The sequence below is a fragment of the Solanum stenotomum genome, chromosome 8, assembly GCF_019186545.1.
Source record: "Solanum stenotomum isolate F172 chromosome 8, ASM1918654v1, whole genome shotgun sequence".
Classification (NCBI taxonomy): domain Eukaryota; kingdom Viridiplantae; phylum Streptophyta; class Magnoliopsida; order Solanales; family Solanaceae; genus Solanum; species Solanum stenotomum.
The window spans coordinates 5,506,705-5,644,748 of NC_064289.1; the positions used below are offsets into that span (position 1 = coordinate 5,506,705).

Below are 138,044 nucleotides of genomic sequence, written 5' to 3' on the forward strand. Positions count from 1 at the left end.
AACTACATACTCATACTTTATGGGGGTCCTATTACCCCTGAATTTTATAAAACTAAAATTATTACCTCCCTAAATACTTACCTGACAAAGTGAGTGTATTTCACTCTCTTTGAGAGAGTGAGCAGTCAAAACAATATTAAAATTTTGTTTTAAATATCTCTTTTTAATAAATATATTTATTTTAAATTATTTTTTATTCTTGTTTGTTTTCTTTCTTATCCAGGGGCGTATCTAGAGGGGGTACCGTGGGTTCACGTGAACCCATGCTCCCCTCTCTAGATAATATATAGTAGTGTTATATTTTTTATAAAATATTTAAACATAAATGTGTGAGCCCGCGTTCAAAGTATCATATAATTATACGATGATGATTGGGTGCACCCCTCTAAGTGAGGATAGAAATTTAAATCTCATAACTGTCTTGTCTTTTACTAACACCTCTCTAAGTGGTTATTGGTTATACTTTTGGCGTTTCAACTAATTATTCTTTTGTTTTTTTCCTTTAATCTTTCAAAATTTTCAAGTGTGTTACATTGAAAATTCCTAAAAAAAACTAACACTGTAAATTTTTTATATAATTAAATCAAATATGTATATTAAAATTTAAAACTAGTAGCATTATATGTTTTGGACCTATAATTTTTAAAATTTAATGGTTCATATTAAAAACCTAAAAGTCAAACCAATCAAATTTATATTTAAGATACATTTTTTTGTAATTGTGCACCCATTTTACGAAAATCCTGAATACGCCTCTGTTCTTATCCATAGCAATATAAATCAAATCTCTCCATCTTTCACCATCTCAAAGCCATTATTGTTGTTAGTGGGCATTTTAATAATTTAAGAATTCACATTTTTTGCATGGCCACATAGATGTTGGTTTATGGCCGTTGGTGCACTTCTCATATATGTTACATAATGATGGATGACTGATTGTTGCCGTTGAAAATAATTATTGATGCATTACTATTCAGCATTACTCCAAATGGAGTTGGTATATGTTATACTATTTTCTTGGTGCATGCAACAACTCCCAAGCCGTTGGTGGCTTAAGTGTCCCTTTATTTTCATTCTTTATTTCTCCATTATCCCTTGTAACATATGTAACTCATAAGACCATTATCTTCACTATTTTTTACCCCATTATCTTCCTATTCATTGCTAGGAAGACTTCTTCTAGTATAAATAGTGATGGTCTTCATTTGGTTTGACACACACAACACACAAGAAAATATAGAATGCATAAAAGTTAGTCAAAAAATGAGAGTTCTTATTAGTTGAAGGGAGGTGTTCTTTTTGTGGAGCTTTAGACTCAACTCTTGTCCAGAGTTGTTGAGTTATATTAATTTTGTGATTAGGTTGTTGTATCCTGGAGGGGACAAGTCAAAGAGGACTACTGCTAGACTGGTGAAAAACATTTGCTGCAGTGGGCTTGAATCTCCTTAAAGAGAGCGAGATATCTGCGCCTCAGCCTGAAGAGATCTATTTCTTTGTTTTTATTTTCAATTGTAATCTTGTAATTTTGATATCTTGTAAATTTTTCGCTAATAATTGTCACCACCATCTCCACCGAGTTTATCATTATTGATTTCAAACAAATTTTCAAACTCATGTAAAACTCTTGCAAAACCAATCAACCTAAATCAATTGTAGATAAATTAATATATATTTATATCACCCCCAAAATACTTTAGATCTGATTTGAGAAAAATCAACCTGGGTTTACTTTTCATTAAAAATAAAAATAAAAAATTAATATAATATATTAATTTACTTGATGAATTCTTTGGGTACAAAGTGCACATTCTCTTACATATAATTTTCAATGTATCAAAAGTGCACATTTTACATATGAACACATTGTGACTCCAACCATTAATAACACTGTGCTTAATATCTCTCCATGGAGGTCATCAATCGTCGGTGAATCAGGCTTTTCCTCTTCGAAATTGTCGTCGCCATCGATGATGATGTGGAAGACATTGTAGGATCCTTCTCCTCATCTTTCTCGAGAGCATCAGTGACCTCCATTAATGGCAATATTCTGCCCAGTTCGCCCTCTCTCCCCTATTCCTTCACTTTTTTTAGTTTGTTTTTTAGGTTTTTAGAGCAATGTCCAAATATCTCGGAACGAGCTCTGCAATCATCATTCACCTATCTTCCTCAAAGACTTAGTTCATTATTCACCTATCTTCTTCAAAGACCTAATTTTGATGGACTTATGGTGTTCTAGTAATGGTGAAAGTGCTTTGGTGATGGAAGGGGGATGGGTGAAAGTATAAAAGAAAAGGGTAAAGAAATATAAAAAATGAAAAAAATATATATTTGATGACTTTTCCATGTGTCAAATGCGTGAAATTCACATGCCACCATAGATCTGGTTATGTCTTTTTAAGGGTATAATTATTTCATTTTTAAACAGTTCAAGGGAGTGATAGGACTCCCATGAAGTTTAAGTGTGTGGTTAAAAATTCGAATATACGTTGAGGAGGCATTTGACCATTTTCTCTTGTCCAAATACAACATATTTCCTACGTAAAGGATCAAAAGCACCAAGAATGGTATTCTCCCGTTAAAAGAGACTTTCTTTTCAAATAAGTAATTAATTAAGGTTCACCAAAAGAGTTAAGGTAAGATGTATCCGACCCCTTCACTCTTAATGAAAGATATTGGTTTTGAGCTCATATGAAAATAATAATAATTATTACATTAGGAATGTTTCCCTCTTAAATAAGCTTACATCATGCAAATTCAAATTAATCAGACCCAATACGAGTACATAACAACATCTTTTCTTTTCTCTTATTATTCACAAACTCACCCCTCTAAAAATATCTTTCCTCAAATTCCGAAAACATAGGAAAACCATCAATTTCCATAATCACAAACCCTTATAATCCCTTACACAAAATTAACCTAAACAATTGCCATGAATTTTTTTTTTTTTAAAAAATCCATAATCATGGCAATAAACATGACCAACTCTTGTCCTCTTTTCTTCATCATTATTTTGATAATATTTCTTTCTTCACCCCAATATTCAGATGCTGAACAACAAACAAGTTTCGTAAATAAAATGTTTCCCACAATTGAGGTAACGTTAGCCAACGATAACAATTTCTCAATCTATTATATGTGCAGAGATTTCGACACAGTTAACACCTTAACAAAGCTTTCTCCAGGTGATAATTACAAATTTAACATATCACAAATTGCTTTCCCTATGAGATGGTGTTATTTGTACATTAATCCTCGTACCCATGGATTCTTTTGGGCTTATAATGTCAGATCCAAATGTACAAAATGCTTTTGGAGTGTTACAAATTTTCCTTATTTATATAAAGCGGATCGTGTTAGGTGGGAACGTGAGAAGCTTTTTGTCCCCGTTGGGTTCAATATTGATGACTATTTGATAAGAAATATTTGAGTCGAGAGTCTATCAGAAAGATAAGGATAAGATCTGCGTCCCTATTATGTTATGTTTTTGTACATGAAAAGCAAAAATATAGGGGGGAGAGGGATATGAAAATGTTTGGAATTTGAGATTCCAAGGTTTATGAAGAATTCTTTGATGTGAATTGAGAATTTGAGATTTGTAGACTATATTATGGTCATTTGTAAAGTGTCATTAAAATGAAATGATATTCATTAACTCCTTTAAATATAGAAGCTTCTTAAAGCTTATACATGTTCTTGTTGTTAATTTGGTAACTAAATGTTTGGGATGTGTGAATTGTCTCTTACTGATAAGAAGAGAAATACTATTGAGTTTATTGGTTAAATAGACTTTCCAACCTAATAGACTAATCTTTTGAATGGGTTTCGATCTCCCGTTTGGTCTATAATATTATCGATCCACACTTGAGGCCGTGATTCACTGACTGAATCCATTCATAAATCTAGACTGCAGTAAACTTCGTAACGAAAGTGTCACGACAACATGATGACTCCGATCCCAAAGAGGTGCTAGCCGTGACCAACTGTGCCCAACCATGACCAGTTGGGCGATCTATTTCGTGAAAGCATGGCTTTTTTTTTTATTATCATTTGCTATCTGGTACATATTATGAGGTTTGATTAATTCAAATTCATATTAAAAAGTTTACTTTGAAAGATAAAAGGTTCCTATCAAAAACGACTTTGTATATAAGGATATCTTTAATGATCTTTGAAGTCTGACCTTAAACAGGAATAAGCTTATTAAAGCATCAGAAATAAGTTGGTGAAAAAATCATTTTCTCTTCCAATTTTATCTAAAAACTAGAACTTCCTCTCCCACACTTAGTAGATCTCTCTCAGTTTACATACATATTTCGTTTTAATATTTGTCTATTTGATAGGACAGAACCTAATTTCAATTTAAAATATATTTTTCTACTAAAATATTCAGAACTTGCAAAGTATTTAAAACACAGCCATTCACATGATTTGAGTGGTCGAATCCCGGTTTTTCTGAATTCAAATTTCGGGACATAATGTCTTATAGTAATTTGATTTGAGGTATCAATAAACTAAATAAATTATACATCCACCAATCATTTTTAATTTAAATAATTATACTACAACCATTTAATTTTATTATTCAAAATACTTTGTGTCATATCAGTTTTTCACTAAATCGTGATTTATAAAGGGATTAAATGTGCTATATTTTGCAACAGGAAGTGTGGAAGAGAGGATTTTGGTCCAAGTCCAAATTTTACTTCTAACAAGTTGGATTAATAGAAAATAAATAGGTACAAATTTGAACATAATCCAATCCCTAATTCTTTTCAATCATATAGCAAAGGTAGATATAGATGCAACTATTATTTGAAATACTTTCTCAAATTAATTAAGATAAGTATCGAAAACACCCCTAAAATTGACGTGAATTATTGTATTAGTCCTCCAACTATTGACCCCCCTTAGAAATATCACTCTACTTGATTAAGTGAATTTTAAAACACCCCTCTTATGCCACATGTGTACATATGTGAATTTTTTTGCTGATGTGGCGTGCACATAGATATATGTAATAGATTTTTTTTAAAAAAACATTTAAATAATTAAATGTTAACAATTTAGCAATTTAAGTGGATAAAAGAACTTTTTTTTCTTTTTAAAGATTTATTTATTTTTATCACCCCACCCCCATCCTCTATCCAGTCCCCCTAACCTCACACCTCACTACCCACGCACCGAAAAATAATCTTTTAAACTTTTTTTTAGGGGAAAGGAGTGAGATAAGAAAAAAACATATATTTTATTTTAAAATAAATAAAAAAAAAAGCAAATGGGGCAATAAGAATTTTCACTAATATTCTTGTAAAACTTATTATAGATGACCAGATTTGTTTCTTGAAATACAAAAATTAAATTACAATATAGACAAAAAAATAGTTTTAAATTATAATATAGCCACAAAAAAATAGTTTTAAATTTTTTTCTTTACTCTAAGGAATGAAAGAAAAAAATAAAATAAGAATAAAAAACTCAAATAATTATAATCAAAGAAGTCAAAAAATAATTTAGGTATGAAAAAAATTAAAATATACATTGAACTTTGCTAGAAGAATCATATATACCCTTAAATAATTTTTAATAAAATTATAAATCAAAAATATAAATTTAAAACTAATTTTTTCACTTCTGTTAAATAAAGAGTATATGTGAGCTTATTATGTAACGGTAGATACATATGTGAGTGTTGTATAATGATAAATATATATATGAGTAATTTTCATAATAAGAGAAATATCAGTTTTAAATGACAAAGTTAGGTATATAGGGCCTTTTTCCCTCTTTAATATTCTCTAGGGTATTTTGTTTCTTTCAACGGTGCTGTCTCTTTTTATTTATGTTATGTATCTCCTCTCTTTGTCTGCTGCGAACTGATTTTTTTTTTGGGAAAGGATTTGTAATTTTGAGCCCCTATTTATTGGCGGTAGGGTTTTGCCGCCGTTGATCTAGACGCCAAATTTTTGAAGATTTGTAATTTTGAGGGTGTTTTTTTTTTGTTGAAGTGAATTATAGAACTATTTTTTTGTATTGTAAAGGAATAGGATAATATGGAGGCGTACATGGAGGATTGTAAAGATTTGGCTTCTCAATTGAAGCAGCAAGATAAAGAACTTAGGCTCAAGAGAAGGTAAGCCTTTTATTTTCTCTGACATCAGTTTATTTCAAACTACAATCGAATTTTCATCATTTAATTTTAGCACTACATTGATGATCCTTTCCAATTTGATAGTTGCTTTCTTTGTTTAATACTATCTCGGTTGAGTGGTTTCATAATATTTTTTGTATTGATAGTGTTTGAGTAGGTATATAGTTTGACATAAAATATAAAATATGTATAATTTCCGTAAAAACTTGGCAAATTTTTTTGAATAATTTGATGAATTTTATTTTTGTATATTTGTTTCGATTCGTGAAAATTGTGTAGAGAGAGAATATTCTCAAACATTTTAGGATGTTCTAAAGTGGGTAGAGTGTCATATAAAATATGATAGTGGGAGCAATTTTCTTTGTATCAGTAATGCAATACAAAGTGTTAATGGGGATAATATTCAGTAATACTAAGGCATATGAAACTAATATTGCAGGTGGTTAATGGACTTGGATTTGTCCGAAAGAGAGCAAAAAAAGATGGACAGACTCAAACCTCCCGGTGATATGTGAGAACTTTCTTTCTCCTTCAATTTATATATATATTTGTAAAGAAACTCTTCTTATTGTTTCTGTTGTGTGAGTATTGTCCTGGTTAGTGAATTTATCTCTCCGTAGAAAAGGCATTTTAGCAGTTGCTGCTTTTGTCTCGTTGAAATATTTACAACATTGACTGTTCCATATGACTGCAATGGTACTTTAATGCGTTGTCTGTCAATTCCCTTTGATATTTCGTCTTTTGTAAGCTTTTACTAAGTTAGGGAACAAACAAACTGAAAAGTATTAGACTTGATGCACACATCTATTCAGATGGTGCAGTTGGCCCTTCTTATTTTAAGTTGGATATACAGAATTATGAGCAGCACCGACTACATCAGTGCTCTCTATTATAATTGAAGATGAAGCAGCAAATTTATCTCCCTGACTTGGCTCTTTTAAAGCATTGTGCTTTCTTGATGAAAGTTGTTTTCCTATATTACATCTACATACTTATTAGAAGTTTACAGAACCTTGGTACATGGGTTGCTCTTATAAATGATGACTTGTTTATGCATATTGTTATCTAGATTCATAATGAATTGGCATAGATTGCATTTTGTTTTTCAAGTAATGTTTTGCACTTCAAACTAAACCTTGACTCTGTTGTCTGTATCTGCAGGAGTTTACCTGAATCATTGCTCAGAGAAGATGATGTAAGTGTTCCCTTTAATGCTTGCTGATGTAATGACATGCTACAACTCAAAATTGTTAAAATATTCCTGACTGTATCTCTTTTTTTCTTTTCTTTTTCTAAATCCAAATGATACTGCTCACATGTAATTTTTGAAGCAAAGGATATTATTCACTCCCTATTTCAGAGAAACCTGTTCTTTGTTTGTATTGAACATTATCTGTTGTTGTCAAACTAAATTCCAAAGTGTTTTTCCCCACTAAGTTGATATATTTCTTTGCACCTTTATTCCAGTTACATTATGAGAACATTCGAACTTCTGTTGCAAAGGCATTTGGAGTGCATAAGGGTGAAAGGACATATCATGGTGCACCAGGGACATTGCTCTCCAATTCAGCTGAGAATTTGAGAGGCATATATTCCATGCTTGATAAGATGAACAACAAGGGGTTATGCTGTATTGCAGAGACTGTAACTGGCGGCTCAATTACTTTTGAGAAAACCAATTGGCAAATGAGAAGGACAATCAGGCAGTTTCTTCCCAAAATTCTCCATAGGCATGATGATTCCAGTCAAAGTCGAATTAAACAAATTTCTCAACTCCTCAAAGATCCTCAAAACTTTCGTGTTAATCATGGGGCTTCTTGTTCTACCTCAGAATCCTCCTTTCGCAGTTCTGCTATTTATGTTCTGGATAGACTTGAGGAGTTGTCTCTTCTAACTTTGAGTAAAATGCATAGGAATCTGAGGAATGTCACAGGTTACATCCCTTTACTGCAGCCTCCTAGAATATGTTGGAGTATTGGAAGTTTAGTTGAACAAATCCGGAGGACTTCATTAAAAATGTTATCAGACTATGAAGAAGGGAATGAACCACCAGAACCCCTGGCTAAGGCTTTGTCCGTAGCAGCCTTAATGCTAAAACCAGAACTTGATTATTGTCTCTCTCCGAGTTTTTTCCAAAAACTTTCACCAGATGTAGAAGCATTGCAGAATGATATAGCAAAAGCAATCAGGATTCTAGATGATAAAACCAAAGTGAGTTTTGCAGAGCTGGGAAATTTGCCTCTTGTGCTGGATTCTAATAATAAAGCTGCCAGAGAAAGTGTTCGTTTGCGTGTGAGCGTGAAGAAAATGTTGACTGAATATCTTCTTGAATGCAGCGACTTGGAGTCTATCCCTGAAAGTTTAATAGAAAGTCTAGCAATAATTAACAAAACATATAGGCATGAATATAGCAAAACCTACTCAAACAAGGAGGTAGAGGAAGAAATAGAACGTGTGCTGACTATTAGTGCTCAGATAAAACAAATTGTTTGGGATTCACTCATTGAATGTGATGTCAGTGAAGATTTTGCAAATGCTTACATGGAGAATGCAGAGGATAGTTATTATGAAGGTGGTGATGAAGATGAACATCTTTATGATCTTCCTCAGAATTGCAAGTCTGATCCTAATGTCTCATACAGCCAAGCAGAAAGTGTTGGCGAGATAAACCAAAGTGATTTTCAGTCACCAATCACTGCTAGTCGAGATGATGGTTTATCTTCTCTGCTTTCACCCAAACACAAGTTGAGCGTCAAGATTGAGTCAATGTATACCGATGGAGTAGATTCAATTCATTCCAATTGGTTTGACAATTCCTCATCATTCTTAGAATCAAAAGCTTCTGAAGTCACAAGGAGTATGAGTGGTAAAGATAGCCATTTAAGAAGCATAGGCCATCAAGAAGGAAGGGATTCATGCTCATCTTTTTCAACTAGAGATCAAAATAGTTTTTCTACACATTTCTCACCTAATGAAGTATCAGGCAGGAATGATATGGAGGAAAAAGTAACTGTCGGGGACTTGGGATGCACACCACCAAAATTTACATCGACAAAGAGTTCAGAAGAAAAAAGCGTATCACTTCACAGGCAAAACTTGAGTAGAAATCAGTATCTTCTTATCCAGGAAGGTTCTGATGAAACAAGTATGGTTGCTTATAGTCTTGTCGGCTGTATTTTGAATAAGTTTGCTCAGATGGATGGGTTACAGTTATCTGAGGACGATGTATCATATCTCCAAGGCAACACTTCAGATCCCAAAATTTTTGAAGGTACTTGAACACTAAACTTTACTTGTGCTGCTTCTAGCGTCTCTATGGTAAAAGAAAGGAAATGAGATGTTAGGTTAGCGCTTTAGATTTATTTTTTTTCTTTTTTCTTTTTTGCATACTCACAACTAGCTTAGAATTGAGGCCTAGTTGTCGTTACCTCTTTTCAATGGATTAAGCAACAAACCTCTTGTAAAGGAGAAATGGAAGAGAAAATGAAGGCAGCAATGTAAATCAAACAACTTAGGCCCATGATCCATTTATGATGGGTGGTTCAGTTGTGAACATTCAGGGTGTAGAATGGTTGTTTATTATCTGAAAAAATTCTGTTTAAGTGAGTGAGAAAATGATACATTGATATGGTACATTCTGGATCCTAACATGTGTAATCTCTAAGAGGGAAGTGCTTGTAAATTTCTCCAAGTTATTTTGTTATCGCTGAGACCCTAGAAAGGTCGAAGTTATGAATGATTCGAGATAGGTTGGGTGCTTGTCAGGGAAGTGTCAGATTTAATGTGATTTCGCCATCACTTCGACATAATTCAAAATTCTCTGTTAGAGTTTTTGAAATATGAACCTTTACAAATATATTTACCCCTACATCAGTTCTATTGTTTTCCAATCCTTAGTAAGTTATGAAATTTTGTATTTTAAGGGTGGTGATTACTGGCTGTTTTTATTCATTTACAGTTCTCAAGAACAGGCGAAGTTCTTGTGATGAGACCACTAATTCCATTATGCTCCATGCTCTTGAAGAGATAATTCCTTCTTTTGCAAACAGGTACTTCTGAGTCTGCTGCAGGTCTCTTATTACCTCTACACATTATCTAGTGTTATTTATTTTGACATGGAAGGTAAAATATCATGAGTAGGGAAGCTGCTTGACTCAGAGAAGCTTATTTTTAAACTAATCTTCTACTTATGACCAAAAAAATATAGTTTGTCTACTTTACATGTCCAATGACCAAACAGTTATTGTAGTCTAATCCTGTGGCCAAACCTCAAATTGCTTTGTTCTAATCGTTTTTTTTCGTTATATATATCCGTCAATAAAGGATTATAGAATATTCCAGAACTCTAAAATTGTCTCTCTCGCCCTAAAAGAAATAAAGAAAGTTTTCCAAATTGCAGAACTATGACCAATTAGGAAAATATGACCTTTTCAGCTTGGTTCATAAAATTGATGTTATGGCAGGATAAATTCAAGTTATTATTGGTAAATGAACTTAAGCGGTAGGCAAACTTCAGTGTGAATTGGTGGTGGGACAGAGTATAGATGGTATTAGAATTAGTGTATAATAGAGGTTTATCCATTTAACCTTCTGAATTGATCTTAAGTAAACATGATTAAGAATCATCTTTAGTTTCGGCACAAGGAGAAAGAACTTTACCTCTATGCTTGCTGTACCTAGTTCTTTCAGTCTCCATTAGCAGCTTTGAATATAGACAGCTTTATTTTTGAGCCTTAGCAAGTTATACCATATTATGTGCACTCCCTGTCTAGTGAAAGTTAAAGCCAATGTGACATATTATAGTGCAGACCAAGTATTTCTGTCCAAGAAGGTGATCTCGCTCAATTTGTCTTAGTTAAGTAATCCTGTCTGCCTGTGGTTTAGTAAAAGGAGGGAATGGTTTTTTTTTTTTTTTTTTTTTGCATTCTGGAATTTTGCATTATGAACGAAAAAGAGTAACTCAAATTACCTTATAGATTTCTGTGTTATGGCATGTAGTTGTTATTGTTACTAATGCATAGTTGTCTGCTGGGTTCCACATGCAGTAGTAAAGAACAACTGAAGGAATTGTTGGGTGTGAAGTAGCGTTTGAAGCCTCAAGGCATTGATTGGAGCATAGCTCAAGATCTCAATTACGTAGAGGCTTTGCTAGATTTAGTCGGGGACGATATCTAGCAAGGACAACGGGTCATTGAAAGAGACTCATTTCATGTGGATGATATGCTTACATGTAAGTATACTTTCAAACTTCTGAATCGAATGAGGTCATGTTTATGTTTGTTATTTTACGACCTTTTGTTCTATTACGGTCTCACAGAAAATTGTCAAGGTCTTCACCAATGCTGCACTTGAAAAGACTGCCATGATTCGTGTTGGAGATACAATCTGATGAACAACAACAACAACATACCCAGTATATTCCCACAAGTGGAATCTGAAGAAGGTGGTGGGCGTATGCAGACCTTATCCCTACCTTTGTAGGGTAGAGAGGTTGTTTCCGATAAACCTTATCCATACATTCTGATGAACATGGTGTTAATATTGGGTTTACGGAAGAATGTGAAATTTTGGCCAGAAGAGTAGAGAGCCTAGTTTTCTTTTTAAAGCCCAGATATGTATTTATAGCTGTTGCTTCTTCATTTATTTTATTTGTTTTAATAGATTTCTGGTAATACACATCAAAGTTCACATGGAAAATAGATTTCCTGTAATACACATCTGAGCATTCTTTTGCCTATGACAGGTTTTGTGAGTTTAACTGAACTTATTGCTTCCGACTCAAAACCATGCAAAAACATAAGAAAGAATTACGATTAAAATGTATGCATATATAAGATTACTTTCATTCCGATTTCACTGACTCTAGATATCTTAGATTCGTCTCAGGTTATCGTCTAATTCTTTAATACACCAGGCTGGTTATCCTTATCTTTATCTTCATTTGGAGGTGCTACATTTACATAAAGCCTCTGGCCATTGATGCAATTTGTATTGTTGCTGGATTTGAAGTAATAATCTCCAGGTATCAACAAGAATGCTGTTGCTGGACTATCTTTATACTGCCTGGAAGGAGTGTTGGAACTGCATGCATAGTAGTCGTATTTTGCTATCTGCAGCAAATCGTCTGGCTTTTGGAACCTAAACTCTACAAATAAATTGGCACGGAAAATTTGATGAATAAAAACACTGAACTAAACCGATCTATGTACATCCTTGATAGTTCGTACGTTTCAGAGATAAAATATTTTCCTTGAGAAAAGAGTAGTATGTGAAATTAAAGTTTACCTAATTCATCTCCAGGTTTTAACTTGATAGTTTTACCCCAATCTTCATAGTAAGTAGGGTACGGAGCAGAACGCCAGCCATAGCCTTCTCCAACAATGTATCTTTCTGAATTTACTGATTTCACTAAAATTCCAACAACAAAAAGTAGCAAAATTAGTATAACCTGCATCTTGTGTAATCTTATAAATATAATTATCTCTTATTTTTCTAGTTAATTATAACAGTGAGTGCAACAGAACTAAAACCTTTTATAAATGTTCTACTGCTATTTTGACACATTAATTATGTTATTAAAAGTGTTATAAGTGTTGAATGTTACGACAAATGTATTAATGACAAATTAATCTTGCATTAATTCAATTTAATTCTTCCATGCATTTCAAAACAGGTGAAACAGGTCGAGGCAATGCCAAACTTAAGAATTGAAAAAAAGAGACTCTATCTCAAAGAAATTTGAAGAACATCAATAATTGCGAGTTTATTTGTGAATTTTTTTTATTATAAAAAATTAATGAATAAGTCAAAGTATTATGAAATATACGCGGAACATGAATATTATCAAACTTTTTTTTTTCTTTTGGAATGACGCAATAAGTAGATTCTTCAGCTACAAATTACAAAAAATGAACTTTGAAGAAGTGAATTATAATGTTTCTTTTCCACCTTCAAATATATTGAGAGATATTTAATGACTGAAAGATTGATATTTAAAACATTTACAACTTATAGGATACCTGAAATATCAAAGATATATTTAATTATTAATTTAATGATAATTGAACATCTATCTAGTGATTTTACGAATAAGTATATATTATATTATTAATTTAATAATCAAATGATATTTTAAATTTAATATTTTTTTTAAAATTTCCAACCTAGTGTTCGAATTCGGCAAGGCCTATTTGGGATAACGCTCCGAACCAGATTTTATTAGGATAGAAATACATACAAACTAATATTTGTACATAATTTCCAGGTTACAAAGAGGTTAAATGTGTGATTTAATTTGAAAATATAAGGAATATTATTTAAAGTTAAATCCTATTATGAGGTCTAATTTAATCTTTTCTTAATTCTTTAAATACATTTATTCTAATTAACCCTGGTCGATTTTTCACTTATAAATTCAGATTGTAGCGAAAAGCTCTGCAATTGCCCTTCTCTCCGAAGTTACAATGGACGCTCTAAATTCTTACGCATCGTCGGCGGCGATGGCGCAGCAAACCTGGGAGTTAGAGAACAACATCGTGACAATAGATGCGCCGTCGGGGTCGACACCGGAAAACTCTGCGTCAGATGCCATATTCCACTACGACGATGCGGCACAGACGAAGTTTCAGCGGGAGAAGCCGTGGGCGAGTGACCCTCACTATTTCAAGCGTGTGAAGATCTCTGCTCTTGCTCTTCTCAAGATGGTTGTTCACGCGCGTTCCGGAGGTACAATTGAGGTCATGGGACTCATGCAGGGTAAGACTGATGGCGATGCAATTATTGTTATGGACGCTTTTGCCCTCCCCGTTGAAGGCACTGAAACTAGGGTTAATGCTCAAGCTGATGCGTATGAATATATGGTCGAATATTCACAGACCAACAAGCAGGTTAGTGCGTTTATAAAAAAAAGATTAATTTTTTTTATGAGTATCTAGTATACTGTGAGCTTTAGAATAAACCTAGTCAATTTAAGATGAATTTTTTCGATTTACTGAAAATTGGAATCGAACTGGTTCAGATGGAGCACAACTGTAGGTTGATAAAGTAAATGCCTTGAGTTTTAGAATTACTCCCTAAATATTAGAATGTAACCTGTTCAAATGGAAGCTAACTGAATTGTGAAGGTTCGTATAGCAGATTCTGACTAGCTTGAGATTGAGGTTTTGTACCGACTAGCTTGAGATTGAGGTTTTGTTCTCATTCGTGGAACGGGCCAGTTTGCGTTGACTAGTTTACCTAGCTGTCTGCTATAGCTTACTTGACAACAGGGACTTGCAACTAGTGTTGTAACTTTTTTGATTGACATTTATGAAGAGGACAATAATATAAAACCTATTATCCCTGATTCTACACCAACCCCATTATGATATTTCATTCTGCTGGCTTGAATTTGTGATATTTTCTCAGTGAAGAAGAGAATATTATCTACTTTGATCCCAAAAACTAATGACCATGTCATGATATTTTTGTGCTCGGTTCCTGAATTGGAGTGTGCTTGTTACTGCAGTTTGTTCTGACCATTCTCTTACTCAGACTTTTTGGTATAGGCTGGTCGTTTAGAAAATGTGGTCGGGTGGTACCATTCACATCCTGGTTACGGATGCTGGCTCTCTGGTATTGATGTATCTACACAAATGCTTAATCAGCAATATCAGGAGCCCTTTCTTGCAGTTGTTATTGATCCAACAAGAACTGTTTCTGCTGGAAAAGTTGAGATTGGTGCCTTTCGAACATATCCTGAAGGATATAAGCCTCCAGATGACCCCATCTCGGAGTACCAGACCATTCCTTTGAACAAAATCGAAGACTTTGGAGTACATTGCAAGCAGGTCACCTCTTTGGCATGAGAGCATGCACTCACACACATATATTAAAATCTAGGTCTTCAACTCTGCTTTACTCTGACTGTTAGCTCACCAACTTTTCTCTTGATTTGCAGTATTATTCATTGGATATTACATATTTTAAGTCCTCTCTCGATTGCCATCTCTTGGACCTACTATGGAACAAGTATTGGGTGAACACACTTTCTTCATCTCCTTTGCTTGGAAATGGAGACTATGTTGCTGGACAGATATCTGATCTTGGTAATATCATTATTGCCTACATTTTCCACTTTCTTTTATCATCATAATGATTTGATGCCTGCATATGAGTTTACATGATATTGTAACACCTAAAATTAGTTGATCCCATTAAATCATGCAGCTGAAAAGTTGGAGCATGCTGAAAATCAGCTGTCCAATTCACGTTATGCGTCCTTAATGGCACCCCCTCAAAGAAAGAAGGAGGTATTTTCTTTTATATTTTTCTTTTGGTCTTGATAATTCATACTCTAACTTACAAGTCTATCTCTTACTTTGTTTTTGAGAATATTAGTCTGGCATAAAAAAAGAATATTAGTTTGCCAGTTCTTTAGTCTTTTGGATTTGTTGAAGCCATTTATCTTTGTATCTTTTTGGCATGTGGTTCCTATTTCGACATTTTCAAACCCAGGTAATATTTTGTGCTTACGGAGTGATTATTGTTGGAACTTTGTAGCTTACAGCATACTCGGCCTCTTGATCATATTTTGCTGGGCTATGAAACTGCTTACAATTAAAATGTGCATGGATGTGCAAAGGGTACTAAATATAAATTTGCCTCCAATTTACCAATTACATTTTCATTTTTTTTTTTTAAAAAATGATGACAGTTACTAAAATTTATATACTGGAACACCTAATGCGTGCTTATATAAATCAACTAGGAGAAAGTAATGGCAATACAAGAAAAAAAAGGATACACTATGTATTCAAATGTGTATGGTCTGTCGATCTGTTATGGATTAGGTTCATGCAACTCTTAGCAACTGCGTGTACGTGAAAGTGAAACTCTTAAGAAAGGGAGAAATGGCCAAGACTGTATGAGTGAAGAGCTCTCTTACTACATTTAACAAAAGATGTCAAAATAAGGTATAGTGGACATCGGAGAAGTTCCCTTCTCATCATCTCATGTGAATGTGTTAGAATATCACCCCAAATAGAAAACTAGTCCATCATAATAATGTGCCAAATGATCCTATCTTTACCTGTGAATGTTTTGGTCCTCCATTATAGTGGACCTGTGGAATAAAGACATTTGTTACTGCTGTGGTTAAGAGTGGGTAATAATCACTTGCCAAATATCGGATCTATGAAGCAGAACTAGGTGTAAAAGGGGAGCTGCATCATTATTGAATTTCTTTGTTTACTACGAACAGGTGTCTGTATTTCCATTCTCACATTAGGGGTTTGAGGTTTGTTTGGCGGGTGGGGAAGCAGACACATAGAAGTGATGATAAACCAGTCAAAGGCAAAGGAGTGGAAAACAAAAGCTATAGCATTATATTAGCAAGCAACTTACCTAGCGAAATTTGAGAATAAGCTTTGTGATTACTATTTGGTATATCAGGCATAATACTAACCTAGCGAAATTTGAGGATAAGTTTTGTGATTACAATTTGGTATATCAGGCTTTTGCCTTGGGCAGTGATTTTCAATCTGTCTTTATGTGTTCTCCCTATTTTCCTTCGCACATGCAATATTTGTACCGAGGAAATTGGATCCTGAAAGCATTGAACCAACCATTGTCCTCCACTTCCAAAGTCTATTTTAGTTTGCATGTAACCATTTTGTCCAAAATTAGCGGGGAAGTTACAGAATAGAGGATAAAATATGACTAGGCAACAACATATTGTCTGGCAGTTTATCATCACTATTACTGTTATCTCTATGACTGTGTTAGGTGCACTTGTAGAAAGGGATGAGCTTGATAGAGGTACCGGGGCTGATATAATTCTAAGGACAAAACTAAGAATAACAACAAGAAAGTAAAAGAAACAAAATAAGATAGAAGGGTAGACACAGGAAATGAATCAAAGACAACCAATTCAATATAGAAATTACCTCCTTTGAATATCCTATCAAACACCTAACCTATTAGAAAGACCTCTAGGGAATTAAAATTCCCAAGCAACCCTTCTTTCTAATCTTCAACACAACCAAAAGCTTAAAGCAAACACTCAAATCTCTCAAGGAGTAATACTCTTTATGTTTGATAATAATCTACCTTCCACTACTACTTATACTAGATAGAAAAGGAAGATACTTGCTATTACAATTTTACCCTTAATGAAGTAAGGGCCTTGTTTGGTTGTCTTCCTTTGGGATGAATTCATGAAAAATCATAAAGTAGCATGGCCAACTTGCCCTTTCTCCTTTCTTTCATCATCCCAAGCTATCATAAATACATGGAATCCTGGGGATGGCTCCATGATGCACTCAGGTGCATCTCTCTTCATGAATAAGCCTTGTAACACTCGGAGCTCACGTGCTTGGCTCCTTGTGAAAGGCATCAAGGCACCTTGGGTTGCATCAGGGGTGGAGCCTTTCACTTTCTTGTATTGCAATACCATTTTCATGTATGTATTGTGAAGCAATCAGTAATCTGCTGCAGTAGGTGGTGATGTGCCATTTTGTTTCACTTCATGCATCTTACTATTTGTTTTTGTGCTATTGAGCTTGGTTATGTGGTAGTTACACAGCCTCGATCTAAAACTTCAGGCTGGGCATTGAATGCTATCAGATTCTGACTTCATTTTTCAGTAGTCTTTTGACTTCCTTTTTACCTTGCTACTTATGCATGCTTCACTGAATTGCAAAATACAACATGGATCATGCAACTTTGGTTGCATAGTGATGCTAAATGTGTTGGTCCTCTGAGTCGCAGGAAGAATCTCAGCTTGCTAAGATTACACGTGATAGTGCTAAGATAACTGTCGAGCAAGTTCATGGCTTAATGTCGCAGGTATACGTTGTTCTATTCTTAATTTAGTCACATATCATTCGTCTAGCTTGAATTCTTTGAACATTTCCACTGCTGGATAGGAACGTCTTGACACTCCATGTATTTATCCTTGGTTTTCAGGTTATTAAAGACATTCTTTTCAATAGTGTTGGTAAGTCAAGCAAGTCACAGACAGAACCCTCAGGTCCCGAGCCCATGATCGAAAGCTGAGAAGTTCATATACTATCAATCTGGATGTAGACCAATTTGGTGCAATTTCTAGGTTTCTTTTTGCAGTTGACTATATACATCTTTGACTCCTATTTATGTAGCTACAAAGAAGTGAAAGTTTACGGTGATTGGCTTCTCTTAGATATCATGACTTTTGCTGTTCAGTGTTATGGAAGATTTTGTCAAGTTTTTCACAAGTTCTTTTCCTTTTGTTAATTATAAGTTCAGTAAATCGACATGTTTGGTTTGGTACTTTTAAGGAAAAACCGGCTCTAAGTGAAATGCTGGGCTAACTTTATGAACTGTTGCGGTTGTTTGGTTGGGAGCAAGTTATTCTATGATAACTCATCCTCGGATAAGTTATCTTTGGATAAGTTATTCCAGGATAACTTATCTCATTGGGCATCACTATTATACGTTATATCTCACGCAGAATGAGCATTGTTATTCGCTTATTCTATTCATCATACTATTGTTTGGATAACTTTTCAGAAATAAGATGACTTTGGATTGGACGAAACTAGTTAAAGTGTTCTTTTCATACGTGTACTCTCTTTGGTCCATTTTACTTGTGGCATTCTTGAAGAAATTATATTTTAACTACTAGAGTATATATTTATTTACTATTTACTAGAGTATATTTTTATTTCTTACTTATTATCTTTAAGTTACGTATTTTGACTATTATATCTTTTATTTATTATCTTTAATTATTTAGAATATTAATCTCTCTTTCAATAAATATTCTCTCATTTCTATACATGCACTTTAGATTTTCACTTAGATTTTCTATACTAATTAATCAAACTCTATCATTTCTATGAAAAAAATATTATTAAGGGAAAATTGAAAAAAATGCATTTAATTATATCTTGACTTCTTATTATAATAACTATTTTGAACCACCTATTTTTAATAAAATAAAACAAGTAAAATAGAGAGAGTAGTAAAGTAAGCACATCCTTTTTCTTCACTTCATATATATAAAACTTTGTGCACGGCAAAGCCAAAGAAACTTGAGGAAAACATTTATCCAAGTTTAATACGCCAAGTTAATTTTATTATGTTATCATTTCTTATTTCCTATATAAAATCCCGTATAAGTAATTTTTTTGTATGATAATTAAGTAGATATTTCGTAAACCTTTTCATAATTTTCCATAAAGGTGACTTAAACTAAGTTGAAAATTCCAAAATTTTATATATTGCTTGTATACATAGTACACAAAAGGGGGTTGAAGAATTAGAGAGGCTGCTGTATGCATTGTACAATATTAATATTGAAAAAAAAACCATTTGGTTTACTGACCTTTCCTCTTCATGATGAGAAATTGAACTTTTCTTTTTCTTATAAAGCTCTTTATAAAAAGCTTGAATTTTTTGGTACCTTAGTAAATTTAATATGATTATGAGTTTGTATATAAGAAGACTTGAACAAACTGCACAACTATCTGGTAAGAATTCTTTAATTTGTGTTTGTTTCCATTTATTTTCTTGGACGCTTTCTGTCTCAAATTATCTGTCGTGTTTCTCTTTTACAGGTTCTTTAAAAAAAATTAATTGGTAGATTATTATTATTTTGTTGACTATTTTATCTTCGCTCTTTTTGGAATACTATTTTATTCTCAATTATGTTTTAAGATATATAATCTTTCTCCGTTAAATATTTACTTTATTTATGTGCTTGTAGTTCTAGAACAATTATTACTAAGAATAAAATGGAAAAATAATTAATTTTGTTATAAATTTTTAAAATAATAAATAATTTGAATATGAGGAAGTACTTAAACAAACAAAAGAATAGAATTGTTCCATGCACTCCCAAGAGAAAAGAAGTTTCGGGTTTGAGTCCCCTTGCCTTTGTTAGAGAGTGTTTTAATCTCTAATGTGAACTTTTCAGTGCGAATTCAAATTTAATCGGGCTTCAATATGAATATCAGATACAAAAAAACATATCAAAAAGAGTATAATTAGACCGATCATTGAAATTAGTTATCAAGAGAAATTTTCTATTTGATGAGATCACTCCGAGAAAGATACTTTATTCTAAAATCTAGTTATAGTATTACGAATCATCAAATGTGTCACATTTTAATTAGAACCCAATTGTTAGTATTTTGTGGGAGTCATTGTACAATTAGAATACATAATTAAAGTTCAAATTTTAGATTTACCTTTTCGTACGTAATTTCTTGATTTTTCATTCTGTATTATAAAAAAATGAAATTTCTTTTTATATATAAAAATAGTGAAGAATCTTCTTCCGTGATGTTTTGTAGTACTAATTACGTAAAAAGCAATTTGATTAGGAAACAAACTTTTAATTCGAGGATATTCTTTCATGAAAAAGAAAAAAAAAACTTTGTCTTGGTCGGTTAAGCTTTTAAAAAGTAGTTGAATTTAAAAACATAACACTACAAAAAAGAGTTAATATAGGAGAAGGATATTTAATAGAATAAATTAATTTATTAATTTCAGTGTTTATAATGTATAAGGATTAGGATTATATTATCTTTAATAAATGATATTCTTGAATTGGATGTTATATTATATATTCTCAAATTGAAAGTGTTCACATAGTAATCTACCTTTTTGTCTTCGTTTACAAAAGCTTTAGTTTTTCGTGCACATTCACCTCTATACGATCGACAAGGTAGATTAATGTACTTTTTTTTCGGCATTTGAAAAAACTTAATAACTTTGATAATTCAGTAACAATACAAAAAGAATCTTGGTTAGGAATTCATAAATTAAAAATTCTGGCTTCGCCTTTGTTGTTACGTTATTGTTGTTGTCGTCGTCATTAGTAATTCTAGCTAACAGATTTTTTATACAAATAGATAAAACTAGCTTATCTTGACTGTCCAAAAGTGTAATCTCATTTATTTTTACTCCCTTGTTTTAGTTTGTCTTTATACAAGTTTAAGAAAGTACAGTACTTATTAAGATGTTCTTTAATCTTATAGTTACTTTACAGGTTAGAAGATGGAGTTTACGCATAGGAGGAAAGTGGCTATATCCTTGCTATTATCTGCCCTCCTCTTTGCCTTTAACTTCACTAATCTTGAAGGATTATCAGTCAGGCCACCAGGTAACAATTTTTATTTTTATTTTTCGTTTTGGGCATTGGCCTGTATGGCTAGAAATAACGTTTACTAGTCACTTTTGAGTTTTTGTTTTTGGAAAATTGTCTTGTACAGTTTTGTCAATTTAAGGTTGTATAAACTCCAGCATTGTAGTAATAATGCAGTACATTTATAACATATTTATAGAAGTCCTTACCTAATTAAAGCTAACTATCTCATTAAGCTTATTGCTAAGAAATATTGTTTTAATATTAATGAATGCTCTTAATTGATAAATTGACTTGTTGATTATGCAGAAAGAAGATTAGTTGAATTAGATTGTGCTTCAGAAGCCAAGCAATCAGATGATACAGTGAGAATAAATCCTTTGGACAATTTCAAGAAATACAAAGGAGGATTTGACATTACAAATAAACACTATTGGAGTGTGAGTTTTCATCTATTATCCTAATGTATTCAAGTTATATACATCGTCAGTATATTACAAATCGATCAATGTTAAGATGACTTGCCTGTAAATATGCTTTGTGTGACCTCTTACAAGTTAATAGGACTAAAAATAATATCTAACACGAAATTTCAACTTTTTTTTTTTGTGCAGTCCACAATTTTTACAGGTATATATGGCTATGTCATTGCAGTGATATGGCTGTTGTGTGGCTTAGGATATGGAGTATTTCTTCTAGCCTCTACCTGCTGCTCTAAAAGGAAAAACAGAGAGTTTAAGAAGAAATCAACTTGTTATAAACAATGTTATCTCTGGCTGACCTTCTCAGCTATTTTCTTGACAATTTTAGCTATGTAAGTTACTTCATTCCTCTAATATTACCAAAGATATCAGGTTTGAGCTCTGAGAGTGGAGTCACCTTTGGTAAGGAGGGCTTTTTTGAGTCGTAGCAGAAACTGTTTTTGAGAAGTCGGTAAGTACTTTTAGAACCTTGATCAAGCACGAATTGCTACTCTAATATTGACAAAAATATTTTTCAAATAAATTAGTCAAACACAAAGTGCTACTCTCCAAGAATACTTCTTTTCGAAAAGCAAAATAAGCAGATTTTGCAAGTTTGACCAAACAGACTACTTGTTGGGCCCAAAACAGGTACCAAACATCGGATGGGAAACAAAAAAAATATATGTACTGCATCCTTGAATAAAGTGGTTTTTCTTTTATTGTGGAAGGTTTATAAAATTGAGATACTTTCACTATCATTGCAGAACAGCTACAGGCCTGGCACTAGGAGGGAATGCAAAACTTCGTTCAAGAACAAATACAGTTGTGGACATTGTCGTTGATACAGCAGAGGAGGCATCGGAGACTATATACACTACTACTGGATCCCTGAGAGCGATGTACACTGACTTAGCACATACTGATATACGTCATGAGGCTGCTCGTTTCCTCATTCCCACCTCTAGAAGTCTTGACAGACAGGCTGCTGATATACATAGGGAAGCCACCGAAAACAGGCGTTTAATCATGAAAGGCCTTGACATATTGTAAGTCTTCATCTTCTAGTAGAGGCAAATCCAGGATCTAGAGTTAGTGTGTGCTTTCGAGTCCATACAATTTCATGGCAATTAAATAAGTGAGCCAGCAAGTTTATGCTCATTTTATGTTGCTAGAAAAAAAACTGAAATGCATACTACTTTTTGTTGGCAGGTATATAGTAACTACATTGATCATTTCACTCAACTTGGTTGCTGTAATTGCCCTAACAGGTGACTACTAAATCCAACTCGACTTTTCCTGTTGTTCGATATTATTTCAAAAGAATCTTGAAACCAGAACTAAAATGGAAGTGTAAAATACTCCTTGTCTGGGAGCTAGAATTCACTAGTATAATATTCAAAATTTTGCCATTTCTCTTGTTTAGTTTGCAAAGAGGGAATTAGAAAAGGAGACTAGTTATTTTTGGGTAAAAACTTATCCGCACCTGGTATTTTTGAGTAGAGCTGTCGTTAAATATCTAATTCTAACTAAAGCTGCAATCTTTTTCATTGCAGTATTTGGAATCCTCAAATTCAGAAGAACTTTTCGCCTGTAAGTATATCACGTCAATGGTGCAAAATTTTGCCTCCTGTTTTAGATATAGTATATCTGATATACACTTTCCAAGTTCTTGGCAATACTCCGATAGTTTCTAATTTTTGAAACATTTTTCTGATCCATGCAGGCTGATTGCAGTGTGTTGGATCTTTACAATCCTGTGCTGGTTATTTTTCGGGATTTATTTCTTTCTAGACAAGTACGAAAACAATTTCCAATAACTTCTCAAGATTTGTGTTTCATCTCAAAAATTGTACGGCATTGGCGTACTGATGATCATATTCCATCTGTTATTACAGCTTTGCTGGAGACGCATGCACAGCTCTAGAAAGTTTCGAGATAAATCCCTACAACAATAGCTTGAGTTCAATCCTCCCCTGTAATGAATTACTCACTGCAGAATCAATCCTATATGAAGTCAGTGAAGGGATTCATCGAGTAGTGAACAGGGTAAAATTTAGTTTATTTTAGTATCACTGAAAAATAAGTAATACTTCTGGTATTTTGAGCAATAAAGTTTTGTTTACTAGTCTTGATAACATGGAAATTTGCAGGTAAATCGCGAACTATCTACAAATTATGGAAATGTTGCACAAATCTGCAACCCATTCTCCGGTCCACCTGACTATAACTATGAGCCTGATGAGAACTGTCCATCTAGCGCAATCAGGATAGGAGACCTCCCTCGGGTATATAGCTCAAAGGCTATATAATTCACAATTTTCTTCACTCATAGTTACTGTTCTTAGTCTTTCCTTTACATTTGAATTGACGGAATTTTCTCTTCTTGTATGAAAAGATAATCAAGATGCTGACTTGCACGAATGAAAACTGCATAGGAGGAGTCTTGATTCCGCTTAGGGATTTCAATAACATCGAGGCATATACAACTGCTCTCAAAAGGATACTGGATGTGTACCCTGGAATGGAAAGCCTAGCAGAATGCGACACAGTGTATGATTCGTTCTCTGATATCCTTGACTACCACTGCAAACCATTAAAGAAAAACGCGCATATGACATGGGGAGGACTCGTTTTCCTGTCAACAGTAATGGTTGCGTTAGTCCTCGTGTGGACATTTGAAGCACACCATGAACAAAATCATCATCACAACCTCGATTGTTCTATCAAGCCTCATTCTTCTGCAACAGTAGATATGATAGAATTAGGCAAAGTTAAAGAAGCCGAGGTTGATACTAATCCTAGTTCAATAACCTAAATGACATCTGATTAGGTGTTAGCTTAGAGAATTATACAGATTTAACAGATTGTAGGGATTAGAAGAGTATATATAGGATGAGATCAAAGGGATCTCTAACATAGCAATATATTCTTTATTGTTAAGAAAGTTAAAACAAAGCTAGTTTATTGGGACAAACCCCTAATGGCATGTATGATTATTCAAACAAGAAAGAAATGCATCTATTTATCAATATTTTTTTTCAGAAACTACATGTTCAAGTGTTGTCAATTGTATTTAAATATTTTCATAGTATATGCTGGTATTCGACCTCTACGAAGCAAGACTAAAGTCTGGGTACAATACCAAAAAGCAAGACTAATCACCTCATCATTGACCAGTTCGGATTCAATACTTGCTAATATGACATCGTCTTTGTTAGGAAGCACTTTTGCCTAATGTGGAACTTTTGAACGTAAATCAGGACTAGTCACATCCTCCCTTGGGGTATAAGAGTTTTCCAACTATTATCAATTTATCATATCCTTACTGTCACAATATCAGAATCTTATTAGCCCAGTTGGTTTGTCACGTGAGTTCAAGGTGAGGGTTTGATTACCCACATTATAATCGTCTAACCCATTTCCTATTTCCCCTTCCCGTACCCCTATGCAATGATAATATTTTTTTAAAAAAAAAAAACAGTCACAGGCCTCCCAAGTCATCGATTTTCTGTGTATTTGAAGAACATATGAACGCAGGGGGGAATTGAGTCAATAAAGATCCAGTCGATAAAAATGGAATCTCAGCCAGCATCTCCGGGATTTGGAGCGTCACTGCAACTGAAGGACTGCATAGAAGAGCTGCTGAGATTCACACTTGTTTCCTCCATTGACGGCACTCTTGAAATTGACTTAGGTCTCTCCAAAGACTACTGCTCCACCCTCTTACAAGAAGATCCTTCCGATCCCTTTTTCAATCCCACTGGTAATTCTTACTTCTCACCCATTTTTTGCTGTACCAACTATTTGGGGCAACTGAACTAGAAGTAACCCATTTGCTATGCAACTATTGGTATTTTATTAAAACAAGCGCTTGATCTTAACAACATAATACCCGGTGTACATAATACCCCATGTAGTCCCACAAAGTGCAGTCTGAAAAAGGATAGAGTGTACATAATAGACCTTACCCTGCCTCCCATGGCAGAGCCAGGATTTTCAGTGAAGGTTCAAAGTATAAAGAAGTAAATATACTAAGAATTCGAGGGGGTTTAACATCTGCTATATATACGTTAAAAAATAATGTTAACCATGTATAAACAATGATTATAAAAACAGTCCTCCATGTTTGTTGTTCAAACATGAATAACTAGTTTAATCCTAAATAGTTGGTATTGTCTATATGGGTCTTTTGCTTCGAATACAGGAATAAGTCTGATACTTTAGGGTGTTCCCTTCTCTGGAACAGGGATTCAGGGAGTAGGTGCTGACTAATGCAAAGAGAATTGTCGATCTTTTCTTTTTAAAAGATTAAAACTTCTCATTTGTACCACTTGTCCTCTATCGAGTTGATTATTCTGTATCTCGTGCTGCCTGTATATGATAGGTCTTTCTGAAGGAGTTCCTTCATATCCTTTATACAAGCGCCTTGCAGCATCCTTATATGAGGCTATTTCTTCTGAAGCCTTGCCAAGGACAGAAAACAAACTTGCAGTAATGCAAGAAACTAGTTCTATGAAGCAAATGGAAGAAGAGTGGGCTAGTTTAATTAGGGAAAAAGGTTCACATTTGCTCAATGTAAGTTAAACATGTAATAGAGTTTCTTCCTTTTGTTTCAGTTTCACATACATCATTCCGAAGTTAATATATATTGGGTGTTGCTAACTACAGGTGCTTAAATCTGTGGACTTTGAACTCCATGTTCAGGAGCCTTACTTCTCTCTACTTAGAAGTATAAATATCTGGATATATTGCTTTCCGTAGCAAACTTAGTTTCCCGCCTTGTCATAGATTTATATTTCCTTTTATTTTTAATGCATTTTCATCTTTGTTTTCATAGTTGAATTCTTTGTTGAGTGTTCAAAATTATTTGCAGACGGACAGAAAACAGTTGAAGGAAGGTGTGCTGTTGGACACTATAATAAGTATGACTTCATTATGACTTGCATGCATTTTGCTTACTCTGTTGACTGCTTTTGACATCTCCTCATTAAACATGTTGTGCTTAATGCTGATTCGCAAGGTCGCCAATCAGTTAGGTTTGTGTGCCTTAATCAGTCCACTCAATCGATTCAAGTGCCAAAATACTATTCTTAGAATACCTTGTGGTTAATAAAACTGTATTTGGTTGACTCTTGATTTTCTGTGTCATATGATAATTTGGATGTTCTGAAGAGGATGCCCAAGAAGTCATGTATGTTTGTTTTATACTGACCTTCATCAAAGTTTCCATCACAAGAAGAATTTCCATCTCCAATGTTTTAGATCATCATGGGTGCCTTCTATATTAGTAGTTTTCGTTTAACGTGATTCTATTTCATGATATAACCATTTTTAGTACAGAGCCGAAAAGTTAGTCCTGGTTTATCTTCAAATGTGTTGGAACCAGAACCTCACGATTGAACTTCGAGAAATATCCTTTCATTCTAAAAGAAAGGACTTGCTTAAAAATGACAGGAAGCATCTTGACACATTGATCTTCTTAAAGAATATTTTCTTCTCTTTTCCTCTTTCCTCTCTCAGATGATGTCTTTTTTGGATGTTAGAATTGAACCAGGTTCGTCCATCCTCATCAACAAATGTTTAGTTCTTCAAGTTCAGGTACATTCATCATGTACATTTATTTTCTTTTTATGTATCACTTTGGTACTTCTTATAGTCGACTGAAGAAAATGTGCATTTGCAGGATGTCCATCATTATCATTCATTCCATGAGATGTTAGAAGCAGAAAGTCTTAAAGAAGTTCTTCCTGGAGTGGATACCACTGAAGAAGGTGGAAATTTCTTACCATATGATAGAGAGGATGTTACTTCTCACTCCATACCTTCCATGTTTGTAGGGACTTATCTATTTGTTGGAAGACGATTAACTTATGGATATGCTTACAAATATCTTATGTTTGAATCTAAGAGTAGTATCTTCTGTTAGATCATCGTTTATCTTATGGATATGTTTACAAATATCTTATGGTTGCTCACAATTACCATTTTCAAAAAAAAAATATCTTATGGTTGCTCATCCCTATCTTGAATATCCTGATTTCCCTTCTCAATCTCTCCTATTCTTTTCACCTCATATCTGATGCTCATCATTTTAATGCCCCAACTCCATAAATGTGTAGCTGTTTCTATTGATGTGAAGAACACATAATTTGAGAGTACAAAAAAAGAATTATTGTTAAATGACAATGGTCATTCCTAGTTTGGTTTCCTATCGCGCTACTTGCGATCAGAATTTTAAAGCCAAGTTATAGTTGGTTTCTTTAAGGCTATCAAAGCAACTGTAATATTGTTGGACCATTTGAGACCTTATTTGCTCTAAAATCTTGCAAGTGTAAAGCAATATGTTCAAGTTATAATTGATATGTGAGGTGAAAGCCTTGTTTTCTGTTAGTTGGTAGATCCATTTTTATTTGTAAATATGGAGGAACTGAAGGTGAGGCTAATTGTATACCGGACTTTGTTGCTTTCTGCTAGTAACTAACTTTTCAATACTTGTAATTAGTAAAATGGATAACCAATTCGTAATTTTTTATGATAGATGTTCCTTATATGCAAGCTAAGTTGTATAAACATGAAAATTTCAGGTGTCCAAGTTTACCGGAGATTTTACTCAGAAGAGAAAGAAAGGTCAAATGGTGTTCTTGCTATCAGTGTTAAGAAGCTGGTTTCTCAGCCTTCCATCGATTTGAGCTCCATGCTATCTGTGAGTATGCCTTTAGCTCTACTTATCTTGGCATTGGAGGTATAATATTTAGATCATGTCAAAATGACATAATGCTGTCATTGAAGTTGTGTTCTCCTGTAAGTTAGAAATGATTCTTTGAGATATTTTTGTCAAAAACTTGCTTCTTATTGACTCACATGTCCCTACAACTGTATGTGCTTTGATATTGCATGAGAGGCCCTAGGTATACCTGCTTCAGGATCAAGCACAAATTTTAACTTCTATTATCGTTAACACACTTGTCCTCCTACAAGTGTATGTGCTTTAGTCGTGCATTAGTTTGCCCTTAGCATAGCTGCTTTGAGATCAAATCCAAATTTTCACGTCTGTGTCAAGACTACAAAGTTTCATATATTGTTTCAGGTGCGCGTATAGAAAAAGAAAGGTGCTTGTTAAGTCCTAATTAAGAGTCTAATTTCTTTCAGGAACTGAGCTATGCTGGTGTTCAGAGGCTTTTAGGATTTGTATGTACAGCTGGAACAGTTTCTGAGGCACTTCCACCGCCAACATCTTCTCTAATCTCATCATTTCTATTGCCACATAATCCAAATGTATGATATGACTATGTTGGTTTTCTCCTTGTGAAATACTCTAGGGCAAACTTCTGCTTCCTTGTGAATAAGCTGTTTTTATAGTTATTATGATTGTTGAAAGTTAAAGGATTATTGAGATGACATTTTTTTAATAGAAGTAAATTGTGATGACAGTAAGATGAGAAAGAAGAGAGAATTGTATCCCATTGCTTCTGAAGCTCCATCAACCTCTTTGCCACATTTCTTGGCTAATAGAAGCAAGCTCTTCCGCTTGCCTTTTTGTACGTCAGTAAGACACCAAGAAGTTAGATAGAACTTCAAATGTCCACTTGATAGAAACAGGGTGACAGGAGTTGGACTGTTATACTGAAGCAGTTTCAGGCTCTTTACTAATGTCCATCCTATGTAAAGCAATACCATTTCTTCTCCATTCTGTTACTAATATTTTGTCTTAACGAGAGGGGTAAGGTGGATGGTGGATGACATATTGAACTATTTAAAGTAGGAGAGCAAGAAAGTAGGAAAAGAAAATGAGTAAAATCTCTGTGCAGGTTATTTTACATATGAGAGTAATCCTAAGGTATCTAGTTTTTGCAACAGACTAAAGGTTGTACATTGACTGATGGAGCGAGGGCATTGTCAAAGCACGTTAACAGGAGCAGTGACAGATACTGGGGTAGTTTTTCTGGAAGTGGTTAGTTCCTCACTCCAGAGCCCTTCAACATAAACATCCTTGATTTGCATGTGAGGTTCTAATGCTCAAGTCGTGCCTGTTGTTTTTCTTCTTTTACGAGTACATTTTTACTTCTGGAAAGCAATTCCTGTTATCACCTGCTGCATGATACCAACGATTCATGTGCTACTGTCTCGTGTTTTTCACTTTCCAGATTCTGATAAAAATAGGAATGCCCTGGATGTCATCAGGAACTTAATAACGCGTTCCTGCTGGATGAATGTGCATATTGTTCCACCACATGGTGTTGTTTTTGAGATAAGAGTTGTTAATGGTTACGGTGCACGGTGGTCTAAAGATGGAAGTAAGGTACATATACTATGCTTAGTGCTGAGGTTCCTGTTCCACCATTCATGAAGTTGTTACAAGATTTCTAATCACTTGTCAATGAAAAGTAAGGTTGGTTTATTTCAAAAACTAGCTGGTGGAGACTAAGAAATTTCCATTGGATTTGCAGTTTATTGGTTTCCTTGAGCCCTATATGGAGGATGGCCATTCAAAGGGATGGAGGCACTGAATAGCAGAAGATACAATAGGCGTTTGACCGTGAAATTTTTTTTTTAAAAAAAATATCAGTTTATTTGAATCTTTGGATTATGTTGTAATTATATGTATGAAGAGAGAACTTTACAAACAGCAGGAATCATTCCCTTCTGTTCTCATTTGTTATAACATTAGACATTTCACTAATGCTTAATTACCAATGGATTACCACCTAAATAAAAAACATTTAACCCTCCACAAGTAGTTCAAGATAGAGAAAAGAGGAATTATCTCAAATTTATAATAGCAAAAAAAATTGTTTGTGTTACTTGACACATAAAATTTGAGAAAACTTGGTTAGAATTAACAGGTCTGCGCCAAAAATCATGTAATTGAGGCGATTTTTTTCGGTCGTCACTAAAAATATGTTTTCTTGTAGTGTTATATGGTTTTATAATATTAATTGTGATCAAAAGTGCATAGAGTCGCTTTGGCCGAGTGGTTAAGGCGCTCACTTGCTAAGCGAGTGGGGTTCCCCGCGTGAGTTCTTGACTCACAGGCGACGATGTATTTTTTTTGTCAAACTTTGTTTAATGCGATTTTATAAACTTGTGCTGTTTTGGTAAGATTGTATAAATAATTGAAACAATTTTAATAGTGTTACAACTTATAAAATTTTATCTTTATAAGAAAACATACAACATACAAAGTTCAAAGCGCAAGTCCAAACAAAATGACGGGCCCTTAAGTTGGTTTGAAGAGTCACCTACTATATGAGATCGGTGTAATTAATAGGATAGTAATTACTAATCTAATAATTACACAACCTAATAATTATACTAGTCTGTTTATTTGTAAAAAGACGTACTTGAATTTGATTATTAGATACTCCTTGTGTCTTGAATTAGTTGTCCTCTTCCCTCTTTTTAAGAATCAAATTGTGTCAACTTTAATCTTGAGATTTTTTTAATTGAATTGACAATATGAGAAAAGCTTCTGAGATGTAGTAATTCTCGTATGGTTTTTTAAACAAAAATACATCTTAATTATAAAAAATTAAATTAAATTAATTCAAGTTAACCTCAAAGATTAATCAAAATAACTATTGAAAGCAAAACATGGTAACTAATTTGAAACGAAGAAAGTAACTTCATAGGCTCAAATAAGATGGTCTTCTCATATAAAACGTGTTAGAAGAGATTTAAAGCCCGTTTGAATTAATAAGATGGTCTTCTCGTAGACGTTTTCTACACAATAAACTAGAAGAGATTTAAATCTCGTTTGAATGGATTTATAGCTTAAAATTAAATTTAAAAAATTATATCTTTTAATTTATTTTGACTTAAACCCAAATTAAATTTCTTTATCATCTTATTCAAAGTCAAACACTACAAAAATACTTAAACTTATTTTGGCAAAAAAAAAAAAGCTAATCCAAACAGGTTTTCGGTATCCATATTAGAGTCCGACTAAATTTGAATTCGTACCAGACTGTTCCAAACACTCTCTCTAACAAAGAGACTCCATACCTAGGGAAATTCAAACCCAAAATCTGTTGATTAAAATTGAAGGAATATTTACCACTTCACCGCAACCTAGTTGGTATAAAGCTTTTTATTTTATTGTCTAGTGATTTGGGCCGAGACAAGTAACAGGAAAATAACCTAATAACTCGAAAACGCACGCTGAACTGAAGGTTCCCTATTGCCCCGCTGCAGCTCTTCACTCTTGAAGGTACCAAACAATTTCTAACTCTTTAATCCTTTTTGCCCATATATTCGATTATATACTTAGGTTTTGTTGCTAATTTGGGTAACTTCACTGTGAAATTCATGTATTTTTGTGTTTCAAACAAGGTAAAAATTTATACTTAGGTCAATTTTTATTTATGAATTCTGCCTTGTTTAGTCTGTTTATTGGCGAGAATTTCTCCTGTTTTTTTTTTTAAAAAAAAACCAGCGATTGTATTGATGTAACTTCGTTTTTGTTGGATCTGTTTGTGCGACTTGCTTTCTTGTGAAAGCTTACCCAGTTTGGTTTTGCTCTGCACATGTATGTATGTAATTCTGTTAAATTGTTTGAATATCGTAATTCAATGTGCAAAGTACGAATAAGGATGAGTTTGTCGAAAAAGAATTGTTCTTTATTGCCTTTTGCTTTAACAGGTTATTTGTATTAGTGAACTTAGCAAGATGAGTGCTAGACCTTTCTAAGGTCCTGTATTTGTAACTTTGAAAGACCTTTCTGAGTTAATGTATGTAGTTAAATAGAATGTCATGTTCGGGAAGACATATTGTGTTTTGCCTTTTCAATATCTCTTTTGAAGATTGGAGCTTTGCCCCTTTTAAATGAGTACTAGCTGTTGAATTAATTGACTGAAAGTCCACAAGGTGGAAGTAGGGGACGTGCTTAGTGAAACATGGAGATGTCAGGTGCACATCCTATTCTAGTTACAAGTGATAAAAATCTGGTGGGCTAACCCATCGGTGGCCCCTTAAATTTGGCACGAAATTTCACTTAGGCACCNTTGTATTGGTAACTTCGTTTTTGTTGGATCTGTTTGTGCGACTTGCTTTCTTGTGAAAGCTTACCCAGTTTGGTTTTGCTCTGCACATGTATGTATGTAATTCTGTTAAATTGTTTGAATATCGTAATTCAATGTGCAAAGTACGAATAAGGATGAGTTTGTCGAAAAAGAATTGTTCTTTATTGCCTTTTGCTTTAACAGGTTATTTGTATTAGTGAACTTAGCAAGATGAGTGCTAGACCTTTCTAAGGTCCTGTATTTGTAACTTTGAAAGACCTTTCTGAGTTAATGTATGTAGTTAAATAGAATGTCATGTTCGGGAAGACATATTGTGTTGCCTTTTTCAATATCTCTTTGGGAGATTGGAGCTTTGCCCCTTTTAAATGAGTACTAGCTGTTGAATTAATTGACTGCAAGTCCACGAGGTGGGAGTAGGGGACGTGCTTAGTGAAACATGGAGATGTCATCAGGTGCACATCCTATACTAGTTGCGAGTGATAAGAATCTGGTGGTAGGCTTAGACTGGGGATTTGTGCTTGTTGGGGGTAGCAGGCTGCTTGATGGATTAGTCGAGCTGTCAAGATGTCATGCGAACTTGACCTGAACCGTTGTTGTCAGAAAACATTTGACTTAAATTGAGTGTTGTACTTGCATTTTAGTCTTGCTAAGTTGGCATTGGCTTTTTTTGTATGCCGATTGCCGGCTAGTACGTATTCTTCTGTTTTAACTATTGGGTTGTGTTATATGCTACTATTGTTGGGGTTCTTCCTTACTCCTCCCAATCTTTGTACAGCAAAGTTCTCAACTTCTTTTACTCTAGCGAAATCAAATTGTTGAGATGAGAAAAGACAGGCCAGCTGTTGCAAGTTCAAGTAAAATAAGATTTGATGACTCTGATGAATATGAATCTTCATCTGAAGATGAGGAGGAGAAGGGAATAGAGGAGGAGCTTGCTGATGTGACCTTTGAAGAATTGCAGAGAGCACGGTCTGATGGGTCGGCTACAGTGTATAGGAAGCTTTATTCGGAAGGAAAAAGTAGCCGAGCTAACAAGAACAGGCCAATGGAGATGAGTAGCAAAAAGCCAGTAAGCCGATTTAGGGAAATTATCCAAGTTCCTAAAAAGGCCACTCGTGACCCTCGCTTTGAGTCTTTAAATGGCCAGGTAGATGAAGAAGGGTTCAAAAAGAGATACAATTTCCTTTATGAGGATAATCTTCCAGCAGAAAAAGAGGATCTGAAGAAACAGATGAGGAAATCAAATGACCCAGAAGAGAGAAATGAACTGAAAAGTCGTGTTTCTTGGATTGACAAACAATTGAAATCGGCAGGAGTGAAGCACACTGAGAGAGAGATTCTGGCAGAGCACAAGAAGAAAGAGAGGGAAGCTGCTAAGCAAGGAAAACAACCTTATTATCTCAAAAAATCTGAAATTCAGAAACTCAAACTTATTGAGAAATACAAGTCACTCAAAGCAGCTGGCAAACTGGAATCATATATTGAGAAGAAAAGGCGCAAGAATGCTGCGAAAGACCACAGATTCTTGCCATATCGGCGTCCTGGTGAGCAAGAAAACTAGTGAGATGACATGTTTGTATGCTGTAGCAAATTTGTTTGCTTGGTTTTCTCCTCACAAATATGTAGAGAGCTTGCTTTTTAAGCATGACCATGTGCCTTCTCTTTTGTTACGTCAATTTTGTTATCGTTCAGCTGATTTCTATAGACTTAGTGGCTATACTTGCTGTATTCAGAACCTGGACAGAGATGGTTAAATTATAATATTCACAATCTAGCAGTCCATCCTTCAAGTGACTCATTTTGTCTATTGTTGAATAGTTACTCTTTTATAGAAATAAGTTTGTCCATTATTAGTGAGGCTACATCCATTTCTTCCAAGTGTGGAAAGCCATTAGACATGTGTAGTGTGTTGAGAACAACTATGAAGTCTAATATTAGGTGATTCTTCCCATATATGTCCAAGTCTTGATGGATAAAATTACCCAATATCTAGTGGGGATTCCATCGAATTAGTCGAGGTGTGAGTAAGGTGGCTTAAACCCCACCCAATTTTCGCCTTTGTATCAAACTCAACTCTCCCGGTGTTGTTTCAACACTGTCTAGTTCATGGTCAGGGATGAACATTGGTTTCACTCCTTTGAGTGAAGGAATCATTGATCTTGGGTTGGGCTCCTTAATTTGACAGGCCACTATTGCAATATGAGACACACAATTGGCTGGGCCTTTGTCCAATAATAAAGATGGCTAAGAGTGAGCTGAGGAGCACCGAAGTTCAACTATATTGAATGAAGGCCTGTAGGTTGTAAACTTCTTTTCTCGGAGAAGAAGCAATGATGGTATCTGAGGAATAAGCATCGGCTAGTTCTGTCTCAGCAGCTGCGCGGTCTTTAAAACTATCAATATATATAACCTTTATACTTTTTATTATATCATAATGACGTATATTAGCTTTTGAAATTTCATTCCCCTTTGATGTCCCTACTACATATTGGATAATCATTGCAGAAAAATAAAGTAATTCTGGTAGAAATTTACCACTCATTGTTTCGACCATAGGAAATTAAAGAAAATAATTTTGGTATATTGAGATAGTGATGCTTTTGGAAAAAAATAAATATTTGATCTAAATTGTAATACGTTCACTTAGGAAAACCCACAAGCTAAAACTTCAATTCTCATTCATACAAGTCTCTGTCCAATAGTGTCCAAGAAAGGCCATCATAATCACAATTCACAATATAGATATAAATTTATAAGATGAACCTAAAATGAACCATCAACATCAAGATAAGGACCATGAACCAAATACTTCTTGAAATGATCATTCATTTTTGCCATTCACTAAGTTTTGTCCCCATACTAGTGATTCAATGCATTTTGGCTTAGTGCTCAATTTGTTACTTTCTTAGACAAAAATAGAACCAACAAGTCTTCGAGGCCAGTCGAGAGTGAGCTTCCCGATATTCTCTTTTCTTGCACTCATTTTAACGAAAAAGGATGGTTGTTAGGAAAAACCATCTAACAAAAATATTTATATGTTCTTGTTCATCCACATGATTGTGCATCTCTTCTTTATTTTTAAGTGATAAAGGAGATGACCAAGGATATTATTTTTTTTTTTACATCGCAGTCACATTAATGAGTGTAAATTAATAATCAAGCCTATTCTTTAGTTTTGTGCTTGTCAATCTTTGTCCCATTTTGTCATATATAGTTTTCTTTTAGTAGTATTAACTTTTAGCTTCCATCTACTTGGATGTAGAATATTTTACATCAAAGATGCCTTTTTGGGGAGGAAAACTTTCGTATCAAACTATCTTATGATTTTATTTATTTATTTTTAACTTATGAATTTATTTTTCATTGATTGATAAGTAAATGAGAGTCGTATGTGACAGCAAGAGAAGCTAATTAGCTAGAGATGGATTATACTCATCATTTAAATTTGATGAGTTTAATTTTTAATAGTTTTATGTACTTGTAAAATAATCAAAATTTTAGTATATATATATAAACCGCCGTCGAAGAGGTCGTAGGGATAAACATTTGAAGTACTAAGTATTGAAAACACCTTTAAACTTGATGCAAATTATTAGTTGTCCCCGAACTATTGACAGCCCTAAAAACACTTCTTTACTTGACTAATTAAACTTAGATACACTCCTAATATGCTACATGACATAGCAAATGGTCTCAAACTCTTGTATGAGCATGAGTCTCTTAGTAAAAGGTCAAAAGAAGTGTTGAAAGCACGTCTAAACTTGACAAGAATTTAGGAGTGTATTTCACTCGTGTTGCAAGATTGAAGGTGTATTTAAGTTCAATTAGTCAAGTAAATGAGTGTTTTTAAGGTTGTTCAAAATTAAACTAATGATTCATATCAAATTTAGAGGTATTTTCAATACTTCTCCATATAAATAAACAAGACGCAAACTCCAATTCAAGTGATTTGTGCCTTCTAGTTATGTTTTGAAAATGATTGGCCAGGTACCATGTATTCTTGACAAACAATGTACTAGGACTTAAAGTTTGTTTGATTAATCTTCTGAAATCACCTTATTTTTATCGGATTTTTTTTTGTAAAAATAGTTTGTATTTGATCATAAATTTAAAAAATATTTTTTAATAATAATTAGTATTTGTCCAAACTTTTTAAAAGGGCTTTTCGGTGTAATTTGGAGAAAAAATTATTTTTTTAAGCTTCGAAAAATAGCATTTGATACTCAACAGAAACACTTATTTTCTTCAAAAAAAAAATTACTCAAACATCTCCATCTTTTTTTAAAACTAATATTTTTGACCTATCAAAAATTTGGCCAAACATGCTATTTGTATTAATAAAATAATATTAGTATCTATTTTACCAACAAAAACAAGTGATTTTTGCGGCTCTAAAAAAGTATTTCATCGATTGTTCCAATAAATGAAGGGTGATTGGTTGCTTTCCAACTTTATATTATTATTTATATTGATATAAGCAAAGTCATTTTTTGGGGCCCTATGAATTTACTACTTAGATTTTTTTGCTGATAACTTAAGATTGGTTCCCCCTACCCAACTCTTTTCCTCTCGTTTTAATTTTATTTCGAATGTCTTTGTATGGACTCACTAACCATTTGATGGTGAAGATGAGTGTGCTACCTAAATTTTTTTTGGTTTTTACGTGCGGTGAATTGGTGATTGATATCCTTATTAGAGTCTGACTAATTTGAATTCGTGCATTACATGTTATAAGATCATTTCTAAAGTCACACTAGATTTTTTTCATTTCCACAAAAACTCGAAATTGAAATTTCTATTTCAATCATTCTATTATAACTCACGTGATCTAGTTATTTTATTATAGGCAACTACTTGTAGCTTGTTAGAGTACATATAGAGAGTCGTGGGCCATTTGAGTATTTGATCAGCTTTTAGAGTTCATTTAGATTACAAATTAAAATAGGACGTGCATAAAATAGATGAAAGTACGGTAAATAGTGATTTTCTTAAATATCAAAACAGTGAAAAGTACTATATACATTTTTAAATGATGTCAAAATTTACTTTTAATTTATTGGGAAGCAAATATCAAAATTATGCACCAAGTCACTATTAAGGAGTAATTAGTGGTTCATAGACAATGAAATACTCAAATTATTCTTTACTATAACTTCTTCCGTCCCATATTAGATAAACATCTTACTAAAAATATTTTATATTACCTGATCATTTATTAAATCAAGATAAAATTAATTATTTTTTCTCATTTTACCCCTACAACTAATATGGTATTAATCTGGTCTTCTGAATGTGAACAATTCACAATACTAGCTATTCCTATACACTATGTATTCTTCTTAAAACTTACTTTTACGTGCATTGATATGAACAAAGAGCAAAATGGTAAAATTATCATGAATTTATTAATAATTTTTTAATAATCATAAAAAATAAAAAATGTCGATCTAATATGGAACGAAATGGAGTTATTTTTATTTAATCACACGGTATCCTAAATCTTAAGAAAGTAAAACTATTACCAAAAAAAGATAGCAAGTTTCTTTATCCTTCTATTTTACCAGTACTAATTATTTTTTTGAGTATATATATGTGGAAATTGCTAAAATTTTGAGCTAAAATAGTGACAAAAATTAGGTAGCATATTAGTCGGTGGAATTATATATCTCACCCCTTTAGTATGAGCATTAATGATATGAGGGTCCAAAAGTTTCTTTCTTACATGTCAATTGTCATTATCAATTGTTATTCGTTGAGGCTACATGAGGACCAACGTTCACATTTCTACTCTCAATATGCCATTATAATCTTTTCGAAAATAGTCACTTAACGGAGAATCAACTTAGTTGTTTAGTTAGTTGATTATGACAAATGTGAAGGTTCGATTGATCTCTTTGTAGTTAATTCCTTCTCCATTTTCCCTTTTTCTACCTCCAACCAAAAAAAAAAAAACTCGATTGTTTAATTATTATTTTTTGGAAAAAAAATATGTTCAAGAAGTTAAATTTCTCTTCGAAATCTAATTCTTCACTTTTTTTCCCCTTGTATTTCAATTTTCATGGTGACATGTTTTTCTAGATAGCGTTGAAAATTTAGGATTATCCATGTTTTTTAAAAGTGAAATTAGAAGGGAATATTTTAAGTCTTTTTGACAATAATGTCATCCAGAAATAAAGCACACATAATGCACTCTCATGAGCTGTATAAGGATTAAGAGCATGTTTGGAATAAATGAAAATAAAAATAAGTAGTTTTTTTATTTATTATTTAATTTTTGATAAGTAAATAAAAAATATTATCCAAAAATAATTTATATCTAATTTAGACAAATATTATTGAGGTAAGATATGACGGGATGGGGAGAGGTAGAGTGGTTGGAAGAGGTTGTTGGGGGTGGGGGGGCATGGGGTGAGTGGGTCGGGAGAGGGTAGGGCGTGGTTGGGTGTTGCTGGATCAAAGTTGAGGAGACAATCACTAATGAATCTTATTTTCCTAGAAAAAATTATACTTAGAACATTTTCATGAACCAACCACGAAAAACTTAAATATAAATTTTTATAATAAACATTAATTGATAATCTGATAAAAATAATGATGAACTTGTTATTACAATAGGTGAATAATTGCATTGGTCGTGTAAAACATTTTTTATAAACAAATTAAATGTATAAAGTACTAAATTAATTTTTTTTCTAATGAAAGCACGTCGTTAACATTAATAAGATTCTTGCTTTACTTAATTTCTTACCAAATATATGGACCTTTTTAGCTTTGAGATATGCTACTAATCATAATTAGTAAAGGCAAAAAGAAGAAGAAGCTTCATGCTTAAATCTTAACTAACTTTACGCTAATCATTGATACAACTTCTCAAATTTAATTAATTAACTTCACTAAGTACTTTATTCTTTATTTTGCCTAACAAAATATAATTATGGGCTAAGACCTTTTTTAAAGCAGGTAAAATATCATTAGGTTACTAGCCATCAACTCCACCTGTCGATATTAAGCTAAATGGTCTCTAATCCTTAGGGTCCACCATAATTAGGTGAACTAAAAATGTTTTAGTACACTTTATTATAAAGGGACTCAAATTTAGTACCTTACCAATACTTTAAAGCACATCGAGGAGAATCGAGATATACTTTTTTGGAACATTACATGCGAATACATGAGTTATTAGTCTAATAATTTTGATTTTAGAGAATTGATAATAAAAATAAATTGATCAATTTCAAATAAATTAAGATCGACTATGCATATGATCAGTTACCATTATTTTATGTTGCTCGATCAATTTACACCAATGTAGGTCTAACATTATAAAACGATTAGTGTAATTCTCAATTATCACATGGTTATCATGTAATTGTTTTTCTAGTCAATAAAAAATATTTCAATTAATAATTGTAATCGCAACGTACATATAGATAGGGACTAATTAACCACCAAAGCTAAATGTTAAAAATTGGTAATTGATTTCTTGAATATAATTAGGAGCTCAATTTTTTTTAGAGATATTTGAGAGACAAAATATATTCTTTCGCTGTTTTACGTAACGATTTATTTATAATAATATGGCCTTAATGTTTAACCAAAAAAATATATAATATGGCCTTAATGTTCCTTTGATAGTAACAGAATAACAACGTTCTGATTTGACAACAAAAAATTGTACAAGTATTTATTAAGTTCTGTCCTTATTTATGTTGAAGTTTAAGTTTGATCTATCAAAACAATAAAGAAATACTAAAAAATATAAATACTTCCCAAATTTTCTAATTTAATTTTATTGCAACTACCTCTTTATTACTGATTTATGTCATAATCATAAATACAACTTGCATCCTGTCTTACGTTTAATGATACTCTAATAAATTTTCCTCACAAAAATATTTAGTGGTAATAATTGCTTAATGTCGTATTTATAGCTGCTAAATTTTTTATTGATATTTATATAATTATTCGTTATAAATACTCATATTATAACACATTTTGTCGCTGAATATAATATAATTACGACAAAATTCTTTATTTATTATAGTGATACTACACAAATGTTGAAATTAAATCAAGAATATTAATTCAATATTGTTTAACATTTAATCTTTTATAGTTTAAACTATGTCTAATTAGGTTTTGTTTATCAAGGTTTACTTGATATTGAATAAAACCTCCTGTCTCTCTTTTCTCTACTTTTATATAAAAAATAAAAAATATGTATTCATGATTGGATTTTTCACTTATGTCTATATTATATCCTTCAACAAATAAATAAATAAATTATCATCACTTAATCATAATTAATTAATATATATTTACTTTGATTTGTATAGTAATTATTTTTATAATTAAATTATTTAGTTTAATGTCAAATAAGTGCAAATAAATATTTTCAGCTTTAGGATCCATCCATAGCGTGCGATGTAGTTATCATAAATACTTGATTTAATGTCTACTTTCACATTTTTTGTATAAAAAATTTAATGTAAGTTTTAAATACTTAAAAATACATATGGTCCCATGGTATATATAAGGAGTAATAAAAAGCTTTTATTAGTCATACAAAAACTTTTGCTACAAGGCAGCTAAGCTATAATGCCATATGACATTCTTTGCATACATTAATTAAGCTAACGGCAATGAAAAAGTAAAAAAATAAAGTGCATGTGATCATTATTAATTCATGTAATTAATAATTATATTGCAAACGTCCTTCTTTATCAACAAATATATAAAAACATCTTTGGTCAAACTGTTAAATTCATGAATGATCTTTTAATTCTACTCTTTTTTTGGTTGACGAAGTAATTTGTTGTCGTTTTTTTGGTGTGCATATGATAATTGTAGATAAATCGTACTAGGTAAATCTGGTGCGATGAGCTCAATCAAGAAATCAAATAGGCAATTTCGAACTTAAAACCTTCAATTTTACGAGATTACCTGCTCAATCAATTTGGTCAACACTCTGATGGATATTATCGAACTTTGTCTAAATATTATAAAAGTCCCTAGCTAATTAGGTGTTGTTTGGTTTGAAAAAGTTAAGTAGTTAAAACTTTGTTTGGATATCCTAGTGAGAACAGAAGAATGCTTTACTCCAAACCCTTCAATGTTTGTGGTCCTTGCTACAAGTATTTAATGCTATCTATATATAAGACATTTCTTGTGCACTTAATAGCATGGTTTATTTAGCCATTTAATAAAATCGATGAAAATTATTAGAGATAGACTAAGGTCACAATATGTTAATTTGATATAGCAAAATCATGAGCAAATTATTAAGTATCAGACTATGCACTTAGTTTGAAGAACAAGAAAATATGATAGTAGTATCTATTTTTTTTTTAAATATAGTACCATTTATCTTATATAAAAACAGACTTAAACACCACCGTTGTATTAGAAAAAACTAAAGCATTTTTTGTAATTAACTCCTATAACTAACCTTGGTTTGTTTACAATATTTTTCTACAACAATTAATTTTTTATATTGATGCAGTAGAAACTATATAACTACCCTATAGAAATATAGCTAACTAACACATGGCTAAAGAATTAGGGTAGATTTGTAGAGATATATTTTCCCATTATGGCATTCAAGAAGTACTTAATACAATTTATATTAACTTTAACATTTGATTTATATTATAATTTATAACCCCACGAAGGCAAGATGCTTTTTTTTAAAGGGCGATTCCGATATGATTAAAAAAAAAAAAATTATTTAAGAAAATATATATTTTTTTAAATCAAGAAAGTAACTTTCGTTATAAAAATAATGAAAATAAATTTCATATATAATTTAAAAAATTTAACGGATTATCTGATGCAATATATAAAAATGACAGGGCTGTATTTATTTTTTAAAATTTTACCTAACATGCATATATTTAAAACTCATTTTCCACCTTGCACCACGTGGATACAAAATTTATAATATCTTCCCTTTTCCATTTTCTTCTCCCCCACCATTTGCAGGCGTACACGCAACCCAATTTTTTTTTTTATAAAATATCAAATAAATTTTGATACATTTGGAAGAAAAAAAATGAACAAGATCTAGAGTGACTTGGTGTAATTTTCAATTTACTTATTAAATACTCCATATTAGTTTTGAAGATATCTCTATTTTTTACTTTGCTAGTTCGAGAAATGAACATTTAATGCCATTCTTTTAAGTTATTTTTATCTTAGAAATACTCCGGCAATTTCAATTTATATGACTTAATATTACTTTTTAATCGGTTGAAAAATGATAATTTTAAAATATCAATTTTATTTTTAATGAAATGACTTATAACCATAGAAATTGGAGACCATAAGTTTCAAAAGAGTTTCTTTTTTTTTCTTAAATTCGATTAAGTCAAATTACATTATATAAATTGAGACGAAAAAATATCTATATATATATAGAGAGAGAGAGAGAGAGAAGGGGTCCAGCTAATTAGATGAGTGTATGGAATCTCCAACTACTGAAAATATAGTTCTATAAACCGACAATAGCATGACCTTAGCACATGCACCCATTTGCTATACAATCAACCAATGCTATATAAATGACCTACCCAATTATATATATACCTTTATTAAAAATTCTGTATGTAATATATTTTTTTCTTCAATGAAAGTGATGTCTGGATAGTATTTTACCACTAATATAATAGTAATAATAGTGATAAATGATAATGGTATATATGAGTGATACTCTAGTCTAGTCTAGTATATATTGGTGACTAATAAAATGATTGTCATCAATGATGAATGATTATTATGATCATTATGATTAATGTTGATGATCGTAAATTGTGACTAAGGGAGATGTCGATTGATTGTGATAACTGATGGTAGTTGTGCCTAAGGGCAATGGGTGATAGGTGATAATGGTGAACTACGATAGTTAACGATGAAAGTAAGTGAAGTAGTGGTAAAATAATTTTCTTATTAAAAAAACTTTAATTGGATAATATATTAATAGTATTAAAATTTTGTTGTGGATCTTAATTATTCAATTCTATTTGGACTCATTATGAATTGGTTGTTGTGTGACATGGACAAAAGCATTTTAGAAAATATCTTTATTTAGTTGTTATCATTTTTGAAAATTATTTTCTTTAATAAATTAAGTTTCTTGAAAATTAAGAGCAATAATTGCTAAATAAGAAAGATAAGTTTCGTAAGTAACATTCGACTTATTGACACCTCCTACACACTCCTCCCGCATAGCTTCCATTGCCACCATCTCACGCCTGACACCCGACTATTACATCTTTTATCGTGTTTGTCTAAATTAAAAATAAATATTTTTGAGATAATATTTTATTTAATTACAAAACACAAACACAACCTTGATGAAGAAAAATGAGAAAAATTTAATGAAATAGATTTTAAAAAAAAGATGTCCTTGTTAGATTCTCTTTGGCTCCAATTTTTGGGCTCTGTCATATTCTCTGAAAAAACAAACCTATTCCAACAGAAAGCATTATTCTTTGGAAGTGAAAAAAAGAAAAGAAGAGAACATTTATCAAAGGATAAAACTTACAAAATGCTTCTAATTTTGTACTCTTTTTTATATTATATTTAATGAATTTGTTGTCAGCAGGACCAATTTGAATAGTTGGAATGAATCAATCATGTGATGAATGATGATTTCTTCATCTCTGGCATCAATTTTTGTTGTGTTTTCCATTATATTAATCTCCTAAAAAAGACCCCATTTTGAGGACCTTCACTTCAGATTCAGAAGCCCACTTTCAATTTGGACACTTCTCAAGTTTTCTCCTTCTCTCTCCTTATCTTTCACACTTAACTAATCAAGAAAATGCCCCTTCAAAAGTTGCCTTTTTTTACTTTGTACTGAGCAATCAATGCTAACCGTGAACCCTTTTCCTCAGCTCTACTCTTTCTGTACAAGAATACATCCATATATTTTTTATGGACTACTGTACTATTTTATTACTTTGTTTTTTTACATAATAAATGTATAAATGCCAAGCCCCCATTTTGTTCCTTCCTCTTCTTGATTCATTTTTGGGGTTTCTGGCTTTCTCTTTCTCTTGACCACTAATGGCAACAAGTTCTTGAATCAATGAAAGTTGGATGCTTTTGTTGGATTAATGAAAGGTGCTTTGGCTGTGAATCTCAATAGGGTTGTAAAGGTTTGATTTTTTTGATATGTTTGAGTGGTTTTGTGGGATTTTCATTTTTACTATACTTGTATGATTGAACCCTTCTTGGAGAACCATCTTTTTACTCTTTTGAGTAAGAGTTGTTAGCTGTAATTTTTTCTTTGTTAATCTGGAAATTGGGAGAAAGAGAGAAAGATGCCCTTTTGCTAGATTTCCTTTGTGAAATCTTGAAAGTTCTTCAATTTGGTATCTTTTTTCTGGTAATGCTAATTGAAGATTTGGGGAATGGCTACTTTGGTACCTGGTGTTCTATTGAAGCTTCTTCAGCATATGAACACAGATGTGAAAGTTGCTGGTGAGCATAGGTCATCTCTGTTGCAAGTGGTTAGCATTGTGCCAGCATTAGCAGGTGGGGAGCTTTTTCCTAACCAAGGGTTCTACCTAAAGGTATCAGATTCTTCTCATGCTACTTATGTATCTTTGCCTGATGAACATGATGATCTTATTCTTAGTGATAAGATTCAATTGGGTCAGTTCATTCATGTTGAAAGGCTTGAAGCTGCCTCACCTGTGCCTATCCTTAGAGGGGTTAGGCCTGTCCCTGGCCGGCACCCTTGCGTTGGAACTCCTGAAGATATAGTAGCAACTCATTCTTTAGGCTTCCTAAATAACAATGGTAATCTGTCTCCTGGTTCAAAATCGCGAGATAAAACTAAGTCTCCTTCAAAAGCATTTGGTAATAGTCATGTGGGGGTGAAAGATAATAAATCTGCAGTTTCTAGATCAAATGGTGGTACCAAAGAGGAAAAAGTGGAAAAAAAGAAGCCTACCTTGACTTGGTCAAAGTCTCACTTGTCGAAGTTAGCATTAAATGTAGTGGAGAAGAAGGATTCTCTAATGAGAGTAAAATCATCTTCTAGCTCAAGATCAATACCCACATCTCCTACAAGTTGTTATTCATTACCGACTTCTTTTGAGAAGTTTTCAAATGGGGTTAAGCAACAAGCAAAGGTTAAGGGCTTGGAACGAATGGAGAAAGCAACAACTAAACCTGGATTGGAGAAGTCTAGTTCTGTTCGTGGGGCGAGTCCAACACCGAAGAGAGTACTGGGTGGGAATCCATTGAAGAATTATCTTCAAGGGCTTGAATTGGAGCCTAAGGCCTTGAGGAAGAGCTGGGAAGGGAATATGGATTTGAAGAGTAGAGAGAGTCCCAGATTGAAGGTCAACAAGCATGATTTGAAGCCTGAACCAAGGAGCACCTCTGTAAGTATTCTGTTTTCGCCCCTACCCTGTTATATAATGTTTCTGACTGTTCGGGCTTTGGTTTAAACTGATTAAATGTATATCCACCTTTCCTTTTATGATTCAGGGCATAGGCTATGATTGGTTTTTAACATTTTGAAGTGAAATTTGATCAATATTCTTGCAGGATAGTTTTCTGCAAGCAGCCACGCCACCTTAAATTGTCATTTATTTATTTGACTCTTGTTACATTTAATAGATTTTGATACTCTTTATCTGAATGCTTTGATGGCAGGTTCCAAGAAAATCAACTAGTGAAAAATTGATAAGTAAAGAAGATAACCGGGAAAAACTTGCAAAATCATCCAAAGAGGAAAATAAGGCTCATCCATCCTTAAAGAAGTCCACAAATGGAGAGCCTGTTGATGCTGATAAATCAAGTAAGCAGAAAATATCCAAGGGAAGAAAGCTACCTGGGGAGGTCAATAATGGCTTACAAGACTTGGTCAAAGTTGCTGTCAGTAATAGAATTTTAGCAGATGGAAATGTTGCCTGGTCTTCACTCCCATCTTCTCTCACAAAGATTGGAAAGGTATGCAGTTCCGAAGTGCTTGCATTCTTTACAGCTTGATGGCTTCTCTGTTCACTCCTCAAATGTTATTCGTGTATATAGCATTTAAGACAGTTCTAACCATGTTAATGCAGTTTTTGTCATGTTTATATGCTATGGTCTCAGAGTTAAGTTTGCCTAGTATATTTACTCTTTAGTTACAGATTTCTGAAAAGCATTTTCTGTTTTCCCACTTTTTCTAGTCACCTGATGGTCCTGCAGTTTAAAGGTTTTTAATTTTTGAGTAGGCATGTGCAGCTCATGTATTTGCTCATGAAATCTTTTCTTATTGGATAATTAAAGTGCATTTTCGCACTGTTACCTTTCTCATTTTTTTTAAAGTGTATTATCGGAGATTGGACTATTTATTTGATCTCTGAAAAATACCATTTCATGTTATAGGAAGTCATGAAGCACAGAGATGCTGCACAGATAGCAGCCATTGAGGCTATGCAGGTGGCTTCGGCTTCTGAAAGCTTACTCAGATGTCTAAGGTAGTCCTGCTTCTTTTTTCCTATTGTTTGGATAGTAGGAATTTAAGGTACTTCTTTTTGAGTGGCATAGTAAAGGTGAATTTTATGTTGCTGAAATCAGTTTATTCGCTTCAAGTTAAGACCCTTGAGCTAAGCAGCATGTGTGTGTGTGTTGATAAGGTAATATTTATTGATGTTGCGAGTTGTATAAAACCTAAAAATGGTTCTCTGCAAAAGACAATCTACACAATCAGGGAGTTTGTGGATGCACGAAAAACTAATTAAAAGGGACCTCGTGACTGCACCAAAAACTAATCAAAAGGGACCTCGTGGATGCACCAAAAACAAATCAAAAGAGTTAGGCTGGATATCAAGTGCTCCTACATTTTGTAATGTTGGAGCCAACTGAGAAAGATTCAGGTTATATCAAATATGGCTGCACACGTTGCTATATTCTGTATAATCAGTTGCCAACAATTTAGAGTTGGCACCTGTGCCTAACTCAACCCAAAAGCTAGCTCATGAGGGGAGGTTTGTCCAAGTCCATATAAGGAGACCAATTTTCCATCCCTTTACCAATGTTGGACTTCTTTGGATGAGCTTAGCATGAGTGAAAAGTACCACTATATTCAACATTAAAGATATGGGACTTGAGCCTAACTCAACCCCAAAAGCTAGCTCTAATGACACTGTCATACGATATGGGTATGCAATTTTGATGTGGCATTTGCACCACGAGTTTAGTTGAATGGGACTATGTGCTTAAAATCTTGATCATCTTATTAACGTGATGCTGTGTTTAGTTGCCTGTTGTGGGTAGTGTTTGTGGGTGGTAAACTGGACCACAGAATTGTTAAGATAACAGCTTCAGTTACCTGATACCCTCTTTTAGGTAAGAGTAGTTCACTGTCAATTTCTCATTTTCCATTTCTTGCCTAAAATACAACAAGTGAACAGTTTCGTCACATACCGTATAGGTGGAGGGCTAGTTGCTGAAAGGGACTGTCAGGTGTCTGATTATGGTTAGACAACTACAACTGCATATCTCAAATTAGCTTATTTTCATCTATTCAGCAACCTTACTCCTTTGGGAATTGGTCATAGCTTCAGTTCATATGCATGATTTTTGCCCTTCAGTTTAGGATATCGACTCTAAGCAGGACAGTTGCATGCAACTGAATTAGCCAGAATATATTTGCAGATAAGACTCTTGACGTGCCTTCAGTACTTTAGCATGGTTCGGGCATGTGAAGAGGAGGTGCGACGATGTGCCGGTAAGGAGGTGTGAGAGATTGAGTAATAAAAGTTAGGAGGCATAGAGGTAGGCTATGCTGCTCGAACTTTTTAGGAATGTTGACAGGTGTGTGTGGGATTCTCCAAAAGAAAGTGCATTTTTTGAGATCCGACACGGGTGCAACAACATTTTTGGTGAGTTCAAGCAACATAGGAGATAGGCCGAAGAAGAACATGAGGACGTGATTAAATAAGAAATAGTACAACTTAAACTTACCGAGGACATGATCCTAGATAGGAATGTTGAAAATTAGAGTAGAAGGTTAGTAGGTAGCTGAGTGTTGTGGCGCTTCATGTGGGAGAGCCGGAGAGGCAGGGGCTAGACTCCTCTCTGCTCCTTATTGTTAATACTAGTCTTTGGGTACGCATTTTGCACTTTTACCCCTTGTCATTATTATAAACTTCTAACTTCTAAGTGCTTAAGAAGTCGAGCTATTAAATAGGAAATGAAATTTACATTATTAATTTTACCATTTACATTTCATTCATTAAATAAAATTCAAAACAGCAAGCCTGTGCAGTTTCCATCAAGCAAGAAATATGTGAAGCTAATTAAGATATTCTAACCTCTAATGGTATGAATATGTCAAAGAAGAATATACATATATGCAAAACCATGCTTTTGGCCCAGTGGTTTGGGCTTGGGACTTCCATGTTGGAGGTCTCAAGTTTGAAACCCCTTGCCAGTGAAAGCAAGGGGTTTGCCTTTTGGGTCGAGCACGTCGCTCCGGGCTAGTGCGGGTTACCTCTCTTGTGTGGTTTGCAAGTTTTTGCATAGGAGCGAGGTTTTTATCCTATGCGCACCCAAAGCATAGCGGCTGCGGGGTTTCGTTGTCTCATATATATATATATATATATATCTTCAACCAGAGTATTCAAAAGTAGGATGGTTTGTTTAAATTTGACAAATATTCGAAGAAGAATAAATGGATTTAAAATTACAATAAAATCCAACTTGTACTCAAAGAAGGATAGTATGTTGTTTATATGAAAAGATGTTTAGTATCTTGATAAATGAGTAATTAATATATCATTGAAGATGGCAAGAATCAATGCTCTGACTTTAATTACCATATCTATATGCATTGTGTACATAAACAGATGTTCAATAGCTTAATAAGATCATTAAAATGTATATTTACATTTTGTGCACAATTAGTGTAGGAATGATATTATTTGATTGAGGGGTAAAATTCTCCTTCACTTTTGATGGACATTTTGGTAATTCAACTTCGGATTTAGGAGCTTCCCATTTACAATAAGTATCATATATAACTGATATTTAGGAATTACTTAGTTTCTTTGTTCTTTGGTGCTTATTACTATCTGTTCATTTGCTTTGTATAATAGTTTTTTTTTTTTGCTCTTATTTTCTTGGATTTGTGCTTGAATTCTTATTTTCTTTTGTGCCGAGGGTTATCGGAAATAACCTCTCTACTCCACAGAGGACCCCACTTGTGGGATTGCATTGGGTATGTTGTTGTTGATCAGTTAATTCTTCCTTCAAAAGTGTTAAGGATGACTTCCTGGGAGATAAACTTTTCTGACCTTGCCTATGTATTTCAGAGTCGGTTCAAATAGAATTTTATTTTCCCTTCAAATAAGTTGGATAAGTTTAGCATGTTATCTTCATTCTTATGACAGCCCGTTGAAATGTGTCTCACTAGATTTATACTCTCAGATAATGAAGCCAAATCGTTTACTAACTTGTATGGATACCAAAGTTTGTTCTTATTGAATGAGAAAAGTGGCCACCCACAGATCTTTCGCCGTGCAATTTTCAGAAATTATTTCTGGTTTGATCTTTGTGGCTTCAATTTCCAGTTTACATGTTAGTAAAAGCTGGAGTCAATACCTATAACTTTCTTATTCATGCCTAGCAGTTGCATTTTCTCAATCAGGGTGCTTGAATTCTGACATGAATAGATTTTAAAGAAAAACGATATGAGATTAATATGATTTGATTTTCATGCACTTTGAATGTTTTTTGTCATTAGAGTAATGTCTGTTTTCTAAAATTATAAGGAATCCACATTGTTGTGGGCTTCTTGACTGAGTCATCTTGAACCTTTTGTGATAACAATGTTGAGAAGATTTTTTCCAATCGGAATTACTGAAAAAGGTAAAAGAAAGGAGGGAAGAATGCAATCCAACCGGCCCCAGTTTCCACCTATAAATTACAGACCATACCTTTTTAATGCTACTACAGTAACTCTTTAACAAAAAGGAAGAGATATTCCCTTCTAGCAACCAATGGGCCCTTCCAGCCAATAATGTTGGTTTTCCAGCAGAAGTGCCAGAAAGGGATAAGTTTCAGCTGGATGTGGGGAATCATGCTGGAGGAAGGAATTTTTCTGGTTGCTCTGCATCTTTTTTTTTTTTTTAATAACCGTGGTGTCCAGGTCTGCTTTGTGCTCCTCGATTAATTCCATGGACTACTTGCCACCTAAGTTGCGCGGACTCTTCAATATCAATGCCACACCCGTGTCGGATTCTTCAAAAATGCACTACAAATGGAGAATCCGACACACACCCGTTGCCGATTTTGAAGAGTCTGAGCAACATAGCTTGCCACCTCCCACCAACAATAGGTATCATTAATTGAGTCTATCAAGACTAAGACAAATGACAAGAAATCATCTAGTGTTTTTTGTCTTTGTTAGGATTTGAACTTGAGACTTCATGGTTATCAACCACCTCATTGACCACTAGGCCACACCCTTGCGTGCAGGTTGCTCTGCATCTTCTTGATGCTTTTGGATGAAATTCATTTACTTCATCAAGAAAAAAAGAAAGGAATAGTTCTGTAGAATATTCTAGTTATGTTTCTAATTATTCATGGTAGACAGATTAGCAAGTTAAATCAATTTGTGTTGGGTTAATATTTAATAAGGATAACTTTGCTATCCTATGCAAATAGTGGACCATGGTTCTTTCTTCTTTTTTTCTTAGTTCTTTTTATGAAGAGAATTTCATTAAATGGCATCAAGAAGATGCATAGCAAAAATATACAACAGAAGAGTATCTGCTTATATACAAAATTTTACTGAACAACTAAGGAGCATACACTATCCAAAAGAAAATTCAATACTAGTTACAGGGGCCTGATTGAACCAACTAAATAAATTGATCAGACATTTAGCTTTAAGAGTGTGATTAGGAGTTGAAATCCCATCTAAGCATCTACGATTCCTCCCATTCCAGATGCACCAAAAAATAGCAGCAGACATCATTTGCCAATTCTTTTGATGGATTTCCATTAGCATCCCCTAATACTATAAGGCATGACCCAGCGAAGTCCAAAGACTGATAAAAATATACTCCAAATGTCAGCTGCTTCTGTACAGTGAAGAAACAGCTGTCTCGCTCTCTCCGATTCCTCCTGGCACATATAACATCTATTCACTTTCTTAATGCTTCTTCTGTTAAGGTTGTCTTGAGTAAGGCAGCCATCACACAATGTTGTCTAGATGAAACCAATTACTTATATGGGGATTTCTGTTTTCCTATAAGCTTACGTGGCCATTATTCAATCAGTTCTTTGTTGGAGCATAGATTTGCCATATCCTCTTTTGATAATGTAGGTTCTATCTTTGGATCCTCCCCGCTTCTAATCTGTCCTGCACCTGAGAGTTGACCATAAAATCTGATATTTTTGTAAGCAATCCCTGCAGGTCATTTAACTCCCAATCCTGGATATCCCTTTTGAACTGCCCTGCCCATGAGTTTTCTCGCCAGTATTGTGCCACATTGGTGTTTCTATTGTTGGCTGGTAAAAATAAACTTGGATATACATCTTTCAGAATCTCCAGACCATGGTTCGGTTTAGGGTTTATTATGAACTTTCAAACTGTGGTATCTCTACAATTTGTTTCTTCATCAGAGTATCAACTGAAGTTGTTCTTTTATTACACAAACTAACAACTGCTGATTGTTTAATTTCAATTGTTCAGCACATATTCCGAGTTGAGCTCCTCGGCAAAGGAAGATAACGCACAGCCTGCTGTTGAGCAATTCTTGGCGCTGCATGCGAGCTTGAAGAATGTTCACCTTGTTGGTGATGCTTTATCCAAGACCATATCAGCTGCTGGTTCAGAATCAGATCATGAAGAAAACCCTTCTGAAGAAGCACTTAAGGCTGTATCAGAAAAACGGAAGCAAGCAACTCTATGGGTCAATGCTGCATTGGCTACCAATCTGTCATCGTTCTCGGTGTATAGCAAAAAAGCAACTTCAACTCCAATTGCCCTTTCAGCTCCCTTGCCAAGCCCAAAAACTATTGCTCTCAATCAACCTATGCTAGTCCTTGACAACTCAACCAAAAATACACTTGCAAAACCTCAAGCCAAACCCCGCCCGACAATGAGTTCTAAGATTCAGTCATCAGGATCTCAACGGCGCTTAACAGATGGGGTAGCTGCTAATCAGAAGCCAAAATCTCCTCCTCCAGCGGATTGGGTCAGAGGAGACGGTCTTGAAGAGGCCGTTGACTTAGCCGAGATGTTACGAGTAGCGTCCCAAGACTGGTTCTTAGGATTTGTAGAAAGGTTCTTGGATGCTGATGTGGATGCCTCAGCTTTATCAGATAATGGTCAAATAGCCGGCATGTTATCCCAGCTGAAGAGTGTGAACGACTGGTTAGATGAGATTTCCTCTAGCAAGGATGATGAAAGTCCCAAAATTGCTTCTGAGACCATCGATAGGATAAGAAAAAAGATCTATGAATATCTTCTCACTCATGTGGAGTCTGCTGCAGCAGCTCTTGGTGGCGGCAGTGGCGGTGGCTCACAAGTGTCACCTACAATAGAAACCAAAACAAGAAAATGAGTTCTATTGCATACTGCATACTACTAGCAACTCACCTTTCATATTTGAAGCATGCTCCAATAGTCCTTCAACCGCCAAGTGGTTAAAAGAGCTGAAAGTTTTAGGATGTGTATAGATTCTAAAAATTGGTCGAGGTAGAGTAGTTTAGTATATATATTGTGCAGACAGGGAGTTACATGAAGTTCAAGATTTCCTTTTTCTTTACCTGGAAACTTTTTCTCATAAATTATGAATAGCTCAAAGTCGCGTGAGTATATACTGATGTGAGTTCTGGAGAAAAGGGAACATGTCCTTTCTCCTTACCTTGAACGAGTAACAATGAACTTGTTACTGAAATTAACCTTATAGTTTGATTATGACATTATGCATCTCAGCGTTATCAGTTGAAGTAGAAAGCTGTGGACTTGTTGGAACTTCAAGGTTTTCAAGTTTCTTTCACAATCTTGCTAGAAATGACCGAGTGAGCTGTCCAAGCTTGTGTGGACAGAGTTGCCTGATACTTGTGCTAGTTGGAGGTAGCAATTAGGCGTGTGACTTATTAATTTGCTCGAGATTGAAGTGTAATAATTGTTGCAGTACCAGTAAACGATTAGCTTCAGATCATATCCCATGTACTCATTTTTCTTGTAACAAACCATATGACAACTGACACATGGAGTAGCAGATGACATATTAAAACGACCATACATTAAAGATGAGATTGATAAAGTTCTTATTGGTGTCTCAGTGGTAGACAAATAAAACATATGTAGCTCTATATAAATGACAGTAATAATTTTGGAAATTGCAGGATGATCGTGGCCGGTCCAAAGCACATCTTGTTAAACTCTGGTGGATGAGTGACTGCAAGATTGTTCAATAGGAACTGGAGGGTCTGAGAAAGAGCCATTGAGAATTGATTTGGCTAACCAGACATTTGCAGCATCTGTGTAATGTATCCCATCCCAGCTAATGTACTTTGTGGGATCACTACATGCCTTCCCATGCTCTGTGCCATTCACTATAGCTGTCTGTCCACATGCAACTTCAGAACCATTGTTGTACCATCCACAGCAAAATTTCAATGGGTCTCCAAACCCTGCTTGCCCATAAAAAACAAATCATAATTGGCAATATTAGTTTAAGTTCTATGTGCTGATATTGCAAAAGATATTATATAATCAGCTCACTGATAAGGTAGCATAAGGTAAATCTCTATGATATACATTCATAATTGTCAACCTGATGAAAATAGTTACTAACTGGTATTGTAGGTTAAAACACATTGATTGTGTCAACAGAATTTTTACTGTCTATAAGTCACTAGTTCGACCAGTGATGCAAGCATCAAGGTAGATTGCCTACATTACACCCCTTAGGGTACGTGCCCTTTCACAGGCTCTAAATGAACCGGAATGCTTTGTGCAGCGGGCCCTATAACTGCAACTTCTAGGAGGAAATTAGCATAGGTTACAGTTTGGTTCATTCATTCAAAGAGTAGTAGAGTTTATTAACAAAGCAATAGAAATTACCTTGTTCCTTGGCAGAGCTAATTAGTTGATACTTAGCTGAATAAATGTCAACATAAGTAAATGCAGCACGAGGAAGCTCTGCTCGTAAGTGCAATATCCTGTCCTTGAGTTGCTCATTAAACTCACGAGCCACCTTGTTTTGGTTCTCTATGCACCCAATGCCATCCAAGCCCTGAGGCTTCAATGGATAATCTATCACACTGTAGGGCAAACAGCCAATGGGACCAGTATTGTGGATCCAGAAATTCACAGCCCCTTCATAGTATAGTTGCTGCACAAATTATGTATATACACAAAACATTAGTAAGAAAAAAAAGAGATCCAATAGTCAAAAGATAATGTTTGTCTCCCAAATGAGTAGCATCTAAGCCAAATCCCACGTGGACAAAACACAGGAGATGTTAGGTATATAAGAAAACAAGCCTTATGCCTTAGTAAGGCGTGTTAAGGATGTGGTGGACTGTAGGCTCAAAGCAAACAGTATCAGTACCAAAACCACATATAATGAAGGATGGTCAGTTGAACACCCTTCGTGAAAACTGCGTGTATGAGCTCTAAGAAAAAAGAAAGAACATACATGAATTGCTTGAGTAAAATTGTCTATGATTAGTGGAATGGATGCTCTGACTTGTGCTTCATGGGTATGTTGAAAACCATAAGAAAGGTCATTCTGTCCAATGTCAAATGTGTACAGTGCCTTAGAAAAATCTTGTGGATTTGCAATGTTGACTTTGGAGGAAGACCATTTTGAGTTATTTGGAACTGCATCAACAATTTCAATAACATAAACACTCATACAATGTAAATATTAGTAGAAAATTAAGGCAAGAAGAAGTTAACTCACTTGATAAATCAGAGAGCAAAATAGTCCGTTTTTTGAATTGTAAAAACTGAGAAATCTGAACCTCAAGGCTAAAAGGACTATAACCACCAGGAAGTATAGATGAACCTGCTGTTGCAAAATTTGCACCATTTCTAAAATTTGCCATTACTGAATCTAAATATGGACTCAAGTACTGCAACTCCAACCTGTCCGCTGCAACACCACGAAAAAAACCAAAAAAAAAAAAACACAATCACAACTTGAACTCGTGATCTCCTGATCAAACACGAACAACTTTTACCTATGAGGTCTATGATTAGACGACCATCGCACACTCTGCCCATGGGACTGCCGAAGAAAGTCAGCCCATTGGGTGGGGGCACTTGACGAAATGCTGCTGATTTTCCACCAGTATCCGAATTCGAGTCACCGAAATTATATATTGCTGGAAACACACACTTGTTACTAATTTCTCCAAAAACTAATCCAAAGTATAATAGTAATGCTAACAATGTTACTAATTTCTCCATTGTGTAGTTGGTTTTTTGGATTTTGTAACAAACTCCTTTATCTTCAAGTTTATATAAGAGACTTAGCTTGCTTAATTCTTTGTACCGTTTAAATATGAATTCTTGCATCTCTTGAAAGACATGCATCACATTTATAATTTTAACATAATGTCCAAAAGTAATTTTTTTTTTTTTTAACGGTAGTAGGCATAACTATCAACTATTAATATGAATGAATGGTCTTTAAAAAAAAGGCATTTTGAACTATATGCAAGTAACGTTTTATGTGTTGGGTGCATTTGACACGTTTTATATTTATTAAGAGTTTTCTTTTGTTGACTATGGTGATTAATTACGATAATGAAACGTATGTATAAGTCCTCATAGATGAGATTATCCAGTCAATATTCTGTCGTTAATAATTCCATGAATCCCATTAAATATGTAATTAATGATTCTCAAATGTGATGAACTATGTAATATTCATAAGGATGTTACTGCACCCCTTTTTTCAGGCTTGTTTTTAGATCAAGGATTGTAACCTGAAATGTGCAGTAGTTAATATATTACTACAACAATAGAGAGGTGGAGAGGGAAATGAAAAACTTTCAGTTAGTAATATCATTCAAATTTGAAGAAATTTTGACATTAAATTGAAAACGAGGAGGGGATATCGCGCAATCCTCCTCCTTTTTTTTTCTTCGAAGAAAAGTTGATGTCATTTAACCGAAACTATGACTACCTTCATCATATATACACAATAATAAGAGTGAATTACGTAGTTTCTACGTAATAGATGATATGTAGATGTACATTTCACCTTCATAAGCTGCAAACATACAAATGTTTTGGCTCCCTTACACCAGAAGCACAATGAGCAAAGATCCAACAAAGCGCACACTAGAATGTAAAATTCAGTTGCATTATTCCCTTTTTCAAGTTATAATTACAAATTTTACAGAACAGTAGAAACATCTACTTTCATACGGAAGCTTTTTTGGCAATATGTTCTCAATTCATAAAACTGTTTTTTCTGACTCTCAAGGAGTGAACATAATGCTAAGCAAATGTACTCAGTGACTAACTAAGAACTCTTTTACCAAATCGATTTATTCTGCTATCGACGGTTCTTTCTCTGGTTCAACCTCCAAGGGCTCTAACTTCTCTGTTTTACCATCTTCCTTTGGAATAATAAGTCCATAACCTCCTTCTTTTCGTCTGTAAACAATGTTAATCTCACCTGCAGCAAGGCATAGAATCATAAACCCAAATACCATTGAAGCATTCAGAAAATTGTTTATGAAGTTTTAAAGATATTTATCAGTACCAGTTTCCTCATTCCGGAAACCGTAGAAGTCATGGTCGACATTTTCCAGCTGTTCAATTGCTTCATTGACACTTAAAGGTGGCATGTCAAAGGACTTCTTACGAACAACCTGAAATAAAATATGAACGGAAGTGAGTTCGAGAATAGAATTCTAGAAAAATTAGGCAAAATACCCAATAAATCTATATCTAAAACATTATTAACCATTAAAATGGTTGTTTATACTCATTTAAGCGAATGTAGTAAATCTTGACGATCAGATCATTACATCTCAAGCTAGGATTTCAAGGGTGATGTCTGTTAATGACGTGGTGCATCATTCAGTATTCTGGAACAGGCAGTTAAAGCATAAAAGGGAAGAGTCCAACATGATCTACAGTGCTACACCCACTCAACAGCCAAGAATTTGTTCACTTAAAAGAGAAGACGCACGTTTCAATGCTTGGGTAGACAAAGCATGCTGTGAGTGCAGAAGCCACCGAGGCATTTATATCAAGTAGAGATTATGAATATCTGGCTACAGCATAGGCTACTCGGTTTGGGCTGAATAAAGACACAGGCATTTGATAGGTCGTGAGAGGATTTGGAATGGTAGAAACAGAAAGGACAAAGGTGTTCCATACAAAAAAACACTTTTAGATAAAGGACAGCCTTATTGTATCTGGAATGGATATTACACCTGTAATTTAAATAAACACTGTAACTGGAAAGATGAGCCTAATATACATGCCTCAATGTTCGGTAAATGCAACAAATGAAACAGGGAGTCCCCAGGAGAAAATGGGCAGGGGCATCTGCTATCACATAACTTAAGATCAGAAATCAGGATGTTTTAAGGCATACGCCAACCCTGTTCATACTGCTATAAAGGTCACCAAATCTTAGTTCCTAAATGGTATTTCAAATGCTTTCTAGGTGAACCATTTTAACGTAAAATTTAGAAGTTTTTCCCTTTAAAGCGAAACATACCATATCTTCACAACACCTACCAGTTTTCTCCGTTCAAGATCCTTACTAATTCAAGGACTGGAATAAAATTTTAAAACTGACACAGGAAATGAAGTTTTTATCAACATCCTAGATTGTGATACCCAAGTGTTATTCCACCCGTCGATTCTTATTCTACTCCGATCCACCGTTAAACATCAAACAAAAGAATGATAACCATCTTATATATCATCGTACAATCAGATGTCTTTTTCCTGGCTCTTACTACCTCTCTTCTATAATACTCTAAACATATCATGGAAGGATAATAGGACAAGACTATGGCATCCAACGTCAAAAATGGAATACACATTAGCAAAACTCATTCAGATATTCTACTCAGTTAAAAAATATTAATTGGGCAAGATATCAATTGCCAGCATCAGTAAGGCCCTTTAGTCACAGTGAAAAACATGTATCCTCGCTGTTGCTAAGAATTCATTCAAGTCTAAGCTAAAAGGCCATGTCAAACTTGGAGTAACCAATAAATTGAGTGCAAGAAGAATATTTGGCAAAACACATAAGTTCAGAGACAACCTCAGTAACAAAGCCGTCGCTCTTGTCATCATCTTCAACTTCTTCCTCTTGGGGAAGTGTTTCAAGATCCTCTTGAACTAACAGCACCTCTGGGTCCCTGACTTTCAGCCTATCGAATCCCTTCATGTGGCGACCATGGTCTGAATCCTTCTCCTTAATTTTCCGCAACTTTCTCTGTATAATTGATGATACCATATCTATACTTCCATAAATTGACTCTGCATCTTCCTCTGCACGAATCACTCCATGCTTTTTCGTAAATAAAGTAACCTATAGTTCAGGAATGCCAGTCAAGTAAATTTTGAATAATAAGAACAATAACAAAACCTAAAATAATGAATTTGCAAGTTTTTGGTGCACACTTCACATCTTCGAATTTTTGGGCCTTTTCCAAGCTCTCCACCTCGAACAGACAGCCTAACATCCACTTCCCTGGCTAGATGGCTGTGCTTTTGAACTGCCTTACCCAACTTCTCTTCCACATAGTCCTTCACAGCAGGTGTTAACTGTAGTTGCACCACAACAATAAGTCACCACTCTTCAAATCCATGAACACGTTTAAGGCAGAAAAAACAATCCATTTGAGCAATCAATCTGCGAAGACTTGTTGTTTCATTGTGAACTAACTATTGTACTTCCTAATGGTTCCAAATACGAGAGTCCGACAAGCTAAATTGTTTTTTATCTCAATTTATACATCATATGTTTTACAACAACTATGCCTCAATCACAAGCAAGTTTGTTCGGCATTATAAATCCTCATTGACCATGTCCCTCCATTTAAGTTCATCTCAAACTAACATTAAGCAAAACAAAAACAGAAAAGAGTAATAAAGGTACTAGAAGCTCTCTATATTTTCTTCTCTGACAAATTAGAGGACTACTAGAAACATAAAACATGACTAAACTATAAATTCAACTAATTGCTATCACCTTAATAAATTTTTCTTTCATTGTGCCCTATTTTTCACTGAGGCTACATGGATTCCAAGAAATGGTAGATCCTATCAAAATTAGATTGACACAAGAGACATCAGATACTAAAAAGCTAAAAGGTACTATTATGTACGCAGACCTTACACCTACTTTTGCAGCGTAGAGAGGTTGTTTCAGATACACTGTCAGCTCGATTGAAAATCAATTAACTATCTTTCAGATAACCCAAGTTCCTATGAAGTACACTTTAGCATATAAAACAAAAAAATGCAGGGAAATAATAATATGGTAAGGACTAAGGAGTGTAACCTCAAGGTTTTTCCCTTGAAGAATGAGTTTAACGGAAGATAGAGGACCGTCCCAAGACATCCGAACCCCAAAGGATTTTGTCACCCTATTCCTCACTGGAACATTAATCTCATTCTTCTTGAAAGCTGAATTTAAAAACCCCGAATTGCTAGATGACAATGTCAGTGACAAAGCTGGAGAAGCAGTAGTGGGACAAGAAGAAGAGTAGGATGAGGTACCAGTTGGGTAGCTATGGAGAGAGTGAAAAGTTGTTCCCACGGAAGGGGAAAGGGAAAGAGTCGCCATTGTTGTATATTGCAGGAACAGTAGCTAGAGATTTCTGAGTCAAATTATCAATCTAAGAAGTAAAATTGTGAAGTAGGTTGATGAAATTTTGAAGGAGAATCACAGTTACTTTGTTGCTCGGTACAGTAGTGGGGGACTGAAGAAGATGAAGAAAAAGAAATGCGTTATCCAAAATGAGATGATGGTTGACACGTGACCTCTGTATTATTTGCAAGAATAGTCCCCGAATTTGTAGTCAAATTACATTTCTCATATATATCCTAGCTGACGTGTCTGGGTTTGATCACGAGATATGGAAATGGATAATATTCATGCCCAGCCCATCGTTGATTTTTTCATGTTATTTAAAAAATAATTTTTTAAAATAGTGTTTAATTTTCAAGAAATATCTACTAATAAATGGAGGCAATTTAGTAAATAATATCTTGTATTTATTAATTATTTTTTTAATGGGCATGGAAACAAAGCTAAAACATACTTATTTTGGGACCAATAGAATATATATAATAATAATAATAACCAAAAATAAAGGTGAGATGAAGCAAAATATACATAAATAGAAAGAGAGGGAGTACCTAAATGTTGGTCTAAAGGCATGGAATTGTTGAAATGAAGACAAATAATGGTATCCCCCCTTCATTTTGCAATTGAAACACAGAATTTGCAAGAAACATTTAGCTATATATAATGTTGCATAAAAGTTCATTTGCTTATGGAATATACCACTCAATATTCTACTACTTCTTTTACCATAGAATGCTCTCTAGAGCCCAAACAAGGCCCATAAAATCCATATAAATAAAAAGCCCAGTAACTTTTCTCGTTTGGTTTGATGGACTGCTTTTAAGGGCCCAAATATAAATGAACATAATATAGTTTAGTTACTCATAAAATTTTGTATATCAACAATATAATTCTTTTTAATACTATCTCTAATCGATCATGGCTGGTCACTTTTTATACATTCTATGTTTCTGATCAATATTGATTATAAAAATTAATGACGCATGGAGTAGACATGCCTATATAGGTTTAGTACTTCAAAGAACTTAAACTGCTAGCAAATATTGTGCAATTGAATTTGGTCGTAGGAAGAACTTAATCATCAAACAAATACCTATTCGTTTCAAATGTTTACACCTAACCGATCATTTTAACTTGAGTTAGCTAAGAATCAAAGTATGAATCGACCAAATTAAATGATAAATGATACATATCTTATATAGATAGGTTGAGAGTAAATATCTCGTGCTAGGTATGCTCGTATCAATGACAGAGCCACATGTATTCAAGGGCTTCAATTGACATATTTCCATCGTTGAAAATTACACTGTATAGTTAGACTAAAAATAATCTTTATGTACATATAGTATATATGCATATTCAGTCTCTTTTATTGGCTTCTTCATATTGATATTTTGACATCTCTTAATAAAAATTCTGACAACACGGATATGTGTAAAGGTAACTTTACAAAGGTGACGTCAGTAACACAAGGTGGATCAACGTCATTTAGCATGCACCATCTTCATGACGCCCAACTATTTATATCAAGGGAAAAGGGACAAATATACCCCCAAACTTTCCAAAATGGTATGTCAATACCCTCCGTTATACTTTTCGTCCACTAGAGCCCTTGCTGTCCAATAATCAGTACACATTTACCTCTCCCACTAACGGAACACTCATTGTGTACACGTGTCGCAATCCTACGCCACAACCCGAATTGACCAATTTTTTAACCCAAATTTCAAAATCCACCCATAACCCATTTAACCCACCTGATTTACCCACGAATAAACTCTTTGAAATCCTAAAGAAAAATTCTAAAGTTTATTTATTTATGTTAAACTTTACACGCATTTTAAAAAATATGATTGTAATAAGAATTTTATTGTAATACTCCTATTAATTAATGGATTGTTTTGGTAAAACTTAATTTTTTGAAATTATTTTTTCAACAACTTAACTTCCTAATCACTTTCCCTTAACAACATGGGTCCCACATTTTCCATCATTCTTTTTCTCTAATTCTTCGGTTGATTTCTTCAAAATTCTTCTACTACTGTTCCTCTAGTTCCTGCAAGGAAGAAAAAATGGAAATTTCATGGAGTAAAAGGCATCAAAATCATCACCTCCACCACTCTCCTCCTCCGCTACTGCCGCCGTCTTCTTCTTCTTCTATTGCTCCGCCCTTTCCTTCCTTTCCCCCACCACCTCCCCACCGATCCTACTCCTTACCTGCAACTTTTACAACACCTCCCCCTTCTCGAAATTCTTATCCTTTACTAACTCCTCCTTCCCGAAATTCTTATCCTTAGCATCCGCCACCACCTCCACCGCCATGGTCGGCAGTGTCGTCTGTGGATTACTAAAATGCGAAGAAGATTAAAAATGATGTTAATGTTGATAAGGATACTGTCAGGGTTCATGTTGATGAATTCAATAAGGATTTCCATTTTTCTTTAGGATTTTAGAGAGTTTATTTGTGGGTAAATTAGGTGGGTTAAATGGGTTATGGGTGGGTTTTGAAATTTGGGTTAAAAAATTGGTCAATTCGGATTGTGGCGTAAGATTGTGCCACGTGTACGCAATAAGTGTTCCGTTAGTGGGAGGGGTAAATATGTACTGATTATTGGACTGCAAGGGCTTTGATGGATGAAAAATATGATGAAGGGTATTGACATACCATTTTTGAAAGTTTATATTTGTCCCTTTTCCCTTATATCAATGGACCTACAAACTGTCATCTCGTTCTGCACTAATATATTGTCTCCATGCATTTCGTTGGTAATTAAAGTTAGGCTTAACTCATCGGTAGCCCCCTAAAGTTGACACCATGTTTCACTTAGACATCTTAATTAAGGGATGTTCATTTTAGACATTTTATGTAGGGTTGTGTTGTGTCGTTTTGATACTTTTTGCTTACATGGCATAATGAGTGTGATACACTTACTGACCTGCGCGTGAATGGTTCTTTAGTTAATTATTAATTTATTTTTTCTTCTTCTTCCCCATTTTTCAGCTACCATTTTGTTCAAGTTAAATTTCATCCCTTGTGAATGAAGATTTTAGCAAAATGAAGGAGTAAAGTTCATTAAGCTAAGCTAATTTTTTTCTTTAACTAACAAAAAATTTCCCATTCTCTATCAAGCTATGTGTTAGGCAAAAGAAAAGGGAAAAAGTGATCGTAATTTATTTTGTAAGAGAAAAAAAATTACTATATGCAGATTTAGTATTTGGAGATGACGGGGGTTTGTATAAGGATTTGGTGGGAGAACGGTGATTTTGGTGTGTATTTGAGATACACTGACTTTGTCGCTCGTCTATCTTCTCTCTCGCTCACCTCTTTCCCTATGTATATGTATTTTAGAATGTCTAGTATCTCAAATATTCAAGTGGATTCAAATGTATATAGGATGCACTGACTCTCTCGCTTGCATGTCTCCTATCTCACTCGTCTCTCTCCTCTCTCGCTCACCTTTCTCTCTTATTTTGTAATATTTGGGTCACGTGTCATTAATTTATTGGTTAATTTTATTTTTACTCAAAATTAATTAATTAAAAATCACTTTTGGCACAAATGACAAATGTCATCGTTTAATTCGTCATTTTACGCGTCATTCGCGAGTGTACCACACACACATTATATATTTTTGCTGATATTAAAAAAAGTGTCAGAATGACACAACGGAACCTTACATGAAGTGTCTAAAATGAACATCGTTCAGTTAAGGCGTGTAAGTAAAATATTGTGCCAACTTTATGGGGTCACCGATGGGTTAGGCCTTAAAATTATGCGGGTATTAGTAATGCACAAATTAATTATAAAACAATTTATATAATATTTTATGCAAATATATATTAGTTATGCAGAGATTAGACATTCATGTATAGTTTGTTAGAGTTTTGCTCTGATTTTCTTTCCTTATTTGAAGTTTATTTTTTTCCTTAAAAAAAGTCAAAGTATTACCATAAATACTTGAACTTTTTCTGAAAGGAAAATATAATTTTCTTCCATATTTGGTTTATTCTTTCCTTAGAGGAAATGTTTGGAGATCTATAAATTGAAGATCTCTATTCTCATAGCATAACATAATAGAATCCACAATGTAGTTGTTTAGACAGTTTTGTTTATGGGGAGATTTTCTCTCTACATTTTTTATGCTTTTTAATTTATTAGTTTTTAATTATGTAGACCAATGGTCATATCAAATAATAATATTATATCCTTTAGTATAGTTTTATTTGTCATCTAATTTATCACCGTCTTGATTGCAATTGTAAGCTTCCGCATGATGCTCTAATCACCCTTCAGAACCCAACATAGTTATCCACCTTCAATCATGTAGAAATTTTATGTAGATTGTCTCGTAATTTATACACATGTATTAGTTATGTGGTTGCAAGCCAAACTTCAAATCGATTTTACACATGTTTATTATTTTATCTTCCAACCAACAACCAGACATTCTTGATATATTACTCATATAAAATTTAATATTTACATAACTCATCTAAATCAGCTATCAAACGATTCATTAGTTGTTAATATTCATCCGGTCTATAATTGCATATCCTTCTTTTCATATTTTATGAATCTGTATAAATAACTTAATTTTTTTTAGTAAGATTAAAAAAGATATCACTTTCTATATTCATACCTAATTGTTATACAAAATATTTTGCTCAAAATAATTCATCAAATTACAATTTTTTCTTCTTTGAGACAATGATAATGGCGTAGTGTAATAATTAAGTGTAGTCACTTAGCTCATGTCCCTCGCGAGCAATGACAAAGTCAGAAATATTTTTATGAATTATAATTTAATATATACTATATCACAAATAAGTTTTGACCTATATAAATACTTCATACTATTTTTTATACGGAGAAGAGTCTAAAATGTCCCTCAAGTATTTGAATTGATACAAAATTACCCTCTATTCACCTATCGGCCCTAAAATATCCCTGACTTCCACCTTTCGGCTCAAAAATACCCTCGATGTTAATCCTTTGACTCATATTTGCCCTTATTTTCAATAGCTCCCTTAAAGTAAAATTATTAAATATTTATTTATTATATTGCTTAATGTGATTGGTCCAAATTTAAACCTTCTCAAATAAATAATACCAATGATATTTTTAAAAATTCTATTTTTTCTATAAAACCACTTATCATTCATATTTTGACCCGATACACTTGAAAATAATATTGAAAAAATAATTAATTTCATGATATTTTTTTATTGGCCTATTTTAAATCGACCCGAATTTATTATAACGTAACCCAACTCATATATGAGCTTCCAATTAAATTCATACTTACCCCGACTGATCGTCCATCTAAAAAAATTATTATTTTCATTAATATAAAATTTTCTCCCAATTATCCAAATGTCTTGTTAATTTCTCTTTTATTCCTTTTTGTAATCTCTAATTCTTAATTAATTAGGAAATCCAAGACTCAAACTTGAAATGAACTCACATATTTATATTCTTTTAATTAGTATTATTGTCATGATGGGATGAGGGTGGGAATAGGAGAAATGATTATTTTTATTCTTTTATTTTTAATTTTGGGTACACACAAAAGAAAAATGTAATATTTGTACATATTTGCTTAATTAAGTCATCTTTTATTGAACTAATTATTTCTATATGAATGCATCATTATTTTCCTCCTTTTTTTCTCTTTTGTTTGTCATAAATTAAAATAAAATAAAAATGGTGGGTAAGATTCAAATAGAAAAAAAAAATGGAAGAGATAAGAAGTGAAGGGCCGGGGAGGGAGGAGTGTAGAGAGTAGATGCCTAACTTTTTTATAATTTTAAATTTACTATGAATTTCAAAATCAAGTCAATCATGTGAGCTTATATATCAAGTAATTTCAAATTATTTTAACGGAAAAGGGCCTAAAATGCCCTTAAACTATGAGATTTGGTACAATATTACCCTTCCATCCACCTAATGAGTATGATCCGTTAGACACAAGGGTATTTTTGAGCTGAAAGGTAGACGTCAGAGGTATTTTAGGGCCGATAAGTGGATGAAGGGTAATTTTGTATCAATTCAAATACTTGAAAGGCATTTTAGGTCCTTCTCTGTTTTTTATGTGCATAGTATAATTTTTTGACGAATAATGTTCAACTAGATGTACGATGCCATTGGAAAAGTGGAAGCCACCATATATACAAATAAAATCTCGTCCTTTAATTATTGTTCGTTATATCGATGGAGAATATCTTCATTATTTAACCCTACATGTACGAAAAGATCTCTAGCACTGATTGCACAATGGACCTTTTTCTTTTACAAAAAATAAAATTGGATTTCCTAGGCCACCATATTCTCTTCTTGGATATGCAAACAAACATCTTTACGTGGACGGAGCCAAAATTTAAAATTTAATTTTTATAAATTAATAAAATTTAAATTTAAATTTAACAATTTATATATATTCAATAGATAAAATAAATATAACTTTAGACTAAAATTATTAAATTGAAACGACTTGATAATTCTAACTTCGTCCCTGTCTCTGTCTACTAAACAATTAATAGTAGTTCCCAGAGAACGTGATATCGACATGAAGTACCAGAGAATAGAATAGAAACATATTGTACTACATAATAAATTGATTTTAATCAGAAAATGGGGCTAGCTATTCATAATATTTTGATCTATTCAATCATTTCATTTTATTTGTACTCGTTTAAAAATAATGTTTTTTTAGTAACTTTTTAGTTTCACCATATTACAGATGGTAAAAATTTTAAAATATTTTAACATATTTGACATAATTTAAATTTATAACTAAAAATTTTAAAAAATATTTTATTTTTTAAATTTCGTTTTAACCATATTGAAACAAATAACTCTTTCACTATTTGCACATCATCAACCCAATTATAGGTACTAACATGTGTTGTAGTGTAGTAGTGAGATCGTTTCATCCTTAATCAAAGGTCTCGAACTCTTGTTGAGAGCGCAGTCATCCCAAATAGGTTTTATAATGTGCGATCCAAACTAATCAATGCTCTAATGTTGGCTTAGATGAAAAGAAAAAAACAGGTAGCTAGCTAGTTGCCTAGTGGAAGGTGCAGTCTTATCAGCTGCGGAGACTTCAGTCAATTTACGAGAAAATGATCAAAATGGTGTTTAATGTATATGTGTTGCTTTATTTTTATCCTTAATATATCACACATGATTGAAATGATCATTAATGTATTACAAAAAGCGTTCACTTTAGGCATTTACCCTAAATCTATAAAAGATATCAAAAGAAGGTGTTATATTTAACGGTGGATCCCACATGCTAACAAAATATAATAATGTTATTTTCTTTGCAAGCTCCAAAAAAGAGCTCCATGACTATCATCATTTTTTCTAACAAAAAAATTATTATTTTCTCTCTTAAGATATTATTTATCTCTCGATTTCTTAATATAGTTCTCTATTCTCACTTATCCGTATTAAAATTCATGTTTATATATGATGTAGCTTTGTGGCAAATCACTTAGCTAAGCTTTGGGTGTCTTATCTTAGTGGATATTTTATGGTATTTTCTCTTTACTGATCATTCGACTGTAAAATTTTGATTTTTTATATATGTTTTTTTGTGATAAAAAATAGTTCCATCATTTTGATTCACCGAAGTAAGCAATTTTCACATTATCATTAACAATTAAGGAAGTTTTCACATTAGATTCTCTCAAGTTGTTGTTTTGGGCTCATTTAGATCTTATTTAAGCTTGAATAAAGTATTGATGAAAACATCAAAAGGAGTATAATTTAACGGCTAAGTATTGCTTTGGAGTTAAAATAATATTTATGAGAAGAGAAAATAATGAAATTTGTTAGAGAAAGTATTTATGGAGCTAATTCTTTAGAGCTAATAAAGAAGATAATAATGGTATAGTTTATAAGCTACATGTGGAACCCACCGTTAAATATTGTGGGGTTCATCCCATGAGTTTTTGGGTCAACAATTGCGGCTGCAATTGTTGTAAAGAAAACGCAGCTGAATTTGTTTGTCAACAATAGCTGCAAACCTTTTTCTTTTGTCAACAAAGTTTGCAGCAATGCAAATTTTCGGTGGCATGATTTTTGAATAGTGCAATACAATTGCATCTATAAAAGGAGCTCTTCAGCCCCTCATTTAATACACCAATTCACAGAGAGAGTAAAATATTTAGAGAGCTGTGAGGTTTCCATAGACTATATAAGAAAATAGTCTATGAAGAAAAATAGAGTGTGAGCGATATTTTAGTAAGGTGAAAATCAAAAGAGTGTTATTCCTTTTGAGTGTGTAGTAGTCACTTTGAGTATTGTATTCGTGACTACACAGTGTAAAGTTTCTTACTATAGTGATATCAGTTGCTCCTCTTGGCCCGTGATTTTTCCCTTATTTAGAAGGGTTTTCACGTAAAATTCTTGGTGTCATTATTTTCTTTTCTTATTTTCATTACTTTTACCATATATATTTTTGTGCTTGTCTGCGTTTTTCCCAACAAACTGGTATCAGAGCCAAGGTTTTATCTGAGTATGCTTTGTGGTTGCAGCACATACTGAATTTCCACATCAGAAAAGATTTACTTTGGTTTGTAATAACTATTTTTTGGGGGGAAAAACGATGGAAGCCAACACAAGTAGAATGGTCACTTTGAATGGTGTTAATTATGTCATTTGGAAAGGGAAAATGAAAGATCTATTTTATGTCAAGAATTTTTATCAACCAGTCTTTACCACTGTAAAGCCTCGTAATAAAACAGATGAAGAGTAGAATCTGTTGCACAGACAGGTTTGTGGATTCATTAGGCAATGGGTTGACGATAATGTGTTGAACCATATTTCTGGGGAGACACATGCTCGAACCCTATGGGAGCGTCTTGAAAGTTTGTATGCTCGGAAGACTTGTAACAACAAAATGTTCTTCATAAAGCAGATGTTGAGTTTAAAGTATCATGATGGTTCTCCGATGACAGACCATCTGAATAATTTTCAGGGGATCATGAACCAATTATCTGTTATGGGCATAAAATTTGATGAAGAAATTTAAGGCTTGCTTCTACTTAATTCCCTACCAGACTCTTGGGAAACATTTAGAACTTCATTGTCAAATTCTGCTCCGGATGGTGTGATTTCAATGGATTCCGCCAAGAGTAGTGTCTTGAACGAAGAGATGAGAAAAAAATCCCAAGGTTCTTCTTCGTCGGATGTCCTGATAACTGGCTCTAGGGGGAGAAACAAAACTCGTGGTTCTCAGAATTAAGAACAAAATAGGAACAAATCAAGAGGCAGGCTTAAGGATATTGAATGCTATCATTGTGGCATGAAAGGGCACACAAAGAAGTTCTGCAGAAAGTTGAAGAGGGAGAACAAAAACAAAGAGGAAACTAAAGAAGATGGCAATGAAAATTGCCTAGCCACCGTCACCACCGAAGATCTTATTACCATCCTTGATACGGATATGATAAATATTGCTTGTGATGAGTCAAGCTGGGTTGTGGACACTGGTGCCGCATCTCACGTGATATCGAGGAAGAATTTTTTCTCTTCCTATACTTCTGGTGATTTTGGAACCTTGAGTATGGGTAATGAGACTATTTCTAAGGTGGTTGGTATTGGTACAATTTGTTTGGAAACTAGTGTTGGAACTAAACTAGCTTTGAACAATGTGAAACATGTTCCTGATGTTTGTCTGCACCTAATTTCTGTTGGTGTTTTGAATGATGAAGGATATGTTAGTACCAACTGTGATGGAAAATGGAAACTCATTAAGGGTTCCTTAGTTGTGCCTCGTGGTAATAAACGTCGTGGTCTATACTGGACTACGGTTTCTGTTTGTGTTGATATGGTAAATGCGGTTGAAAGAGATGACTCTTCAACATTATGGCACAAGAGGCTTAGCCACATCAGCAAAAAAAGACTTAATGTTCTAGCTAAGAAGAAATTATTGTCAAATTTTAAAAGTGCTAAATTAGAAAAGTGTGAGCACTGCTTGGCTGGTAAACAAAAAAAAGTTTTCTTTAAGTCTTACCCTCCTTCAAGGTAGACAGAGTTGCTTGAATTGATGCACTCTGATTAATGCGGTCCAATGAAGACAAGGACATTGGGTGGTGCACTCTATTTTGTCACTTTTATTGACGACTGCTCGAGAAAACTTTGGGTCTATGTCTTGAAGACTAAAGACCAAGTGTTAGGTGTCTTCAAGCAGTTTCAGGCTTCAGTTGAAAGAGAAACTGGAAAGAAACTAAAATGTATTCGTACTAATAATGGTGGTGAATATTGCGGACCATTTGACGAATACTGCAAGCATCAAGGTATCAGACACCAGACGACTCCTCCTAAGACTCCTCAGCTTAATGGTTTGGCTGAAAGGATGAACAGGGTCTTGATGGAAAGAGTTAGATGTTTGCTTTCTGAAGCAAAATTGTCGAACTCATTTTGGGGTGAGGCTTTATTGACCGCTGCACATGTTATTAATATATCTCATGTTGTTGCTTTGCAAAGTGATGTACCAAATATGTTTGGTATGGAAAAGATGTTTCTTATGACCATTTGAGAGTATTTGGTTGCAAAGCTTTTGTACATGTGCCCAAAGATGAGAGGTCAAAGTTAGATGCCAAAATAAGACAATGCATCTTTGTTGGATATGGCCTTGATGAATTTGGTTACAGGCTATATGATCCAATTGAGAAGAAACTTGTGAAAAGCCGTGATATTATTTTAATGGAGAATCAAACAATTGAAGATATTGACAAAGCGGAGAAGCTAGAATCTTCAAGTTTTAATGGCATAGTTCATCTAGATGAAGTTTCTCACACAAGTATGCATGATGTTATTGGGCTTGATGATCATGGTGACGCCCATAATCATGTATCGAATCAACATGTTGATGTTGATAATAACAATGATATTGTTGTTGATGATCCTCCTGCTCATGAAGTTGTGGACGAATCAAATATTCTATTTAGGAGGTCCACAAGACAACGGGTTCCTTTCTCTCGTTATTCACCCAATGAGTATATGTTACTCATTGACGGGGGAGAACCTGAATGTTACGAGGAGGCCATGGAAGATGAGCACAAGGATCAATGGAATGAAGCCATGCAAAGATAAGATGAAATCTCTACACGAGAACCACACTTATGAGTTGGTAAAATTGCCCAAGGGCATGAGAGCTTTGAAGAACAAGTGGGTGTTCAAAGTTAAAGTTGAAGAACACAACTTGAAGCCAAGGTACAAAGCTAGATTTGTTGTTAAGGGATTTGGTCAAAGAAAGGGTATTGACTTTGACAAAATATTTTCTCCTGTTATGAAAATGTCCTCAATTCGTACAGTTCTAGGTTTGGCTGCTAGTCTTAATTTAGAGATTGAGCAGATGGATGTGAAAACGGCTTTCCTTCACGGTGATGTAGAAGAAGAAATTTATATGGAACAACCTGAGAGCTTCAAAGTAGAAGGTAAAGAAAATTTTGTGTGCAAACTCAAAAAGAGTCTTTATGGCTTAAAGCAAGCTCCCAGACAGTAGTACAAAAAGTTTAAATCTGTTATGGGGGAGCAAGGCTATAAGAAGACTTCTTCAGATCATTGTGTATTTGTACAAAAATTTTCTGACAATGATTTTATCATCCTCTTGTTGTATGTGGATGATATGATGATTTTGGGTAAGAATACTTCCAAGATTGACGAGTTGAAGAAATAGTTGCGTAAGTCTTTTGCTATTAAAGACTTGGGTCATGCCAAGCAAATTTTGGGCATAAGAATTACTCGTCTCAGAGATGAAAGGAAGATTTTTTTGTCATAGAAAAAGTACATTGAACGTGTACTAGAGCGCTTCAATATGAAGAATGTTAAGTCTGTTAGTACACCTCTTGCTGGTCATATGAAGTTGAGCAAGAAGATGTGTCCTACAGTTAGGGAGGAAAAAGAGAGAATGGCCAAAGTTTCATATTCCTCCGTCGTCGGAAGTCTAATGCATGCAATGGTATGCACTAGACCTGATATTGCTCACGCAGTTGGTGTTGTCAGCAGATTTCTCGACAATCCGAGAAAAGAGCATTGTTAAGCTGTAAAGTGGTTACTCAGGTATCTTAAAGGAAGCTCAAATGAATGCTTGTGTTTTGGAGCATCAGATCCAATCTTGAAGGGCTATACAAATGCTGATATGGCAGGTGATCTTGATAACAGAAAATCCACTACTGGATATTTGTTTACTTTTTCAGGGGGAGCTATATCATAGCAGTCGAAGTTGCAGAAGTATGCTGCACTATCTACAACTGAAGATGAGTATATTGCGACTACCGAAGCTGGCAAAGAAATGATATGGCTCAAGCAATTTCTTCAAGAGCTTGGCTTGCATCAAAAGGAGTATGTCGTCTATTGTGACAGTCAAAGTGCAATAGACTTGAGCAAGAACTCTATGTACCATGCAAGGACGAAACACATAGACGTGAAATATCACTGGATTCGAGAAAAGATAGAAGATGAATTTATGAAGGTTGAAAAGATCTCCACAAATGAGAATCCTGCAGATATGCTGACCAAAGTGGTAACAATGGACAAGTTCGAGTTATGCAAAGAACTTGTTGGCATGAGCTCTCTCTGAGAAGATGAAGATACCTCCTTCTAGTACATGGGCCTGGAGGGGGGATTTGTGGGGTCTATCCCATGAGTTTTTGGGTCAACAATTGCGGCTGCAATTGTTGTAAAGAAAACGCAGCTGAATTTGTTTGTCAACAATAGCTGCAAACCTTTTTCTTTTGTCAACAAAGGTTGCAGCAATGCAAATTTTCGGTGGCATGATTTTTGAATAGTGCAATACAATTGCATCTATAAAAGGAGCTCTTCAGCCTCTCATTTGATACACCAATTCACAGAGAGAGTAAAATATTTAGAGAGCTGTGAGGTTTCCATAGACTATATAAGAAAATAGTCTATGAGGAAAAATAGAGTGTGAGCGATATTTTATTAAGGTGAAAATCAAAAGAGTGTTATTCTTTTTGAGTGTGTAGTAGTCACTTTGAGTATTGTATTCGTGACTACACAGTGTAAAGTTTCTTACTATAGTGATATCAGTTGCTCCTCTTGGCCCGTGGTTTTTCCCTTATTTAGAAGGGTTTCCACATAAAATTCTTGGTGTCATTATTTTCTTTTCTTATTTTCATTACTTTTACCATATATATTTTTGTGCTTGTCCACGTTTTTCCCAACAAATATAACACCTTCTTTTGACATCTTTGTTAGATTTAGAGTGAAAAACTAAAATAAACATTTTTTGTTATACATTAAGGACCATTTCAATCATGTATGATATATTAAAGACCAAAATAAAATAACACATGTACATTAAGGACCATTTTGATCATTTTCTTGTCAATTTCTTGACTTCTTAACTGTTGACTTATTAACTCATCAATATCTATTGCTAAATTCCATCAAATTCAACTACTCCCTCTGTTTCAAAAAAAGTGGTCTAGTTTGACTTGATACGAAGTTTAAAAAAATAAAGAAACTTTTAAATATTGTGGTCCTAAATTAAAGTTATATCAAATGTATTAAATTACTTTTTAATCTTGTAACCTTAAACATGTCACATAGAAAGCTAAAATTAAAATATTATCAAAAAAAGAAAGAAGTCATTTTTTTAAACAAACTAAAAAGGAAAGAAAGTCATTCTTTTTTAAATTAAAAACGTTACTGTCAATAAGAGTTCAATTTTTAACGCGATCGACATGTGTAAAGAATTTAACCCACCACTAAAAGAAATGGAGTAGAGCCAAGTCCGGCGTTAATTATGCGTTAATCCCCAAATTACGTCCGAAACACGTTGGTAGTTTCACGTAGATCTTACGTTGGTAATGTGACGTTTGTTTTACACGTCACGTTTATTTTACCGTCCCATCAAGTAGTAATTTAATCAAGTCTGTAAAATGTGAACCAATTAATTTCTACAAGCTAATCAAAATTATCGTGATTTGGTTCACGTGAAAAAAAAAAAAAAAAACAAGCCCACAATATTTAAAATATACGTGTTTTGATATTATTATCATATATATATTAGCTAGTTTGAGCTTCAATGAAACAACTTGTACATTTCGATCGAGCAATATTAATATTCTAGTTCTTGCATTACATCTCTATTTTTGTGTTCTTAAACATAATGAAAACAACAAGTGTTCTTTCCAGTGGATTCAACCATTCAACCCTTCCTGAATCTTACGTTCGACCTGAATCTCAAAGACCCCGCATGTCTGAAGTTGTTGATCGTGATGATCTTGTTCCAGTTATCGATATGTCTTGTACTGATAAGAACGTTATCGTTCATCAAATTGGCGAAGCTTGTCGTCTTTATGGGTTTTTCCAGGTTCCTTTTTTTCTCATTTCACTTCACTTATGCATAATGGTTTTTCCCTTTTATTTATAAGATATTCGTACATTCAATCCTTTCAGATATGTTGTATTGTTTCCGTTTCAATTCATATAGCAACAATACTATTTGGAGGTTTCTTTGATCACATTTTTTCAAATGTTTTAAATTATATATAGTACTTTTTATGCAGTTCTAATAGATTAACGAGTAGTCATTTTGGATTATTTTTTATCAGGTGATAAATCACGGTGTATCAAAGAAGGTAATGGATGAAATGTTAGGGGTAGCTCATGAATTTTTTAAGCTACCAGTTGAAGAAAAGATGAAATTGTACTCAGATGATCCATCAAAGACTATGAGATTATCAACTAGTTTTAATGTTAAGAAGGAAACTGTTCATAATTGGAGAGATTATCTTAGGCTACACTGTTATCCTTTGGACAAATATGCCCCTGAATGGCCTTCTAATCCTCCTTCTTTCAGGTAATTAATTTTAATTTTCATTAAAATTAAGTATTAGTTCATTCATATGTCATTGTCAAATCATTTTTTTCTTTCATTTAATTTCCTGTTTATTTATCAATCCAAATTCATTTTCTGTAAATGATGACTCTACATGAAACGTACTTATCCCGTATCTAAGTTGTTTTTTTGCAAGTTTTTAGTCATATCTCTAACTTGTCTATTTTTTGCTTTGTCACCGCGTAATTTTATTTTTTGGGAAAAAGCACAAATATATCCTCAAACTATTGTGAATGGTATGCAGATATCCTCCGTCATACTTTTGGGGGCATTGGTGCCCCTGCCGTCCAAAAACTAGAGCATATATGCCCTTCACTCTAATGGAAGACTAAATACGGATCTTATCCGTCGATCCGATATTTAATAGATGTCGGATCTGTGGATAAGATTATGACATCCGTTAGTATAAAGGGTATATATGCTCTAGTTTTTAGACGACAGAGGCATCAATGTTCCAAAAGTATGATGGAGGATATTTGGATATCATTTACGATAATTCGGGGTATATTTATCCTTTTTCCCTTTTTTTTTTTCTTGTTTCTAACTAGTCGTCATTTTGATTGTCACGTATCTAAACTGTTTATGTACCTATCTAGGTAAATTATTTGTAATTACGTGTTTAGGTTGTTTCTGTTTAATTAGTAAGTGTTGTACCGGCAATTAGGTACACTAATTAATTAGATTATGTCAAATTTTATGTTGCTTCACAAAGAAAACGACTCAAATCTATCCAATATTTTTTTGCTATTGATAATTCTACACCGGCTCTGCCGACCTTTTTCAAAAAAAATTATCTATTGGACTTTTTATCTAATTGTACCGTTCGATCAATTAATTTGTTAGTATAAAATATATGAATTGATATATGTAATATATATTTTGTAAACTAGTTAATCAAAATATTTAAAGTCGTACTAGATGTTTTATGGAGTATATTATTCCAAATCTCTGTGATTTTAATTTGCGTACAAGTGTTATTTTAGTCAAGTCGTTTTTAAGGCCAAACACATATACAACCCCTCTAACTTGCCCTCATTTTTCATTTTGGCACTCAAACTTAGCATTGTTCCATTTTAACCATTAAACTCCATTTTTTATGTATCATTTTAACACGAAATACTATTTTTATGATTTCTTTATTTTTATATATATTTTTCAATTGCAACTTCTTATTTTAAATCGACATTTGTCAGTTAATTTTAGTTAAAAAAAATAAAAATTAACAAAAAATAATTCTTTTTAAAAAATAATAATTTCTTTTTAAGAGTTTTATGTTTTTTTATGTGAAAAATAACTAACGAAATTGTGTTGTTTTTCTTTCTTAAAAATCACCGACAACCTAACAAATTAAAGTCAGTCGAATTTTAACATTTTTTAGTCGTGTTATTAGCAATGAACAAGAGTCTTTTTTACTCATATTGAAGATGAGTTTTTTTATTCGTATTGATTTATATTAAAAATAAAAAGTGAGTATTTGCGTTAAAATAAGAAATAATAAATAAGTAGTGTTATTTAATTTAATTGAATGTTTAAGAAAGAAAATCAAAAAACTTTCGTCAATTTACTTTCATGCAAAAATACAGAGAAATCTCAAAAAATAATATTATTGTTTGAAAAATTTTATGTTTGTTCGCGAATGTTTAATTTTTTTACGAAAACTAACAGACACACGTCTATTTTTTTAAAATAAAAAATTACAATTGAAGAACATAAATAAAAAAAAAATCATAAAAATTAGTATTAGTGTTTAAATGGTACAGAAAAAATGGAGTTTAAGGGTTAAAATAGAACAAGGCTAAATTGGAGTGCCAAAATGAAAAATGAGGACAAGTTTAAGGGGTTGTGTATTTGTTTGGGCCCTTTTTCATTGTCGATGCATCACTTCTGACTGTCCTAGTCCCTACAGCTCAGCTGTTAATTTTATATATTTCATGACGTCGTGGAATACATAGACTGATGACGCAATAATTTTCAATTGTTCCGTTCACTTTTTCTTGTTTACTTATATTAATAAAAATGGATTTACATTACATACTATTATTTATATGAGTATTATAATTTTATATATATATTATTTTATAATTTCTTTATGAAATAATAAAAGTGAACCAATGATAAAATAAAACCATGTGATGGTGGTAGCGATAAAATCATGTGATGAATGATTGATTCCTTTGTCAGTTGCTAGTCACTAGCAGACAACTACTATGGTGTCTGATTTTTATTTTATTCTTTTGTAAAAAAAAAAAAAAACAGTATCCTTGAAAATATTTTTATTTATTATTTAAAAGCTAAAACTCTTTTCTTAAAAATTAAAACGATATTAGTATTAATTTTCTAGAATCCGGAACCAAAATGATTGTGTTTGTAGGGGTAAAAAGCGAGAACATTTCTACTACAACATATGTATTTCATGCGTGATCAACGTCTCACCATTTATAGACGTTTCATTCTGTTTTAAATTGAAAGAGGAGTCTAATTTATGTTCTTCAATTGCTTAGGGAAATAGTGAGCAAATATTGCATGGAAGTTAGACAACTTGGATATAGATTAGAAGAAGCAATATCAGAGAGCCTAGGGCTTGAAAAAGATTGTATTAAAAATGTGTTGGGTGAACAAGGACAACATATGGCTATCAATTTTTATCCTCCATGTCCACAACCTGAACTAACTTATGGGTTACCAGCCCATACAGATCCAAATGCAATTACAATTCTTCTTCAAGATTTGCAAGTGGCTGGCCTTCAAGTTCTTAAGGATGGAGAATGGTTATCTATTAAACCTCAACCTGATGCCTTTGTCATCAATCTTGGTGATCAATTGGAGGTAAAACATGACTATTCTATTTCATATAACTATTCCATCTATCGCAATTTATCTGGTACATTTTACTTTTCGAGATTCAAAATAAGTAAACTTTGATTGACACTAGAAAACTTACTTACACCTATATTGTACTTTTCGTATAGTTTTTGATTATTTTAATTTTTATAAAATAAACTTCTGAAAAACAAAGAGGGAGTAAAATATTTAAGTTATCTACACTAATGCAACGTATATACCTTTAATAACATGTTATTAATTACCCTATTTTTCATATGAGACATATTACAATTAATTACCTATTGCTGTGGTCAATATTGAAAAATGTCATTTTTAAGTAAATAAACATGTATAATCTCTAACAACTTAGTTAATTAAGTTTTTATGACAAGTTACACACAATTCAACATGGTGGTTCTTCAAGTTTCACTATATACTATTCATTATTTTAAAAAGAATTTTTACATGCTTGACCTATGATATCAAACTTGCACATCATGGTGGTGGTGTGGGTGTCTTGAAAATACAACTAATTAAATAAAATTATATCTAGCAGCTTAAACTTTTAGATTAAATAATTATTTGTCGTGCAGGCATTGAGTAATGGAAAGTATAAAAGTATATGGCATAGAGCTATTGTAAATTCAGACAAAGCAAGGATGTCTGTGGCTTCTTTCCTCTGTCCCAATGATTGTTCCATTATCAGTGCTCCAAAAAACTTAATTGAAGATGGATCTTCAGCCATTTATCGAGATTTCACTTATACTGAATATTATGACAAATTTTGGAGCAGGAATTTAGACCAGGAATATTGTTTAGAACTTTTCAAGAACGATGGAACCTAGTACTTGTATGAGTTTAAAACTTTTGTATCGACCTAAGTGTGGGTTATCACACAGTTATCATTCCATCAGGTCATCTAATAAATGTGTTTGGAAATTAATCAAATTATACATCGACAATATAAAGAATTATTATATTTGTCTATATATGTGATTTTCTAACGAAGCTACTGATCGATCGAGCAAGCTATCTAATAAATAATGTGCTGGGAGATTTGTACAATTATTTACCTTACCAAAAGCTTCATCTTCTCTTATATTTTTAATAATTAGTATAGGTAGGAAACAATCACCTAATAGTTCAGGTATGGAACTCGCAAAATAATGATACTTAAAGTATGTAAATTTTGTTCTTTTCCTCTGGCATTATGGTGCTTGCACCCCTGTTTTATATGTGGAATCAAACTGGGAAAGATGAAATTGCATTGGCTGATATAAAAATGCAGAAGAAACATAGGAGAGTCTCATCCCACGATATCATGAAACTCTGAGAAAATGATCTCCTATGATCACTTACAATTTGAATAGATGAAAATGATCTTTCACGTACCTATTATTATTGGTTACGTTAGGCAACATGCATTAGGATTTTCATCGGAGAAGAGCTGAGGAGGTGGGATTCTTTCAGTGACATAAAGTGGTTGGCAATAATACATCATCTTATTGATGATTTCTTCTCCCTCTGATGCCATGCTACTGTCTTCGCCGCCTTCTTTCTTGTCTTCCTCTTCGAGTTTCTTAGCTTCTTCATCTGGATTTGGATCTTCACTCTTTGGTTCTTCCTTATGCTTCCGGGGTTCATGTTGAAGGACAATTTTGGCCTGCTTTTTAGTTCGTCTGTAGACATAATCAACGAGCTTGTTGGCGTCCATGCTTCCTTTTACAATTACTTTCCCTAAGGTCAGATCTGTTTCCGCGGTTCTCACCCCTAAATTAATCATGCAGAAGATTATTAGTAGACACAAAAGTTATACTTACTGTGACATTTCACATGTACTAACTTAAAATTCTGAATCCGCGTACTCAAAATGGCTAGGTAAATACACAAAAGAACTCGTTTATATACCTCTCATTTTTAGAATCTTTCTTTTAAGCTGTTTGGCACATGCTTCACAATGCATGTTAACAATAAGCTCAACTGTCGTCAATCTGTTAACCTGAAAAGGTATTAAAACAAGGATCAAACATTTACATTTATGATCTTTATGTATATTCTTCAGCGAAAAATTATACTGTACGAGTAAAAAAAGATTGCCTGTGAAGAAACAACTTCAGGAATAGGTTCATCCTCAGCTTGTGGCAAAGGCGAAAATACTTTTGCTGTTCTCTTTGTTTCCTTAACAATCCTGGTGCACAATGCTTGTGGTTCAATCACTCCGTTTATCGTCACTTGGTTTTGCTCCATATCTATCATTACTCTGTCTACTCATGCTTCATTTGAATATAGATATGATGCTTGTCTAAAATAACGTCAGAAAGAAAAAACGCAAAAACACAGTGGAATAGTCAAGGTGCACACAAACTGACTAGAACGTTACAAGCAAAGTGACTAGAGTAGGATAGAAACCTCTCATCTTTGAAATGGTCCTCTCAATCTTCTTGGCACATCCTAAACAATGCAAGTCTATACACAAAATTAAAGGAGAATGTTGTTTTAGTTCTTCTGTCTTCTCATCCTCCATTTTCTCTATTTTCGGTTCCTTAACGAGCTCCTATCAAACATAACAATCCATTATGTGAACATTTTCTCATATTGACAAAGATGAAATAAATTCAAAAAAGGAAAATGTGACTAACCTTTTTGGCTTCTTTACTCATTGTCTCTGCTGATGAGTAGTAAGGAGAAACCAGCTACCAAGCTTTTATAGACTGAAAACGACGAGAATCAAACTACAATATATAAAAGGAAAATATGAGTTTGCAAAATTGTATGCAAAAAGCCTAACTCTGTGCAATGGCAAAGCACATGCAGGGAAACTATCTGCATAAAGGGTACCTCTTAATTGTAATCCTATTTGATTCCTCCTTTTTGTATATTAGTTGGAACTATATTCAGGAGGCAGAGGAAGAGGAAGGATAAAGGGGATTCCACAAAGCAGGGGATACCTAAATTTATGGACATAAAGAATATAAATAGCACAGAGAATAATCTTATAAAGTAGGTCGAAAACCATGAGTAATCAAGTTCAAATCTCACTGGAGGTAAAATCACTAAGTGATAGTTGGACAGAGTTACATGGTATCTGTGTTAGTAGAGGTAGTAGCAGGTATCTGATGGAATTAATCGAAGTGTATGCAAGTTGACCTGAACATTATTGTTATTAAAGAAGTTGCAATACAACTTCGTAAGTTGAACAAAATTGGGTTGTATGAAACTTTGGGGATGCTAAAGTGCTAATGATTTGAGTGTAAAGATCTTCATTCTTCAAAGTTGGTCTCACATGGGTTCTTTCAATTTTACATTCCAAACCCCTGCCCCCTCTCGTAGGGGCAAAAATAAAAAAGAGAAAGAATATCAACAGAAAATCTTTAGTCAACGGGGTTTTGTCGAACCTAGTAACTTTATGCATCAAGAAATCCATAAAATATGAACAAATATTAAATTCTGCCATAAAAACAGTAACTTGCACTATATTTTGCATATACAGTGTCAGACTACTGTCATTATTCATTTTGTAACTGCATTTAGATCTACATATTTAACTACTTGATGCCCTGTTGCATAAGAGAAATTTTTAAAGAGCACAAGAGCAACCATGGCAACAAGAAAATGGAAATGGGCCACATGAACAGATGGTCATCACCGCATTAGATTTGCTTATTTATGTTGTATTATATACAATGTGCAGAATGAACGAGTAATTGGAACATTTATGCAACTCAAGAGACCATCAAACAATAATGTTATTATCTAAACTGCAGTGGGATGTTGGTAATCGTTCAGATACATCTCTGCTATGGCTGTGTGCATTGCTGCTCCAATTGGAAGGACATCCTCGTCAAGAAAGAAATGAGGGGAATGTGGGGCGTGGGTAGAGCCCAACTTTTCATTTCTGATCCCTATTTGAAAGATAACTCCAGGAATCACTTGTTGATAGAAAGCAAAGTCCTCACCTGCCATGACCTTTTCAATTTCCCCAACATTCTCCGAACCAAGCACAAGTTTGCCAACCCTCTCTACATGTTGATGTAAGTTCTCATCATTTGTGCAAGCTGGATATGCTGGGAAATCCTCCTCTTTCATGTCAATGTACGCCTTACACCTATGCACAGCTGCCTGTCCTTCAATTACCTGCAGGCTCATATAAATATGTATTTCAAATGTGCACCAAATTACTACGAGAAGTCTAGGTTCTGTTCTTATTAGAAAGAACTTGAAGCATTTTCATTGATACTGGACATTGAAGACAATTAGAATCTACTGCAACAGTATATCAAGAAATGAAGGATTCAATAGTGATTTCCATATATGTTGTGTTTATGCTGGCCTTGAGCCGAGGGAATATCGAAAAAAACCTCTCTACCTACGCAAGAAGGGGTAAGGTCTGTGTACATTCCACCCTCCCCATACCCTACTTGTGGAAGGAAACTGCAGGAACGCCATTAGTTTGGTCATTCATTTTGCTGGAGAAAGGGTTTTGATACGTGTTCAAGAAGTCATCCTTAATCTTGTTAGTTCATTACATAGGTACATGTAACCCATCATTTTCCAATGGCCTTAGAAGGCCATCTGTTAAAGGCTATTAAAAAAATCATTAAATTTGTAACACATACTACATGTTAAGGAAACAGCCAGAAAATCTAGTTGGTAGATGTTGATAGTTAACAAGAGCCAAGGTTCAACAAAGTACCTCTTTCACCCTCTTTTGAAGTTGAAACAAGCCTTCAGTCGTTAGACTCCTCAGAGTTCCCCCAAATTCAACATATGATGGAATTACATTTGATGCTGATCCACCTCTGACATAAGTAACAGAAAGAACCTTCAGGCAGAAGTGAGTATTTCAATATCAGTAAGACTAACTATCAAACGAGGCTTGAGGTCTCAAACATCATACAGCTTCCACCTCAAAACTAATGAGTTGTTAAAAACAAAAAATGTTCGTAAAGGGAATACATGTTCCTATATAATATTAAACATACCATTATGTACACTTCTTATGAGGTAAACATCTTCAAGGAAAATAGAAGACAAAGGATTGGACCAGTGTTATCATGAGTGCAATAAAGCTCTTAGGTCTATTCACCATTGGGTCTTTAAGCACAAAAGCATGGGCTTTAACGAAAAAAGGCACAAACGAAAAAAGACCACAATATATATATGTTAAGCATAAAACTAATAATAATAAACATTACTAACAAATATATGGACAAATAAACTGGAAAAAAAATAACGATAAAGTGTAATATCAATTGTTTAGTGTCGTCTCTTTAGGAAACCTTCATTTGCAAGGAAAAGTATGTCTTAGAGCTTTAATGATGACACTGAAGCACAATTAAGAGAGGCAAAGCGCTAACATGTTTTTTTGCCTCGCTTTGAGAATGCTCAATGGACAAAAATTGAGATTAAGGTGTGTACTTGACTATGAAGGGGATCTACTTCTCTTGAGATGAGCTGCTGCAATGCCACAATTGCAAATGATGCAGCAAGTATTGGATCCACAGCTTCATGGGGTTGTGCAGCATGCCCACCTTTTCCTTCTATTTTTGCTTCAAAGAAGCAAACGGCAGCTAAAAGGGGTCCAGGACTAGTGCCAATGCCCCCTGTAGGTCTTTTAAAATCAACATGCATACCAAATATAACTTCTGCATCACCTAGAGCTCCTTCCTTTATCATATGATTTGCACCAGCTCCTCCTTCCTCCGCAGGTTGGAAAACAAGTCTGACGGTTCCCTTTGTGGTTTACAAAAGAATTACAATAATATTGAGTTTAGCAAAAAGAGATATAGACTGATATTGTATGATGCCACACAAAGGACCAAGCAGATTAGGTGAATTTGAACAGTACTTTTGGAGTGTCATGTGACATATGTATCCTTACGAAGTTGAAAAGAAAAATCTAGTAGTATCATTCAGACAATTACAGACTGACAAGTGAGCAAAGAGTGTGGTTCAAAACAGAATGTTCTGATGGATATATGCAAGATGAAGCATATGTAGTTATACATAAAGAGATCCAAGAAATGGTAAGTGCCCTTCGAAAATAATTAGATCATCCTTCCTAGTGCACTACTAGTCCTCTAGGGAAGGATGACCCATATTCAGATTTTGAGAATCAAAGAACAATATGGTCATATTGTAGTTACTTAGCAACATCGACAATTAAATAAGGAAACTTCCCTCTTCTGACCTATGAAGTTCAGACTGTTCCAAAGAAGACAAATTATGATATTAAGACAATAAAAATGTAACTTGACTTTTTTGACTAGTGCTCCACATGATCTCCCACAAGGTGATATGTCAGTTACAAACATTATTGTGCTCTCGGCCGTTTCTGGAAACAACTAGCTACTTTTGAAAGTCCTGATTCTGAAAGCCAGGAGATGCCAGAAGCTACAAGGATATTTTTGAAAAGGAGAAAATCTCTAAGTTCCTTCTAGGCCTTGATAAGGTCTCTACGAGCTTAAAGGAAGAATTCAGGGAATCAAACTATCCCTCTAATTGTGAGGCCTTTAGAAGTTTGAAGAGAAGAAAAGTAACACATGATGTTAACTCAACCATTGTTCACCACTTGAAAAAGCTCAGTTCTCATGTCACAAGCACAAGTTGCATTCCAAATGAATCAGTACTAGTGAAGAGTAAATTTCCTTTAAACCAAACATCAAAAGAACTCACATTAAGTTTGTCCTTCCGTTCATTCAGCAGCTTAGCAGCACCAAGAAGCATCGTCGTATGAGCATCATGTCCACATCCATGCATTTTGCCATTAATTTTGCTCTTATGTTCCCATTCAACAAGTTCCTACGGTTATATTCATTTGAGATCAATACCAGAGACATTTCACACTTAAATATGCACAGTACTAATTATCTCTTTATAACTCCCCCTATATAATCTTCATAAAGCATAGTCTGTCACAACTCCAAATAAAGTTGGAGGATTGTGACAAGCTGACAACCAGTGTAAAAACAATCTAACTAATATTGAATCCTCTAGATTTGATACCGCCCAACTCAGGGCGGAGGTAGAAGGGTGCAAGGATGTTTAGAAATTATGCTCACCCAGTTTCAATTTATCTGTTTTACTTTCCTTTTAAGTCCATTTCAAAACGAATATCTGTTTCATTTGACAAATCTTTAATTCTAAATTTTCACATGGCATCTATAAGATCACAAGATTATATGATATTTTAGTAAATTCAATATATCTTCAAAAGTTTTGTTACTTTCTTTAAGTTCTTCCCAAATCAAAACCAGACAAACAAACTGAAACACAGGGAATACCATGTAACTAAGGAAAAAAAAGAATCTTTTTGTACATAAGTAACTAGGAGAAACCTGCATAGGAAGGGCATCCATATCAGCTCGCAAAGCAACAACAGGGGGAGAACCATTGCCAATTTGAGCAACAATACCAGTTTTTGCAAAAGGGTATTCATAATAAACCCCAAGCTTATCAAGTTCACTACGAATCAGAGCACTAGTATTATGTTCTTCAAATCTGAGTTCTGGGTATTCATGAATTTTCCTTCTTATGGATACTAACCAATCTTTATCTTTACTTGCTGAACTCAGTATCTGCTTAACAAATTCTTGATCAAAGTAGCTGCCTTGAACTGAATACAGTAAGCTGAAGCAGAAAAGTAATAGGAGTACTAAAATTGGAGAAAATGTGAACATTTTGCCAGTTTTTCTGTGTGATTTTGCGGTAGTTGATGATTCATCTAATCGTTCTTTACACAAGTAAAATGAACAAACGACCGACGACTTTTATTGGATATATTCTAACAATGGCGGAGAATATGATCTATTTTACTTGTCATATTTTTTTTTCGTATTTTTTAGGAAGCTAAATTGCGAGATCGTAAAAAAAGTAGAATGAGGTAACGTACGAAGTACAAATATTAACGAAAAAAAGTAATTTGACTAAATTATTTTTATTTGTTACAATCTCAATCTAATAGTACTTTCACCAAAATAATTTGTTTCCACATTTATTGAATAACGATAAAAATGGATATTAATAATTGATCTATATATTGATTTTTTTTAAATGACAATAATTTCAAATCTCTTACTTTAAGTAAACAAGATAATTAAAATGGACCGACATTACAAGCTACTCTTTATATAATAAAAAACTACTACATGATGTTATGAATTTAGTAATTGTGGATGTTCATTCAATGGATCATTTATCATATTTGTATCTAATTAATAACGTATTACTTGAGATATGTAACTGAAGGATGATTTGTACAATCATATAAATGGGTAGTCTTCACCTTTCACAAATACACACTTGAATGACAAAAACTCTACAACTATTCTCTATATTTCATCGTTTTATATTATTTTATTGTTTATCAATTTACAACAGGAAGTACATTAAATCAGAATTTCTATAAATAAAATATTCAGTAACTGGCTAAAACATTTGTAATAAGAGGACAAAGTCATGTGACTTTCCAAAGTAAATATAATGAGAGGGGGAATCAATGTAACGATTTTCTAGCAAATGAAGAGCACAAGAATGACGAAGATCTGATAATATGGGGAAATGCACTTAATAACGATATGGGATTTCTTCACCTAGCAGACAGACGTTATTGCATTTTTTGAGCAGAACCAAGGAGATGTCCATATATATTGAGGGAAGGTAGAATAATCAAGCAGGTGAAATCAAAATGCCAAATGCAAATCTTTGGGAAAAAAGTCTAAATTAACTAGATCTCCTTACACAATATAGTACTAGTAATGTACAAAACAAGCTAATTATAATATAAAATATACACTAGTAACTTCTAAGTTTTCTCAACTTTAGCTCCTTTGCAGTATTTGAAAAGGAGATAAAATCAACAAAACATGTTCAGCCAGTTACAAAAAGCTACAATTTGGATGCACTCTGTCTCAGCTTAAAGCATCCCAAAACACCTAAGAAGACCATGAGTAAACTTGCAACCGCGAGCACCTTGGATATGTAGAAACTTAATGAAAACGAAGACGATGCTGCTCTCTTTAAACCATTTGTATCTTTCACATTTGCACTCAAGTCTTCAGCCATTTGACAATCCCCTTTAAATTCTTTGCACATGGTATCTTGTGTCTCATCGCTGGAGATTGCAGCACTCGGAGTAGAAGCTTCTTCATTGAAGAACTTTTCACTCTGCACATACCAATTATTAAATATATGTCAATGTGTCATCTTTTAGCCCTTTTTTTCATGAGGGATTAGGGAGACTTACCTCAGATACAGTTGACAGTCCTTCATGATTTGCTCCACCCTGATCAGAATCAGTCGGCATGCGATACTCTACTCTTCCAGCTTGAAGTTTCACTTGGTAACGTATTCTTCTAACAGTAGTTCCTTGCATTCCAGATCCCAGCTGGCTGTCGTCAGGTTGATTCTGCACTTGCCGAGTCCTTCGTGTTATTCCAAAAGCAGAATCAGTGCCTACATTCCCCATTGAGTGATCATTGCGAACATAAGGTGTTGCAAACACCTCGTCCACTGTGGTTGCAACAGAATTAACCTCTCTCATTACTGCAGTCTCTCCACAATGTTTAAATAAATCTCTCCTAACCTGGGACAAAAAGAATAGCAGCAGAAGATCAGTTCTCTAAAAAACAGTTAAAAAGTTTCAAGTAACTGACGTCTTGAGACAACTCACAAATGCAAGAAACTGAAAGACCCCTATAGAGTTCCACTTACTGGCTCTTGTGTGACTTGTGACTTCAACACACTACACATTCCAGAGTCCTTAACTGGTGCCCTTGTTATAGTGTGAATACTGTTCGAGGCAAACCATTTTGACCTCAATTCCACTTCAGAATCTTCATAGGAAAGCTCATCAGAGCTGACAAGAATTGAATTTAAAAACTCACTAGTATTGAGATCATTTATTCCATTCTGACATTGGACATCCTTTTGATCAGAGCTTATCTCATTGGTCATGGTACCATGTGAGATAGAAGATCCAAACTCCAACTGCGACTGTGAATGCAACGGAGACCAATCAATAGGCTCTGGTGAAGGGTCACGAAAGAGTCCCAACAGTTCCTCTATCTGGAGATCTGGCTAAAATATGACGCAAAGAAATAAGTACAATATTAGCTCAACCAATTGTCTGCAATGAAAAACTCAATATTTAAGAAAAAGGCAGAAATGGGAATTGCTCTACTTACTTGTCCTGATGTTATGTCCAACATCAGATCTTCAGCATCACCAGCAGTGCAACTATTGCCACAACTATTAATAGATAATCTTGTGTCATGAGTTTTGCCTCCAGAGGTTTTTGGTGGGTTACTTCTATTACTCTCACTTTCCATGATTGGAGATAGAGCCACTGCTGATAATCCATCATTGGTTCGTGATTTTCCAACAGCAGGAGAAGAAACAAGCTGTTCAACTTCATCAAAGTGTGAACTTTCGACATTTTCATCTTGCTTCAATTCATTCTTCTTAAAGAGACGACAAAGCACAAAGGCTCCCTGCACCAGGAAAATGATTACTAATAATCTAATATGGCCCAATTTGCTACATCACAAAATAGGAATGGAACAGTAAGCTTCAATGATTAAATTAATAATGGTGCATCTGATCCACAGTTGTTGATTCGGACATCTCACAAAATGTTGGACCCGCCAAAAAGTAAGCTTTACATGGCTACACCACAAAATGTTGCACCCAACCCCTTGTTGTCCTAACAGAATATAAGTGGACTAACTACAATTAAACTGACCAGTCATATGCCACTCCATTTAAGTAAACACTATTGATATATAAAGACATGATTTTTCTGAGATAAGAAACAGCCAAATATACCACTATACCTTCAAGTACATTAGATTAACCCATAATTTCACATATGGAACAAACAATCTTTTTCTAACTAAAACCATCCCAAAACTAAGATACATGAAAAGAAGTTCAAATTGAAGAGAGAAGAAAGATTTCAGTCCCTACCTGTCCAGGGTGTGAACCATCCAATGACTTGTCAGTTGCACGATATTCATGGATCACCCAATTGGTCCTCTTCCCTTCAGGAGCTCGCCCAATGTAGTATACCAAAGTCTTCTTCATCCCAATCTTTGCCCCCTTTCTAGTAGCTATGTTTCTATCTTTTCCAGTAGCTTTCCAGTATCCTCGTTCTGTTGCTCGGTTCAATCGCTGCCCATTTTGGTACTTCCTGTCTATCGGGCAGAAGTAGAACCACTCATTGTCATTTGACTCTACAACAGACAAATCTGCAATCATTTGAAACAATTCATACCATTACATTCTTTTCAACTATGAACTTCGAAGTCACAAATACAAAGGGGCTTTGTTGGTGTTGGAGCTTCTGAGCTAGGACAAAGGAGAAAAAAGTGTCAGTGCAGTGAAAGCTGCACCCTCAACTTCTTAAGACAAAAATAATATGGTGATAAACATTACCGAGTATACCATATGGAAGCACATTGCTACAAAAATGATAATCAATAGACAAAAAACCAAGACTATCTAGCTTCATCCATTCATTTCAAAAGTTCCTACTAAAAGTAGGTCAAAAGCACCCAAAAGCAAAGCTAATCACAATTATTTCAACTGTGAGGATCATCAACAGAATTGTTTCCCTTCCCCCTACCCCACCCATTTTCCCTAAATAGCAAAGAAAAAGAGATCCGATCGAGTGCTCATAATCTGGAGTAAAAAAGGATTAGCTACTCGGTCTGCGAAATTGTAACTGGAGCTTATGGAACTGATTATTCACAAAGCAATCAACTCTCCTAACCCGAAGAAAACGATTACACTTACCGTGCAAAATCAAAAGTAAGGCACAAATGATCAAGGGCCTGAAAGCTGTTAATCAGGTTTTACAATCACCAAAGTCCACAAATTTTTCTTGAAAAGATGAGTTAGGAATCAAATTTCTTGGCCAATTCAAATTGCCCCTTTGTCCTTCTAATTGTTTTTTTCTTTTAAGGGATTGTGTATCTATCAACAAGAATCATAACTCAAACCACTTCTCTAATTGTTCAGTGAATACTGGTTTCCCTTCCTACAAAATTCGATTTTGACATGAAATCGCTGACCAATAACACAGCAGCACACATAAAAGGGAAAAAAAGGATTTAAAAAGAGGGCAAAAGAAAATGTTGACGGAACTAACCAGGCAAATCCCAGGGCTCGAATTTGCAGATATCAATTTCACGAATAACACCCACTTGGTCATGACAACCATTGATCTTCAAGCACAAATAATGATTGATAAGCTCCTCATCCGTGGGCCGAAAACGATATCCAATCGGTAAAGTATTCAACGGTGGAACTTCCACCTGATTGCCCACCGGAGGTACAGTCATTACCAAGATCCAAACTTTAACACAGAAAACTAAATGATGTAAGCTGAATCGACAAAAGGGCTGATTCTTAGTAGAGAAAATGAATAAAGGGACGAGGTGGAAAACCCTTTTATTGAATGAGAAATGGGGGATTTTCCATAGATACTAAACAGGAAACATCCTAGAAAGTGACATAACTGATGTGACTTGATTTACCTAAAATCAATATACATAAACCGCGTAAGAATACCGCGTAGAAACAGATTATTATCAATGTGGCAACGATGCAAGTCATCAGTCATGGTGCCAGTAGCAGTCGTACACGTCGGATTATTAGTATTTTTTACCATTTTACTGCTGATAGTTAGTTGTCACCATTTCAACTTTTTTATTATTAGTATTTTTTACCATTTTAAATTTCACTCTCTTAAAAAAAAGAAATTATTGAAAACAACCTTCAATATGGTGTAAATTATTAGTTTTGTTTTCAAAGTACTGATAGTATTAAAAACACTTATTTACTTGACTAATTAAACTTAGATACACTTCTGATTTATTACTGACATAGCATGCAAACTCCTATAAGAGATTTTTAATAAAAAATCGAGAGAGAATTATTGAAAACACTCTTAGACTTGGCGAGAATTTAGAAGTATATTTAAGTTCAATTAGTTAAGTAAAGAGAAATATAATAATAATAATAACAACAACAACAACAATAATAGTAGTAGTATCATACCACTAATATAATTGAAAAACATGTTCTTGATCAAATAAAAATATCGAAAAATACTTCTGACCAACTGAAATTAATTAAATATACCTCAATTAAATCAAGTTAAATTTTCTACGCTAGAAAATTATCAGTGAAAAAGTGATATTCGAGAATGAAAATAACAACATTATCGACCAATAGATAATGAAATAAAATATAAAATAAATTATAAAGTTTCTAGAATCTACTTTGGACCTTTTCTCAAAATAAAATAGAGACTACTGGGCATTTCACAATCAATCCTATTCCTTTAACTTGCTTATATTAAAGGAATATTCTAGAAGTCACAATTTTAAAGAAATTTAATTTTGCAGTTTTTTTATAAAAAAAAAATTATATATTTTTTTATTTTACATGTAAAATATTTACGAAAATTATTTTTTTTTGTTGAATTTGAGAATGATCATAAGAGATTATTTTTTGCAAAATGTTGCTCGTGCGGAGTGTTTTTTTTCTTTTTCTATGAGTACTCATCCATATGTTTATGTCATTAAAAGGATGAGACATGTTTATTTATCTATTTATATTTACATTATAATTATAAGTCTGTAATATGCTCCCTCATGTATGAGTTTAATTATATTTTGGGGTCAAACACATAAATATTCTTCCAATTAATTTTTTTATAATCATTCACAAACAAAGAAATAAAATAGTGTGGTTAGTCAAATATCATAAAGACAAAAATTAGAATTTATCAATAAATAAAAAAGTAAGAAAAGAAGAAGAAGATATTAACTCATGTTTACCAAAATTTAAAGTAGTACATTGCTTGTATACCTACTCCCATAAGTGAGGCGTCCGTTCTTGGTGGACCATTAATTTGTCCACAGATATTTACTTCGTTTCAAAATAAATGATATTTTGAATTTAAACATACTTTTTAAGCTAATTAATGGTTCTTGATTACGTAAACAAGAATCATTTTAAAAGAATAAGATTAATTTCTTCTTAAAATTTTAAAACATCACTTATTTTGAAACGTGTGAGTACATTTGTACATGATTTCAATATTGCCTCTTGAGTAGTTTTGAGACAATTGAGTCTTGGACCAAACACAATAAATAACAAAAATGTCATTTTCAATCTTTTTTCCTTATTCTTGCTAATTAACAAGTGGTCTGTGGGAAGAAAGTATAAACAGACAAAAAGTACACTGTTTTGCCTAATTAGACTCCAATTTTTAGTGTATTGTTTGTTGTATTTTAATATCATGAAAAGTATTGGAAGAGAACCTTAGGCGTTAAGCTACGCAAATGTCTTGGTCAAGGCCCAAGGGCATTGCACATTGTTTATCTTCTTTCTTTCTTAGAAAATCAACTATTTTTTTATCCTCGATCCGAGGATAGAGCTAAAATGAATTATAAGTTCGATGATGAATTCAAAAATTTTAGATTTTGACTTTAATATTTTCTTATTATAATTTACAAATGAGACGATTGAACTTTTTTATTCTCAACTTTTTTTTTTACGAGCAGTGGCGGAGCCACCTTACAATGAGGGGTTCATCAGAATCCCCTTCGGCGAAATATTATATTATTTATACATAGTTAAAATATTTTTTTAGGTATATATAGTAGATGTCAAACCCTCTTCGTCTACTTCGTGTGTCTATTTTTTCAGATTTTAAATTCTCTTATTGAAAATTCTGACTCCGCCACTATTTATTTACGAGAGTAGTTAATCTTTTGAAAAGCAACAAGTGATTGATTTACACACCCAAATTAAAGTTGACTAGAGAGCTCCAAAGTACTCCGTATTATATATATATTAAAAGATGTGACATAATCCTAAAGTTCGTTTTGACTACCACTTCAAAAGATTCTCTATCGGTTCTATTACATATATTTTCACTACAATATATAAAGTAGAAGCGGACATGATAATGATACAATATAATACGGTATTGAAATATTTGATTTGTTTTTTTTTTAAAATATTACATCATGTCTATAACAATTAACAAATTATTTCGACAAAAAAAATAAAATTCGACATGGTTTTCAATTTAAGTATTTTGTAATATTGTAAATTGATCACCCTAATTTTATTCGTATTTGACTTACATATAATCATAAAATAGAAAATCATGACNTTTTAATTGCTTCTGTGACCAAGGATGTGTAATGATACGTTATGAGGCTTGTTTGGGGTTCCTTCGGGTTCCCCATTCGCCGGTCACGTCTAGGCCCTAGACTTGGATCGTGACAAAAGTACTCCGTATTATATATTAAAAGATGTGACATAATCCTAAAGTTCGATTTGACTACCACTTCAAAAGATTCTCTATCGGTTCTATTACATATTTTCACTACAATATATAAAGTAGGAGCGGACATGATAATGATACAATATAATACGGTATTGAAATATTTGATTTGGTATTTTTTTAAAATATTACATCATGTCTATAACAAATTATTTCGACAAAAAAAAAATATATTTCGACATGGTTTTCAATTTAAGTATTTTGTAATATTGTAATTTGATCACCCTAATTTTATTCTATTTGACTTACATATAATCATAAAATAGAAAATTATGACTTTGGCTTTCCATGAAATATCTCAACTATATCATATTAATTGCACCTTAAACATGTAAAAACATTCAAAAGAACGTACAAATACTTCTTATTGTTTAGATCAATTTCACACACAAAAATAATCAATCAAAATATAGTAGTCAATGTTTTAATATCTAAACAATTAATTTTATACTAATACTAATGTATAAAAATACGTGAGTGTTAGAATAATGGGATAACATATGTTAACTGTATTGTAATTACATACTTTTGTCACTATATTAAGTGTTTTTTCTATAACGCCATATCAAAATTAGGTTTACTTGGATGAATCACCTAGAAGAGTAAAGTAGCAAAATGTTTAGTTTGGAATCGCAAAAAAATTGAGTAAAATTTTCAAAAGTGCAACAATAATTGAGTATCAAATCAAAAGAGCAATATTTGGATGGAGGAGGAGACAACGTTAAATTATATGTACATGCCATTCCTGACCTTCTGTGCTAATAATATTTCTGTAGTACACACTTCCCAAACCATTTTCATTAAAAAAAAAATTAGTTTTTCTTCTTTTATTAATTTGGACAGGGGAACTAGAGGATTTGAGACCTGGTGAGGTTTGAAGTAGCTTGTGTGCATCACGATCAACTATTTCATTGGATATTCAACTTAAATTTTTGAACGTTATGACGGCCACTATTTACGAATAATTATACCTATCAAGGCTCGGATAAGTTTTTTTTTTACTGGGATTGAACTCTGTACATGCAATCAATTTTTTTGAATCTACTCCAACTTATTCAATGCTTTACGGCATCCATTCAAAGACAAAACAGGACCAAGTCCCACCATAGTTTCAATAATTCACAAGTTTCAGGTTTTTGTTTAATTTTTTAGGCTCCCACCATGCTTGTAACTTGTCCAATTGCTATATTCATTCAATTTGTTTTCCTGTCTTGAACAACACTGACGGATCCAAAAATTTTACTAAAGGAGTTCGAAAAATAAAAGCATAGTGTATGAAGTGCACTTGAAATCTCAATTTGAATTTTGAATTCCCTAATACACTAAGCCAAACTTTATTTTTCTCATTTGTGTTCAGGAGATTTAAAATATATATATGTACGTACAAAATTTAAAAAAAAATTATCATATATTTATATATAGGGTTTCTAAATTGATTCGAATGAATATCCTGACAGCACCTAGATCCACCCCAGTTGAACAACCTATGGTCCACAATTGTAGAGAACATGACAGAACCCACAAATACCCCTCACATGCATGTTCTCCTGATCATCTTATCCCTCAATTAATTTTTATCTCTCAAAATTTTAATTTCCATATACACACTACATTCAAAGCACCTGCCCAATGTGTGCTTGTTTGCACCAATACATCTCTCACATTTATTTATAGCTCCATCTTATATACTGACCTTTTCAATGAACACACACTCATACAACAACAAAGCCAAAATTGTTAGAAAATGGTGAATTACAAGGGGAGAAAAATGTTGAAGCACCAAAGGAACAGAGTTAGCTTTTCAGCTAACTTGCCTGAAGATGTTCACGGGGCGTTCGCGGATAGTACATGTGTTGTGAAGTACTCGATGGATCCATTGACAGATATAAGAGAATCTATAAAAGAGATGGTGAAAAATGTTGGCATTAAAGATTGGAAAGAGATGGAGGAATTGGTGTATTGTTACATTGTTCTTAACTCTGAAGAGGTGCATTGTTTTATAAAAGAGGCTTTTCTTAGTTTATGCTCTTAGCTTCTTACTAGAGGCTGAAAAAAATGCATAAACCAAGTAACTTTTCTTATATATATTTTAATATATGCTCTTCATTTTTATGTTGTTTATTTTATAGACAATGTAAAAGGATGTTTACACGATTAGTGCAATTTAAAGCGTTGTAAGAGGTGTTATTATTTATGTACACCTCATTTTAGTAGTTTTATGTTATTTTGTTCATCTTGACTCGATCAATTTTAACTTGATGAGTATTTTTTGGTTGTGGTATTAATTTACTTATTTATTAAGTAAACTCATTTTGACGCGTTCAAATTCAGCTGAACTCACCAATTTAACTCCCCTAATTTTTACTCTAATGTCTTGTGTTTTTACGTTTTCTTTTTATTTTTATAAAAAGTTGAATAGAAACGTAGTTGAGAAAAGAAGACAAAAGTATTGTTGTATGTACATAGTACATACCATAAGCGTAAGCTACGACCTCGAGGGAATGGTTGCAAAATGATGCCTCAAGTTCAAGGAATCACTCCAACAATAATTAGAGATTTCGAATTTATATTTGAGAATATTTTTAAAAAATATGTCGTAAGTAGCTTTTTTAATATGATAAACTTTGTTAGAAACCTATGGAGTTTTTGTATTCAAAGTTGGATTGAATGATTTATTAATTTTTGACCAATATAAATTTATAACAAGACCTACTATAACCAATTTAAAATAAAGAACCGAGATATTCCCTTTAATTTATTTTGTTAATGTATTTGAAACGGGAAAGGTTTTTATTTTTATTTTCCGAAAATTTATGTTCCTGCTATTCCGAAAATACCAATCTCTTGAAGAACAAGATACAAGACACAGTATAATATAACTTGAGAAAGAAACTTCGTTTTCTTGCTATTTCCTCTACTCCAATTATCCAAAATTCACCTATTTTTCACAAATCTAGTTTTCAATCGAATACGAATATGAACATCGGAAGATCAAGCTCTATGAACAAGCTTTGGCTGCTAAATCACCACCTTCATTCACGAACAATATCCACAACAACTTCTTCTCTCGTTACGAAGCAAGCCTCCCATCAGCTCCCGTCACGTCATCTATCCCCTTCCCTTACTTCCACTACCGTCCGCCATTTTTTCTTTCGTTCTCGAGATCCATATGCCAAGTAAATTTTTCCAGTATAATTGTGTTTTTTTTCTTTCAAAGTTTGTAGTGTGTGATTTTGCTTTTTTGTGTTGTGATGAAGGTATCAAGTTCGGGTGCCGATGAATTTGGGAATTCGTATAGTGCCTGAGAAAAAGGCGTATGTAGTTGAACGGTTTGGGAAATATGTGAAAACATTGACTCCGGGAATTCACTTTTTGATCCCTTTTGTTGATCGAATTGCGTATGCCCATTCTCTTAAGGAAGAGACTCTTCCGATACCTAACCAGACTGCCATTACTAGAGACAATGTTAGCATTTCGATTGATGGTGTTCTCTATATCAAGGTTTAATCTCTATTAGTACTTCTTATACTTTTGAACAAATTTCCCATTGAATTTTTAAAAATGCAGAGATTGTTTTGCGTAAATTGTAGACTGTGGATCCAAAATTGGCGTCATATGGAGTTGAGAATCCATTGTATGCGGTAATTCAACTAGCACAGACAACTATGCGTAGTGAGCTTGGCAAGATCTCACTTGATAAAACCTTTGAGGAAAGGGACACTCTGAATGACAAAATAGTGGTAAGTTTTTCATAGAATTTTATGATCAGAAAATAATAGGGTTGGCCTTTTGCACTTTCACTTCATCATTATGTGAAGCTCAAAAAGAGTATAATTATGATTATAACCACATGTTAGTTGTTGTAAGTCTTATTATTGATTGTTTTAGCTCTGCACTTTCCTTGCAGCTGGCCATTAATGATGCTGCAAAAGACTGGGGACTGAAATGTCTTCGTTATGAAATAAGTATGTGGCTGTTCTACTGATTCCTTCATTGTTACAAATGCAATTATGGTTCTTCATTGATGAATATGTATGTTGTCTCTTCAGGGGATATAACTCCTCCTCGTGGGGTTAGAGCAGCTATGGAGATGCAAGCTGAAGCGGAACGTAAAAAAAGAGCTCAAATACTTGAGTCAGAAGGTACCAGCTCCTCCCCCTGATTTGAGCAATGTGAAGTAATTCGATGTGCCATATGTATGACATTTTTCTATATTAAACTTGATGTGTATTGTCACCTACCTCACCCTGATTTGAGCAATGTGAAGTAATTAGATGTGTCATATGTATGACATTTTTCTGTATTAAACTAGATGTGTATTGTCACCTAAAATAAGGGAGAGGCAGGCAAATATAAACATTGCCGATGGAAGGAAGAGTTCAGTGATCCTTCACTCAGAAGCTGCAAAGATGGACCAGGTCAACAGAGCACAAGGTTGGTAAAGTTGTTGCCAAGTGTGTTATCTCAAACTTGTTTTATAGATTCCCTCACCCATACTATCCGATGAATCAGGTGAAGCTGAAGCCATTCTCTCTAAAGCACAAGCTACGGCAAAAGGAATTGCTTTGGTGTCACAAACCCTTAAAGAGCATGGAGGTGCAGAGGTGAGATCCCTAAATTCATGCCCGCGTCTTCTTTACCATGACATTGTAACGAAATTTTGGAGAAAGATATGCTTGATTAATTCATCAACTACTACATTTGATTGCGTCAATGCCAATCTGCATTCTCACTCACGACTCTTTCACTACTGGATATTGTAGGCAGCAAGCTTGAGGATTGCAGAGCAGTATGTCCAAGCTTTCAGTAACATTGCAAAGGAGGTGAAGCATAATAGATACCTTCTAATTTAGTCCATCGTCATGCATTACTGATTTGCTAATCATTTTTGTTTTCTGTGTTTCACTTTATAATTTTATAGGGCACGACATTGTTACTTCCTACAAGTGTTTCTGATCCTGCCAGCATGGTGGCTCAAGCTCTTCACATATACAAAAACATAACGAGCAAGAACGCTGGCATGGAGCTTCCAGAAGCCTCTCAAACTAAGTTGAAACAGAAGTGATTCGTCTGAAGTAATCAACAATGACCGCTCTATTACTGATGAAGATGACGAGACTGATGAAGATGACAAGAAGGATCACTAAGCGCTTTGTCTGACTCGTCTATAGAGTAGCTTTACTTTTTAATTAGCCATTATGGATTATCTAGCTTTATATTCATCTATATATAGTCTAAGTAGATCTGGTCAATGATAGGATTCCTATTCTTTATTATGGACTTACTTCCACCATTTATTCGGACTATTGTGTTACTAAGAATGGATGCAAAATTACATGATTTTGAGAACATACGAGTAACTTCATGCAAGCTCTATAAGCTTTTGACATCTGATTTCAGCATTTTATACTTCAGAAAATATACTAAGCAAAATATCATCAGAGGAAACGTAAGAAGCAAACCAATCTTCTCAATTTAAGCCTATGAAAACGAATTAATCCTCTGATTTATCCTTCAAGAGTATTTACGCTCGTTATTAAGTAGAAAATACTTGCACCATTTCAATAAGTTGGTAGACATAAGAGTATATCTTAATAGTTTTAGAACAAAACAAATAAACTCCACCATCCCAAGCCCACCCTGAAAAGCACAAAGGGAGATGACCACCAGACTCCTGACTCCTATCCTCCTGCAAAATAATTGAGTTTGAAGATCTTAATCTCCCTAACAGTAGCCTTATATAGGTGCAAAGATTATCTTAAATCCTTGTTTAACTTTTAATCTCCAAAAGTAATAACTACAATGCATAGAAATATCTGATCAAATACTTCTCTAGCCACAAAGCACATAAAACAGAATACACTTCATCCAAAAAGGAAACAAAAAACGAGATGAATTTATTGCAAGCTGAAAACAATTGAGAAAATGGTTTACGTTAGATTGGTTGGGTTTGATCCATTGTTCAACCGATCTAGGCCTGAGCATACTTTTGACATATTGAGTCATGACTCTTTTGTTAACTCAAACTGTTTTCGCCAGCCCAATTTAATCAATGTACCCATTAGACACCTCTAGAAGATTCTAATTAATGGAAATTCCTCCCAACATGATTTCTTTAAGTCTACCAAGGGAGCATTTATTGATTTCCATCTGAAGTTATAGTAAGAAAACTAACTGATAACTAGCAAAAGGAGGGATTTTTAAAGTCTAGCAAGGGAGCCTTTGTTGCTTTCGCTCTGAAGTTATAGTACGAACTAGCGGATAACAATCTAAAAGAAGGATATAATGATGCTACTCATTGACATGTCAAGCATCAATATTAGATTGAGAATCTTACATCGAAAGATCTCTGTTTTATCAAATTTCTCAAGTAATCAAACTCTTCCTACTTAACAACGTTTACTCTTGCTTTCAGCACAATCCATCCATTGAAGCTCTAAACATAATCATTTATGCGATGAAATAAAGACAATTAGGCTATAAATTAATGAAGAACAAGATACAAATATCAGAATCTCCAAGAATTTTATTGATCGCAACAATAAACAATAACAAATCTGAAACCAACCGTGGATTTTGTTCGTATATACAGAAAATACAAGCGTATATCCAGTAAAATGGATGTTAAAATCACACCATCAGATCTAACCTCTACCACATAATGAACAAATCAACTTGACAGAAACGGCGAAGAAACAAAGAAGACATGATCAAGCTAAAGAAGCCCAAATATTAAAGAAATACCAAGAAATATCAACCAAACAATATGAAACAATAGGAGAGCCTGACCCGGAACCGCAGCGGACCCTCCATTTCCCACACTGCAAGGTCCTAACTTGGCAACACGAACACCAGCACAGTGAGCATCGGGACAACCACACCAGTAGGTGACTCCATCGACACCGCAAACCGGGTCGGGTCGGAAGCAATTGATGGGGCAAGAATCGGTCGGAAATGGTGTTCTAGGACATTTATCTTCGTCGTCTTGATGGGAAGGTAGTGGATTTAGACCGTTTAAACAGACAGTAATGGACAAAAAGATGACAGCAAATAGCAGAATTTGGAGATGAAATTGGGATTTTCTCAACTCTGATTTCATTGGTAAAGCTCCTCTAGAGATTAAAGAAGCTCGATTTCACCAAAATTGATGATACAGAGAAACCCTAATTGAGGAAATTGTAAACCCTAGAAAGGATTCAAAATTGGGGGTTTTATGCGGTCTAAAAGGGGAGAAATTTCTTCCTTTTATCTTCCTTGTATGACTCTGTCCAACTGCAGACAAATAATGAGAAATACTTAAAGTACTTTTCCCTGTGGAACTCCGAAAATATGTTCGATCATAAAATTTTGTAATTCAAAAATCAATACATTTAAAAAAATCTCAATTCATATTTATGGTCTAACACAATTTAAATTTAAAAAAATCAAATTTCATGATAAGACATGATTAAACACATGCTTAATAGTTTCATTTTAGAAAATTAAAATAATAAGGTAAGGTATTATTGGTGAAATTATTTAGGTGGGTCCAATCCACGTGGAATTTTTCCAATTTAATTTTCTTGTTTTCATACGCTAGCTTTGGTGCGTTTGAATTAGTTTAGTTTTAAGCATTGACAGACTTGTCTAGGCTGGTATGAACAATCCATGTGAGTTTTCACATTAATGGAATTCTGATATTTGTGGTTCAAATTTGATTCTTTTTAGTTTTTCCCACTTTAAGGCAATTTCTCATGTTATAGTAATTTTGTTTATTAGGCTTTTTTTTTGTTGTTGTTTAAAGAAACCACATGGCTAATCACAATTCACAAGTAAGAACCCAATCATTTTAGTCCATGTTCAATGGAACGGCGTTACTCTCAAGTCTCGATCCATAAAATAATACTGTTGATATTCGTGCTTAGCTTAATATTAATGTTTGTCTAAATATATTTGATGTTCATATATTAGCATGAATCTGCTGGATAAAAACAAATAAAATACAATCTCTAACTTACAAATAATTACGTAATGTTTCATTTAGTTATGTAATAATTAATATACAAAGGTCTTGTGCATGAACTTTAATCATAAAAGATATACTCTCCCATTAGAAGTATGGGTGAATTATAAAATTTATACGATGTACAATTTGGAAAAATAAAATAAAATGAAATAATATTTTTATTAATATAAGTACAATATGTAAGATACTCCTTTTAACATTATGAATTAAAGAAAAAAAAACCACAGCTAGCCAAAAGAAACTTTTTCTATTTTGTTTATATATTTTTTGGTTTAAAGATAGACCATTGCTACATTTAAAAAAATAATAACTTAATGCACTAAGCTTCCGTAATAATGAAAATGAAAAATTGCTATGTACTATTCAATATTTCAGAACTAATAACAACTCGAAAAGAGATAAAATATAAGGAAGCACATTTAAACATGAATGAATATTTGCATGTGACATGACTATATATTGTGGCATGCTAATTAATTAGTATTTCCTTCTTCTTCTTGTTCTTTTTCCTTTCCCACCAACTTAATGAAAAATAAGGAAATAAAAAGAAGTTAAATTAATAGAGAGAGTGTGACATGACTATAGTGCCACCACCTACGTATAATTGGGGGTTATATGATAAATTTTAACCAAAACAAGTGAAAAACTAGTAAATTATTTAATTACATACAATAACATTTGGCTAAAAACTTATCCGAATGCTTACGCGAAACAAATAAATACTAGACATGTATCTTTCATATATCGTATACGCATTGACCACTTAATTCATAGTAATTAAGTTGTATGTATATATTCTCACCCTAATTTTCAAATACCAAGGCTACCATTTGAAAGACCTTATTGATGCAATTAGACAAATTAAATTGGAGGTGATCGACACTTATTTCTATGCAACACGAATCTGAATTAGTTAATTTCGAATACCAAATGTTTTTTTTTTCTTAACATGTCTACCAACCGTATTTTGTAACGAACTCTTTAAAACAATCGAGGCCTCCACTTTGCCTAACAATCAGCTTGCCCTTACAAACATGTCAACATGTAATTGACGATAGAAAAAAGGCTTCTTTCTATGGTGTCCACAGCAACAAATCAGGAGGCCTATCTATAAAACCTTCATTTTGTCCTTTTTTCAAAAATCAGCCTCAAAAATAAAGTTTACTAGCCATACAGCTTTGATTCCTCAATATTAATATTACTCTCTCAGTTCGATTTCCCTTCCATCTCGCTCGCTCGCTCACCTCTAACAAATATGGGAGCCTGTGCGAGCAGACCTAAGGATTTGGACAGGGACTTGGCCCCTGCCCCTGTTCCCGCTGAGGAATCTGTCACCCCCAAGGCTGATGCTGTTCCTCAGGTATGCTTTTCATATTACTCTCATTATAATTAATTCTCTTGCATATTACTATAGTTTGTATCGACAAATGCATCGAGTAAATATGGATTCAGAATTTAAATATAATGAGTTAGGAAAGTGTGCAATCTAATACTCTCTCTGTTTTAATTTATTTGTCTTACTTTTCTTTTTATAGTTCTGTTTTTTTTTGTTAAATGCTTCTTTTTTGTTAGAGAACTCTTTTATTTTAACATTCCACATAGCATGCTTAAAATCACAAGATTAAAAGATATTTTAGTACATTCTTCATGTCTTTAGTTTAAGATCATGAGATTCAAAATCAGACAAACAAATTGAAATGAAGGGAGTAAATAAATATACACATTCTTTTTCCTTTTTCTTTTTTTTTTTTGAAATATAGTAAGAATCATTATCGTGAGATCAGGATGTTAGGGGTTCAAGTCATGAAAATAGCACTCTACAGAAATACAATGCATACGACTACATACAATAGACCCAATGTGGTTAATCCATATCAAGAGCTAAGTGCACTGAGTTGCCCTTATATACATGTTTGAGGCAAAAGGGTTGATTTCTGGTCTAACTAGGTGTTTGACAATTTTTGGGCATGTACAATCTCTAAGTATGATTAAATCCTTTACATGTTCCAAAATCATATATATTAAGCTATTCTTGAAACATCAATATATTGAAATATATTTTTATTAAATTAGGAGAAAAAGGATGGAGAGGAAACAAAGAAGGAAGAGCCTTTGATTGATGTGTCAACAGAGGTTACCAAAACTGAGGAAGTAAGCACAGAAACAGAGGCTGTTGTTGAAGCAGAAAAGGAAACAGCCAAACCAGCAGAGGAAGTCAAAGTTGAGGCTGTGAAAGAAGAGCCCAAAGAGCAGCAGCCAGCTGAGGAAAACAAAGAGGCTGGAACTGTTGCCCAGTAAATAATAATACTCTACTTATCAAGTAAATAATGTATAAATAAATAATGGGTTTGAGATTTATTTTCAATCATATCTTTAGGCTTAATTAGTTGATTGATTTGTTGAGGCTCCTCTACTTTCATCAAACAACAATAGTAACAACAAAATTTCTTGTATTTCTAATTCATCTTTTCAAATATTCAAAAGATTCTACGTTCTATTGTCAGAAATACTGCTATTTGAATAACTCGCGAACAAGGGTAATATCTAGGTAGCCTTTTTCATATGGTCATTACCTTTTTACACACAAAACGAAATTGATTCACTTCCAAGATTCTATATGTTGACTCTTTTATTCTCTTCTTAATATTTGTTTCAATGGAGGATGCATCCTTAAAGTTACCAAAGAAAGGGATTGCTTCTTATTTAGGCTATCCAAGATCCAAGAAATGCTAAACCCAAATGTGACATTTTGCGGCTACTGAATTTTGCAAATTAAAGCAACTTCACACATTGGATTTTGTATCCAATATGTTCAAATTCCTTTTTTTATTAAATAATTCGACATACAAATATGTTACGATGAGTCATTTTTTTCCTATATTGGACCCTCTGCCTGCCCCTATTCTATTTCCTACAAGGACAGGACATAGCCAAATACTAAGAAAAAGTCTATAATAATATGCTTATGAACATAATTTCCAGTAAAAAGATTTCAATTTCATTGCTTTTGTGTGCGTTCTTTTCTCACTCTTTTGCTTACAATTTCATTATTAGTAATAACTGCCCTTTTACAATATGGCCTGGTACACTGGCTGGTGCGGGAACTCCTCCACTTCCGGCGACTGGTTTTCGATTAGATGCAGGGCAAAGCATCACAATTCCAAGCGTAGCTGGATGGTCAGGGAGAATTTGGGCTAGAACTGGCTGCACTTTTGATGCATCAGGTATTGGCTCGTGTCAAACAGGCGATTGTGGTGGGAAGCTTGAATGTAGTGGGCTTGGTGCCACGCCACCTGCCTCCCTCTTCGAGATAACTCTTGGTGTGGGAGACAACAAAGATTTCTATGATGTTAGTATTGTTGATGGCTATAATTTACCAATGGTTGCTGTCCCTCAAGGCGTCAACGGAGGATGCAATGCCACTGGCTGCCTCTCCAATCTTAACATGGGTATTTTCTCACATTAGTTCCTCTAAATTAGTAATTAAAAAAAGTTTTGTTATATTAGCTCTAAATCGCAAAGTTGAGGGATATATCAAACCATTTTCCCTACAATAAGTAGACTGAACATGATATTCGTGTAGCCAAGACTAAAATATTAGTACTACAAGATTGAGTTACTTTTTTAGAAGAACAATTTCATTTTTTTAACAAAATGGAACAGGTTGTCCAAAAGAACTTCAAGTGATGGGTGGATATGGAGGAGAAGGGTATGTGGTGGCTTGTAAGAGTGCATGTGAGGCTTTTGGTTTAGACCAATATTGCTGTGCAGGACAGTATGCAAATCCAACAACTTGTCAACCATCTTTTTACTCTACTATCTTTAAGAATGCTTGTCCAAGGGCCTATAGCTATGCATTTGATGATGGCACTAGCACTTTTACCTGCAAAGCTAATGACTATGCAATCATCTTTTGTCCCATGAATGGGTACTCTCTCAAAACTTTCATCATCTTAAATATTCCGTCCGTCCCAATTTATGTGAAACTCTTTTGTTTTAGTCAGTCCCCCAAAAAATGGCATAGCCTATCTTTCATTTTAAACTTCATGTTTAGTCAAACACCATCACATAAATTGGATTTTTGAAACAGGGTTAAGAGGCCTAATGAAGAAGCATCAACAACTCGGCCTATTGAAGAGAGTAAAACTGGAAAGTTTGCAGGATCTATGGCGTCATCTTCAAACATTATACTCCTTCCTTTTCCAATGCTGATTCATATGCTGCTAATTTTCAGCTTATATCTGTAAGCATCTATCATATTAATAGCGCACGGCCGCTTGAATGGTTCAGCAGAACAACCAGAGGACACCTTCATAATTCAATTGGATGCAGTGTAAGAAGAGCAGAGAGGAATATTTAGTACCTCAAGAAAAGGTTGTGTATCCCTTGAAAAATTTAGAGCCAAACAATACCAGGCCACCTTTGCTTTTAAAAAAAATATAAGTAGTTCTTGCTTCTAGACACAATGCATCTTGTTTATTTTCAAGTGTCGGTTTAAGATAACGAAGACATTTCAGTCCCGAGTCTTTTACAACATCATTAATGGCCAGCTGCAAGGATAGTGTAGAGCTAAAACAATCAATATCAAGACCTAAAACAACTAGCATGTGGTTATAATCATAATTATACTCCTTTTGAGTTTCACATAATGATGAAGTGAAAGTGCAAAAGGCTAACCCTATTATTTTTTTATCATAAAATTCTATTAAAAAAACTTACCACTATTTTGTCATTCAAAGTGTCCCTTTCCTCAAAGCTTTTATCAAGTGAGATCTTGCCAAGCTCACTACGCATAGTTGTCTGTGCGAGTTGAATTACCACATACAATGGATTCTCAACTCCATATGACGTCAATTTTGGATTCACAGTCTACAATTTACGCAAAACAATCTCTGTATTTTTAAAATTCAAGAAAATTCACACAAAAGTTTAAAAGTACTAATAGAGATTAAACCTTGATATAGAGAACACCATCAATCGAAATGCTAACATTGTCTCTAGTAATGGCAGTCTGGTTAGGTATCGGAAGAGTCTCTTCCTTGAGCGAATGGGCATACGCAATTCAATCAACAAAAGGGATCAAAAAGTGAATTCCCGGAGTCAATGTTCTCACATATTTTTCAAAACGTTCAACTACATACGCTTTTTTTTCAGGCACTATACGAATTCCCAAATTCATCGGCACCCGAACGTGATACCTTCGTCACAACACAAAAATATTCCATAAGCTACAGCCTATGTAGTGATTCCCTAGAAATTTTAGGAAATTTTTATTTTATGTAGTACATATTTTATAAACATAATTTGTATTTAAATTGTAATATTTCAAACTTTAAAAATATTTTGAGTTTAGACTCTTATTATTTTTAATACTTTATTCTATTTTTATTTTTTGATTAATTTTTAGTTGGTCCACGAGCCGACCCTATTCATATTTCTCAAGCCCCACAAATCAGCAAGCTTATTCAGGCCGGGCTAAAAAACCTTTTTCTTAAATGAGCTTCAAAAATCGTAGTCCAACCCTATCAAATTACAGGTTAGGCCAGGCCGGTCCATTGGGTCTAGCCCATATTTACAGCTCGAGCTAATAATAATGTGTGCGACATTGGACACGTAAATAGTGTGAAAATGGAGCCCATGCTCTCACTGCAATTTCCACGACTATTATACTATTCATATTCAAGAATTATTTTTTTAAATTATATTTAATTTTTAAGAAACATCTAATAAATAAAATTAATTTAATAAATTATATTTTGAATTTATTGTTTTTCTTCATAAACGTAAAATAAATTAAAATGACATTTTTGGTTGATAGATTTAGGAGTAAAGGTTCAATTTCTCATGATACTTTGTGCTGAAATAAGAACAATGTTATAGATGGGGAAGATGAAATTGGCAGGATTTTTAAACTAAGAAGAAAAGCAGGGGCGATTCAATGTCTTTAAAAATGAGGCATCCGTCTTAGGCCCTAAATTTGAGAGCCTCATTTTTTAGTAATAATAGAAGTACTATAAGTATTTTTTAACAAAAAATATATTATATTTTATCTTTCTTTTAGTTTGTTTCGAAACATTAAAAAAAAATTCTTTCTTTTTTTGTCAATTTTTAAATTTAACTTCCACATGGTTTAAGACCACAAGATTAAAAAATATTTTGGTATATTATATAAATATCTTTAGTTTAAGACCATAGAAAAAAATAAAACTTTTTCATTAAAAAGAAAGAAATAACTTGGGGGACATTGTATAATATGTAGTAGCTTTTTTAATATGATAAACTTTGTTAGAAACCTATCGAGTTTTTGTATTAAAGACTACATCTTGAAGAACAAGACACAATATAGTATATTACTTGAGCAAAGGGCTTCGTTTTCTTGCTATTTACTCTACTTCATTCATCCCAAATTCACGATTATCAATTGGAAGATCAAGCTCTATGAACAAGCTTCGGATGCTAAATCACCATCTTCATTCACTCCATATCAGAACAACCTCCACAACTACTTCTTCTCTTATTACGAAGCAAACCTCCAATCAGCTCTTGCCATGTTACCTATCTCCTTCCCTCACTTCCACTACCGTCCACCTTTTTTTGGTATCCATATGCCAAGTAAATTTTTCAGTATAATTGTCTGCGTGTTTTTTTTAAAGTTTGTAGTGAGTGATTTTGGATCCACAGTCTACAATTTACGCAAAATAATCTCTGTATTTTTAAAAATTCAAGAAAATTCGCGCAAAAGTATAAGAAGTACTAATAGAGATTAAACCTTGATATAGAGAACACCATCAATCGAAATGCTAAGATTGTCTCTAGTAATGGCAGTCTGGTTAGGTATTGGAAGAGTCTCTTCCTTGAGCGAATGGGCATACGCAATTCGATCAAAAAGTGAATTCACGGAGTCAATGTTTTCACATATTTTCTAAAACGTTCAACTACATATGCTTTTTTCTCAGGCTACGAATTCCCAAATTCATCGGCACCCGAACGTGATACCTTCATCACAAAAAAATATCTTTTAAGACCATAGGCTAATTCTGATAAGTAAGTTATAAATAAAGTTGAAAGTTGAGGACACATCGATATGATTGTAAATTAAATATAATTTGTTTTGATTATTAGAATGATATAATTTCAACTTCTTGTATTAGTACAATATAAATATATTGAACATGATTAAATAAAAATAATTGTTGGCGTTATCTTAATTATATAAAACAATTTTCCAAATTGGTTCTCATGATATAAGTTTCACCAATAATATTTTATATTGATTGCATCCTCTCAATTCTCTAACACACCTCATGCATCTTCACCCTCCACCCCATCCTCATCGCCCTTACTCTCCACTCTTGTCTTATTTGTTTTGATTATATATAAATACTTTAAGATAATATTATTATTTTTTGTTTACATATCAAATACAAGAAAATGAATATATTATCCACTTATTTTTTTGAAAAATTATTTTCCTGAAAAACATTTCTCCCAACGAATACACCACAACAGATTAATCTCAAATTGCATGAATCTAAACCTTTATTGGACCATAAATAAGTATGATTCGGTATAAAGACAACTCTTTTTTTAAGAAAAAAGAGAAAAGTATTGAAAACATGACTCCCGAACTTGGCACAAATTATTCATTTCGTTTCCGAATTATTGACAGCCTTAAAAACACTTTCTACTCGACTAACTAAACTTAGATACATCCACGGTTTGCCACATAACATAACAAGTGGTGTCAAACTCTAAACTCTTGTAGCATAGAGCTTTTGATAAAAAGTCGAGAGAAGTGTTGAGAGCACCACCAAACTTGACGAAAATTTAGGGGTGTATTTCACTCATGTTGCAAGATCGAGGGTGTATATTTAAGTTTAGTTAGTCAAGTAAAGGAGTGTTTTTAAGATTGACAATATTTAGAAAATAAAACTGATAATTCGCATCAAATTGTTTCCAATACTTCTTTAAAAAAAATGTGGGAGATTATTTCAATTGATTGTGCTAAATTTCGTTGTAGCATTTTCTAGAAGTCTTAGTCTTCTTTTTTTTTNCATCCACGGTCTGCCACATAACATAACAAGTGGTGTCAAACTCTAAACTCTTGTAGCATAGAGCTTTTGATAAAAAGTCGAGAGAAGTGTTGAGAACACCCCCAAACTTGACGAGAATTTAGGGGTGTATTTCACTCATGTTGCAAGATCGAGGGTGTATATTTAAGTTTAGTTAGTCAAGTAAAGGGGTGTTTTTAAGACTAACAATATTTAGAAAATAAAACTGATAATTCGCATCAAATTTAGAAATGTTTCCAATACTTCTTTAAAAAAAAATGTGGGAGATTATTTCAATTGATTGTGCTAAATTTCGTTGTAACATTTTTTAAAAGTCTTAGTCTTCTTTTTTTTTTTTTTTTTTTTTTTTNATACATGTAGCATTCATGTTGATTTATCAAAAGGAGAAGATTAAATTATTGAAAATTTGGAATCAGTTGATAAGCGCCAAAATTAAATAAAAAAGAAAGAACGGATGTGTCCGACTCCTAATTCGAGATGGAGTAACAAGCGTACCAATCTGTTTTTCAGTTAAAGCGTATTTATAAACCTTTATTGGATGGTTGTTACGTATCATTTAATAATGTTTGGTGCTTTATTATATTATATATATCGTACTGTTTAAAGATATAATGTTTGGATCCCTAAATTATATTGTTTTTCGTCATATATATAATGTCATATACCAACAATTGAAATATGAAGTAGAACTATATGTATTAGAAAAATATATAGCTGGGTAAAGAATAATTAGGACTATTATAAACAAGCACAACATAAAATGAAACTTTTCATATATCGTTACATAACATTAATAAATTTTACAATAAGGTACAGTAAAATTTAAAAAGCATTAACGATGATGAATTAAAAAAAATTCGTGGTGGGCGTATGGGTGGAGTACAATGGAGCTATTTTATATGTCACTGAATTAGAAATGGATTTGTTGTCCAGAATCTAATTCTTTTAGTCACCTCAATTTATATGACATAGTATATTTGACTACAAATGCATGTTTATATATATAAGAAAAATTATAATTTAAAATATATCATTAATATTTATATGACTATAAAAACATGATATTTGGTTTTTTCTTCTAAGCGAAGGTTTCCCCCTGGCATGTACGTACTATATGATAAGTTCACGTAACATATATTCCATATAAATTCCTAACTTTTTCCTGCCAGCTTCTTGCTAATTATGCTCAATATTCCTTGCGTATATGTGACTAGCTATTTTTCTGCCTAAATTTGCTGTAACAATGTGAATACGTGAATAATAGTAATATTTGAATAACGACTATTTGAGTTTGAATTTCCTGATCACTATTTCAATATTCCTCCAGTACGTGTGACTATTTCTCTGTCTAAAATTCCTCGTACAATATGAATTGGAGAATAATAGTAACATACTTTTGAGATTTTTTTTTAATTATTATTTCTTTTGAGATTATATACGGTAGTATTATGTTTTTTAAAAAAATACTTATTTTTTTAATATATATTTATATAAAAGATTTCGAATGTAAGTTCACACACATAATATATATCTCGAATGTGTGTGTGAAGTTACATTCAAAATATTATATAATGCAATAATAATTGAGTGCATCTTTTTAAGTGAGGTTAGAAATTTCAATATTATATCTATCTTCTTTTTTTTCTTTCTAAAATTGGATAACACCTCTCTAAGTGATTACTCTTTTAGTCCACTTTTAATTGTCATGGTTTCCTTTTTTAGAGTCAAACTATAAGAACTTTGACTAATAATTTACGATATATTTTTTATCATCTTGCTATGCAAGAAATTGCAATTTATAGACTTTTCGTATAGTTTTTGAATATCTTAATTATTTTTATTTAAAATATCGAATTAATGTAATTTAATTTAACTTTGAAAATTAGTCAAATTAACTTTCAAAAAATGCAACATGTATGACAAATAAAAATGGACAGAGATAGTAATATTAATTAGCATATTTGCCATTTTAATTAATTAGTCATATTAGGTTACAACCAAATATGTATATTAAAATTAATAGTACTAGATTACATAATATACCATCAATTGATTCATCAACCAATATAAATACATTCGACACGAAATCATAAATAAAATTATTTTATTTTATTTTAATAGATAAAAATTAGTTTTGCACCTGCAATTTGAAAAGTTCAACAAATTTTGTGACAAGAACTATTAAAAATCAAATTTATCTTTTATATCCTTGCCCATTTTTATAATAATGAATTCATCCTCTCAAATTTTTGTATGCACCTTTGGAGATACAATCACCACCATCAGATCACTCGCACACTGAACCAGCAAAAGTTACGACAAAATGGTAAAAAATCATCTATGCTTAATAAAAGGTCTCAAATCCAAATTAAATACAAGTGTAGAAACGGGAAATCAGAAAAAAAAAATAAAAAAAAATCATGCACCGGAAATAAGAATTAAGAAGAAGAAAAATTGATCCAATATACAAGTATGCACGCATATACTATAATTTTAAATTTTTTTACAGATCAACGAGAAAATTACTAAGAAGCAGGTGGTGATTGAAGAAGTTTTTGTGCGGCTGAAAGTTGTTCCGTTAAATTAATAACACGGGCTCTATAAGCCCGAGCTTGATCTACAGCTTCCGCCTCAAATTCACCTAGCTGAAAACAAAGGCGTTCCTCCGCCTCTTCCGCCACCTTCAGCCTCCTCCATGTTTTTTGCAACTCCTCTTTCATTTTCTCTTCTCTCTCTACGCTCTTCTTCAATTCCTTCTCCAGTTCTTCGTTTCTCTTTCTAAGCACCTCCGCCTCCGGTACGCCGGAGATTTCACCGACGGGAGGTTTCGATTGGGCCCAGAAAGGTAGTGCTATAGTCGGAGCCATTTTAGATACGATAGCTTTGAATTAATTTAATTTTAATTTGCTCCAAATTAGGAATACAGGGACAAAGGTAGCTTTGTTTTGTGGTTTGGAACTAATGCAAAAAAACGGTGGAGTTGGACTGGGTTTTATACACACCGAGTATGTCCAGGTTCAATGTATTTGTGACACTTCTAGAGACAAAAATACTTGTACTTTGATACGCTTATTTTATCATAATATTTAAGATAAATAATGTCAAAAATAAAATATTGAAAAAAAATTATTTTTAATATATCGAGTAAAACTAGGGGTAAAACTTATTTGCATCGGTGTATACACCAATTCAATACATGCATGTCATGTGTTTAAATTTACAATTTATTTTATTTAATCTTAATTAATTAACATACATTTTATTTTATTAAATCACATAATAATAAAAAAATACATTAATTTAATATATACATTCAATGCGAATAAGTTTTTTCGTTAGAAAAATTAGTACTAAGACAACCGACTCCGTTATGCATCAACCAACAATAATGCGTGCGTCATTGGACACGTAAACAGTGTGAAAATGCTGCCATGCTCTCACCGCAATTTTCACGACTCTCACACTCTTCTTCCTTTCAATATACATCTTGTCATATATACTATGGAAGGTTTATTTTTTAAATGATATTTAATTTTCGAGAAATATCTAATAAATAAGATTAATTCAATAAATTATATTTCAAATTTATTGTTTTTCTTAATAAACATAAAATAAGTTAAAATGATATTTATTTTGAAATAATAAAAGTAATTTATACGAAAATATTTGAATGAATATAAAGTTTTGAAAAAGCAAAGTAGCACATAACTAAAGTTAATGTTAGATTATGATCATAAACATATCATGATAAGATAATTTTATAGTTATATTTAGGTAGATATACATAAAATATTCATGTATTATATTAAGCTTGTGACTTATTTTCTTGTATTTATTCACTAATATCCCATGATTATTAGTTGTTTTTACTCTATTTTTGACAATAATATAATCTTAAAATGTCCTAATATAACTTGTTTCCTTCGTATATAAGAAGATCGAGAAAACACACCTTTTATTTAATTAAAATCTAAATATACTTATTTAAGTATCACAAAAGCTAAAAATAAAATTATCAGGAAACAAAAGAATCAAAAGTGCCCAAAGAAACTCACATAAAAAAGTTCTTTTATTTTATTTATCTTTCCACATCTTAAACCTATCATAATATTTCTACAATTATATTCAGTTAGAACTAAGAATTACATAAAAGTTAAGTCATTTACACTACATATATAATAAAAATAATTTTTAGCGACAATAAATATACAAATTAACAAAGATTGCTAAATCTTTATCAATATTAGTTAATTGTCATTAAATCTAACATTACTATAGACTTTAGAGACACTTACAAAGAATGCTAATTGCCGCTAAAAATATCTGTTTAGCGGCAATTAAGTTATTAGAGAACATTTGTGGTGTAGTATTCTATCGAAATTTCGTAGGATATAACATCCAAAAATAATGGACTCTAGAAGGATGAGTACTATCACTAGGGGGGTGTGCACTATTTGGATTAAACTGAAAATCCAAACCAAATAAAACCGAATTTTAATTTGAATTGATTTTTTGGATTTTTGGTTTGGTTTTGGATTTATAATTTACTTTGTTTGGTTTTTTGGTTTGGTTTCGGATTTAGAAAAATGAAAACCGAAAAATCAAAAAAACCGAATTATATTATATATATATATGTGTGTGTGTGTGTTTAGATTTAAGTTGGAGTTAACCACTTTTGTCCCTTTTTAGTTATTTTCATTATGATTTAGTTTATTTTTTTTTATGTTTGGACATCTATAATTGATATACTTTTAAGTATTGTATTTTACGTTTTACTTGTAATTTATATTAAAAAGTATATTTAAGAAATTCAATATTATATATATATAATTTTTTTTAAATTGCAAATATAAATTTGTTATGTTTCTATTATTGACATAACCGATTAACCAAACCGAAAAAAACTCAAACCAAAAAGAGAAAAACCAAACCAAACCAAATTTATTTTGGTTCGAATTGGATTACACTTCTTCAAAACGAAAAACTGAAAAACTCAAACCGAATAATATAAAACCAAACCGAAAAACCGAATGCACACCCCTAACTATCACTAACACAAATATTTCCCCAAGGGCAAACACTTACCTACATGATTATTATAACAAATCAAATTAATTAATTAGTAAATCATTGTTAAATATGCTAAATATTGAGATAAGAATATAAATTATTTATATATATTAGATTAACTGAAAAGTACAGGCAATAGACCTGTTATGCATTATTTAATTTAATACAAATAAAAATTAATATTATAAATATGCATTGATTTATTAATTATTTATTTATTTAGATATGACTGCCAAAACCCACGTAGACAGGGACTTCTTATCAAACAGCAGATTCCGCAAAGTTTGGGGAACCTCCATAATTAATGGAGTAATTAAATTAAACAAAGAGATATTACTGGAAAATTACGTTTCAAATAAAGTTTACAAGAAAAAATTTTGAATTTAGGAAACTATATCTTGATTCCCACAAAATTTCGAAGCATTTGTCGGATGATGGAGAATATCAAGCCAAAGATAGATATCACCCCCGTCCTGTGGAGTAAGCCTAATTACGGAGAATACAAGCTTAATGTTGACGGTTGCTCTAAGGGCAATCCAGAAAGTTCCGGTGGTGGAGGTATTTTGAGGAATCATATGGGTCATATGATCATGGCTTTCACAGCATATTTTGGTCACTCTTCTAACAACTTGGCCGAGGCACGGGCTATCAAGATTGGATTGAAATGGTGTATTGATCACGGTTTCAATGTTCTTACTATAGAATCTGATTCCTTGACTGTGATTAACATGATCAACAAATCTACAACTACAACATGGAGCATTAAGGAGGAAATTAATGACATCCATAATATGACTTCAAAGGGAAATTTTCAGTTCATTCATATATTCAGGGAAGGGAATAACACTGCTAATCTCTTGGCCAACTATGCGGAGCTTGATAGGAAAAATGACTTCTTCACTGAAACTTTTCACTTACCAAGGAAGATTGTAGCCACTATGAAGAATGATGAAGAAGCTCGTCCAAACTTTAGAATCAAATTAAGGAAAAACACTTTTATCTTCGATCCTGGTTGAGCTCTTCTTGGAAACCTAACTGTACTAGGAACAATCTTCCTCTTTTGCTCTATCTTAATTAGGAAGCTAAAATTGTAAGAATGGCTTACCATTCTAGCTACTCTTGTATGAGGTAAGGTTTGGTCCTCCTCTGTAACCTTTTGCTTTGAAATAGAATCTTCATTGTTGTTTAAAAAAAAAAAAAAAAAAAAAATTGGATTAGGACTTTGAAATACACTCGATGACAAGTTACAGTCTCACTCAACAAAAATAACTTTTAACGGCTATAAAATATATATTAAGAAAAAGTGTTAAAACATATCATCGAAATAAGTTAATTGTCATTGAATCCAATGTCGCTATAAGCTTTATGACATTTATAAAGAATGTTAATTATCACTAAAAATATATATATTTTGCTGCAATTAAGCTATTGTTGTTAGGAATGTACATAGTAAGATAAATATCGAATATCATTTCAAAGTTGCAATTTTTAATATTATAATTTCAATATTATGGTATTTAATATATGTTTCTAAAAATTTTGGTATTCAATATACTTATAAGATGAATACCGAAATATCTAATATAATACTGAAGTACATATAGCTATCTATACATTTCATATATTATTATAATACTATCAAATATATAATATAATATTAGCATAAAAAAACGTTGAAACTTTAAAGGAAAAGGGTAAAAAATACTCCTCAATTTTGGTTTATTAATTGACTATGCCCTTACCGAAATGAAGTTATTCTTACCTCTGCCATTAATAAACTTATCATTTGTGCCCCTACGTAGACAGAAATTCCCAAATCAATCAAAATTGACCCGATTTCTTAAAAATGACCTATTCCAATTTAAAATTCATGCCTAAGCCATCTATCTATCTTAACCAAAAATTAAATAATTTAACCCATTTTTCATACCCATTCTAAAAAAAAACATTTGAAGCTACCGTCATGATAATTCTGCAATTGTGTTTCCCAAGTATAATTTTGTCATGATTCTTCATTTGAACCAGCAACCAAGAAATACTTCAGGATAGGAGAAAAATAAAATGAAAACAACGTTCAATAAATTTTATCAGAAAAAATGAAGTATTGCCGGAGGAATGATTTTGTTGATCGGGTTCAGCATTAACAAGGAAGAGAGGGAGGTGTGGCGTGACGTGACTTCAAAGATATTGTCGAAGCAGCACCTAGAACACAAAAATTGATCAGATCTGAGCACTTTTAGACGAGTATGATGACACTATTAATGGAGGAATAGAAAAAGGGAGAGAGGCATCATGGTAGATGGTCCGCTAGGGCCGTTTTCGGAGCTAACCATCGTCATCGGAGCTAGAAGCAAATAGTTGGAGAGAATCAATGTCATATGAATTTCACCCAAATAATTACAAAAAAAAATAAAAAAAAATTCACAACCCCCCTCCCTGCTCGGTATTGTCTTCCCCAAATACCCTACCTACTTATAGAAACATCTGCACACCCCGTCCTCCCCTTTGATTTTCTTCTCCAAACACCCCTATTTCTTTTAGCAAAAACATTTGTGCGCGCACACACCTACACCATGTTCCTTTTTTCATCATTTTAGTGTAACTATCTTTATTCACCATTGTTAGGATTTAAGTTTGTAGAAGGTTGCTGAAGGGTAAGAAAAATGGGTTAAATGTTTTCGGGTTTGAGTTCTTATAGGGGTCGGAGCATGAGTTTAAAATGGGGAATAAGTCATTTTTTAAGAATCGGGTCAATTTTGGTTTATTTGGGATATCTGCCCACAAAGGGGCATGGATGATAAGTTTATTAATGGTAGGGGTAAAAATAACTTCATTTTAACGTTAAAAGTATAGTCAACTAATAAACCAAAATTGAAAGGTATTTTTGACCATTTTTTCAAACTTTAATTACTATGTCTTCATTGAGATGTTCACTTTGTTTAATAGACTAATGAAGGGAATTGCATGCCTTGCACTTTTTTTTAATATACTTCACATTTGTAGGGTGTTAATATGATGTATTGAGATGTCTCTTGAAGAATCGAAATTATAATTCTTTATTATATATATGAGTATATGCAAACCAAAGTAAAAAAATTATGATTATCATATCAAAATTGAACCATATCGAATTAATTTGATATGATAATGATTATTTTATTTAAATCAAAATTATTGAATTACAATTTTTAATATCGTACCATAAAATCAATGTTTTTTAAAAAAAGAATAAATCCACACTTGTAATTCAAAAAACCGAAATCACTCAATTATTTCATAGTAATCTTCAACATTTGTGGGCTAAATTCTAAAACTAACATCTTCCTAGATTGGGCTTGGGCCATATACTGATCCCCCCCCGGTTGTGACAACGAAAATGGAAAATATTTGTAAAAATTATGCAAACCACACAGTATAATATACAAATTACATTTTATCTCTATTCTTTAATAAATTACAGAAATCCCTTTAATTTAGTATCTTTCGGATACATAATTGTGAGGACGGATACATTAATTTAGACACATTTGTTATCAGTTTATTGTGCTAAATAAGGGATTAAAAATAGAAAATCTAATTGAATCCCACAAATCTATGTTTCTTTCTTCTAACAATCAATCATTCACAAGACGCTAACAGAACTAGAAAATTCAAATTTCAAATTGAGTCTCCCTGTTCTTCGAAAAAACTGCAAAAGCTTGATTCAAAAAAATTTGTTGCGCAATTTTATGAAGATTCATAATGAATATTTCGATTTTGTTAAGGCATTCAGGAATATGGAAAAGTGATGTTAGATACGAGTGATACAAAAGTGATGGGATAGTGGTTGGGAAAAATATTTCATTTGTGAATACAGAAAGTTCTAAATATGGTATATGAATTTTTTTTTTACATACCACGGGTAGTGTAGGTCGAGATACGGGAGGGGCAACCTTTCAACCCATTTTCTTTGGTGTTTTTGCATCATTTGCTTTAGATGATGCATGTACTTTTTTTTTCGATTTTATCTTCTTAGAACTTTGATTTGCCATTATTATCGGGTCATGCAACCTTTTAGATCTCAGTTCTGTCCAGTTGAGATCTTCAGAATCAAATATTCAATTATTGTTAGGTGTTACTATTTGGGTAATCCCAAAACTAAAAGATAGAGAATCCATAATGCAAGAGCCAAAACGATGAAAACACAAAAAAAAATACGAAAGCAAAATGAAAAGATGAGACTACCTATTTTGAACTTTGCAGACGGTTGAATAGAGATATAAATCGTTTGAAATTCAAATTGATTTGAATTTGACAACTGATTTGATAATGGAGAGAGATTGAAGGCGAGATTTTGAGAATGGGAAACGTGGATTTGGGTTCTTGAACAATAATGTATCCAGCAGAGTTGCTTTGATGGAAAAGTAGGGAATTTTGTTATGAAAGAGTAGGACCATAATGAGAATATGTAAACTAATATTGTGAATTTCAATAATTTTTTCAAATTTTTTCTTTATGCCCAATATATTCTAAGAATGATATCTCGTAGTTGTTTGTGAAGGCATCATTTAAAATATAGTAATATTTTAAAAGTCATTTAAAGTTTAATTAATATTAATGAAGTTCAACATGATTATTTAATTGTTCTCTCCAAAAAAGAGTTATATTGAACCAAATGAAATCAGCATCATACAATAAACTTGTCTTTGAGACTATATTAATATATGAGAACATTAAACCGACTCTTGGGGATTTGAATCTATAGTATGAGGATTTAAATTGTAACCTATTAGCCTGTACCTTGAAACTACAAATCTCCTGACTTTAAATTTCCCTTCAATTTTACTATTGTTACTTTCTTTGTTTCACACGTTTTTTTTACTTCTCAAAGTTTAGATTATATGAACTTTAATTACAAATACTTTGAAAAATTATTTATTTTATTATATTAGTAAGAGGAAATTACAATCTATACTGCTAGGTTATTCCATTTCAATTTGTGTATCCTATTTTAATTTGATAAGGAGTTTAAGATTTTATTTTTTTTAAATCTTAATATCTTAAATAAAAGATCGAAAGATATTTCCAATGTATCCAAATATTTTTAATTGTGATTTTAAATATGTCATGTGAAAAGTTCGAACTAAAGATTTACTGGAAAAAAATAGGAAAACAATAGTATTATTTTTAAACAAACTATTTAAAAAAAAATGAATGGAGTAATATTTTTCATATAAAAATTAACTATCTAAATATATAATTATAAAATATTAAGTTAATCTAATTAACCGGTCATATAATAGGAATAAACTTTTTGTTTCAAACTTTGAATGATCTTTTTTTGTTGGATATTGTTTGAATAAAAAAAATATATGAAAATTTCACTCCTATTAGTAGTCCTTATGTATGTGGTCTCTTTCTTCTCTTCTCTCCATAGCAGGGCAGGGCCAGTCTCCGCGCTATACGGAATCTCTCTCTTTCTCGTTTGCTTCTTATTATCTCCGACTACAGGGTTTCTCTCTTCGTTGCTGCTGCTTTACAAGTAAGTCCATATTTCTCAACTTCATCATCTGTTATATTATTTTTGTTAAATCCATGGTCTAGTCAATTCACTTTAATCGTTCAATTAGTAGTTTTAATTCCAATTTTTATTGCTTATACGTGTCAATTTCCCATATTTATCTATGATTGTTTGTTTTTTGTGGGGTTGATTTTGTTTTTTAATTTGATAAAATCGGATAAAGTTTTTGTCTTTTTTGGATCCTTTGAGTGTTTCTTTCTAGGACGGTGTCTGTTTTTATATGGGTGAATATCATCATGAACTACTATGCCTTAATCCGAAATTACATGGGTCACTGTTAGATTTTTATTTTGGGGGAGTTGTATATAGATATCCTTTGATTTTTGTAGAGTTTTCAGGTGTTTGTTCAATTAAATAGTGCCCCACATGAAGGATCAAATCGCCAGTTGGTTATCTGTTTTGTTTATGCATTATTTGGAAGGTATAATATACTGGACCAAGTTGTATATTGCTGAGGACCAAAAGATAGTGGTGGCATCTGTTTGAAAGACAAAAAAAATGGATTTTCAGAGTAACCCACAGAGTGAATATGGAAGATTTGAGCAAATACTTGCTCAATATCTTCTAAAAAGCTTGCATATCATTTTGAACTTGAGGGTTCCTTCGATAAGATCATATGGTGGGTTTGAAGAAGTGAAGAGGAGTGACAAGTGGTTCAATATGGTGTTGGGAGATCGTCCTGCGGTTTTTGAAAACTTGAATCTGTTGCACGGGGAGCCGACGATAATAGATATAATACTCGTTCAAGATAAAGATTGTACTTCATTGAAGCACAATTCAGGTAAAGCATTTGCAGGGGCATATACAGAAACCATTATAGAGAGGTGGGTCGTGCAATGTGAGAATCGGAGGTCAATGGTTCCTCACATGGGTGATTCCTCTTACAAGAAAATGTACAAGAAGTCTATTATACTACTCCGTTCCGTTTATTCAATGTTGAAGCTCCTGCCTGCATTCAAGGCCTTCAAGAAACTATCTTCGTCAAGTCAGAGTTGTTATTTTGATATTAATTTTAAGGTATCTTCATTTAGTGAGCCATTCTCAAGGGCAGAGGAGGAGATGATGAAACAATTTACTTTTACTTCAGTTGATGCCCAGCAAGGCCGTCTTTCCTTATCTGTGACATATCGTGAAAATCTGGTGGACTTCAACCTGGAGAGTTCTGCATCCTTTCCGCCTGAGATCATTACAGATTATGTTGGTAGTCCACTCACTGATCCTCTGAGGTCATTCCCTTTGAACTCAACGGATAAGGGTGTTCATAATACTTCATTTCCATTGAGAAGGACACAGTCCTCTTGTTCAGCACCTGTTCAGCACCCACAGAGTTGGACAAGTGGTCTCTTCAGGGCACCTTCTTTACCTCAGCCATATGTAGGATCTCCACCTTTGTACCATGCACCATATGAGTTTTCAACTTCAGTCAGTGATGTATATGGACAGATGATTCCACCTAACTACAAATATTCGACTCACCAGAAAACAACTAGTTTTGATGATGACCAGCTTTCCCCTCCATTTTCATCATCACCATCTCCACCCACATATCTCTCAGGTGCAAATCTTGTGCAGACTCGTTTGCATTCAGAAACTGGTCCTGTCAGTATCCCTCATCCATTGATAGGAAGAACTTCCAGACACCTATCTCCTAATTTGTCTGATCCAAACAGGCATTATCTCCCACCTATGTCACCTAGATGCACAAAGCATGATTTTTCATCCCATGAATCCCCTTTTGGAATCAGGCCATCAAGGAAAATAGATTTGCTAAGGGTTCCAGAGTCAGATATTGGGACTACTAATCCTGGACAAAAGGTGGGCAGTTTCTATTTCTTACTAAATGTGTGCATTTTTTGGTTAATATTTTTATTTTCAAACTGGTATCTGCTTGAGCCTTCTTCAGCCAGCTTCTAACTTTTGTTTGTGTGTTTCTTTTCCAGGTGTCTACAGATGCTAGAGACGATTCAGGGCGGTTCTCAGGTGTGCTCTCTTCAAGTGATTCACCACGTGTTGGAGTTTCTAGAAGTTCCAGCAGCAGATTATCTTTTCAGGATGACTTGGATGACTGTGATTTTTCCTGTCCTTTTATAGTTGATGATGTTGATACTTCTGATTCCCGAGCCAGGTAATTTTGCTAGAGTGTTCTGTATCTTTAGAAGTATTCATCTTCTTACAAGCCCTATTTCTCTGGATTCATCTTCGTTGAAGTTTTTCTGTCATAGGATAATTAGTTTTATAGGAGCCAACTATGTGTGGTCATTTAGCTGTTGTCTAGAAGGTTGGACATCATAAGAAACTGGACTTTAGGTAGTTTTGAGAATTGAGCTTCTGATGAAACGTTGAAGAGAAAGTTAGCATTTGACCCATTGAATGGGGCCGTATAGCTATCACTCTCAGGGATACATATGAATTTTCAACTGAAGTTCTTTTTTTAACTTTTAGGTCCAATATGCAAAAAGTCTATCAAGCAGATGGGTCTTTCTTCTTTTCGCTTAATGAGTCAATGGAAAGATATTGCAATAAGATGATATAGATAATAAGGTTGTAACACCAGTGAATTTAGGTCCAATCCAATTTTTGCTTGACATTACAATTGTAGTTGTTCTCCGCGAGATAAGAAGCTTGTGTTAGCTATATATTAGCCCGCTTTCCCTTTTACTTTGTCCTTAAAGGTTGTCCACTTTATTTTAGCCTTTTTGTCTCTGATCTGCCCTTTATATATTATCTATTTCTAGATTATGTTTTGCTTTTTAAGTGCTGTGCTTCTTTTAATTTAATGGTGTTTATTTATGCATGTAACTTTCAAAGTAGGGGAAAAAGCACCTTATTATGGGTTTTCCTGCATAATTTTAGGTTTGCACTTTTTAGTTTTGTCTCTTGTGTGATGTAAGTGAAAATTTCATTGGAAGAAGTTGGATGAAACAGTAAAATCTACTGAAAGAGTGGCTCCTTGTCAAACAAAGCCAGTCAACTGTAGTATGTATACGACATGCACACAGACACACACATGAAAATCGATAATTTTGTTACTAGTTTTGAGTTCGTTGAATTTTCTTTGTGGGGACATGTTAGAACTTTATATTTCCTTGATGATATCAAGTTAAGTATCTCAAATGTAGATATAGTCATAAAAATTGATTCTTGGGGATGTTTTTATTAGAAGCTTAAATAGTATTCAACGAGAAGAGAAAATGCTTTTTCTTAAAGCAAAATTCTTCAGATTTGTTGTCTGCAAAGCTTTATCTGGATGCCTCTCGTCATACTGTAATCATATTTTTTTCAGTTGGCCTGCAGCTTGATTTTAACCTTGCTACTGCTAAAGCTTTAGTTTATGGTATTTGTTGTATTGTGTAGAATTTTTTCTTTATTTTTGGAAACTAGGTCTGCATTGAGCATTGGCTCCCTTCTCTCCAAACTTCTAGGAAACAGGAAAAAGTTGTGTCTTGTTTAGAGGCCTCACAACGTTGACAGCTTTAAGTGAAACCACCCCATCCTTCTATCAACTAAATCTATTGCTCAAATGGTTATTTTGCCTACTCTACCCAAAGATTCTTTCCTCCTCTCAGTAGCAGCAATACTGATCTGCTGCTTGCTTTTTCATGTAAGTGTTTGCATTCTCTTCCCCTGCCTCCAGTATTTTGGCTGAAAATTTTTTACTAGAACAACTGCCTTTGGTTTATAATTTTGAGTGAGGTTCTTCCTCATAAGGCCGTATGGTAAGTCTCAAGTTATACTTCATTTGCCATCATTGAGTTTCCCGACAAACCATTGTAAGGATTGGAAAATGATATGCAATTGCATAAAAGCTTATGGTTGCTTGTGAACTAGTTCACAAATTCTTTTTTATTCCTCTCTTCTTTAGTCTGATTTAATTGAGAAGTTTCTTGAACATGTTTGGTTGACAGCTTTAGGAGTAATGGTTTAATTTCTCATGATACTTTGTGCTGAAATATGAACAATGTTATAGATGGGGAAGATGAAATTGGCAGGATTTTTAATCTTAGAAAAAGAGTAGGGGCAGCTCAATGCCTTTAAAAATAAGGCATCTGTCTTAGGCCCCAAATTTGAGGCCTCCCATGAAAAAATAAAGCTTTTTCATTAAAAAGAAGAAATAATTTTGAATTTCAAAAAAAAAAAAAAAAAAGAAAAGCTAAGGAGATCATAATTTTGGTGGAGGAAAAGAAATATTAAAATTTAGTGTATGCAAAGAGAAAAGCACAATATATTATTCCAACCAAGTTTGCCTAATGTTTTCATTTTTAGTTATAGGAAAGAAAGGGAGATTTTTGGTTATTATGAGTTCTAATTTAGCCCTTTCAAGTTTTGTAATGCTTGTTATTTGCCTGTTGTTCTATATATGAGCTGGTGTTGTCAATATGCATTTAGTGCTTGATGTAATATGCATTTAGTGCTTGATGCACCTCAGGGCATATCTGATATGTAAAAGTCTAAATTTGTTTGGAAGAAAACTTTGTTTAGCTAATTGTATTGGGAATCATACTCTATCCTATTAATCAAAACAAAAAAAAAACGATATTAGGAAAATCCTATTTTCCTTCCTGGGCACTTTTATTTCCTTTTCTTAGCAAGTGTCCTCAGGAAGATTTGACCTTCTAGGAAAGCTGCCATTTGCATAAGTTTTCCTTAATCATCTGATAAAACCCACTTTGTTTCTTTCAGGAAAAAAAAAAACCACATTGTTTTTTGTGATTGTGTTTGTTATTGGCTCCCTAAAAATTAGGGGACTTCAGGCAGTAATTTTAGGAGTTGAAAAGGCAGAAAATAGAAGGAAGGTTAGCAGGTGAGATTTAAGGAAGTTGAAAACGGTAAACAATTGGTATATATATGTGTCTTGGTGTCAGAGGAGTAATGATGAGCTAAAAACTTGTGTTTGACTCGCGGTAAGGAATTGTAGAGTACTTTAAAATCAGTACAAGTTGGGGTTTCGAATCCCTTTTTCAGTAGTTTTGATATGACCCCGATCCATTTTTATCATGCCTTAAATGCATTTTTGAGACATGTATCTTCATTTCTTTCTTTCTTAGATTTTCAACTCAACAAGTGTTTACTGTTCTTGTTATGCAGAGAGAACCTTGATTGCAGAAAGTGTTCAGAGGCCTCGTGTAAAGTATCTGCAACAGCCAGAAAATCTCAAGATGCTGCTGTAGGTGCCCTTGTTCACATGCTGAGAACTGCTCCCCCTTTGCGTCAAGATTCTACTTGTTATACTGCACATTCTATAAAGGGAGAAGTAGAGGGAGAAACTGGCACTGCATCTCAGTTCTATGTTCCTAGGAAGGCATCTGATGCATTGGAGGAGCTTAAAGCTTACACACAATTGAAAGCTATCTTACTTCCCAAGAGCATGACCCGCTCAAGCAGTGATGGTGGGAACTTTGCGTGATGTACATATATACTTGTTGCTAAGTAACGTTAAGGAGTGTTTACTGTGTGAGAGGAGTGAGGACTAACATATTCTGTACATAAATGATGGGAAATGGCAAGTATGATAGTCAATATATTACCTGCTTTTGACACTACTTGAAAACATTTGTGTTTTGAAGAAACAAGTAGCAGTAATCTTAAAAGAATATGTTCTATTAAGTTTCTGGTAAACAATTTTTTTTTACTGTAATATCTAACTTGATCCTCTAGTATTTAGCTACATGAGTGAGCCTTGCCACCTGCGCGAATTTGGATTAGTTAGGCTTTGGTGTAGGTATTGGACACTACTGACGCGAATCTGGATAAGTTAGGCTTCGATGAGGTAAAAGAACAAAAAAGAGTACGTTGAGAATAGAAGCAATCAAAAGAAAGAATAGAGGCCGATTGGTAATTTGGGAATGTGATGGTACTAAACTAACAATAAGACTGGAATCTATTTTAATTTTTTTTTTGGTTTTTCACTTGGTGTTTGATATCCGTATAAGACTGAAATTTCATTTGTTTTATAGAGTGAAACAAGCGAAGCTAGCGTTTTAGGTTTATATTGTAAAATAAAATATAAGAAGTAAACTACTGACCTTTATAAAAACAACCAAACAATAAAATTAATAATTGAATCTTTTATACAAAAATAATTGGCACTAACAAATAGGGAATTATTTATTAAAAATAAAAATGAAAATAGGAAGAAAAAAAAGGTGTGCCAAAATAGTAAAATATCATTTGTAGATTCACTTTAGAATATAATTTGATTTGGTTTGGTTTTCGATTTACCAAAAGATTCATATTTTAGTTATGTCACATGCTGAATGTGTTTTTCTATACTTTTTATCATGTAATCAAATAAGTGAATGTTTTTTTTTTTTGGAAAATATCTTGGAAAGAACTAAAATGTATATTAGAGGCAATTAGCAAGACCCACTTCATGACTTAGATTTTTTTTTCCTACTCAATATTTGATATTCACATTGAAACTCTAATTAATTCAAGTTCACGTCAGGTAACACTCAATTTATGAGGGAAGTGCTCGTTAACAAGACTTGAAATGATACATTCGATTAAAGATATCAACTCTTTGCCACCACAATCCTTGTTAGTTCAAGGCATTGATTTCAAACATTCGTGATAAGACATATATCTCCCTCCTTTTACATGTGACATGTTGACCGGACATAAAATTTATGAAAAGATAAAAAGAAAAATAATTCAAAATATATTGTCTAAACAGTAGTATAAATGTAATTAATTAATTAATTACTAGGACTAGGGTGTAGGAGTACTACTTAAAATTAAGTTCAAATTATTTTTTTCAAAAAAATTCAAAACTACGTCGCCCCCATAATAGGGTTTATAAAAAGAGGAAAACTGGGAAAGAGAAGAGTTTTCCCTCCACAATCCTTCTTATTCACGAAGCTCGATAATGGCCGATTTCTCAGTTTGCCCTATCTGTAATCTTAGAGTTCTCACCTTTGAACTCGAAAGGTGACTCTACTCTTATTGATTTTGTTATGTTCTAGCTCAATTTCTATTTTTTTTCTTTCGAGAAAGTTCTAAAATTGATGCGATTAATACAGGCACGCTAACAGTCACTTCGACGATGAAGATATTGACAAAGACTTCGAATTGGCTCAACAAATTGCTCTTGACCTTGCCCGTGCCCCTTCAAGTCCACCTTATATACCGGTACTCCTTTTTTTTTTCTCTTTGTAAATTATTCTGTTCTATATTATCTCATCAATCGCCGAGATTTAATATACCAGAGTACCAATTCTGATATTATCAACCTGCCTCCATAGAATTTTGGAGTCAAATTGGTACTCTTTTGGATGCAAATCATTAGAATTTTGGAAAAAAACAAGTTATAATATTTTGGGCTTTTTAAATTGGTATATTCTTGCTTAAAAAAAAAGACTTGTTACTGGAAAAAGGATAGAGGGTGATAAAAGATATTTAAAAGGTGTAGACTTTGTTTTTGTTAGCTCTAATTTTCTAAAGCCTTGTTTACCTGATTATCAGGTTGATGATGACATGCAGTGTGAAACTAGTTCTCAAAAGGATCGGGAGAGTAATTTTTTGAAGTCTGAGGCCAAAAATTGCAATCCTGGAGGGAAAGATATTGATGAAAAAGCAAGGATTTTATCTAGTGTGCACAGTAATGAAACCCGACCTCAGATTGTACAAGGGTTGATGGATTTGTTGAAGAACTGTTTAGAGTTGGAGACTGAAAAGGCCACCACTATTTTGTGTGGTAATGTTGATCATTTCCAAAGCAGCCATTCGGAGGATTTTGGGTGGGGTTGTGGCTGGCGTAATATCCAGATGCTTAGTTCTCACTTGCTTAAGCAACGGCGAGAAGCAAGGGAGGTCTTGTATGGAGGTTCTGGGTTTGTACCTGACATCCCTTCACTCCAAAGATGGCTTGAAATTGCTTGGAAAAGAGGATTTGATAAACAGGGCTCAGAAGACTTTGATCAAGCAATTTATGGCAAAAGAAATTGGATTGGAACTACAGAGTGTGCTACGCTCTTCCGTTCATTTGGCCTTCGTGCCAGGATAGTGGACTTTGTAAGCCGGGAGATAGACATTAGGTCAAGTGGAGTTGGTAAATGTGTGGGCAACATGGCACCTCAGGTTTATGGACCAATGGATAGATATCTGTCCAAAGGGAAAAATGTTGTATCCAAGGCTGTTCCGATTTCGTATGATGTAAAGGCTAAGCCTAAGGTCCAGCAGGCACTCATTGATTGGGTGTGGAATTACTTTGCTGACAATAAATCCAGGATATCCGGCAATCATGGTATCCTAGTCAGTCAAAAAGCGTAAGTGAATTTAGTCACTGACTGTATTTCCTTTATTAACTTGGATGTATGTGATAATCTTTACTTGTGCATAAATTTTCTTGGTTACCGATCTCTTCATTCATCATCATTCTCTTTTTGGTGATGGGGTCTCTTATAAGCTTCGTTGAAACAGGCCGTTGTACTTCCAGCATGATGGCCATTCAAGAACCATTGTTGGGATTCAAATGAAATGCCAGAGAAATGGACCGATGCAGTACAATCTATTGATCTTAGATCCAGGTCATGTAAGTATTTGCACATTTCATTCATAAGCAAGTCTTGTCCTCGAGGTTCTATTATTGCTTTGGTCTTTATGGCTTCCCTATATTGTCATATTTCTTTAAAGGTGTTTTGAGTCATCTCTGATGGCCATATTTGTATTATTCCTTGAAAAGTGTATGTGAAATCCATTGTCTCCCTTTCCGTAGTTAAATGGTCGTAATGACATTTTTTTTTGAACCGAAGATGTAAAAGCATATTATGTTAGATGGTGGGTGAGGATTTGGAAACTTGCCTTATGCTCCATAAGTTCTGTTATTGGCAATTGGCTTTCGTTGTTTAACCTGCTTATGTATAATTGGTTCCAGGACTAAGACTGTAAGGAATTTTAGACTCTTGCAGTAAATATATTGTTTAGGGTATTCTTACATTACCAGTCCATCTAAAAATATGTGGTCTAGAAAAGCACATATGAGAGATTTGTGATTGTGCGTGCTGCTCACCTTTAATAGAGTTGTGCTGCAAATGTGCACACTTATAAAAGGATCTCCATCAACTTGGTACAATCTGTTTCCTTTTTCGTTAGTTTTCATCACTTATGGTTAAAACATCATTTGGGATGGCTGATGTATGGGATAGTCATTGTAGTTAGTAAAATATTTTGTTTCTCCTCCCTCAATATTCTTGTTGAGATGTTGAAAAGAAATCTGACAATGCTGTTCCTTTCAAAGCTATTAATGCCTTTTCAAGTTGGGGAAAAAGCTATTAATGACTTCTGATTTTTATTGTTATTTTTACTCATAAGTTTTATCAAAGTATCAAATTGCATATTATCAGCTACAGGGTTATGTTACTTTTAGGGTATATCATGTATAATATCTCTAGATTACTTACCAAAAGTTCCACCATACCTTGTCTCAGACAACAGAGTCCCTGGCAAAATCTCTTAAAGGAAACTTCGGTTGGCAAAAGCTAATAAAAAGAGGTGTCCACACTCTGAAGAAGCCATTATATCAGGTTATATTGCATTTCAACCGTCTAACATTTAATTGTTTTTCCTTTTTTGTGTTATCAATAACATTTTATGTATCTTGCAGTTATGTTTTCTTGATCCTGGAATTGCTTCTGGGGAGGAGATTGAGAGCCTAAAGAATCTACACAGCATCCGTGTTGAAGCTTAGTCCTAAAATCTAAAGGATGTACAATATCCAACTAGAATTTCATACAGATATTTTAAAGGGGTGCTCTTAGCTTGCATGTAACAATTCTGTGTACAGTCATTTTGTTGATGAAATATAGGTTAACTGTTTTACCATATATTTTCTGCAAATATTAGCTACGGTGACCCTAAGCTCCTGTATCTATTAAAATGAGAAAAAGATTTGGGAGTTGGAGGTGTGTGTTAAGGTCCCTAGTACTGGATCAGTTAATGGACTATTAACGAGAAAGTCAGGCCGAAAACACAGGTTTGACCTTGTTTTGTTCCTTGACTCGGCTATGATTGCTGAATTTTGGCAATACATTGAAGGGAATTGCAGACATTGGAACTCATCAGAGAGCTCCCGATCTCTTCCGTTTATGGGAAATTTAACCTGCTCTCAGATAGAGGGGGTACAGAATGAGTTAACTCACTGGTTGAATAGCAAGAGTCCTAACAAAATAAATATAGGAAAAGTCCTAATTCACCTAGGAAAGTTCTATTTAGTGTTGTCAGAGGCGCTTAAGCCCTGTAGTGAGGCAAAACGTGTTGAGCGCTTCGCCTCGCTTAATGTGCACTTCGGTGTCCTCATCAAGGTTCTAATACATACTATTCCTTGCCAATGAGCCTCTTTAGAAGAGTGACACTAAACAAGTGATATTTCACTTTATTGTAATTTTTGTTCAATTTCTTTGTTCATATATTTTAATCTTAGACTAAACATAGATATTTGTATTTTTTCCTCCCGTTGTGTTTTTTTTTTTTCCATTAAAGCCCATGCTTTATTTGCGTTTTGAGCTTAAAGCCCCAGCAGACAGAGCTATTTTGCGCTTTTGCTTTTGATAACAGTGGTTCTATTTGAAACTAATTAAATAATTCAACACCTATCAATCCCATACTGGCCCTGTCTGGTTTTTTTTCTTCACCAAATGCAACAGTGTTATGACCAACAAATTAATAGTTTACATGATGGTGAATCCTAACTCTTACCTTTGATGCAATCAGCATACATCAATTCTATTTCTCCATACTTTGGAGCCTTACAAATCTTGAATAAACACCATCTGGTTCTGCCATCAGGTTTGAGTGGCTGCCCTTTTCCACAATCTTACCTTTGTCCATAACAACAATAGTATCTGAATTTATTACTGTGGAAAGCCTGTGAGCAACTGTGATCTGTGTCACTTTTGTGATCCCGGAGCTGTTTAGTTTCATTGATTCCAGTGCACTCACCACTGCCCTTTCAGACTCGGTATCTAAGGCACTTGTTGCTTCATCCAACAACATTATTCTGGGCTTTTTGAGCAAGGCCCTTGCTATTGCTACTCGCTGCTTTTGCCCTCCAGAAAGCTGAGAACCCTTCTCCCCAACAAGAGTGTCGTATCCATCAGGTAAGTTACTTATAAACTCGTGTATGTTTGCTGACATTGATACTTCCATTATCTCAGCTTCTGATGCTCTTTCACTCCCATAGCAGATATTTTCTCTAATTGAGCAGCTAAACAGGAGTGGCTCCTGCTGTACCAATCCAATCTGTGCCCTCAACTTTCTAAGGTTGTAATCTCTTATATCCTTGCCATCAATCAGAACTTTTCCCTCATTCGTATCATAGAATCTCAGTAACAATGCTACAATTGAAGATTTTCCAGCTCCACTTTCCCCAACAAGTGCCACCTTTAATCCGGCTTCAATTTGTAGACTGAAATTGTTGAGAACTGTTACTTCCCGTCTTGATGGGTAACAAAATTGGACATTTAGGAACTCAATTTCTCCTTTGATGGTTTCGGGTTTGGAAATATCTGGCATGTCTGGTACAATTTCTGTGCTACGGTCAAGGATTTGGAATACAGGTTTTAGTACTTCTATGGCTGATATTACAGTGGGTATCAGTGTCCATAGTTCTGTAATTGAGGGTACAGTGAGGGAAAATATCTGGTATGCCCTTATCCCATTCTCAAAGCTGGCTTGATTCCTGTCGACAAGAATTGTTGTGTACCATAAGGCAACTGCATGAGCTATGTTCCATAGGCAGAGAGAGATGCCTTGAATAATTCCAAATTTTATGCTTTCTGACTTGCCTTTCCTAAGTGGTCGCTTTAAGGACAGTTTAGCCTTCTGAAGTATCTGTTCCTCGTGGCAAAAAGATGCAACAGTTTTTATATTAGTGGCAGATTCAGAAGTTAGGGTAACAAGTTCGGAATGTGCTAGACTACTATCACCAGAAAATCCTTTAGCTGACTTTGCTTGAATGAGGCCACCGATGAAGTGGCATGGCATCACCGCCCAGGCTACCAGACCCATTCTCCAATTAACTTTCATGCTGACAGTTGTTGCAATCAATATGGACGAAATGCACTGGACAATGACGGACATGCGGTCAGATATTATGATCTTCACTGTGGATGTGTCACTGGCTATCTTTGATGTAAGTGATCCAATACTATTTTCGGGCTTTTCAAACCAAGCTAATTCATTTCGTAGTGTGGCTGCAAACAGTTTTTGAAATGTGATAAGCATCAACTTTTATATAGGGGACAAAATTGAATGTTAAATATGCATCGAGAAAAGAGAAAATGGAAGAAAAAAGAAACATAGATTGATGGATCTGATCTTCCAGGAATGTATAAGTAGGATACCTGTGTACAAAGCTTGCCTTAGATTTGTCATGGCCTTTTCTCCAATTACTCCAAATAAGTAGTGCTGCAAAGTGTGGGCAAACAAAGAAACCACTCCAATTGAAGCAAATATTGCTGAATACAGAGCTACTTTCTCCTTTGAATCAGGATGATAATATGCCACTCCTATTGTTATGATGAAGAACCCAAAAACAGGTTTAGAGATGCCTGCAAAAGCTGCTGCTAAGGAGCCAATAGTAGTCTTTATGATCTCTTTCTCATTCAAGCCAAACCAGATTCTGAAAAATATGTGTCTCTCTTTTCTTCGGATCTGCTCCTTCTCAGGAAGATCCTTAAGCTCTCTTTTGCTTTCATTGGGCTCACCAGGTTGCGTATGGTCCTGAGATGAATCCTCTTGTATGGAAAGAACTTTTCTATTTGTAGCCTCCAACCTATCAATTAAATGCATTTCATTATCAATTAACCAGTCTGATTGTAATGATGAATATGGTATTGAGTTTAATCTAACCTAGTTTGACAATCTTGCGTGATGCTCTGCATGCTAAATAGCCTGTTGTAGAATATACTTGTATCTAAGAGGTTATTATGTGTTCCTGTTTCCACAATTTTCCCATCCTCAACAATAGCTATCATGTCTGCATTTACAATAGTTGACATTCTGTGTGCAATTAAGATGACTGTTCTGCCTTGTGCTGCTGTCTCCAGTGCTTCTTGAACTTGTTTCTCTGACTCTGTGTCAAGTGCACTGGTGGCCTCATCAAGCAAAAGAATAGGAGGATTTTTTAAAATTGCTCTTGCTATTGCAATTCTCTGTTTCTGTCCACCTGATAGTTGGAGACCCCTTTGCCCTACCTAGAGTAGGACATTTTAACAAGAAAACTAACTCAGCATGCTTCAATTTTTTCATGGAAGCTTTGCTATACAAGAATCAAGGCGTAGTTTCAGATGTACTTTGATCATGCTACAACTACTTTCCTTTCGACTTATCATATGCTTGGAGATGACAGAGGAGCAGTAAAGTATTTTAGCTATTAGAGACGGAAGAATTTAGAATCCTCAATTTAGGGTATTTGGCTCTTGATTTCCTATAGCAGCAATTAGTTTTTTATTATTAATTGTATTCTGCTGTTAGTTTTCAATTTACTATTTTAGGGGCTTTATTACATGAGTTACCCTCGTTTGTTATCAAATTGTCATATCTTATGTCACTTAGTACTTTTAGTACCGGATGTAGTAGCCTGCTGTTCTTGTTTGCCTTCTTTCATTGTCCTTCTGTGCCAAACTGAATAAGCAACAGGACTTTCAGGTGATCTTAACAAATGCTTTCTTGAGGAAATGGTTATACTGCAGGCTGCAAGCTGAAACTGGTGTTCATGGAATTATATTGGTTCACTTGAATAGTATATCTACTGTGAGAGGAGGAAAGCAATGTGTTTGCATTCTTCTACTTTAACATTCTCTTATGTTTAATGTTTCGAAAAGGATTTTCCAGACAAGTCATTTTGCCTTGAATCAGGTAAAGGCATGAGACTTGCTAGGTGCACACTTTTTTCTTTTCCCAGATGCTCTCTATCCTGTGATGTGCCTTTCGGTCTCCTTTTTGTTTCCAGTGGTGGAGAAGCAGAAAACCCTTCTTTCTTAGATAGTGAGTATAATTATTATTGCTATTAATTTTGACAGTGAGGTGTGTGGTTGGCTGTAGGAAGAGTTAGGAGAGGTAGAGGTAGGCTGAAGAAGAACTGGCGGAGGTGATTAGATAAAACATGCCACAACTTCAGCTTACTGAGTACATGACCTTTAGATAGGAAGGTATAGTGGTTCAGAATTAGGGTATAAGGGTAGTAGGTAATCGGGTGTTGTACTACTTCTAGTAATATGATTTAGGTATCACATAGTTTCTTTTCCTTCAATGTGTATTAATATTCGTAGCTGCACTTATTTTGTTATCTCTTTTTTTTTTGCCTAAATTTCTTGCATTGGCTAAATTTCTTTTGCGCTGAGGCTCTATCGAAAACAGCCTCTCTATCTCACAAAGGTAGAGGTAAGGTCCGCGTTCATTCTACCCTCTCCAGACCCCACTTGTGGGATTACACTGGGTATGTTGTATTATTATCAACTTTCCTGTTCCTTCCAGCTTGATTCTGCCCATAACTCCATGACTAGAGAAAATCTAATCATTCATTCTATTGGAAATATACGGAACTGAATACCACAAACTAAGTAGACAGTTATGTATCTTTTTTTTTTCTTTATAGAATTAGCCTAATGAAACAGTTGGTCATGTATATGAGTGATAATGGTCTGACCTCTGTTAGATATTGATCCGGTAGCTGGGATATGAAAGAATGTGCATTTGCCAACAAGGCAGCTCTTTCAATCTGTTGATCATTTGCGTTAACATTTCCCATCTTAATGTTGTCTTTGATGCTGCCAGCAAATAGAGATGGCTCCTGCGAAACTACTCCTATGTTTCTCCTAAGAAACTTCAAATCAAGATCTTTGATGTTGTGGTTGTCAAGGAGAATCTCACCTGATGGTTTTCATACTGAGTGAGTTTTTCAATTCTTGTGTAATTTACCTATTGTATTTGATTGATGCAGTATGAACATTATGAAGCTTTTAGACATTTACATGTGAAACTTTCTTTTGTTATAGATGCTTCTGCAAATTCAGCAACTAAAAGTAATGATTAATAATTAATTTTTGACCAACCTCTCACGGGATCATAAAATCTCATTAGTAGTGACATGATGGTGCTTTTACCACACCCACTACTTCCAACAAGTGCCACTACTTTTCCTGCTGGAATTGACAAAGAAAACCCTTGAAGAACTAACTTCTCCTGCCGTGATGGATAAGCGAAGTGTACATCCCGTATGTTGATATTGCCATCTATTACTTCAAATGTCATCCCTCCGGAGTCGGCATCTATAGTGGGTTTTCTGTCAATCATCTGGAAAACTTCCTTTCCTGCTGCTTTTGCTTGATTGAAGATTTGTATATCTGGTGCAGCATACGTAAGTGATCTGAAATTTGAAAAATAAAAACTCATCTGGTTGCTGTTTTAAGGTACTTGAGTTTCTTCTTCATAATATGAAGAATCTGTTGAAGAATATGAGGTTTTTGCTCTTACATTGCTCCAAACAGAATACTCATAACTGCAGCTATGACATCTCCTCCTGTTGATCTCTTGGCTGTTACAACAACAGCTCCCACCCATACAATAAGAGACCACGAAGCGAAAGTTATAGTCTGGAACGTGCCTGTTCCAAGACCTTTTATAAATGCTTCTTTCTTGCTTATCCTCATTTGTCTCTCTATGCAATCTGAGAAGGATTTGATTGATAAATTTTCTCCAACAAAAGCAAATACAGTTCTGATCTGGGAGATCGTCTGTCATAGAGCATCAGATACTCAATATGAATAAATTGTTATTTGATATTGCAAAATAAGATTGGCAATCAGACTATGCGTTATAACATGAAATTGCTATTGAAGAAATTGCTATAACTTGTCACCTCTTCTACCATTGATGTGGCCTCTGACAGGTATGCCATTTTTATATTTGAAATCTCACTCATTCTCTTTGTGTAACTGGCGCCAGTTAACATTATCAGTGGGACAACTATTAAGGATAGGAGAGACACTTCCCAGCAGGATACGAATGCAATCAAGACTCCAGAACCAAATGTTGCAATGCATGATAGAAAATGTCCCAACTGTCACGTGAAAAGAAGAAATGTTAGGTATAAATGGATATTATAGATTGTAAATTAGATATTCATGAACTTCTGGATGTGCACGATGTTACAAGTTTTTTTTTTTTGTTAATCAAATTTTCCACCTACTATTGGACAGTCTTTGAACTCGATTTTGTATGACAGGCAACTGGTGCCGGTACGAGGAAGCATCTTTGAGAATTAACTGTATCTCATTTGGGGAAGGGAGGGCTTCTTGAGTTGTTAAAGCTACTGATTATGAGGGTGCTCGAGTAGTTATTTATTCACGTTTATGAGCTCGAAATTGCCAAAAGTTTGTTTTACGCCTTATAAGCACTTTAGAGTTTAGGTTGTTTACTCACTCCTGCTACCTTTCATTTCCAATAGTCTTCTCTTTGTAAAGATGTTTCTTAACTCAAATTTTTGGTAAATGCTTTGAAGCTAACAATAATGTTTACAGGGATGAGCTTATGCACCTTCTCTCCGATGGTGTCCTGTATGAGTGACATGTGGCTGCTTATGCCAGTAAGTACTTTGCCAGTAGTTAACTCTGTATCAAATGCCCCAATATCCTGTCTTAGCACTGCACTTAGAAATTTCAGTCTCAAACGTGCTACTTGTCTTTGACTAGCGTACATCCAGCATCCTATCTCTGCATATTCCACATTAGCACTTTTTAAGTTCAAAATTTATGGAGTTGAGTTTCTACTGTTCCAAATCAGTGATATTTTGAGTCTTGATCATTGAAACTTTAGTATGATAGTAGTAAGGTAGTTACCTAGCACTCCAGCAGGAAATGTTGCGAAGGCCATATACCAGACATATGGGACGACCTGAAATTAAGTGTAAGCAAAACAGCTGAGTTAAGACCCTTCTCCAAGTGAATATGTATTACACTTCCAAATACTTTTGTTTCAACTTTTTAACTTCAAATATTGTCCGAACGCCTACTTCATGATTTTGGATGTGCCAGTAAAGTTAGTTATACCTTTTTGAGTGCTCTAACCATAGCTGCTGTGTCATCAATGTTGTTTCCAAATGCATCAAGGGCTTTGCCTAGCAAATAATAGCCAACAGGCTGGGCAAGTCCATGGACAATGGAACCCAATGTCCCCAAAGCCATGAGTGTCCAGTCAAGTGCATCTGCTTCACTTAGTAGTTTGTGAAATGGCAAAGTCTCAGACGTTGCCTTCTTAGTTGCATCATCCGCGTCCTCAGCTTTTTCTCTCTGCTCATCGTGATCATCAATGGCTTCTCTAACTTGAGCCATCTTTCTTTCTGTTGCTTTCATGCAAACGTACTTGCACTATTTATATGCATGTGTTTTAACATATATTGAATACAAACATGTAGTTAATAACGTCCACGAGGAATATATGCTGGGATATACCTAAGGAAATAATATACAAATATAGTAATCGATCGTGTTGTCTAACCTTATATATTATGGTATAAACACAGATTAATTAGTATGAGTTGTTGTCAAGTAGTGTTGGATCATTATATATTAATCAATATTCTATTAACTAGCATGAGATTATCGACAAAAGAGTTTAGTCTAAGCAACTTTGTTTATTTTTTTAGTCGAAGTCTGAGGATTATTCAGTTATAATGTTTTCAATTTTCTTTAAGATTGAGTCATTGGACCAAG

At 33.6% G+C, this 138,044-nt stretch overlaps 21 protein-coding genes, 1 non-coding gene and 2 pseudogenes across 28 annotated transcripts; 13 read left to right on the top strand and 11 right to left on the bottom strand.

The window, feature by feature from the left end:
• The first annotated feature begins 5,891 nt into the window (after positions 1-5,891).
• Positions 5,892-11,914, top strand: LOC125874197 (uncharacterized). The gene is made up of 7 exons (XM_049555042.1): positions 5,892-6,133; positions 6,591-6,662; positions 7,313-7,346; positions 7,619-9,422; positions 10,110-10,200; positions 11,197-11,381; positions 11,469-11,914. Exons 1-6 carry the CDS (start codon positions 6,054-6,056, stop codon positions 11,234-11,236), a joined length of 2,121 nt encoding a protein of 706 aa, XP_049410999.1. The 5' UTR covers positions 5,892-6,053; the 3' UTR covers positions 11,237-11,381; positions 11,469-11,914.
• Positions 11,915-11,987: 73 nt separating this feature from the next.
• Positions 11,988-12,605, bottom strand: LOC125874198 (mavicyanin-like). Its single transcript, XM_049555043.1, has 2 exons — positions 12,437-12,605; positions 11,988-12,296 (listed from the first exon to the last, which is right to left on the bottom strand). Exons 1-2 carry the CDS (start codon positions 12,603-12,605, stop codon positions 12,046-12,048), a joined length of 420 nt encoding a protein of 139 aa, XP_049411000.1. The 3' UTR covers positions 11,988-12,045.
• Positions 12,606-13,501: 896 nt separating this feature from the next.
• Positions 13,502-18,438, top strand: LOC125874027 (COP9 signalosome complex subunit 5a-like). 2 transcript variants are annotated; one of them, XM_049554833.1, is made up of 6 exons: positions 13,502-14,037; positions 14,698-14,979; positions 15,090-15,237; positions 15,359-15,441; positions 17,900-17,977; positions 18,098-18,438. In XM_049554833.1, the coding sequence occupies exons 1-6, from the start codon at positions 13,615-13,617 to the stop codon at positions 18,185-18,187; spliced, it is 1,104 nt and encodes a 367-aa protein (XP_049410790.1). In that variant the 5' UTR covers positions 13,502-13,614; the 3' UTR covers positions 18,188-18,438. The 2 variants fall into 2 exon arrangements, with proteins under 2 accessions (XP_049410790.1, XP_049410791.1); XM_049554834.1 differs by lacking the exons at positions 15,090-15,237; positions 15,359-15,441; positions 17,900-17,977; positions 18,098-18,438 and having other exon boundaries at positions 13,561-14,037; positions 14,684-14,924.
• Positions 18,439-21,172: 2,734 nt separating this feature from the next.
• On the top strand, positions 21,173-24,611 carry LOC125872434 (uncharacterized). The gene is made up of 10 exons (XM_049553161.1): positions 21,173-21,278; positions 21,570-21,700; positions 21,875-22,074; positions 22,489-22,770; positions 22,934-22,992; positions 23,278-23,314; positions 23,448-23,519; positions 23,620-23,770; positions 23,875-24,009; positions 24,120-24,611. The coding sequence occupies exons 1-10, from the start codon at positions 21,173-21,175 to the stop codon at positions 24,537-24,539; spliced, it is 1,593 nt and encodes a 530-aa protein (XP_049409118.1). The 3' UTR covers positions 24,540-24,611.
• A 592-nt stretch (positions 24,612-25,203) lies between these two features.
• On the top strand, positions 25,204-30,272 carry LOC125874970 (uncharacterized). 4 transcript variants are annotated; one of them, XR_007447337.1, is made up of 11 exons: positions 25,204-25,487; positions 26,109-26,299; positions 26,393-26,453; positions 26,598-26,646; positions 27,268-27,322; positions 27,408-27,495; positions 28,309-28,427; positions 28,874-28,999; positions 29,582-29,725; positions 29,869-30,023; positions 30,172-30,272. XR_007447337.1 is itself a non-coding variant. In XM_049556017.1 (11 exons), the coding sequence occupies exons 1-11, from the start codon at positions 25,298-25,300 to the stop codon at positions 30,229-30,231; spliced, it is 1,188 nt and encodes a 395-aa protein (XP_049411974.1). In that variant the 5' UTR covers positions 25,204-25,297; the 3' UTR covers positions 30,232-30,272. The 4 variants fall into 4 exon arrangements, 2 of the variants coding, with proteins under 2 accessions (XP_049411974.1, XP_049411975.1); XR_007447336.1 differs by having other exon boundaries at positions 29,582-29,675; positions 29,906-30,023; XM_049556017.1 differs by having other exon boundaries at positions 29,582-29,675.
• A 409-nt stretch (positions 30,273-30,681) lies between these two features.
• On the top strand, positions 30,682-30,762 carry TRNAS-GCU (transfer RNA serine (anticodon GCU)). Its single transcript has one exon. It is a non-coding gene; the product is annotated as a tRNA-Ser (tRNA).
• Positions 30,763-31,798: 1,036 nt separating this feature from the next.
• On the top strand, positions 31,799-34,412 carry LOC125874348 (uncharacterized). 2 transcript variants are annotated; one of them, XM_049555223.1, is made up of 2 exons: positions 31,799-31,931; positions 33,518-34,412. In XM_049555223.1, exon 2 carries the CDS (start codon positions 33,563-33,565, stop codon positions 34,301-34,303), a length of 741 nt encoding a protein of 246 aa, XP_049411180.1. In that variant the 5' UTR covers positions 31,799-31,931; positions 33,518-33,562; the 3' UTR covers positions 34,304-34,412. The 2 variants fall into 2 exon arrangements, with proteins under 2 accessions (XP_049411180.1, XP_049411181.1); XM_049555224.1 differs by lacking the exon at positions 31,799-31,931 and adding an exon at positions 31,932-32,053.
• A 9,729-nt stretch (positions 34,413-44,141) lies between these two features.
• Positions 44,142-53,673, top strand: LOC125872219 (uncharacterized). The gene is made up of 4 exons (XM_049552930.1): positions 44,142-46,136; positions 46,411-46,707; positions 47,128-47,219; positions 52,445-53,673. Exons 1-4 carry the CDS (start codon positions 45,156-45,158, stop codon positions 53,316-53,318), a joined length of 2,244 nt encoding a protein of 747 aa, XP_049408887.1. The 5' UTR covers positions 44,142-45,155; the 3' UTR covers positions 53,319-53,673.
• A 240-nt stretch (positions 53,674-53,913) lies between these two features.
• On the bottom strand, positions 53,914-56,225 carry LOC125872220 (GDSL esterase/lipase At3g27950-like). The gene is made up of 5 exons (XM_049552931.1): positions 55,954-56,225; positions 55,674-55,865; positions 55,407-55,591; positions 54,830-55,100; positions 53,914-54,396 (listed from the first exon to the last, which is right to left on the bottom strand). Exons 1-5 carry the CDS (start codon positions 56,180-56,182, stop codon positions 54,140-54,142), a joined length of 1,134 nt encoding a protein of 377 aa, XP_049408888.1. The 5' UTR covers positions 56,183-56,225; the 3' UTR covers positions 53,914-54,139.
• Positions 56,226-57,062: 837 nt separating this feature from the next.
• Positions 57,063-60,739, bottom strand: LOC125873277 (ribosome-binding factor PSRP1, chloroplastic). The gene is made up of 5 exons (XM_049554179.1): positions 60,258-60,739; positions 59,375-59,518; positions 59,013-59,282; positions 57,489-57,597; positions 57,063-57,401 (listed from the first exon to the last, which is right to left on the bottom strand). The coding sequence occupies exons 1-5, from the start codon at positions 60,540-60,542 to the stop codon at positions 57,271-57,273; spliced, it is 939 nt and encodes a 312-aa protein (XP_049410136.1). The 5' UTR covers positions 60,543-60,739; the 3' UTR covers positions 57,063-57,270.
• Positions 60,740-74,665: 13,926 nt separating this feature from the next.
• LOC125873191 (protein DOWNY MILDEW RESISTANCE 6-like) lies at positions 74,666-79,152 on the top strand. Its single transcript, XM_049554082.1, has 4 exons — positions 74,666-74,914; positions 75,156-75,403; positions 77,944-78,268; positions 78,859-79,152. The coding sequence occupies exons 1-4, from the start codon at positions 74,711-74,713 to the stop codon at positions 79,108-79,110; spliced, it is 1,029 nt and encodes a 342-aa protein (XP_049410039.1). The 5' UTR covers positions 74,666-74,710; the 3' UTR covers positions 79,111-79,152.
• Positions 79,153-79,482: 330 nt separating this feature from the next.
• On the bottom strand, positions 79,483-80,999 carry LOC125874477 (heavy metal-associated isoprenylated plant protein 9-like; annotated as a pseudogene).
• An 872-nt stretch (positions 81,000-81,871) lies between these two features.
• On the bottom strand, positions 81,872-86,012 carry LOC125874043 (IAA-amino acid hydrolase ILR1-like 5). Its single transcript, XM_049554854.1, has 5 exons — positions 85,603-86,012; positions 84,941-85,066; positions 83,684-83,998; positions 82,959-83,087; positions 81,872-82,399 (listed from the first exon to the last, which is right to left on the bottom strand). The coding sequence occupies exons 1-5, from the start codon at positions 85,942-85,944 to the stop codon at positions 82,019-82,021; spliced, it is 1,293 nt and encodes a 430-aa protein (XP_049410811.1). The 5' UTR covers positions 85,945-86,012; the 3' UTR covers positions 81,872-82,018.
• Positions 86,013-86,974: 962 nt separating this feature from the next.
• LOC125873186 (NAC domain-containing protein 91-like) lies at positions 86,975-90,719 on the bottom strand. Its single transcript, XM_049554076.1, has 6 exons — positions 90,414-90,719; positions 89,231-89,511; positions 88,450-88,755; positions 87,977-88,342; positions 87,510-87,848; positions 86,975-87,430 (listed from the first exon to the last, which is right to left on the bottom strand). Exons 1-6 carry the CDS (start codon positions 90,604-90,606, stop codon positions 87,152-87,154), a joined length of 1,764 nt encoding a protein of 587 aa, XP_049410033.1. The 5' UTR covers positions 90,607-90,719; the 3' UTR covers positions 86,975-87,151.
• A 5,827-nt stretch (positions 90,720-96,546) lies between these two features.
• Positions 96,547-98,776, top strand: LOC125872435 (uncharacterized; annotated as a pseudogene).
• Positions 98,777-99,177: 401 nt separating this feature from the next.
• Positions 99,178-100,919, bottom strand: LOC125873415 (uncharacterized). Its single transcript, XM_049554351.1, has 2 exons — positions 100,419-100,919; positions 99,178-99,318 (listed from the first exon to the last, which is right to left on the bottom strand). The coding sequence occupies exons 1-2, from the start codon at positions 100,726-100,728 to the stop codon at positions 99,311-99,313; spliced, it is 318 nt and encodes a 105-aa protein (XP_049410308.1). The 5' UTR covers positions 100,729-100,919; the 3' UTR covers positions 99,178-99,310.
• Positions 100,920-102,771: 1,852 nt separating this feature from the next.
• LOC125873414 (uncharacterized) lies at positions 102,772-104,083 on the top strand. Its single transcript, XM_049554350.1, has 2 exons — positions 102,772-102,994; positions 103,708-104,083. The coding sequence occupies exons 1-2, from the start codon at positions 102,890-102,892 to the stop codon at positions 103,930-103,932; spliced, it is 330 nt and encodes a 109-aa protein (XP_049410307.1). The 5' UTR covers positions 102,772-102,889; the 3' UTR covers positions 103,933-104,083.
• A 425-nt stretch (positions 104,084-104,508) lies between these two features.
• Positions 104,509-106,115, top strand: LOC125873413 (pathogenesis-related thaumatin-like protein 3.5). Its single transcript, XM_049554349.1, has 3 exons — positions 104,509-105,083; positions 105,298-105,562; positions 105,725-106,115. Exons 1-3 carry the CDS (start codon positions 104,594-104,596, stop codon positions 105,879-105,881), a joined length of 912 nt encoding a protein of 303 aa, XP_049410306.1. The 5' UTR covers positions 104,509-104,593; the 3' UTR covers positions 105,882-106,115.
• A 5,926-nt stretch (positions 106,116-112,041) lies between these two features.
• Positions 112,042-112,665, bottom strand: LOC125874089 (protein RESPONSE TO LOW SULFUR 4-like). Its single transcript, XM_049554899.1, has one exon. It carries the CDS (start codon positions 112,571-112,573, stop codon positions 112,232-112,234), a length of 342 nt encoding a protein of 113 aa, XP_049410856.1. The 5' UTR covers positions 112,574-112,665; the 3' UTR covers positions 112,042-112,231.
• A 7,497-nt stretch (positions 112,666-120,162) lies between these two features.
• LOC125873276 (autophagy-related protein 13a-like) lies at positions 120,163-125,927 on the top strand. 2 transcript variants are annotated; one of them, XM_049554177.1, is made up of 4 exons: positions 120,163-120,297; positions 120,675-122,151; positions 122,277-122,461; positions 125,422-125,927. In XM_049554177.1, the coding sequence occupies exons 2-4, from the start codon at positions 120,835-120,837 to the stop codon at positions 125,738-125,740; spliced, it is 1,821 nt and encodes a 606-aa protein (XP_049410134.1). In that variant the 5' UTR covers positions 120,163-120,297; positions 120,675-120,834; the 3' UTR covers positions 125,741-125,927. The 2 variants fall into 2 exon arrangements, with proteins under 2 accessions (XP_049410134.1, XP_049410135.1); XM_049554178.1 differs by having other exon boundaries at positions 120,168-120,297; positions 120,666-122,151.
• A 1,188-nt stretch (positions 125,928-127,115) lies between these two features.
• Positions 127,116-130,357, top strand: LOC125874518 (uncharacterized). Its single transcript, XM_049555421.1, has 6 exons — positions 127,116-127,263; positions 127,356-127,464; positions 127,798-128,600; positions 128,755-128,866; positions 129,762-129,857; positions 129,938-130,357. The coding sequence occupies exons 1-6, from the start codon at positions 127,202-127,204 to the stop codon at positions 130,019-130,021; spliced, it is 1,266 nt and encodes a 421-aa protein (XP_049411378.1). The 5' UTR covers positions 127,116-127,201; the 3' UTR covers positions 130,022-130,357.
• A 681-nt stretch (positions 130,358-131,038) lies between these two features.
• Positions 131,039-132,563, bottom strand: LOC125874517 (ABC transporter B family member 14-like). The gene has a single exon (XM_049555420.1). It carries the CDS (start codon positions 132,553-132,555, stop codon positions 131,056-131,058), a length of 1,500 nt encoding a protein of 499 aa, XP_049411377.1. The 5' UTR covers positions 132,556-132,563; the 3' UTR covers positions 131,039-131,055.
• A 22-nt stretch (positions 132,564-132,585) lies between these two features.
• LOC125872436 (ABC transporter B family member 20-like) lies at positions 132,586-133,329 on the bottom strand. The gene has a single exon (XM_049553162.1). The coding sequence runs from the start codon at positions 133,120-133,122 to the stop codon at positions 132,586-132,588; it is 537 nt and encodes a 178-aa protein (XP_049409119.1). The 5' UTR covers positions 133,123-133,329.
• LOC125872437 (ABC transporter B family member 19-like) lies at positions 133,173-137,663 on the bottom strand. Its single transcript, XM_049553163.1, has 7 exons — positions 137,382-137,663; positions 137,172-137,226; positions 136,852-137,045; positions 135,808-136,067; positions 135,387-135,700; positions 134,981-135,204; positions 133,173-133,526 (listed from the first exon to the last, which is right to left on the bottom strand). Exons 1-7 carry the CDS (start codon positions 137,661-137,663, stop codon positions 133,173-133,175), a joined length of 1,683 nt encoding a protein of 560 aa, XP_049409120.1.
• Positions 137,664-138,044: the final 381 nt, after the last annotated feature.

What these genes read in the sequence shown, in the direction of transcription:
- LOC125874197 (XM_049555042.1), top strand. Translation starts at nt 6,054, where the DNA reads ATGGAGGCGTACATGGAGGATTGTAAAGATTTGGCTTCTCAATTGAAG. An exon ending in CTCAAACCTCCCGGTGATAT is followed by an intron (nt 6,663 to 7,312) that starts GTGAGAACTTTC and finishes CTGTATCTGCAG; the next exon opens with GAGTTTACCTGAATCATTGC. An exon ending in ATTCCTTCTTTTGCAAACAG is followed by an intron (nt 10,201 to 11,196) that starts GTACTTCTGAGT and finishes TTCCACATGCAG; the next exon opens with TAGTAAAGAACAACTGAAGG.
- LOC125874198 (XM_049555043.1), bottom strand. Translation starts at nt 12,605, where the DNA reads ATGCAGGTTATACTAATTTTGCTACTTTTTGTTGTTGGAATTTTAGTG. An exon ending in AAAACCTGGAGATGAATTAG is followed by an intron (nt 12,297 to 12,436) that starts GTAAACTTTAAT and finishes ATTTATTTGTAG; the next exon opens with AGTTTAGGTTCCAAAAGCCA.
- LOC125874027 (XM_049554833.1), top strand. Translation starts at nt 13,615, where the DNA reads ATGGACGCTCTAAATTCTTACGCATCGTCGGCGGCGATGGCGCAGCAA. An exon ending in ATTCACAGACCAACAAGCAG is followed by an intron (nt 14,038 to 14,697) that starts GTTAGTGCGTTT and finishes TTTTTGGTATAG; the next exon opens with GCTGGTCGTTTAGAAAATGT. An exon ending in CCCCTCAAAGAAAGAAGGAG is followed by an intron (nt 15,442 to 17,899) that starts GTATTTTCTTTT and finishes TCTGAGTCGCAG; the next exon opens with GAAGAATCTCAGCTTGCTAA.
- LOC125872434 (XM_049553161.1), top strand. Translation starts at nt 21,173, where the DNA reads ATGGAGTTTACGCATAGGAGGAAAGTGGCTATATCCTTGCTATTATCT. An exon ending in ATTATCAGTCAGGCCACCAG is followed by an intron (nt 21,279 to 21,569) that starts GTAACAATTTTT and finishes TTGATTATGCAG; the next exon opens with AAAGAAGATTAGTTGAATTA. An exon ending in ATTTATTTCTTTCTAGACAA is followed by an intron (nt 23,520 to 23,619) that starts GTACGAAAACAA and finishes CTGTTATTACAG; the next exon opens with CTTTGCTGGAGACGCATGCA.
- LOC125874970 (XM_049556017.1), top strand. Translation starts at nt 25,298, where the DNA reads ATGGAATCTCAGCCAGCATCTCCGGGATTTGGAGCGTCACTGCAACTG. An exon ending in AAGGTTCACATTTGCTCAAT is followed by an intron (nt 26,300 to 26,392) that starts GTAAGTTAAACA and finishes TGCTAACTACAG; the next exon opens with GTGCTTAAATCTGTGGACTT. An exon ending in AGTGGATACCACTGAAGAAG is followed by an intron (nt 27,496 to 28,308) that starts GTGGAAATTTCT and finishes TGAAAATTTCAG; the next exon opens with GTGTCCAAGTTTACCGGAGA.
- LOC125874348 (XM_049555223.1), top strand. Translation starts at nt 33,563, where the DNA reads ATGAGAAAAGACAGGCCAGCTGTTGCAAGTTCAAGTAAAATAAGATTT.
- LOC125872219 (XM_049552930.1), top strand. Translation starts at nt 45,156, where the DNA reads ATGGCTACTTTGGTACCTGGTGTTCTATTGAAGCTTCTTCAGCATATG. An exon ending in CTCTCACAAAGATTGGAAAG is followed by an intron (nt 46,708 to 47,127) that starts GTATGCAGTTCC and finishes TTCATGTTATAG; the next exon opens with GAAGTCATGAAGCACAGAGA. An exon ending in AGCTTACTCAGATGTCTAAG is followed by an intron (nt 47,220 to 52,444) that starts GTAGTCCTGCTT and finishes TCAATTGTTCAG; the next exon opens with CACATATTCCGAGTTGAGCT.
- LOC125872220 (XM_049552931.1), bottom strand. Translation starts at nt 56,182, where the DNA reads ATGGAGAAATTAGTAACATTGTTAGCATTACTATTATACTTTGGATTA. An exon ending in TCTAATCATAGACCTCATAG is followed by an intron (nt 55,866 to 55,953) that starts GTAAAAGTTGTT and finishes GTGGTGTTGCAG; the next exon opens with CGGACAGGTTGGAGTTGCAG. An exon ending in TTTGCTCTCTGATTTATCAA is followed by an intron (nt 55,592 to 55,673) that starts GTGAGTTAACTT and finishes TTGTTGATGCAG; the next exon opens with TTCCAAATAACTCAAAATGG.
- LOC125873277 (XM_049554179.1), bottom strand. Translation starts at nt 60,542, where the DNA reads ATGGCGACTCTTTCCCTTTCCCCTTCCGTGGGAACAACTTTTCACTCT. An exon ending in CAAAAATTCGAAGATGTGAA is followed by an intron (nt 59,283 to 59,374) that starts GTGTGCACCAAA and finishes CCTGAACTATAG; the next exon opens with GTTACTTTATTTACGAAAAA. An exon ending in GCGACGGCTTTGTTACTGAG is followed by an intron (nt 57,598 to 59,012) that starts GTTGTCTCTGAA and finishes ATTTTATTTCAG; the next exon opens with GTTGTTCGTAAGAAGTCCTT.
- LOC125873191 (XM_049554082.1), top strand. Translation starts at nt 74,711, where the DNA reads ATGAAAACAACAAGTGTTCTTTCCAGTGGATTCAACCATTCAACCCTT. An exon ending in GTCTTTATGGGTTTTTCCAG is followed by an intron (nt 74,915 to 75,155) that starts GTTCCTTTTTTT and finishes ATTTTTTATCAG; the next exon opens with GTGATAAATCACGGTGTATC. An exon ending in ATCTTGGTGATCAATTGGAG is followed by an intron (nt 78,269 to 78,858) that starts GTAAAACATGAC and finishes TTTGTCGTGCAG; the next exon opens with GCATTGAGTAATGGAAAGTA.
- LOC125874043 (XM_049554854.1), bottom strand. Translation starts at nt 85,944, where the DNA reads ATGTTCACATTTTCTCCAATTTTAGTACTCCTATTACTTTTCTGCTTC. An exon ending in TGGATGCCCTTCCTATGCAG is followed by an intron (nt 85,067 to 85,602) that starts GTTTCTCCTAGT and finishes ATATAACCGTAG; the next exon opens with GAACTTGTTGAATGGGAACA. An exon ending in TAGATCCCCTTCATAGTCAA is followed by an intron (nt 83,088 to 83,683) that starts GTACACACCTTA and finishes TTCTGCCTGAAG; the next exon opens with GTTCTTTCTGTTACTTATGT.
- LOC125873186 (XM_049554076.1), bottom strand. Translation starts at nt 90,606, where the DNA reads ATGACTGTACCTCCGGTGGGCAATCAGGTGGAAGTTCCACCGTTGAAT. An exon ending in CGAGCCCTGGGATTTGCCTG is followed by an intron (nt 89,512 to 90,413) that starts GTTAGTTCCGTC and finishes AAATGATTGCAG; the next exon opens with ATTTGTCTGTTGTAGAGTCA. An exon ending in GACTGTCAACTGTATCTGAG is followed by an intron (nt 87,431 to 87,509) that starts GTAAGTCTCCCT and finishes TGGTATGTGCAG; the next exon opens with AGTGAAAAGTTCTTCAATGA.
- LOC125873415 (XM_049554351.1), bottom strand. Translation starts at nt 100,728, where the DNA reads ATGAAATCAGAGTTGAGAAAATCCCAATTTCATCTCCAAATTCTGCTA.
- LOC125873414 (XM_049554350.1), top strand. Translation starts at nt 102,890, where the DNA reads ATGGGAGCCTGTGCGAGCAGACCTAAGGATTTGGACAGGGACTTGGCC. An exon ending in AGGCTGATGCTGTTCCTCAG is followed by an intron (nt 102,995 to 103,707) that starts GTATGCTTTTCA and finishes TTATTAAATTAG; the next exon opens with GAGAAAAAGGATGGAGAGGA.
- LOC125873413 (XM_049554349.1), top strand. Translation starts at nt 104,594, where the DNA reads ATGCTTATGAACATAATTTCCAGTAAAAAGATTTCAATTTCATTGCTT. An exon ending in CCTCTCCAATCTTAACATGG is followed by an intron (nt 105,084 to 105,297) that starts GTATTTTCTCAC and finishes AAAATGGAACAG; the next exon opens with GTTGTCCAAAAGAACTTCAA. An exon ending in ATCTTTTGTCCCATGAATGG is followed by an intron (nt 105,563 to 105,724) that starts GTACTCTCTCAA and finishes TTTTTGAAACAG; the next exon opens with GGTTAAGAGGCCTAATGAAG.
- LOC125874089 (XM_049554899.1), bottom strand. Translation starts at nt 112,573, where the DNA reads ATGGCTCCGACTATAGCACTACCTTTCTGGGCCCAATCGAAACCTCCC.
- LOC125873276 (XM_049554177.1), top strand. Translation starts at nt 120,835, where the DNA reads ATGGATTTTCAGAGTAACCCACAGAGTGAATATGGAAGATTTGAGCAA. An exon ending in CTACTAATCCTGGACAAAAG is followed by an intron (nt 122,152 to 122,276) that starts GTGGGCAGTTTC and finishes TTTCTTTTCCAG; the next exon opens with GTGTCTACAGATGCTAGAGA. An exon ending in ACTTCTGATTCCCGAGCCAG is followed by an intron (nt 122,462 to 125,421) that starts GTAATTTTGCTA and finishes CTTGTTATGCAG; the next exon opens with AGAGAACCTTGATTGCAGAA.
- LOC125874518 (XM_049555421.1), top strand. Translation starts at nt 127,202, where the DNA reads ATGGCCGATTTCTCAGTTTGCCCTATCTGTAATCTTAGAGTTCTCACC. An exon ending in CAAGTCCACCTTATATACCG is followed by an intron (nt 127,465 to 127,797) that starts GTACTCCTTTTT and finishes CCTGATTATCAG; the next exon opens with GTTGATGATGACATGCAGTG. An exon ending in TGATCTTAGATCCAGGTCAT is followed by an intron (nt 128,867 to 129,761) that starts GTAAGTATTTGC and finishes ACCTTGTCTCAG; the next exon opens with ACAACAGAGTCCCTGGCAAA.
- LOC125874517 (XM_049555420.1), bottom strand. Translation starts at nt 132,555, where the DNA reads ATGCTTATCACATTTCAAAAACTGTTTGCAGCCACACTACGAAATGAA.
- LOC125872436 (XM_049553162.1), bottom strand. Translation starts at nt 133,122, where the DNA reads ATGCATTTAATTGATAGGTTGGAGGCTACAAATAGAAAAGTTCTTTCC.
- LOC125872437 (XM_049553163.1), bottom strand. Translation starts at nt 137,663, where the DNA reads ATGGCTCAAGTTAGAGAAGCCATTGATGATCACGATGAGCAGAGAGAA. An exon ending in AGTATTCTGTTTGGAGCAAT is followed by an intron (nt 135,701 to 135,807) that starts GTAAGAGCAAAA and finishes TTCAAATTTCAG; the next exon opens with ATCACTTACGTATGCTGCAC. An exon ending in CGGATCAATATCTAACAGAG is followed by an intron (nt 133,527 to 134,980) that starts GTCAGACCATTA and finishes GTCCTACTCTAG; the next exon opens with GTAGGGCAAAGGGGTCTCCA.